Below are 144179 nucleotides of genomic sequence, written 5' to 3' on the forward strand. Positions count from 1 at the left end.
GTAGAGACAGATAAGTTATATTATATATGTATGCGCTTATTACGTTTATTACGTTATTACGTTTATTACGCTTATTATGTTTATTACGTTATTACGTTTATTATATTTACTATAGTGTGTACATATATAAACTATTGTTGTTATCCATCCCATTATTTCAATGAGACTTTTTTCTATTTAGAAAAAAATCAAGTGATCAAATTTTATAAAATGATCACATTCTATTTGAAACTAAAATCTGATTTCATATTCTTTTGAAAGAGTAACATTTCTACTGAGGTTTGTGTTGGCAACCTCAGAGTATTAATTAATAAAGAAGATTAAATATTAATACAAGTGTGAGATAGATCATTTTCTTTATTTCTTTCTTGGATTTAGAGCTTTGTTCTGCTTTTCAATCCGAGTACATGAGGTGAACATTGATGGGCCAAATAAAATTAGACATATTAGCATGTCATAATTAATACCAAGTGACAAAAAATAATTTTTGCAGACCTACTTGAAATGACCTTTTTTGGACCCATGTTAATGATCTGTAGTTTCATTTTTATTATTAACCACCAACTGCTGGAGCTGACTTCAATTGGTTTCATTTGTGTTTTAAACAATCAGTATTTAATAATGTATTATACATTACACACATATTCATAGAGAACCCAAGTTTCAATGACCTGCCACTTCAAATTACAGGCTCCAGGAATTAGCTTCTGCCGCATAGCCCGTAATGGAACAGACCAAAGTTAATAGAAAGTGGGAGCAAAACTGTATAGCCAGTTGGGCATGAGCAGATTTCAAAATTAGCCAATTTGTGCACCTTTTAATATATTTCTCTGCAGGAATTAACACGTTGTTTGGTTAACCTCTCTGAGTCTCCCTCAGTTGTCACAAAAGATAACGCAGACAGGATCTGCCTCGAGAGAGCATTCATTCGCGTATCCAGATAGGGGCATATAGCTCAGTTGTCAGGATGTCATCAGTGATCTGCTTTAAAACGTCTTTCATCTGGTAATGAATTATTTCTAAAAGCAGAAACAAGCAGTACATGGTGCCACATTTAGAATAAAATCTGACGTCTTCACACAACCTATGAGGCCTTCTGCCAATGGTTCTCGAAGCTGACCGCACGTCAGGATCACCGAGGGGGCTTTAGAGCATATTCTGTGAATGGGTGGAGGGGTCGCACCTGACGACGCTTTGTAAATTTGCAAGGTGTGGCCAGGTTTGAGAACCACTGCCCTACATGATCATGTCCAGAGCTATGTTGTTTGCAAACTTAGAAATGCAAATTATCAGGCCCCACCCTAGATCTACTGAATCAGAAAGTGGGAGCTGGGCACAATAATCTGTGTCTTAACCACTCCAGCAAATGTAAATGCCCCACTAAAGCATGAGAACTCCAGACTACATACCCAACAAGGCTCCAGGATCTTGCTATTCCAAAATGTGTTTTGCCTTCCAGCATCACCAGCATCACCTGGGAGCTTGCTGGACTTGCAGAGCCTCAGGCCCATCTCAGACCTCCTGAAGCGGAACCTGCATTTTAACAAAATCCCCAGGTGCTTTGTAGGCACACACAAGTGTGAGAAGCACTACTCTAAGGCAGTGATTCGCAACCTTGACTGCAAATCGGAAGCCCTTGGAGGAGCTTTAAAAAGTACAATTGCCTGGTGAGCTGAGAGGGCAGCTCCTGGTTCTCCCCACTTCAGCACAGAGAGCTCTGCTTTTATTGGTTTGGAATAAGCTTTCGTCGTAAGAAGACTCTACTACTGGTAAACCCTTTTGACCTCATCTACTGCCCTTTTCCCTGGAACAGCCTCAGAGGAAATCACAACGGCTGACAGAACGAAATTAGTCTGACTCCTGCCTCCATCTCTGCTCAGAGGGCCCCACAGCATCCCCAGCTCCCAAAGTAGCCTCTGGTTGTCTCTGGGTATCTCGATATTCCCACTGCTTCTGGCCCCCTATTTATGGCTCACATTTTGTCCCTTATACCATAGAGCACAGCACTGTGTAAGCCTTGGTTTGAGTCTCTAATAAAAATAGTTTCTTGAGCTTCTGCTTCAAGTGGTAGATGCAGATGGGGTAGTTTCCTGTCCTCTCACTTCCTCATGAGGAAAAAAAAGAAACCTTTTCCTATAGTTTTCAGCTAAACCAAAAGCCCACATAGAAATGTATTCATAAAACACGATTCCCAAGAATCCTCTCTTCATGGTGTGTCAGACATCACCACGTCCCGAACACCAATTTAGGTCCTGTTAGAAGCCAGCTACATTATGTGAGCAAACTGAGTCCCACAGGGGCCGAGTCCCAAGAAGCCCCCTAGAGAGTGGGTGGGATGCCGGGGGCTGATCCTACACGTTCTGGTTGCAGGCAGATCTGCTTCCTACCACATCCAGACCGCCTCTGCTGCTTCTGGCTGACAGTCACTCCTCCTGCAATGCACCCTCTGCAGGGCTAACTCAGGGTCTCTGGGTGGTGTTCAGGATATGCTCCAGGCCTTCCTGTCCACTTGGAGCATAAGTACACAGTTCCCAGCTCCCAGTCGAGAAATTGGGAGCGGTAGAACAGAAAGTTCGGCCAAAACATTGTTTGACATCATGTCAATACATTGTAAATCTACTTACAAGATGGCGGAAGACATGACTTTAAAATAAATATTTGAGGCAATATTTTTAAGAAGAAGGTCTTTATTTACCACAGAATAATTGCAAGCTACTTGTTGCCTGAATATAAATCTTCCTTCCTACCCCCAGACGTTTATTTCCATTCTGAACTCACAAGCTATTTCTAGTTTCCAACAAAGCTTGCTTTACTATGAAATGTCTTTAACCCTGAGGCAGATAACAGATCTTTTCAGTGTGTCAGTATAGGTGTAGGATGTTCTCAGACCATTTCTAGACAGCTGAAAACCTTCATGTTTGAGGAGTAGTTACTAAAACCCACAAGAGCCTTGTCCTAGTGTCATAACAAGGAAATGAATCCAAGAAATTACATACAAGAGTTCCTGGAATGTAGTTTCTGCTCAAAAATATTTGTTGAATGAATGAAAAAATGAGTGCACAGATAAATGAATTTGTGCTTTTACATTTTTAGTCTAAATTTAAATAGATTTCTAAGGGTTATGAAAACTTGGAGTACATTATTTCAATATTTTTTTCTGCTACATTTTCTTTGAAAGCCAAAAGTTGGATATTTGTAATGTGGCTGCATTTGCAAATTTCATGCAATAATTTCTTGATCTCCTGGATTAAGTTAAATGGCTTCATGGAGATTTGTCCACATCCTGCTGGAAAGCCACTTCCGATTCTGCTCTAACGGCAAATATTTACTTTGGTTAAATACGCAAGAGTGAGAGTCGCAATGAACTTACATCTAGCATGAAACAACACCAACACTCCCTTTGACTCTGCGCGCTTGGGCAGACATAAATTCCACCTGTATTTTTCTAAACATTCATTTGTGTGACATGCTAGAAATCCCAAAAGCCCATATAATTCTCTTCTGCTAAACCATTCAACCACCAACTTAGGTGGCAGACAACTGTGGATGGCTTATTTCTGGAGCAAAGAACTGGGAGAGACAGAGAGACAAGCGGCTTCACAGTTTTCTTTTTTTGTCCCCAGCTTCTGATGCTGCTGGTTAACAGAATTGCTCAATGAATATAACATACCAGGTTCTTGATGGCACCTGTGCAAGGACGGAGGGGTCTTAGTTTCAGTGTGGTTACGAACATCATCGAACTGACACCTTACTTTCAACAGGCTCCCCTTCTACCATTTTTTTTTTTTTTTTTACAGCACAAGATTTATCAATCAATACAATGTTTTTCCATGTGCTAGATGTGAGGGATAGCCAGACTTGGTGGTCTAGTGGTTAAGATTTGGTGCTCTCACCACTGCACCCCAGGTTGGTTTCCCAGCCAGGAAACCACACCACCTATCTGTCGGTTGTCATACTGTGGTGGCTGCATGTAGCTATGATGCTGAAAGCTACGCCACCAGTATTTCAAATACCAGCAGGGTCACCCATGGTAGACAGGTTTCAGTGGAGCTTCCAGGCTAAAGACAGAGTAGGAAGAAGAACCTGGCCCCCTTTCAAAAAAATTGATCATGAAAACCCATGAATAGCAGAGGAGCATTGTCTGATAGAGCGAGGGAAGGTGAGAAGATGGCGAAAACCCATGAATAGCAGTGGAGCATTGTCTGATAGAGCGAGGGAAGGTGAGAAGATGGCATGAAAAGACCAGGCAGGGTTCCGGGCAGAGGCTCTACGCACGGACTCTAGGAGTCAAAATTGACTCAACGGTAACAACAACAATGGTGGGAGGGATACATGAGAATGTAGGATATGCACTTCCAAGGAGCTTAGCAATCTAGTTGGGGAGAGAAAAACCATAAATAAGGAGAAGAACTCCACAGAATAACAAAATGTGTTAATGAGCCCCAGTGTCAGACTTTCTGGGTGTACATCCTAGCTTGTGGGTTAGCTTGGGGCTGTCAGTGTGTGTCCCTGAGCCTCTCAGTAAATAGGAATAATAATAAAATCACTGTGAATATTGAGAGGTAGATTTAGTCATTCATTTAACAAGTATTTATTGAGTGCCTGCCTCGTGCGAGGCACTATTACAGGTGTTAAGAACATGGTGATGACCAAGACAGAGGAGGCCCTGTGCTCACGGAGCTTACGTTCTCGTGAAAAGAAACAGATGGCGATACACTTAGGAGAGGGACTGGCACCCAATAAATAGTCCCTTCTGTACATGGTTATTGAGCACTCTTTGGGGCCACGTGGGTTAAAAGTACTGATTGCAAGCGAATATTTTCTTGAACATTTACATTCCTATTTGTGCTTTTCTGTATTTTCCAATACAGTTACAATGAGCAGGGATTACTTAGGTAATAAATTAAGGACAACCACAAAAGAACAGTGACATAATTTAGCAAATACCTAAAACTGTTTTCATGGTGTCTAATAAAGAGAGTTATGATTCAGGTAATTACTCGATAAACATTAATTGCTCACGCTGTTTTCAGTCTAGATGCTTCTTTTCCAGCTTTAGCACAGTGGCTTATTCGTTCTCAGCTATTTCAACATCTCTCATCCTGTGGTCTAGGCTCTATCCTGAACCTCCTCCTCTGTGGATGGTCAGGACCATTATTTTTGTGTTTTCAAACCCTCATTTAATTAAAAATCATTCTAAATTCTTCTCATCCCTATAGTCAGAAACTCCCAAGCAACTGACCTTTGCCCTATTGCCAGTGGGCTTCAAAAACTTCTTGGTTTTCCAGGTAAACCATCTTCTCTTTTTAGCATGAATGCTTTGTAGCATTTCTATTTACCTCAACTCTGTATGTTAAATGTTGCAATGAATATTTTTCCGCTTTCCTCCTTTCATGATGAGAGCGTCATCAAATCCCAACGCCTAATTTTTTTTTTTTTTTTTAAGATTTTATCTTTTTCCTTTTTCTCCCCAAAGCCCCCTGGTACATAGTTATATATTCTTCATTGTGGGTCCTTCTAGTTGCGGCATGTGGGACGCTGCCTCAGCGTGGCTCGACGAGCAGTGCCATGTCCGCGACCAGGATCGGAACCAACGAAACACTGGGCTGCCTGCAGCGGAGCGCGCGAACCCAACCACTCGGCCAGGGGCCAGCCCCCCCAACGCCTAATTTTTAATGGCCCGTTTTGCCTCCACCTAGGTTAGTGCAACCCTTCACATCCCAGGAAGGCTTCTTCCTTTCCCAAGTCCTTTTCCAAAGCCGTCATATTGTTGTATCACTCTCATTCTTCCTGAACTGCTTGGCTAATTTTCCTCTATTTATTTTACTGGGTTACTTTTTTTCTTTGTATATGGTGTTCATTTTTCAATTTCCAAGTTACCCTTTTTGCCCTACATATGTGAATATTTCGTTAAACAAAGCGAAAATATCTGTTAATTTACCTCATATTTTAAGAAGAGACTCAAAATTGAAAGTCAAAAATATTGCCACATATTAAGTATTGAAGATATTACTTATAAGAAAGTCTAGGTAATACAATGGTTCCCAAATTTAGTTTTCAGAAATTGAACTTCCCTTTAGTGCTAAAACGATATTCCCAAGACCATGTGTTACTTGGCAAAAAAAAAAAAAAAATACAAAATTTTATCAGACTCCTTTCCCTAAACCCTCCTGGCACACTGCCCTATTCCAAAAATTCACCTTGCATGTGGCTCTGACCCCATCAAGCTTCTGGGACAAGGTATATGACCCCAGACCACATTCCATCATCCGTACCTGGCTTACTAAGACTACTACTGATCTCTCTACCTTCCTACCATCCCCAGTGAGGGAACAGCCCATCCCTTAATTCTGAAAAGTTAAATTAAGCCTTAATTTAACAAAACTATCCTGAGGACATGAGGAAACATAAAGAATTGTAACACGGCCAAGCAACACTTAAAGCTGTGCACTTTACTGGACTACTTCCAGAATCCATAGGCCCCTCCACAGATCTCTACTAGAGTATTCTCTCAATTTCAGCACATCTGCCACCATGTTGTTGAAACCAGCTTCCCTCCTCAACAGAGGAAGGCCCTTCCACCAATAATTTTCCACTCCTTGGAATCAAGACCCTAGAGAAAATAAACAGAATATTTCTTTTATTTTTTTAATTTTTCCTTTTTCTCCCCAAAGTCCCACGGCACATAGTTGTGTATTTGTAGTTGCGGGTCCTTCTAGTTGTGGCATGTGGGATGTTGCCTCAGCATGGCTTGATGAGCGGTGCCGTGTCTGCACCCAGGATCCAAACCAGCGAAACCTTGGGCTGGCGCAAGTGGAACGCGAGAACTTAACCACTCCGCCCTGGGGCCAGCCCCCAGAATATTTCTTAAAGTAAAAATTTCCCCTGAAAATACATTTTGTAGGAGAAGAGAATAACATCTACTTTTTAATGCAAAACAACTCAGCACCTGCTTTTATCAATTTATTCCAAAGTAGGAGCCTGGTCCTAAATGTGAATCACTTAAAGACCCCCTGGAATTCCCCTCCAAAAACAAAGAAGTGAAAGTCTTCTCTGAAGGATAAAGGCAAAGAAACAAAGTGGGTTGGCAGCTTTACAACAGCAATCTCCCTCCGCTTCTCTTCCCACTTTCCCCCGGTATGGCCATAAAGCGTTCAAAAACTAAATTGGGGTTTAGTCTCAGAGAAAGCTGCTGTGCACATGTAAACTTGACTCCTTCTCTTTTGTTTGCTGCTAATCATAAAACAAGCATTGAAATCTGAACTTGATTGTGATCGCAAGCTGAGGAGCATCACATTTTATTTTGGAAATTTAAGCCAGAGAACACAGCATCAGGACCAACCAATCTGCAGCGTGGTTGTGTTTACACATAGCTGAGGCAAAAAAATGGCTGGCACTTGCAACAATCACATGTTTAGTGTCTAACGATTATAAGCAAGGAAATAAAGATAGAATCTGATAAAAATACACAACAAGATACTACGAAACAAACCCAAGGGAACCAATGCTCCCGGATTGTAATGCAGCATGCCCATCCTGTGATTGATATGAACTGGGTTACTTCTGTAATTTTCCTAGAGAAATGCATCTGAAAATGCTTTGTCAGAGTCCAACAGGAAACAGATGACACAATCAAATTGGATAAGATGAAGAGAGTTCAATAAAGGAACTATTTACAAAGGTGGCCAGCTTAAGGAAATCACAATTTACGGTGTGGTACATCTGGGCCAGTAATAGTGGAGAGCTCTTACTACCTCAGTCCGGAAGGGTCAAGGTGAGAGAGCAGTGGGGAACCAGCAAGCAGAGAGGGCCATGTGGAGATGGGGGCCTGGTAGGAGCCAATGACTTTGGCATAGGAATACAGGCAGCCTGTGGCAATCCCACAGGATTGGGAGGGAGCCAAAGGGACACAAGCACTGATGTCACTCTTCTCTCTCATTCTGATCTCCTACATTGCTCCCCATGGCTGAATCCAATAGGAGCATTATATATGGTCAGTCTCATAGGGTACAAAGCAGGAGGATGGTGGAGAGCATTTCTGGAGGGGCAAACGTATGTCCCACTAAGTTAGAGAGCATTTCTAGTCTTCCATCTCTGCCTTGTACGCAAACTGCTACAAAGGGCGTCTGACTTTTGATCAGAGACTGAATAGGAAGCCAAATTGATATAACTAACAGAAAATAAACTAAAATTTAATGGTTGATTCACTTAAGATTTCTACATCCATTCCTCCATTTTTCTTAAGCATGTAATACCTAGAACAGGTTTTTGTTTTGGGGGATTTTTTCCAAAGCATGTTGCTATGCACGTAAAATTAGATTTCATTTCATAGGGAAGAGGTTCTTAAGAATTCTGAGCCGGAGAATGCCAAGCTCTGATTTGAACATTTGAAATACTCAATAGTAGTTTAAAAGATTACTTTCAAAGTGAAGCATCTAGAGATATAATACTGTATGAGATATCGAGGACAGCTGGGATAGAGAGAAAAATGATGGCTATGAGAAACACTTGGAGATAGAATTAACAGAATTTGGTGTTTGATTGAACATGGGCATTAAATTAGGAGTTCAGAATGACTCTTAGACTCCTAGTTTAAAAAATGTATAGATAGGGGCCAGCCCAGTGGCATAGTAGTTAAGTTTGTGAGCTCTGCTTCAGCAGCCCTGCGTTTTCAAGGGTTTGGACCCTGAGTGTGGACCTACACACTCCGCATCAAGCCATGCTGTGATGGCATCCCACATACAAAATAGAGAAGATTGGCACAGCTGTTAGCTCAGGGACAATCTTCCTCAAACAAAAAGAGGAAGATTGGCAACAGATGTTAGCTCAGGATCAGTCTTCCTCATCAAAAAAAAAAAAAATGTGTAGACGTTTAGCAGGAGGGTGGATAACAGGTCAATTTGGGACATATAGAGCTTAATGTGCGTGTGAAATCCCACCGACCGGATACATGCCCATTGCACAAAAGAAAGAGATAACGGAAGTTGTAACGTAGGAAGTAGTGAAGGCCATGGTTATAAATGGAATCAGGTGAAGATGGAGAGCAGAGCAAAGAGATGGCCAAGAATGGAGGCTTCAGCAAGAACATCTTGAGGAATCAAATCTCCTCCTGCTTTAGTGTCACCGCTAATCTTTCCTATCAGACTGTCAGCTCCTCTGAGGGCAGGGACTTGGCGCTCTTGTTTATAACAGTATCCCTGATCTCTAGCATAGTGCCTGGCCCATGGTAAGTACTCAGTGCATATCATTGAAAGAGTGGTGAGATCATTCTGGCCAACGGGCGTGGGAGAGGCTGATCTGAATCAGCAACTGGAGTTATTCAGAGATCAATTCACCCCCAAGGAGTACCCCACCAGCCCTCTTTTAGGGCTTCCCACTGAACTTGAAGGTCCTTTTCCTGGCCAGCTACTGCTGGGAAGTTACAACATACTTTCTTTGCTTCTATTTCTGTTTTTAAATTTGTCTTACTTCCTGCATTCCAAACTTTGTTTCAGGTCTATTCTTTAAGAAATGTTTATTCTTAAGTATGCTGCTTTATTCAGTTTTCCCTGGAGAGAAAGCTTTTTTCACTTTATTCTGTAAAATCAGAGGCCTATCCAAAGGTTGGAAAGCAGTCATTGTCAAACAGATAGAACACATGCTCATAAATACAGATAGATAATGTACTAAAAATCTGAAACTACTTAAGGACTGCATATCTTCCAGCAGTGGTCTCCAAACCAGGGTCACTTACCCTGGGAGTGCCCCAAACTCTCCAAGGGGTACGTGGGCACACAAAGGGAAGCGATTTTCAGAACTTCAACTTTTATTTGGCCTCTTTCCTAAAACTCATCTACCTAAGATGTCTGTAGTGGAGGCTGCTGGTAACACTTGTGCATCTCTTTATACCAGTTCTCATAAACTTTAGAATGCGCCAGGATCAGATGCAGTGCTTCTGAAAACCCAGGTTGCTGTCCTACTCCCCAGGTTTCTAATTCAGTAGGTTAGGGTCTGAGGACTTGCATTTCTTCTAAGTTCCTAGGGTATGCTAACGCTGTTGTTTCAGGGAACAAACTTTGAGAACCAAAGGCTTTAGACAATTGCCCTTTTCCCACTTCATGAAAAACCACCACCACATCAAATGCATCTCTCATCCATCCTGAGTCTTAGGATGCATCACCGTGGAATGTAAAAACTATGAGCAAACAAAAAGACGAATCAAATGAATGATTCTGATGACAGTGTACAAATCAAATTCTTTTTTTAAGTCAGGTGTTTAAAAGAAAAATTTAAGGGAGACTTCATTGAGATGTCAACTGAAAGGTAATTGAAAACAACTTTTGACAGACCACTATGTAATTTTTGGCATGTAATTCAGAAAGAGGTAAAAAAAAAAATTGAGTAGCATTGCATAATGAAACTATCATTTCCATCTATTTATTAATGTGAAAAGTTTTCTCAGTGTTTAAATGTTAAAAACAAAATACAAATAGAATCGATGACAAGCCACGACACATTCTAGTTTTAAGTAATATTTACTCGTGGAAATGTGAACTGGGAAAAACAGCCTAATCATCTCATTGAGATGTATTTCTAATAAAATTTTATGATAATAATTATCTTTCAAATTTTGTAAGAGGGTACTATTGTTTTGATCCATTGTATATCAGTAAATTACAATGATAACTCAATCCAGATTGTTAACTTTTACAGTTTTATATTCACAAGAAAAATTAATTTTTAACTTTTAAGTACAAATTTTGATGTATCTTTTTGATAGCTTAATCAATAGAACGCTTTCAAGCATATTAATGTATAACATTTAGATAAAATTCCACGGGAGGAACTGAAATAAAAAGTCCAAAGATAAGAAAAATATAAAATGTTTCATTGTTAAGAGTATTTTTCTTCAAGTATTTTTTAAATGGATGGCAGTGGGTATCAAACCACTAGGATATTTAGATTCCACTGAATATATTTAAGAGTGATGTTATACGTTTATTTTAGAAAGGCAATATTTAACATACTACAATATAACATCGTTTAAAACTGTTTATGATGAAAATTTTTTGGTTGACAACTTAAAATGTGATGAGTACATAATTTTTAAAATTTTAGAGTAAATCCTATCAAAAATCATTTAAGATTTACTGCCTTAAGGCAGTAAACTGTTAGTCTGCAGCAGGATCATTTGACGGACTCCGACAGAATTCTGAATTAAATTCCAATTAAAACCCAGGCTTTGCTTATTCTGTAAACATCTCAACAAAAACCATTCCTGTTGTTTGGCATGTGCTATTTCTTGTCCAGCTGGGATCCAAGCATACAGATATGAGTAATAATGGGAAAAGATTATACAATCTTGAATGACTCATTCAAAGACCTTTATAAACTTTCTATTTGGACTTGTTTTAGAAAAGAGTCATTTGGGTGAATTCTGGTTTGTTTAGCAAATGGAAATTGCAGCACGATAAAAAAAAGATGCACAAACATCAGTACAAAAACCTCACTGAGGGCCTTTTTCTCCGAAAACCGTTTCACTGCATTTGTAACATTAGGGAACATCACCAGAAGCATTAAAAAATGTTCAAGTCATCATTGAGACTTTAGCCACTTGATAATAACATCTTTTACCTTTATCCAAAATATATTTCTTCCTGTAGATTCTCTTTTGGGGAGATACTCAGGCACAAGTCATGCACAAAATCAATTCTGAAGATTTTTGCAATGATTTTTTTCTGTCAATTTCCAAATTCCATAACTTTATTTTATATGATATATGACTTCTGGACAATCAGCTCGAGGCTAAATCAGCTCCTACTTCATGCACTGTATTGAAAATGCACTTAAGATCAGCAAAGGTCTACTTGCTGTCACATTAAAATGACGTATTCCTCCCTGTACCTTCTCTCTTACCTCTTTGCCATTTCAGCTACCCTGGAAGACCACCTCTTAAATAGCCCTCTATGGCAGGGGTGCATCCTTTCCTCTGATAGGCAACCTAGCCTTTAGAAACAAATAGAAAACCACCTTTGGCCAACTTTGAGTGGTGCCAGTCTCAAACTTCTCACTCTGTCCCAGTATTCTGGGTAATGGAACATCCCACAGACTCCATTATTTGCACCTAGTTCCATAAAAATTTACTTGATGGATTTATTAACATCTAACAAGGATGTATATGCACAAGTAATGCAAACTCTTATATACTCCCTTGGGTAATTTTTGTTGAGAGTTCTGTGTAAAAGATATGACAGACTGACATTAAAAGGACAAGCTCAGCAAGGAAAAGAATCTCTTCTTTTCTGCGTCTATTCATGCCCAGCCTCCCATGTATTTTTGACATTCCAAGAAGGAAATCTCAAAATAATTTTCAACTCACCTTTATCCTTTACGATATCTTCTATACAATTGCAGGACATATAATGGATCTGTTCTTCCAACTTATCAGTGAAGATATTGAATAGAATGGGTGTAAAATAATTCCCATGGGATGCATCCAGTATAAAAGTTTTACATGGGAAGAGACCTGTCTAACTCGTTCATTGCTGAATCTTCAGAGCCTGACACATAGTCAGTACTTAATGAATAGTGGATGAATGAAAAACGAAGAAATGGGTGGATATCTGGATGGATGGGAACTTGACATATTTGACGTCCTCTGATGATCATTTGGATATGATCTTTTAGCCAGTAAATTGACTTCCTGAATGCACAACAATTGGGAACACAATATTTTATATTTTTCTTAATATCACGGAGGTTCTGGAGATTACCTGCATCCACTACAAACTAATTATGTAACTTTGGACAAATGACTTGAGTTCCCTACACCTGATCCCACATCACTCAGACATTACCAGCACCTCTCTACAGGCTTGCGAGGTATTGCACATAAAACATTTGGCCTGGTTGTAGGAAACATTCTGTAAATGTGAACTATCACTTTTCCTATTGTGTGTTTCTTTCACAGAAGAGATTAGTGCCTAAGTACGTGGATGTAAATATTATCAGAATTACTATCTCCACTTCTGCAGACACATATATAATCATCTCTCTGCTAGCCACAAAATCATTTCGTCCAAGCCAGCAGCTTGCTTTCCGTGATGGAAACAGAATGTAAAAATGTTGGTGCACTTTAGGATTTAAAGTTGTAAATAACCAGACCAGTCACAGTATAGTAAAAGAAGGATTTTAGGTTTCTTTGGTGAAACAAAAGCAGGTATAAAAAGTTACAAAGATTTTAGATTTTCATTCACAAAAAAAAAAAAACAGGCATTCACATTTTACACTATACATGTTATAATATAAATACAGAAACTTATTATGTGCATTGTAATGAAAGAGGAAAAATTAAAACTTAATAGGCTGACACAGTGTTGTTCCGTGCTCTAGAACACCCAAAGGTGGATTACATTTAATGCAGCAACCAAGGGGACTTGCATAAAAACACTGTGTGAGATTGTGGCTACTGTCGTTCCTTCTAAGCCAAAAGAAGTTTCATGAAAAAGAATCAATGTTGAGTCTGCTCTTTTTCTATTTGCATATTTATTTGTTGTCTACCCTTTCAAGGTTGTTCTAACTGAAATCAGGGAAAGACTCCTAAATGCCTTCTTTCCATTATAGGTTTTTCTTCAAACATTAAATTAAGTGGATAATGATTCAAGGTCATCTTCAGCAGTCACTTTATTCAAACAAAGGGGAGGAAAAAGAGTAAGAAGAGATAGGGAGAAATTTCAACACATACACTCCACCTAATAAGAAGAATGCCCACACTATTTCTATATGTATGCTCCTTGCTTAGACTGGGCAAACACCATGTGCTGAAAGCTATACACTTTTCCACTCCTTTCATAATAAACACAGATGCATTCTATCCATCACATTATGTAATCAGGGAAAAGTACCTAGATTATACGGTTCCAAACTGTGTGAGGGCAGTGCAAAGGCTAACACTGAAAAGTAACTAGCCTACCATGTCAATTTTCAGGATTGGGGGAAAATAACATCCAATAAATTAAATCAGTATGGCTTACTTCATTTATTTATGTATGCTTCACAGCTGCAGCATTCATACATGAACATTCAAAACTTTATAAAAGATTAAAATGGTTATATATACAAAATTTCTTTCTTTGAATGTGTGTGGTTGTTTTTAACAATCCCCCACCCTCCAGAGTCCTAGGTCTCTATCCATTTGAAATGTGTTGATCTGTAATCTTGCCAGTTAGTGTTATGAAAGCCATTAAAAAGTAGACCTGGTTGAGTTAATAATTAGCACTTTGACCCCTAAAAACTGCTCCTGGTCATAAAAAAGTCCTCCATTCAGGCCTTTCTTGTAAGCGAAGAAAAAGAATGCAGCAAAGAGGTGTTTCACATTGCAGTCCCTACTTTTGTCCGGATCCCATTGGCCAGGCTTCAGAATCACATGGAAGCAAACTGCAACTACTATGGCTGAGATGGCGCAGTGACCTACAAGACTTTTGTTTGTTAGTTGTCCAGGAAAAGCCGTCCTCAGTCTTGCTGACAAAGGGCAAGTGAAACCGTTTCCAGCCTAAACAAAGTACAAAAAGCAGCCGAACCAATGATTAAAGACCTCTAAGGCTCCATAATCATCATTAAATACGCCCGAACTCAGTATGACTTTTTATTTTATATACAGGATTAAAATCAACATTAAATCATCTTATTTACATTGCCATTGGTGCTGAAATTGAGCTTTTTAAATAGTACAGTAGGCTGGTATACATTATAAAATGGTCTGCACTGGAGGCAAATAGAAAACTAAAGAAATTAGATAGGCTGGAAATGGTTACTCTCTGCCCTCATTTTTGTTCATTTTGGTTGCTTTCTTTTTGAATGCCAATACTTTCATTTAAAATGTTTTGGGAGCACAGCAATCCCAAATGACTGGCTGGTGGTCCAAAAATCCAAACCAACTGATAATACTTCTCGAGGTGATAGGAAAGGCACAGGAAGTTAGGACTTTGGCTGAAATGATGAAAAACACATGTTTGCCATTTTAGGGATCAGCGCCTCGACTCCTGCCACCTCCGGCTCCAACGGTGCTCATGTTTTGATGTATTTATTGAATTGTCCTTTGCTGATGAGGAATTTTTAAAGTATTTCTTAGAATAAGTCCTTTGGTATGCAGATGCTACATGAAAGGAAAGAAAGAAAGAAAGAAAACACAACAATATTACTTGCTCCATACCCTAAACTACCAATACCGTAGCCGTAAAATGAGAGTGTCTAGTACTTGTTATAGCACGGTTGTCCATTCTTTCTAAAGGACCACTTACGGTTCATGCAGGTAATTTTAGGCATAGCCCATTTTCCATTTCCTAGGCAACGGATAGTTGGAGGGTGGCGTTGAATGAAACCATCTTTACAGTGATATCTAATCAGGGAGTTGATTTCATAACGAGGTTTCATCTTTCCAAAGGTCTTGGCATTTTCTACAACTGGGGGCTGGCCGCAAGCAACTAAAGAAAAGTAAATCGGGTTATTTCCAAATAATCTAAATATTCCCATTACATGCATCTCTTTTTTTTTCTCTTTCCCTCTTTATGGTACCCTATCAAGCACCTTAATCAAAGGCAATCATTTAGAATCAGAAATCGAAATTTTTCAAGAGGAAAACTTAATATTGAGGCTCTGGGCCTAGTATGAATCTCAGATTATGTTATCTTGAATTGTGTTTTATTAAAGAACCAGAAGGTTAAATGGTTATGCATTCATCTATCCAACCGGCAGGGCCAGTTTTCTGAAAAAATTTCAAATTACAAAACATTTGTCCCATGCCAACATGTGGCCCATTGGTATTGTCTTCATCATCATCCCAGAGTTTTTACTTATTACCCACCTTCACTTGGAACAATAATGGATTTGTAACGATTAACTACTACTGTCACCCCCTGAAAAAACTTATAATCTATACTAACATGATAGTTTCAAAATATGTCAAAAATATGGACTCCTAAGTATAAATAAAATATCTTTGGTTCTATTTACATTTATTTGCTCTTTTCTTTCTTCTGTATAGAGACAGGGGAAAGTCAGGACATAGTATTCATGCCTGAGTTTTGTAATTATCTTATAAATCAATTCTTGAGAAAGGGAAATGTGGGTAAACCTTAGAATATTTAATCATCATTTTTAACTTACAGTGAAAAATTCTAAATATCAACAAACTTAGCAATAGTAGAAATAACAAAAAAGAAATAGAAGTAAAAGAAACCTTGCGATTTTGAAATTCAAGACACTAGGAAAATGGATTCAACTGAATTTGTATTAACCTATTGTTTTATTCAACATTAATGTGCTTGTTTTAAATGATACACTTTAAAAATTAGCTTTTATTAAATGACTGTATTTTGCTAGATATCTGTAATAAAAATATAACTTAAATATAATTTCCCTAAATGGCATTTTCTATCTATAGTTTACTTTAAGAGTTCCAACTCCACAAGGCCTACAAGAACATGGCATATTCTCTCATGAAATAATACAATTCTTCAATGGGAGAATGATTACCAGAAACCTTGGTACCAAGATGTTTAGATGTCAACATCCTAATGTTAAAAGTTTACAAATATTAAATTTATTTACATATCCAGAAGGCTGTTTACAATGATACTCTTTTGCAATGACAAATTTGGATTTAACTCCAATATTTAGTTCCTCTAATTTACTTCTGCTTGACAAAACAGCTTGGAACATATTGATCCCATGGCAAACAAAGTTATCTTTAATGAAACACAATCCAAGTATATCTTTTCATTCACATAAAAAATTGTCACTCAGGGAGACATAATTAAAAAATAGATTATAAAGTCATACTATCTATAACTAAGAAATTGGAAATATTTGTGCAAGTATTTGATGTTCACAAATTCCTATAAGATAAACAGAGATTTTTATAATAATATGTCATTTTCAATTAGTAAACTACATTATGTATACGGTTCAACAACAACCCCAAGCCGGATACCTCCACTTCTTTCAGTGTAATATAGAAAGCCTAAACCAAGGCCTAGATACTAGCAAGTATGAGACAGAATGAGACCAAAGTGATAGAGAAGGTTAAAAATCATCAACTTGATAACTGATTATATCTGATTATGTGCTATGTGGACAAATTAGAAGTTGTCTTCATAACCGTGAGGAAGATGTATAAAGCTAAAATAAAATAGTAAATAAATAAATAAGCAAAATAAAATAATTCAGTGAGTTTGATGTTGGCAAGGACAGGTAAATAGACCAGAAATAGATTCACAATTATATGCTAGAAATTTGACAGACTCGACATGGCAAAGCAGTGAGGAAAGGGAGATTTTCATTTGGACAATTGGGTATTCATATGGAAAAAAGTTTACTTTGTTCCCTACCTCAGAGAATACTGAGGAATCAATTCTAGATAGTTTAAATATATAAATATAAAAGGCAAAACTATAAAACATTTAGAAAACAATATAAAATATTTTTATGACTTTAAGGTAGGTAAAGATTTCTTAAGACACAAAATGGTTTAAACCATAAAGGAAAATGTAACAAAATGAAGAATTCTGTTCATTAAAAAATGCCATTGAGTAAGTATAAAGATAAGTTACAAACTGGGAGAATATATGTGCAATGTATCTAATTGTTAAGGGATTAGTAAGAGGATATAAAAAGAACTCCTACAAATCAATATATAAAAGAGAAGCAACCAATTTTAAAAAATAAGCAAAAGACATGAAACGATACTCTACAAAAGAAGAGCTATAAATGACCTAAAAGTATATGAAAAGTTATTGAGGGGAAAGTATCCAAGAAAATACAAATTAAATCACAAGAGATAACATTTTATACCCACCAGATTGGCAAAAATTTCAAAGTCCGATAATATCAAATGTTGGAGAAGATGTGGAGTAACAGGATCTCTCACACATAGCTGGTGGGAGTGCAAATTGGTACAACCACTTTGGAAAATAATTTGAGATTTTTCTAGTAAATTTGATGGTACATATATCCTATGACTCAGCACTTCTCTCCTGGAAAAATACCCTATGGAAACTCATAAAAGTCTACCAGGAACAAGTTTAAGAATGTTCATAGAAATATTGTTTATAATAGCAAAAACACTGAATTTAACCCAATGTCCATTGAGAGGAGAACTGATAAATAAAAGTTAAATAGTCATACAATGAAATACTATTCAGCAGCCAAAATGAAGAAATACAGCCACATGCATCAACACGGATAAATCCCACAAACACAATACTGAACAAAAAAAGCAAGGTACAAAATGCATACAGTATGATCCACTTACGTAAAGTTCAAAAATGTGCAAAACTAAACAATTTGTTGTTTATAGATACAAGCATATGTGATAATGCTAAAGAGAAAAGTAAGAGAATTAGGTCGTTATCCAAGGCTGGAATTGGGAAGTAGATGGATGAGATTTGAAGGAACCTTCCGGAGGTTCCAAAGATGCGTGGATAGTATGCATTGAGGTGTTCTTTTTCTAAAAGGAAACATGTCCTTTGAATATATTATAATCCTTCTTTACAAGTATTTAATTAAAAGTAGAGCTACTCAGGTCTGTATGTTTAAGGATATCTAAAACATCTGAAAGGAGAAATGAGTATCTTTTATAAAAGTCTACAGACATTTATGAAATTCATAAAACTCCCCAGCGTACTGATTAATAATGAACTAAGTCTACATAAATAAAAATCAGACAGCAGGGAGATATAATACAAGAATTGGGGGTGTTTTGGGTTTTTTTCTCCTTTAATGAGGTAGAGCCAACGTTTTATAAATCGCTTTCCTCCTTAGAAATGTAAACCGTGTTGATGTTTCTGTGAATCTGTTTTAGCTGTAGGACAGTGGTTCTCAGCCTGGGGTGGTTTCTCTCCTCCCCCTCTTCCTCAGGGACAGTTGGCAATGTCTAGAGGCATTTTTAGTTGTCACAAAGCAGAGGAGGGGGATGTGGAGTGGAGGAGAATGCTACTGGCATTCAGTGCACAGAGGGCAGAGATGATGCTAAGCATTCTACAACGCACAGGGCAGCCCCCCACAACTAAGAATTATCTGACCCAAAATGTGAACAGTGCTGCTGTCGAGAAATCTTGCTATAGGGAAAAATGACAAGCAATATAAGAATATTCGGATGATAAAATGAAAAGCATGACTCCAGGGACCATTTGGAGATCTAAGAAGGCAAACACGACATTTGGATAAAGACAAACAGTTCATTAAAGACTTCTTACACAAGAAACAGGGAAAACAGCAAACACTCGATTTGCTATTTTGACAAGTTCCATCGCAGAAGCGCTCAAGTAAGGCACATAGTCAGGAAAGCTGCTCAAATAGAAAGGACATTCAGAGCAAATTCTACTTTAGATGAGAAGAGCAGAGTAAAGTAGTCATGGATGACAGCTGAGTTTCATCTGAGCTTTGTGTGTATCAGTGTTCTCTTTCTTCTAATAGAATTTCTCATTATTGGCGTTTAAGTTTTTCCTAAAATATTTACAGCGTGTGTATTTTTAGTTTTATTATCTTTACATTCAAGGACAAATCAAATGGGTTTTATATTTTGCATTTCTTCTTCGTACTCTTAGTTGAGGTGGGTAAAAGTCTTGGTCCAGAGACTAAATATTCATGCTTTAACGCAATTATCAATTGCAAACAGGTTAAAAAATGTTGACGGAATTCCTATTTGTTTAAGGAAGAAGTCTGTAGAGTGTGCCTTAGAAAGTCAAACATACTGGTCAATAACAAACACAGCACACTTAAAAAAAATCAGCTTCCTTAATGCTGTCTGTTTAATGTCAACTAAACAATTCTCCTCATTGTGGAACTTACATTACAAATGTTTTTATCTTATCATGTCTTGAAGGTATTCAACTAAAGATAGAGGGATGGCTTTTTGTTCCATGGTTTATAAGCACAATAAGCTTCTAAGGGAATGATTCAAAAACTCAAATGCCTACGGAGACCAGGCAAGTCAGACCAGGGAAGGCCGGAATGAGGGCTGTGGCCCACCCGAGGCCATGGCCCCCACCCAGGGAGGGCAGCTGGTTTCAGGTCCAGTGCTTCAAACCACGGACAAATGTGAACTTGGGCCAAATGGGACCAGGTGTTCTTTTTTTTGAAGTCAAAAATCCAGATTATTTTATGATGTATCCCAATTTTTAAACGTTGACAACCAATTTTTTTTTAATGCTCTCTTCATCAAAATAATGGTCTATAGGACCTTGGGCTGGCACTTGTTTTTCTTAAAGATACTGTCAGGTAGTTTTTCTACATAGATGTCACGTTGTTATCTTAAGCACCTGAAATCTATGGTGAAAACATTACTGAAAACAAACTTTTCGATTGTATGGGAAGAGTGAAATATTCCAGAGCAACAAGAGAAGCTGTAAATGGCATATGTAGTTTGTGTCTTAAAGAACGAAGCTTAGTCTTCCTGAATTCACTTGATAATTGAAATGCAAGTGAAGTATACATTATTAATGGGGTAATCATTACCTGTTCCTTTCTTGCAAGTATAGGTGAGATGGTAATTGCAGGGAACATCATTCCACTGGCCGTTCTCGTGCCAAATGATTACGACACAATCTTCTCCAGCAGAAAAAAAGCTGTCTGGCTGGTTGGGCCTCCAGTTCTCATATTGCTGTAAAAATAGAGGGAGGGTGATAGTCAAAGAGTAGTATATTATTAGAGCTATGGTGGCATGACACCACAAGTCAATTCCATTCTAAAATGGACTCAACGATTTCTGTTGAATCATCTAGCTGAAATGATTTTGGTGGTAAATAAAAAGATTTTTACACTCTGAGTAGACAATATATGGATCTCAAAGTCTCTCTTCAAAAAATATGTACTTTTTCTTTGGCAATGAGTCATATCTGAGGAATTTTATTCTAGTTATCCTAGATTTCTAAATATATAATCAATGCTCAATTTAAGAAATTTAATCATGTTATTATTATTAATTGTAACAGCATTAATGAAAATGGAACTAGAAAAAAAAATCCATAATCTCATCGCTCTGATCCATCATGTTTTCTTCCAGCCCTTATGTGCACATAATTTTATAGATAGTGCGATAGAATTTTTATTCTTTCTTTTCTCTCTTTACCACTATAAAGCATCTTTCTTTGTCTTATTTAATGTGACTGTTTTTATACAAATTCATTTATTTTGTTAAAAACTGAGGTATCTGCTATATTTTATGTATTTACCTAATATAACTATACCCATCATTTTATATTCAACCTTTCTGGGTTATTCTGTTTTAGATGTGATTCTGATGTGTGCTATCCAGTTGAGTTTTGCTTTATGATCTAATCTGGAAGTTGTTTTCTCTTAACAGGAACATTTATCATATTTATGCATATGGTTATAAAAGATAAACTTTTAAAGATATATCTTACTATATGTTTGCTTTTCTTTGTGTAATGTGTGTTTAGATAATTGAAAAGGATTTTATTGATTTGATGTTTTTACTGGCTATCTTTATATCCATATGTTTAAATGGTATCTATTGATTCCCCACTCTGAGCAACGTTATATAAACAGAAATCTCTTTTGCCTTCCTTCGTGGTAATACATCCATTTATTCAGCACCTATAATGGACGGAGCCCTCTTCTAGGTACTTGGTATGCATTCTCTCTTACAACAATCTGGCAGGTTTGGGAATAATTTGGAGCTTACAGATATTAAGTACCCAGGACTCTCTGGTTTATGTTTAATGTTTTGTTATTTTAAAATGCTGCCTCCATATCAACCAATAATTATATGAAAAACACAGTCCCCATGCCTATTCAAAAATAACAAACTTTGGTCAGATGAAAATAATATGGGACTATAAACAAGAGTCCACGTTCGTTGTCTTGGGCCTCCTCCTAACTAGAGTGTGATATCGGACAAGTTTGTTTGTTCAGTGTCTTTCTGGCCCAACCTGAGTGTCACTTTCCCACTGTGCTTTGCCTACTGTTATGTTTTACATCAGATCTCATGCTGACAAGACTGGTGGAGACAAGCTTCCTGCTATGGTAGAAATACAGATTCATCTATGCGACAATGGCTCATATGGCTGTCTTTTTTGGGCCTAAAGATCTATTAGTCTGTCCTTGAATTAAACTTAAAATAAGTCTGTGATTTCAAACAATGAGTTAGATTTTATTTGGGAAGAAGCTATACGTAAGAGTTGAGGCAATTGTTCTCAATTCAGGGCATGCAAAAAATGGTCCTACTATTTACTCCCGACAGCGCCATGGCTATTTTCATGTCTTTTAAATATGTATAATAAATATATTACAGAATACCTGTAATTTGCTTTTCTTCTCAGAAAAAGGTAGTTTTCAAAACTTTTAAAGAGGGTCAAAAACTAAATCTTTAATAAAGTATCTTGCGAGAGGAAGACTAAACTTTGAAAACCTCAGGATTCAGAGACCTTCTACTTTTCCTTCCATCTCTTTGCCTAGCTTTGCTTTAAGGTCCTCCCCGATCATGCCAAAATTAGGACAGGGGACAAGAGACCTCTGCTATGGAAAAAGAGTCCCTGAAGAGTGATAAAGTTGCAAAGAACCAAGAGACGCTTAAGAAAGGTGTTTTTATTTTTTTCTTTTTCGCCAAAACAAACAATGAAGGTTGTTTTTGTTTCTCTGGTGGAAAAGCTAATCCAGAAACTAGATGGATTTACATCCAACTCTACTGGCCTGAATCATCCCACTGAGTCACCCCCAGATGCCCGGGGAAGGAAGCTCAGGGGACGACACTCCCTCGAGAACTCTGACTGGCAGGTCTCCCCGCAACCAAGAACTGGCGTTTGCTCTGAGCTGGGATTCTAAGGAATTCTCTATTTTCCTTTTCTCTGCTTACTTCCATTCCTTTATCATCCTTCACCCTTTACCCACCAAGCCTTTTTTTCCCCAGCTCCTTTAATACACAATTTACAAGGAAATGGAGCAACAAAGCAGAGATACAAAAGTTATATTCAGCTCTTGCTGAAGTATAACTAAGCCATCTTTAACAGAGGAATTAAAGTAGGGCAAAAATAAAAAACAAAACAATAGAAATTCTTAAAACTAACAAAACCTACATTTAATACTTTTTACAGTAAATGATTCCAGAGTTCCTCAAATACTTAATACTTTTACCTTACTTTTTAAGTAACCTCTTACAAAAAACTAGTAAATGTCCTCAAAGGTGGGAAATTTCCAGCACCCTGTTAGCACGTGCAACCGGTGCAATGTTCCCCTTCCTCTGTGCCCACCCACACTGCCCATCTCCCTTCCTTGCTTTATTTTTCTTCATAACACATGACCTCCTGATATTCTATATCATTTACTTATTTGTTGTATTTTTTCTCCCTAGTAGAACAAAGCACATTGAGGACAGGAATTTTAGGTTCTTTTGTTTACTACTGTATCCTCAGTGCCAGGAACTATGCCTGGCCCGTACTGCTGCTGTTCAATAAATAATTTGATATTTAGAAATAATGAGCTGCAGAGTATATTGCCTTCTTCCCTATCCACACCCACCCCTAATCGAAGGTGTTGCTTGCTGCTAGCAAACGACGGGTGAGACAAGCACTCGCAGACATAGCCAGTAGAAGTAAAAGACTTTTCTGGAAAACAGTTGGCAACACATATCAAGAGCCTCAAAAAGTTCCTACCCTAGGATCCCATAATTCCACTTATAAAATTCTATCCTAAAAAATCATCAGAGATGTGAACGTTTCACAAAATAAACTACTACTTACAGTATTTTATTAATAATAAACATATAAATGCTAAATACTTAATAATATTTTATTAATAAAATACTATTTATACTACCAGTAAAAGGGAAACGACCTACAGAGCTAACATATATTCAATAAATTATGGTATAGCCAGACAATGGAATTTTATATAACCATTAAATATCTGGTCTTTAAAGAATATATAAGGAGACAGGAAATACTAAAAGAAGTGTTAGATTAAAAGTAAAAAGTACTAAAATATACAATGATCCAAATTTTATACACACTCTCAGATGCAGCTATGTGTGTGTACGGGGGCGGGGCGGTGGGAAAGACCAAAAGGAAATGCAGTAAAATGTCAGTTTATATCTGAGTAATATGAGACTGGGAGATACTATTGTATTCTATATATTCTTACATATTTTCCAACTTCCCTAGAGTGAGCATGAATTATTCTTCTACTCGATATAAATGAACATTATAAAATGATCTATGCAGCTATCAGAAAGGACTTTCACATTTCTCAGCTAACCCTTTTCAGTTTAACCTCCACAAATTTCACTTCAAGTTACCCAAGTCACTGACTGCCATGTCTTTTGCAGCTGACATTTCCTCCTGCTCTGAACAACCATCTCATTTTCACACTGAAATGAGATTCAGATTCCATGCCACTGAAGCGATTCTCAGGGTTTGAGCTGCCCAGACTCAGACCTCTGGTAAAAGATTTAATTGTTTTTGGTGGGAATTACATTTGGCTTGCAACAGTGATTTAAAACATGTGTTCTGTGTTGTTGCTTGGCAGAGCTGTGGCTTAATGGTGCAGGACCAAATTTTAGGTCTGTGGTTTTTACAAGAGTGTCTGATAGCCACAAGCATGTCACACTATTACCTCATATCTGATAGCTCCATTGTGCAGATTTATTTTGGCTAGGATGCTTTGATTTTGCTTCATGTTATTGCCAAACTGACTTAGCAAAGGAAACTCCAGTTTTCTGAACAACTTTCTTTGTCTCCTCCTGAATTTTTTACAGCCTTATTTAACATCACTTGCAGGAAGAAAGAGTATAAAAAATAAATCTTCGACTTTAGGCTTAATAAGGTACTTTTTTTTCACTAAAGTTAAATGTTAGGAAAAGATCTGTCCTCAGGAAACCAATTCTGAGTTATAAGAATGAAATGGAGCCCCTCTCATATAGACAGTGTCTCATACATACAAAAATACAGATTCTTAGAATGAGCAGAGAAAAACTCCCCACTCCCATATGCATTGTTTCCTCCTTGTTTGGGATTATGAGCAAACATCTTGGGTGATCTATCCGGGATCAACCCTCTTCTAGGGCAAACTAAGAATTATTCCAAAAAGCAAGCATGGCTTGGGGAGAATTCATTTTAACCCTGCTGACAAAAACAAATGCTGACCAGAACTCTGCATGTTTGTCTGCGTCTCGGAGACTCACGTTCCCCATCCCAAGCCCCGAACTCTTGTTGCCTCCCCCAGAGACCAGAATTACATCACATACGATGTCTGAAAAGAGAATCTTAAATTGCTGTGCCTTTTCATTCTCTTCTGATGCCAGAGAAAATTATGACATAAAACTCAAATAGTTGATGTAGAGGAAAGTCAGCTCAGATGTAAAATTTTCTTATACCAAAGTTGCATTTTAGGATGACATAATTATTTTATACCTAGAATGAAACTGGTGAATGCTGTACATTCTATGATAAAGTTACTTTAGTTTTAGAGTTTCAATTAAATGACCATCCCTCAGTATCTGTTAAAAAAAGTGCCAAAAAAGACAGTCATATCCATTCAATTGGATTTAGTGATTTTTCAGTTATTATTTTCTCTTTCTTTCTCCCCCAATTGGATTCAAGTAAATCAATTGCCAAAAGCATAAAATGATTCAAAAAACCCTGGCCCAATCTAACACTAAGTACAGTGCTCTCACATGAAAACTGTCTCCACAGACCAGAGAACTCCTTTGGAACCAATCCTAATATTGAGAGGAAAAACTCAGAGCAGACTAGGTATTCATCAAAATCTATCAAACTTTATAAACGCTTAGATTATTTTGTTCCAAATAATCTGTATTTTATTGTCAAAGAATTATTTCTGTCTCACATGAACATAAAAGCGAAGAATTTCCCTGCAGGTCTTCTGGAGCACCCAGGACCTCCCTGCCCACCAACATTCTTCACTCTTGGAGGGTGACCTCAATCCCACAGATCTAAGAGGGACTTGACTGATTTTTCTCAAGCACAATGGCCAAAGAGTTATTCTCTCCTTCCCAGCTCTTTGCAAGTCTCCAACTTGATTTAATCAACTGGGAGGAGGAGGGGAGTGTGTTTGTTTGGGGGTGAGGTCTCTGCTTTTGAAATTTATCAGTAATCTGCTAAAGTCAGACAGGGTTGACATCCTTTCAAGGTGAATCTCTGATTATATAGTGTCAAGGAGTCCCAATTGTCATTCAGAGATACCAGAGGATCTTTTATCTTTAAAATAGACACCACAGGGCCATGATCAATGGCCCTAAAATCTCAGCAGATAACTAGCATCAGAAGCAAGAACAAAACAAACTGATGATAAAAGTGTAGTGTAACTAATTGACCTTTTCCTTATGCAGAGATGGAAAACCACATTTTTTCCTAAGGTTAAAAATGTATTATTTCAAGAAAACACAAGATTTAAAGATAACCTGGTGCTTTGCTTTAAAAAAAGGAGTTTGCTTGGGTTCAGCTTGGAGCACTGCTTTCAGTTAAAGAAGGGAGCGACACCATCCAGTTGTAGTCAGTTACTGCTGTGACAGGCACATCCCAGCTGGTCCTTTACGTGATACATACATAACCCAATCAATTTGTGAGGAAACATGCAAACAGCTGGGTGGTGAAAACACAAGGCTGGAGCAAGGAAGACTTTTGAACCATGAAATGACTTACTCGTATCCCCTATGCAACATTCCAAAATAGTTTTTGTTTTTCCACGTCGAGATTTTTTTAGTCTTTAAAAGAGAATGTCAGTTCAAAAATGAAAACCCTGAAGCTACAAGGTCACGCTTCCACCTCTAGTAGAGAAAGAATTCCCAGAACATTAAAGAGTCTTGTTTTTAAATCTCTTATTAGCATCTTAAAAGTAAGAAATTTTCAAAGCAACTGGTCTTATCAAAACTTAATTGATAACCAGCCTTCTCCATGATATTGGACCCATTTCAAATTCTCTTCATTGAGATCTTATTTGTTAACTTGGTCAAATAGCTACAAAGAATAATCAATGGGAACTAACCAGCTCCCCTAAAGAGTTAGACACTTTGTTTACAATCTCTTGCTTTCCTCTCTAGAGACTGAAAAGAAAAAAGAATTTTCACAGCCACTGGATAAAATTAAAGTTCATCTTTTTGGGAGACACAAATGTGAGATTTACCACCATCACACACACACACACCCCTACAAATACAGTACTTCTTGGCACTAGGGAAGGATATATTTAAGAGCTTGGGAATGCCCCTATTCACACAGACCTGTGTAGCAGGGAGGTTCCCACATAAACGCAGCAGAGAAGATCCGAAGTGGTTAAATGATTAGCAGAGTCAACAGCAACAGACACCGTGAGATGGGAATACTGAGCTGTGCATTAGACAGTCTTGGTAGCTAATTGAACAATTCTTACACACTAAATAGCCGTGGGGTGCAGTTCAAATCTGTGCCTGAGCAAAAAGGACAAGTTATTTCATATTGGGGATCTTCAGGGTCTCTCATATACAATTGAAACTGCAAAACTTGAACCTGCAGCTGCCAAGGGCCTGTTCTATGTATTTACCTGTCTATCATCTACATATCCACATATTTAGCTATAATTTTCCAGCTTAGATGGCATCACCTTTTATTCTTTAAAATGCATGATAATTTAGATTATCTTAAATGGCAAATTAAAGACTCTATGCTTTCAAACTATGGATTTTGCCAAGGACATTCAAACAATTACACATTCCATTGATAAAAATCCTTCTTGACGTTTGTCCAGGGAAGCCGTCCCACGACGTAACATATGATCATAATTGTTGGGAGAATCTACTAAGACTTCAAGCTATACTTTGGAATTTTTTTCCATGAACAGGCCAGTGACAGCTTTCCACCTCCTCTCCCTCCCCCCAAACACCACTAATTTAATTCACTGTAAAAAATTTTCGTAAGAAAGCCAAAAAAAGTCCTCTAGCTTCACGTACCAAGGGAACCAGCCAAGGAAAACTTTCCACTGGTTCTATTACTGTGTATAAAGTGAAGATACAAGAAAGATTGGTCCTAATATTTGTCTCAGTTGCTAGGATTTTACTAAGCATGTGACTCCATGTGTTAGCTTCATGCTGCATTTAAAAAATCATCTCATTTCACATTTAACTTCCAGGTTCACAATATAATGCAATTCATACTAGAAGTTTTAAACGGAAGCTACAGGAACTTAATTCAAGAGAATATTATTCCTACATAGATCTAAGTGGAGTTCTGGGAAGAAGTTTTGAAATGCAAAATACAAAATGGCCACTAGGTGGTGATATCCAGCCATCGTTATATTATGAATTACCAATTAAGTCACTGTTAACAAAACAGAATTTAGAATACCCCCAAATTACGCTTATTTACTCCATGTGGCAAAAAAGATTAAAGGATTATCTGTGATACGTGCTCGCAGTTTTGTGAGGGAAAGCACGAAGAGAATACTTTGTTAGAAGATGGACCTTGGCTAAATAGTATTGACCAACTGGATTGCGTTCATTCTGTTACAGGCCATTGCAGCTACAATCTGAATTTTCTGTCTGACTGAAACGTTCATCTACAATAGTTTCTTTTTCTCCACTTTGCCTTTTTAAATTTTCAGATGATTTACATCAATGGTGAAAGGGCATCAGAAGCAAAGCCAAATCTATAGAATCCACCTAAAATCCTTGGAACAGGGCAGATCAGAAACAAACATGTATGCGTGCAAATTAATGTCTGCAGTGTGACTCACATTCGGTTTGTTTTTAGGTAAAAACTTATCCAGATTAGCGATAAAAACATGACACCTGGACTAAAGCTGTCTTCTCTGTGTGCAAATTCCTTTTACCACCTGGAACTAATGTTGCCACTGCTGGGCTCCCACAGCAACAAATAACATCCAAATGCAGCGATGCCAAGAGTAAGCAGATAACCACCAAGGTATAAAAGCAAACTCCAAATAGAAACACTGTCCCAAGAGGACGGCTCGCTGGCTCCCTGTTTGAAATGTAGGCTGATAAGACGCCACTTTTTCACTAAAGAAACAACTCAGAACAACCCCTCTGGGTGACGTGCAGCCTTTCAGAACACAGGTCACACGGTTATCTGCTAGGAGGCTAGCAGGACGACTTATTACAGAAAACAAAACATTTGGGAACTGCAAAATGCCTTTTTTCCCTCAACGGCTGTGGAACACAGTAGGCATTTGTCTGCAGTCTGTGGGGGGTACATTTAACTTTTTTCATTCAACTTGTTGGGGGCAAATGACCTCCCTGTGAGGTGGAGATATACCTTCTTCTGATCCTTGTACTTGCTTGAGGTGACTCTGCTCTGGGTCCTTATTTATTTATGTTTTAAGAGAGGTTATGGTTTTGCTGTTGTCTTTTTGTTGGACAACCAAAAGGAAAAGAGCAGCTTTGTTTTAAAGGAGAAAGAGACATTTGTTTTGGTGTCACTGCCCTAGGCTGGTAGCCTGGAGTTGGATCCTACAAACAGGAATATGCTGAAGGAAGGAAAAACTAACTTGGGGTCTCCTGACAGTTGTTAAAGTGGCAACGTGCCCATTATTTTCCTAGCTGGCAAACGTCCGTGCGGGAGAGACGGTCTGCCAGCTCTGGAGCACAGCACTAATCTTGTGTAATAGCGTGAGCTCACTGCCCCACAAAGCAGTAATTATCAACAGCATTTTCCAAAGGATGTGAGTTACTCCCACTGTGAGACCACTGGGAGATCGGGGAGCCCCAGGCAGAGCTCCAGGGAGCCACTCACATTTAATCCCCACTGTGCATGGTGCCAGTTGGGTTCCTTCACCCAAAGCTTGTTTGCACATGTCTTTGGTCAGGAAGTGCTAAGGACCCAAATGCAATGTGAAACTGCCAAAACCTGTTCACCATTTTTTTTTTTGGCCTTTTCCATGCATTGCCTTAAACTAATTAGCAATTAAATTTAAATATCTGTATGTGGTTTTAAAGTTTCATAGGGCACTGTTGGTATAGCATCTGTGAGAAGGAACTGATGCATTGATAAATTGTCTTTGTTTTTTTAGGAGAATATCGGCAACTATGAAATGATTTCTCAGTGATGAGTAGATATTGTTCTTCCAGCTGTTGACCCATCACTAGCTCTCTGCACTCAACTAAAGGCAAGGCAGAGATGAGGGCTTTGTGTTCTAGAACCGCTCAATGTTATATTTCACACGCAGAAGCAGAAGAACCGGTTCTTGGTTTGAAACCAAACTGAACCACAACACAAGTACAACTTTTCATTAAGAGCTCAGTGGTCTTCTGCAGAAAAGAAACTTAGAATTCTTCCACTCATGAGTAATGTGTCAAAGGAGGAGGAAACGCATATGTTTTTGTTGGCTTTTAGGTTAAGATAATGAAGCCTATGAGGTTTAACATAATTAAATTAATGTTGATATGCAGTGTAACTTGTTCACAGAGAAGGGGCACTTGACTTGGAGCTAAAACCACACCAGAGCCAACATGCAGCCATCTGCAAATACTGTATAGAAGCTCTTCTAAGATTTTCAGGTAGAAAAAGTAAAACAAGTTTTTGTTTGGGGATTTTCTTTTGCATTTTTTTATTCCAAATCATGTACAATCCTTTCAAATGAGCAGAAACCTACCAATAAGCTTAGAAAACACCGGAAATTCATTAATACTCCTGATTCTTTTTGCAATGGCCAAGACATCTGGGAGAGAGAGGAGGATAGGAAGTTTTGTGTTTATAAAGGGTAATAATGATACAGTCCCGCAGAAAAAGAATAATGGTTTACGGCCCGCGATTCGTTACTCCTTTTGTCTGTCCTTTTTAAGTGTCTCTTCCTGGGTTAAGGGCTGTTTCTTTACTGTTTCCACCTTTTTCAAAGCTGGATTTTTCTCACGCTACTTTGCTTGACAGCCTGATGTATTTATTTATGAAAGAAGAAAAGGGGCCTCAGAATTTAAAGTCAAATCCACAAGCAATCTGGCTATTCTCATGCATCGACTCTGACCAGGAGGGCAAGTGGGTGTCCCCTTGTTCTAGGTGTTCCAGCTCACCAATGCTGAACCATGCCTATCAAAATGTGAAAAAAAGTGCAAAATTCAGCTATCTTTCAGAAATATTTTTCAAGTAGGATTTTTTTAAGTACAGAAAGCTATCAATTAGCCTCTTGTAATCCATATCATAACTATCAAGGGGCAAGATGAGTTGGTTAGAGATAGAAAGCAAGACATTTATGGATCTGTGAATTAGTAACATGTTCGAGAAGCTTCTGTCTAGATTCAGACAAGTGCAGAGGAGAGGAAGTCTCTGTCTTCTCCAAACAGAGCGGGGAGTGAGAAGGAGGCGCCCGTGACTACTCTCCAGGAAGTCGATGGGCTAGCAGCCTCGCAGGGGGCGACGCTGAGTGCTGACAAAATAGAGATGACAAAAGGAAAATGTGAAAGAGATATAGGAAATGGTTTTAAAACATATAGGAATAAAGTCAGGGGGTTTTTTTTTTGGTGAACAAATCAAATGCTCCAAAAACTCCTCAACATTTTTCAAAGGGAACTGGATTGTCAGTTCTATTCAGTCCTCAACCCCGAGACAGCCCTATCTAAGGTGACATTGTCCTTGAAGTAACAGTGTCTGATCCGCTGAAGCATCTGATCCCCAGGGGTGAGGGGCAAGCTCTGATGGTGCTGCGGGAACTCACTGAAGAAAAGAGAAAAAGGAGCAAAATTCTCCCCTCACGAGAATTTTATTCCTGGGGGTCAGAGAGGAGGGAACAAGATGGTTGCAGCTTTAAATCTCTGAAGTGCACGGGTTGATTTTAAACCATAGTTCGGGGAGGCACGTTATTATAAGTGGTGTGACTAAGGCACCCGACAGTTTTGAATATGTCCCTAATTGTGCCGTCCACAGACACACTATAGTCTGTACCTGAAAAGGAAGTTGTGACTACGATTTTGCTAGGAAGCATATAGACAAAGAAATATAAACGATTCCACAGTGTTCCCTGACGTCTGGCTCCCTCTGCTTGAAAGAATGACTCGGATAGTGGATGAACAAATGAAGGTCTGTCCAATCTCAGGCAACAATTCAGCCTCGGTCAAGCAATCCACAAAAAACGAAATGAGCTGCTAACATTCCAGTGTGAGATTTCCTTTTGCTTGTTTCACTACATTTTGGATTTGGATAATAAGGTTTTTTTAAAGTCATTTTTCTTCAGAAAGCATAATGACAGAATATGTGCCTATGATGGAAAAAAAAAACCTCCTTCAAAGTTTTGAGTAATTGTTGGTTTCCTAAGGCTTCAGGGAAAGCTGGCCTGATATAACTCAAGCCTGCAGGGGTGGCAGAGGTTGAAAAGTTTGCTTTCCATTTTTTCTTCCCAAAGTTTATTGTAGATGTATTCTTGGGACAACCATGGACAAAACTGTCATCATTTCCAGTAGGAAGATCTGTTTGCCTTTAGATTAATAACTTTAGTAAGATGTGTTATGCTCAGCTATGTACTTCTGTTTTTGCAGAACTTTTTTTTTTCTTTTCACCATATTTGAAAACTCACCTATTATGTTTTAATGTTTTTCATACTGGTACAACTTTAAATAAAAGATTTCATTTAGATAAACAAGAATTGTCACAAAGAAATTCAGCCAAAAGACTTAATTGGTCATTACAGGATGCAAAAGACAGAGTGAGTTGGTTGAGCAATGTGTAGATATTGGTTATCATTTAAAAAACATTGATTAAGGATCTATTTTTGCCAACCACTCTGCTAGGTACTGAAAAAATAGAGATGAAAGTTAGTCCTTGCTTCAGAAAACTCAGTGTCAGGAAATTAACTCCACAGGGGTCAGTGGTAGGATGGGAAGAAGACACAGAGGGCTTCTGGAACCCAGAGGAGGGCCTCTTAGTCACTCAGCTAGGAAGGCTTCCTGGAAGAAGACTTGGCTAAGCAAAGTATTTGAACGTTTATTAAATGAAATTAGGGCAAGAGGTGAGAACATTCTAAGCAGTGGGGCAAGGATATGCAAAGACCAGCAGGAAAGAGATGTCATGGTTCATTCCAGAACTGCGAGTATTTTGAGATGATATAGTTTAGAAAGTGGCAGATGGAGTTGGTGGGCACAGTATGCCATGGTAATAATCAGAATTTTATACTGAAGGCAGGGGGAAGACAGTGAAGAATTTTATGGAGGGAGTAACAAGAGTTCATAGCAAGGGGAGAGGAAGGGCACAGGCACTGGAAAACAGATCTGGGAGAGACACTCCAGACTAGCCATTCATTTAACAATAGGTTCAAGAAAGAGCTTAAAAGTCAGCTAATAGTAGAGAGGCCAGATAAGAAATGTTTGTTTAAGTTCGCCAGCTTTAATGTGTATTTAACTTGGATGGTTTAACTTAGCGTCTTTGAAGACATTACTTGGGTGACAAGTAAAGTAATTCATTATTGAAGCTATTTTTCAGGGTTTCTAATAAAGCACTTAGGGTATTTCGCTGTTAGAGATCAATAGTCAAGTTAAAGAATAACTGGTTAGTAGAAAGCCAGGGACAAACTGAAATGTGACTGGTTAGTAGAAAACCAAGTGACAAAGTGAAAACTGAAATGTGTGAAGAGAAAATGACCTTAGCATAAATCCGCAGGGTAAGGCCAGGAACAATTTTATTCGTGAGTACACTTTTGTGAAATGTATTGGGCAAACACTCCAAAAAGATAATTAAAAATATTTTTAAGATATAAAGAAACAAGAATCTGGCATTTTATTAATGATATCAACATCCTATGGTAGAGGCCAATAATGTGGAATGGGTCAATCAGACACTGAAGGAAAAGGGCAATTTAGATAACTCAGCCAAATAACATTATTCATTTAGTATAAGCATATAAATTGAATTAGTCTAGCTATGAAGCATAATCATGTTAAATATGATATAATTATGCTTCAAGTTTCTTGGAAGCGAAGTGTAATCATTTCAAGAATAGAAATTATTGAAATTGAGACGTAATATAAACTTGTTTGTTTTCACAGAATTCTAAGACTGAATAACAAAAGATAATATGTGGTAAATATCAAAGGTCCTTTTTGTGTTAATACAGCTCTACCTCCCACGAAGGTTAAGCTCTAATAAATCCTTCAAACAAAAAATGGAAGGGAGCGGGAGAGGGGAGAAATCCCTCTGAAAGATAAACAAAGACCTTAAAATTGCACACAGTCCAGTTAACACCATTTCCAAGTGTAAGCAGATACAGCTTTCCCCCATGAAGAGTTTACTATGAGGGGGATTTTCAAAAGCAAGACATTTAGAGTAAACATCGAAACAAAGGAGAACTATTTTATTCAAAGGCTTGCGCACATATGGAACCTGTTAAGGGGATGGTGGCTGTGGAAAGAATTACAAATGAGCTTAAGAGACACCTAGGCCATCTCCGAGAGGAAGGGACAGAGGCAGAGGTGCTTCGAGAAGCAGGCAAGTGGGCCAGAGATCAATCAAATGGGAGGGAGTCCTGCTGTTGGGCAGATGGTGTGTTCTGTTCCAAAATGTTCAAAGTTAAGGGACACTCCTTAGCACACTGTTATTTTACACAAAGAGTGAATTAAGAAGAAACCAAGGATCTGTCAGAGTTTTTCCTGGATTTACTTGTGTCATTTCTTTGATAAACTTGGCTTGTTTATGCAATTCATTTGCTGCCTTCTTCAAACTCAGGCCCTGGGTTGGTGCTCTCTCCATAACCCTTAGGTTCCAATGAAGAGCAGGGAATTAACTAAGAGTAAGGTTCTTGTTTATGTTGTAGAATGACCTACGTTAGGTTATGTTATCCTCCTCTGAAAATTTCTGGAGAAGGTCAATATTTCTCTTTCAACAAAGTACAATGCTCACTTATTTACCAAGTTTAGGACCAGTCTAGATTATTGAAATGGTAATTAAGCTATTTCTTTTTTCACAGTTTTCACAGTCCATTAAAAATTAATGGATACAGACGAGAGAAATACTTTGAAGTTGGTTTGCTTCAGCCTAGTGGAATAATGACATCTGATGAGTCAAGCTCACCTGAGTGGCACCTGACAGGGGAGATAAACTCCCTCAGATGGTTCACAGACCTCACATAGCTGCCAGATATAAGCCAGTAATCAGTCTCATCCATCAAGCTCACAGAGCAGAGGGCCTTATCCCAGACAACATGAGAAACAAAAAGCAGGCAAGAGAACCACTTCTTTGAAGAGCTGAACTGCCAATGGAGAGACCAGAATAACCGTCTAGCCACACACAAAAATACAAACAATGAAAACATATAAATCAGTTCTACAAAACCAACAACAGATTGGAAACAGTCGGGCACTTGGCCCTTTCAGGTCAGTACGGTATTGAGTAAATGACAGACTTTACATACACTCCACCTGGCCAACTGCAGCTATTATAGGTTCAGGGCTGGAACAAACAGGTATGTTTGAGATAAGTCGTGGTCTGGGTCTGCAAGGCACAATTAAGTACCAGCTGGAATTGGCCACCTGAGTCCTCGGCATTCTAGCTTCTGTAACACAGTCAGGGGCTCACAAGGACCTGCACTTTTCACTGGGCTATTTATAAGGGAAAGTTTGTGCAAGGAAGACTGAGTAGTGGGTGTCTTAGAAACCCAATTTATCCCACAAGAACGAAGTACACATTCAACAATGGAAAACACATTAAACGCCTATACTCTATAATATACATTAACAAAATTATAAAAAAGTTTTAACTATCTGTAATATACAGAAAAAATCCTTTTAACTTTTATGTTCACTTACAAATGAAATTAATACAAACAAAATTGTCTATTTTCAATGAAAATTAATATATAAGGACTCATGCCATACCACCTACTATTAACCTAACTGCTCAAAATTATCCCCCTGAAATCATTATTCATTTCAGCAAAATGAAAACATACAGGTGCAAGAACTACAGATACACCACCCAGTGAGGACAATTAGAAGAAACCGAGACTATTGATCCAAAGATGTGGTTCATACACCTTACTAGGAATAGAAACTATGAATGATTTACCTTCCCTTATTTTTTCTGCATCTTGCCAAAGAACCTACTTACGAACTTGAATGACAAATACTGCAGATTAAACATGGAGTGATGATAGTGATGATATAGCCAGACTTTATTTTAGGGTTGCTCAAAGCAAAATGTACTAAGGGATACATTTTAAAGTGAAAAAGAAACTGTGGCTTTGGAGACAGTCCTGAGTTCAAACCCTGGCTTCACCACTTCATAGCATGGGGACTCTGGGCAATAATCTCACCCTAACTGACCTTCCTTTTTTCCACTTGTGAAACACCTAATGCTTCTCTGACAGGTCCTTGTGGGGAATAAACAGCTGCAAAGTGCTTAGGATAGTGCCTGACACCGAGAGGAACTGAGCAGTATGCCTTCCAGAGCACAGGGAGCTTCCCTCAACAGACAGAGCAGGACTCCCGAAAGCAGAGGCCACTTTGGCGTCTGTTCTAGGATGAGCTTCATGTTTTGCCAAACTCATTAAATCCAGATGAGAGGCAGATGAGGAAGGAAATTTAAGCACCTAAGTGATTCACACACAAAAAGAGTTTAAAAATTATTTTCAATTTTTCTTCTTATTTATCTAATTGAGCATTTCATTTACACTTACTGTCTAGCCCAGGGATCCCAACCTTGTCCACATTTTAGAATCCCTCCAGGAACACTTAGAAAATATAGCTGCCAGAGGTTTTGCTTTAATGAATCTGAGCTGAGGCCCAGGCACCAGCTTTGTCATTACGCTCCCCAGGGGATTCCAATGAGCAGCCAGGGCCTAGAACCCCTGGTCTAGCTAAACACACTTGAACTATTTCTAAAAAATTATGCTCATTTGTATTTACTGGTAGTGACTCAAGACAGCTTCCCCTGTCCCGATTTAAGAACCTTGTTCCAGCCAACTCCAGGTTGTGGCCAGTATTACCAATTCACTCCTTTCTTACTAAAAATTATATAATTAGCTTAATGGAAAGAAATTCACAAGATCATAATTCAGCAACCTTTTTAAGACCAAAAAAAGAGCATTTTTGTTTGGATAAAATGAGCCATGCCTTACTGCAGATTTCCACTGCAATTATGTCAGAGAGAAAGGTTTTATTTTTTTAAGGCCTTTCTCTTACATTTATTCTTTTCCTTTGTGCTTTGAAGCTGTAAAAAGCAAAGACGGCCATCTGAAAGACAGACCTGAGGCGATTCTGCTGATTCTGCAGTTTTTTGGTTCAATGGAAATCTCTTTTAAAGAGACTACACACTCCTCTTTTAAAGACAGCACTGGTGTAGCTGCATCAGTTCACAGGGAACTCTATTCTAACCCCCCTTTATTTCAGCGAGTGACCCTGAGCAAGTCACTTAACTGTTGAATGCACCCTCCGTAACACGCAATCAGCACACAGGACCAAGTCCTTAGAATTGGTATCCTTTTCACCAGCAACTTACCAGGGTGCTGCCATCAGTCCAACGGAAGTCATGCTCAAACATCTTGTCATTGAGGCCTATCCACTGATAGTCATGGCCCACACCTAAGAGATGGGAAACAACACAGATATATCTACTATCTTTTCCATATATGGATGAAATGTATCAAAGAAAATTATTGTCACAGTGAATCATGCACCCTCTTTTCTGGCTGGAGTTTTGTTAGTTGCTCATAAAAATCCCTCATAGTCTATCTGTTGTTCTTCTGCTCAGCTTGCTTTAAACTAAAAAGCTAATTTGCAAACATTGTAAAATATCAGCCATAGATTACTATTCCCTAGGAGTTTACTCTAATTATTTTTTTCCATCCTTACTCATGATAAAAACTTCCTATTTATTTTTTCATTAAGCTACGCCATTGGCAAAAATTCAGCGACCCAATAAAATGTGACAGATCTTAGCCACACTAGCCTCACTTTGGAAGCCACATGTTTCTTCTCAAAGGATTTTAAACAGTGAACACCTAGACCAGACAGTTCTGCAAAATTATCCTCAAAAATAATTACTTTCACCATGAGATGAGTCACTGGCAAGGATACCACGCAAGGAAGTTAAATGAACCTCTATCCAAATTACAAATTAACAGACTTCTAAGAGATAGCAGGCATCATGAGAACAGATTTAATAGAACATTAAACAATGGTTCATGAGCAAAAAATGTCTACATATTTTCTACAGAAAAGCTAGCTGCCCTCCTCTTGTTATGGTTTAAGGAGTTACTAAACAGCTCTATTAGCAAGTTTCATTAGCTTTCAGTCTCCATCTATTTATGTTCTTGATATGAAGCCCACTTTCTATGGTCAAAAATAATTAGAAAGTTGGATGAGAAGCAATTATGCACCAAAGATAAGATTAGGGTGCTATTAACAATTTGATTTTAATCAGTGGGATAAAAATAACTGAAAGTAACTTTCTCTTTAACTTTAGACAGCGTACGCACACATTCAAAATAGAGACTATGAAGCTAACCATGGGAAAAATTAGACTGAACCATAAGAGGTAGCCATTTTTGTAAGTCAAAAAATGATTGAATAGGGGCTGGCCCGGTGGCCAAGTGGTTAAAGTTCCACATACTCCACTTTGGCAGCCCAGGTTCATGGGTTTGGATCCCGTGAGCAGACCTGCACCACTCGTCAAGCCATGCTGTGGTGGTTACCCACATATGGACATACAAAATAGAGGAAGATTGGCACAGATTTTAGCTCAGGGACAACCTTCCTCAAAAGAAAAAAAAAGAGATTCAAGAGCAATGTCATATGATTCAACCTATAGTATGCTGTTTCATCTCTTATTGCTAGCATACCAAGAAATGCCTTCCTATGTTATAGTTGAAAGTTTCCCAAAATGGAGGACTCACAGAAGAGAGACGATTTTAAGTAGATCACAGATGAAGGATTTAATAAGTTGAATCACAACTAAGAAAGCTACTTCTTTTCAGTTAGATACAGAGAAAATCAAGAAGCTGGTGAGAATGAGCGACACTTCAGGAAAGCTGTGTATATTTGGTACGTACGATTCACAAACATTTGTTCTTCATGAGACAGGATGCTTGTGAGATGGGCGCCCTGCAGCCGGCATTCTCGCTCAGCTGCATCCCACGTGCGGCGGTGGGCAAAGTACTTGTAGCACTGCCCTTGGAATTTGTGCCAGCCGTAGTCACATGTCTCGGTGTCTGGGAAGAAACAAGGGGCTTATTAAACTCACCCATGTCATTCACACTTGGCTCACCCAACCAAGTGTTGATAGAAGATCTGAGCCAATATCAATGCAATGTCCCTGAAGTAAAGGAGTCATAAAATTCAGCCATGATGACAAAGAAATCACGATAAAGAGAGCCCAAGTGGTTCCTGGGAAGTGCGCGGCTGTACCCATCTGGACAGTAAAGGCAGTCTCTAACTGCAATTTCCTGGATTAAAGCCAGTTTCAGCAGGAGAGAAAACCTGCCAAAACCGCTCAGGCTGCAGTGTCTATGGAGCAATTGGGGCTAATTCCTTTCCCAACACTACTTTTCTAAAGAGAATCCTTCCTGATAAGATAAGAATTCTGGCTAATAGGATTATGAACGCTCTGTTTGCATAAGGACTTCAAAGGCTCTGGAAGCTGTCCTTTCCCACTTCCTAGAGAGAGCTGGTGGCCAGGGCTCTCGTCAGGTAAGACTTACAAAGAGAAAAAAAATTCTGCATCAGCAGGCAGATTTGGGGATACAGCTAGACTGTGTGCCTTCTTCACAAAAGGAGTGGGAATACAGGTAACTCCCAGTGCAAATACATCAGGATTTTAAGTTTATTAAGAATGAACTAACCTAAGCTCTTTAACTTAGTACCCCTCATTCCATCAAGCCATATCCATAGATGTATATATGTATATATATATATTTTTTTTTCTCTTTTGCAACAAGTACACTAGTATCTTGGTGGGAAAAAAACGTTTTTCAAATATATCTAAATCTTACACTGGCAGTAGGTTTCAGCCATACCTCTAGATTGCCATTTTTTATTTATTTTGACAAGAAAGCAGCCTTGCTAAAGTACTATATTGGCACTGGCAATCTTCCCCAGCCTCACCCACTGGCAGGTGGAATTAAACTGATCAATAATGATCTATAGAATCAATAGATCAATAGAAATCATTTCAACTTTTGCAAAACATATCTCACAAATGTCTTGAACTAGTCACATGTGCAAACTAACAAAACTGAGTTTATAGGATTTCAGGCACCAAGAAAACTTTCCAGGTTATCTAATGACCATCCTCCCCTCCCCTGATCTGACTCATAGATGAGGAAGTCAAACCTACTACATGAAATAAATGCTCATTTCATATGTCAGAATTGGTGCCAAATTGAAAGTTAAGTGGTCTCCTGAGCCTCACTCTGCTTACTCTTCTTTCGATAATTGTGGGAAAGGATAAATTCTGAGAGGTTTCGGTTGTTCCTGGCCTCAGTGATTCAGGCCGTAATCACACAACAGATGCAGCTTATCGTTGAGAGCAGTGTTCGCTTCAGTTTAGTCTATCAGGGCCGCTGCTTAGTTACAGCCAGCTGACTAATTGGTTTAAATCATGTGCACTGGAAGTTTTGAGTTGCATTAAAGCGTTGTTTGGAGACCACCAAATCTCATAGGAAAGGACTTGAGACACAGCCAGATGGTTTGGTATGAACGTAGCACTCAGCGCCCAAGAATGAAGCACATTTTGGCCACTTGGATGTAGTAATTTTCCTTTTGGGAAGTTCACGTGGAAGAATTCGGAGGTGAGGTGGGTGGGGCAGGGAGGAAACAGATCTTCATACACGAGGGGGTTAATTTATAGGGGAGAAGAATTGGAAAAACTTTTAGAACACTCACTGCCAAACTCAATAATGCGATATCGTAATTGTATAGATTTCCTTAACTTTGGAAATTACAATTTATTTTAAGACAGTTTACAATTCTAGAGGATCCCTAACTTATTGAATAATGTATCAGAAAAAGCTCTTCTACACACTCTTTCTTATCCTCTCTTAACCCAAATGGTTTGAGTCTGGTTTCTTTCTTTGTCTTTTATCATTAAAATAGATTATCAGTAAGCATTTTTCCTCTTACACAAAAAAACCCAAATGATCGTAAAATTTAGATGTATGACCACATCATTGCTACAATGCCTGTCTCAGTTAGCAGAGGCATATATCTTATCAGAACATGGGTCCAAAAAATAGGGGCAGAGTTTCTGTTAAAACCAAACTAGGGAAGTTTACGTACCTGTACTATCTAAACTTCCCAAAGATTATAAATATAAGCGCAAACAACACTTAATAAAGTGACTTGTTAAAAAAAAAACAAATAACCACATTGATTCACTTAATTTTTATTATTCATGAATTCAGTAAATATGTAATGAAGGACTATGTGTTAGGCAGCATCTCCTAGGATGCTGTTCTGAAAGGACCCATCAGAAGCAGTCTGTTTGTTTTTCCAATCTTACCTAAAATTAATGTAATATACATTTCATTTATTAAAAGGCAACCCTTTTGAATGATATTTTCTTAGAAACCATTCAACACGCGGAAATACTTCTAATGCTTTAAAGCTCCTATAGTGCTCTTATAGGTTACGTTATAAAGTCCCAGATTTGGTTTTGCCTATGTGTGTTGAAGCTGATGGAGGAAGGTACCATAACTCCTGTTCACGACCACAGAAGTTGAAACTATCACTCTTAAAACGTTTCACTAAAAATCTCCTCCCTTTGTGCTATATAGGTAATGTTTTCAACACTTCTGACACATAGCTGTCAAGCCTTAAGAAACTGTCAACACTTAGGTTGCTTCTCGTTGGCAGGCTGCGTCATTGACTTTGGCTGGGGCAATCTGTTTTGTTTGGGGCAAGAACTGTTTCTCTAGTGCTCTAAGACCCCCTTCTAGATTTTGTATCTGTTATCATTCCACTAAAATGTGTCCCCTATTCCAGAGTTACTGGGAGTTGGGAAGTTACTAATGCGGAGAGCAGAAAAAGTCAGCTGAAGAAACAAGACAGTCAACATTGAAATTTGGATGGAAAACTGTTTAGACAACAATGCTGCTGTTAATGAAGAAAACATTTGTTCTTAGGCAACCTGAAAGGAGGAGAAAAAAATCTTTCAGTGTCCTGGCCATAAATCCTGGCCAGGCAGGAGCACAGCTGCATTTGGTAAACAGACTGGGAGAGCTGTTTCTCAGCAAATAATGTGGACAAAAGTTAAACTTGCTTTAAGATAAAATAGAATGTACCTGGAAGTTAGGTGGTGCCAGAAATGAAGAAAAAAAATCAAAATCTTTTCTTTTTAATATTCTTTTAAAGAGAAGAAAAAGGTACCTAGCCCCAAAGTCCCTTCGGAGGATCTGTTCCCACTGAGTCCATCAGATGGACACATACATAAAATGCTTATCCACGAGAGTTACTTCGGAAGTGTGAAGATAGCGAGAAAAACCCGGGCTTTAAAAGGCAGCATGGGTTCATTTTCCCACTCTCTAATTTGCCAATTGTGTGACCTTGAACACATCACTTTTCCTCTCCCAAGCCTCAAATTCTGTTCCACTTAACGCATAGAAATACTGTTTCAGCCAAATGAAATGATGTCCCCGGAAGCACTTGGCGAACTATAAAGTATCCAACAAACAGCATTTCTTCTTATTCCTGCCAAGAGTCATGCCAAGTCACCAAGATCAGGGACTTTATTTTGCTCAGAGCTCAAATCCAGTACCCAGAACAGTGCCTGGAACACAGCAGGTGCTCAATAAATGCCTGTTGAACGAAGGATTTTTTGAATCACTCCTTGTACTTGGAACTGAGGGAAGCCAGCATCATTTTAATTCATTTGAATGTCTCAAGGATCTCACCCTTTGTTCTCTTCAACAAACGGCATCTTTCTTACTGTTTACCTTTCAGAAGAGCATCTCACTTGGTCAATTTTCATATTTACCTTTCAAAATTCTAAAACAGATGCATCCTATGCAATAAGGAGAAAGAAAAAAATCCCTAAAAACTCGGTCATCACCCATCCTCTTCTATTGGTAATTCAATACATGCTCCTTTTAGTTTTCCTTTAATTGTGGTGACGTCTGGATTAACGCTGCAAAGCAGAATTTGGGGCCCTACCAATGTGTCTGAATGTCTACGACATTTTCATTTTGTCTGGTGGAATGGAAGTCTGGCACTAGGCATGTTTGTCAAAGCCAAACCACTGTACAGCTTTAAGTTGAGGAAATCGACATTCCAAAGCTCAGTATGCTGAGCAAGCAATCTGTTTCTGATTGATGGACTCAGAAATGTTACCATTAACCAGCTAACATACACTCTCAGGTTGGCCATAAAATGCAAATTGCAGGAATCACGAGATTCAAGCGATCATGAACACAGGCTTTTCTTTCATTCAGAAAAAGTAACGCTTCTTCAGGAGGAACACTCCCTGTTGAATGGATCCGCAGTATCTTTTACCTCGTGTTTGCCAAGCCAAAGCTAATGTGTTTTAACAACTACATCAACTCGTTCTCCAGAGACGATTGACTATGAAAAATAAGCCCATTGAGTCTCAAGTGCTTAGGGGGAAAAAATAAAGGCAACTAACACTGAATTAATACTCCTTGGTACCAGCCACATTCATGGATTATGGTCAAGACATAGTTTGTTCTCAGGAAGAATACCTACAACAATGTTCCTTTTGTTGGCTAGATGTTCTTAAATTCAGCTTAGTGTGCCTGTCTGCAGTCTCTTTCTAGCAGCAAAACAACAATGATCAAGCCAACACAATCTTTCAGATGTTGTGAGCTTTGGACACATAAGGAAACCTAATATATTTAGGGAACCTGTGAATTTCCTCTGCAGGAAAGAATACGCAGTATGGCCAAAATTGCTAAAAAGATCCAAATTGTTGTGACAAAAGGCTGTCTAGAAGTAACCCTTGAAATGAAGCATCAGCAGTGTTCATCATACACATGTTGCAATAGCTCTCACCTTGCTCACAAAGTGCACCAATGTAGCTCGGAAGGCAGAGGCACCTGAACGTATTGAAACCGTCAATGCACGTGGCTCCATTGCGACAGGGGTTAGAGTGACATTCATCAAAATCTGAAATACAGTCATAAAAGGCCACAAAAGTACTTTCAAAAAGGGTCAAAAGAGTCCACTTAGTGTGAGGTTGCCAGATAAAATACAGGACAGCCAGTTCAATTTGAATTTCAGATCAAAAAGCAAAAAGAATTTTTTAGTGTAAGTATGTCCCATATTATATTTAGGGCATACCTACATTAAAAATTTTTTTCTTTTTTGTATTTGAAATTCAAATTTAACTGACTTTCCTGTATTTTTATTTGCTAAATCAGGCAACTCTAAGAAAATTCCAAAGATATTTAGAGGAGGGTCACTGTCTCCATTTCTTTTAGATGAGTCACATGAGCCCTGAAACTGATAAGGAATCTCCCCCTCCTTCCCACCCGCCATCCTGGTCCCGACTCTGATTACCTCACTTGTGGAATAATGAAAATACCTAACTGGCTCTCTGCCTCTGGCACTTCCACATATCCTTCATTCTGCTGACTGTCGTGTTCCTTAGACAGTCATGATAATTTTACTCTTCGGCTTCCAAACATTCCATAGATCCAAATTGCCCAAGGCAATGGTCTTCAGTGTGATGCCTGGACCAGCAGCATCAGCATCACCTGAGAATGTTGCAAATGCATGTTCTCAGGTCCACCCCAGATGTACTCAATCAGATGCTGGAGGAGCGAGGACTGAGGATCAACAATCTGTGTTTTACCAAATCCTCCAGTGACTCTAACGTACACTGAAGTCTGAATCACTCGACTACAGTCTGAAGTGGAACTATTGAGTACACTGGATTCAGGGCCTCCTCAGACCTCTCTGGATCCAACCTGCACTCTAGGATTCTCTCCTGATATGTCTCTCGCCCACACACCCATAAGGAGGCATGCCCAAATACGTGCAGCCACCCAAATGCGTTCTGTGGTTCGTGGTGTCCGCGCTTTTGTTTGCTGTGTCCGAGTCTCACACCACCGCCTGTCAAAATCCTCCCCACCTTTAAGATCTGTATCAATTGCAACCTATCTACACAGACCTCCACGATCTCCGCTGATGATATCAATGACTTTATTCCCACAGCATTTTGTAATCCCACTAAAAATTTAATTAGTGTTTATATTAAATAAAAAGAATATTTAAAAAATGAATATACAAAGTAAATTAAATTTCCAAGAGCTATATAATGATTCTTACCTAAAGAAACGGCCCTAGTAATGACATTATATAGTAATGATACCAAACACTTTGATGATGCTTGCTAAGTGCCAGCTACTGTTCTAAGAGCTCCCAGACATTAACTCATTAAATTATTTTTAATTGATTTTAATGTAAAACAGAATGGAGGCCAGATAGATGTTTTTATACATATATATCGAATATTTAAGATGTAATTATTCTTTAAATGCTATCTATTGCTATCTCTGTGTCCCCACTAATTATCACACAAATAGAGCTTACTACTTTTGTTGAGTTTTTCTTTTAAGACAAGCACTCTTTGAATACAGTGTTGGAGATTCAACCCAATATACCTGTGGGCCTTCTTTACTCAATGATCATGAGAAAACCATCATGGTACCTATAACAGGAGCACCTGGGCAATATATTCCACCATTTCTTTCATCAGGGGCAAGGTCTATATTTAGCCCAATCAAAACTGAGCTCTTTTTTTTTTTTTTAAAGACAATCAAAATAAGAATGGGAATAAAAGGAACCGATTTAGTAAAGAGACAGTCCTATTCCTTGAACCCACAAGAGAGGAGGACGGCAACAGTCTCAGACTCTGTGAGGTAGAGGTGGGTCTGGCTGGCCGCTGAGGACAGTCAGAGAAGGCTCTGTCCCATTCCACATCACAGGAGCAAGTGATCTGAAGAACGGCTGAAGTCCCTAATTTTTAATTATAGCTTTCTAAAAAGTTCTTTGTACTTAAGTTAATTATTGATATGCAGATTTGAGAGATAGAGTAAAATATTTTTGTTACTATTCATGCAACTTTACATTTCTAAAGCCTATCTGTAAGTCAGAAAAGGACAAAGCTGACCTCAGGAAACTTCACTGAGTCTTGGATGTATTAACAAAATTCGGGAAACATCTGTCGCCATTTCCCAGACTCTACGTAAATTATTGTATGATTTTATTTTATTTAACGTATAATTCATCTACACGTGAGTTTCTCTGAAATCCTCCAATTTATTTGAACAACATAAACTGCCCCCCTCTATATCTTCTGGAAAAGCAAGACCCTCTTTCAGGCAAGGACATCTTACCAAGCTCACACTGGTCGCCGCTGTATCCTGGCACACAGGTGCACACGTAGGAAGTTTCAGTAGGATAACAGGTGCCTCCGTTAAGGCACGGGTTCGTTTTGCAACGATCTGGTCCTACCATGTTCAGGAAAGTAAGAGAAGCAATTAGGCTCATCTCTACCTTTCAACCTATTTTAGCATAAAATGCCACTTATTGCTACCATAACATAAGCTTTACCATAGCAATTTAGAGATACTACACATAAAAATTAACGTTAACTTTACTCTCTGGAGTGTTTCTTGGCATTATAACTAATTGTTACAAATCGACTATTCATTTCTGGGATTCAATCATCATTATTTTTAAACAATATTTTGCACAGTATCTGGCAACTAATAAATTCTACTGCAGATTTAGTTGGCATGATAATGGCAATTGATTTTAGTCAAAAATGATTACACGTATGTGCACAGTGAATGGAAAATGTATTCTTTTAAACGAGGTTAGTTCATGTGAAATGGCTGGATACACAGAACATGCATTCTTTTTAGCAGACTGGCTTGTTACCATCATTTGAATTATTATTGCCTTTTACCACTTAATGCTCAGAAACTGTTTTTCTTCGAAAGTGTGCACTGAAGTTTCTTCTGCTACATTAATATGCTTTTTCCAAAAACACGTTCCAAATGTACTCCTTTAAACTATACTTGAAGAAAAGCAACACATGGATTAAACTCTACTGTATAAAAACAAACCCAAATACAAAAACCTCACCTAAAATGAAACCCCAAATTTTTATTACAATTTTCCAATTAAAACACGAATAAAATCGACACTCCTAGTGTATAAACATAAAGGCCAGAGACACCAATTTATGAGGAGAAACAGTTTAAAATATATTTTGCAAATGCAAAGACTATTACACTATTTGAAGCACATATATTATTCTGTAATACTGCTGGGATAATTGTATTTACATTAATAGCTTATATTTATTATTTGAATACTTTTCCAGAATTGCTTAAGTTTCAATATGTTCAAGAATCCAAACGAGAGTTGAAAATTTTCCCAAAATAACTGAAATAAATAGGTTTCATATGGAATAAAAACCATATTTTCAAGAATCTTAAGTCCCGAAACCCTAAAATAATTACACATGAAAAACAGATGATGTCTACCTATGAAACACGACCTTAAGGAAGATTTGGATAAGCAGGCGCTGCTCTAGAAGATAAGTGAGACTTTCCCACACAGGAAAGTCCAACTCAAACTTTCTGAGTGTTAAGTAAGTTCTGGACCACTAGAAAGACTCGATAGAAACATGCTCGCTTAAGTGGGTTCAACAGTATGATCAGGTTAATTCAGATGCTCACACCTACTTCTTCAAGAACGACCCCAATTTTTCTAAGACTCTCTCTCCTTTAGTCCTAAAGATATTTAAAATTTCCCTGAGCATCTTTGCCTTCTGCCTTTGAAAGGAGACTGCCTAGAGGCCAAGGCTAATGTCAACAGCACATCCGTATGCTGCCCTCGGTGCAAAATCAAAATGACACTTAGGAGAAAGTGCTCCGTAAAACTGTGATGTGCCGCACAGACGTGAAGTGCTACGATTATTCCCACCACAGACACTAGACCCCACGCTGAGAGTATGGAACAAGGATTTGGCAAGAGAGCGGGCCTTTCTGTGAACTTACAGTAGTTTAGATTAGGAGAAAAGCATTGTTTTTACAAATTTCATTCTACCCTAAACAGTTTGTATCAATCTCTGAAAGTTGAATCTGCAACAAATAGACCAGGCAATCCAACATGAGCTGCTGTTTACTGAATTAGCCTAAAGTGTATTTGTTTTGCAATGAAGACGAAGCTCCAAGTCTAGGTAAACATTGTGGCTGACAATGGTACCCATTTCTCATTCGTCGAACCTAACTCTCGCCGTATATATGGTTACTACTAATGATTTCGATAGCATATTTTCACCAACCTGAAGTATATTTCAACTAAGTTACAAAAGAATAAATATCGGCCAGATTACTAGGTTATCATTTACAAATTAAATATAAAATGACAACAAAAAAAATCCATCAACCACCTTTGATCAACTTTATTCACCAAATACTTCACGGCATTTATGAAAGTTGCACTTTATGACTATTGTATTCTGTCTGAAGCACAACAAACGGAAGCATTAGTGGAACAAAAGATAAGGTTGAAACGATCAGAAGAATAATTCTAAGTATAGCCATGCTGTAAAACATATTCATTAAAATATAATGTGTTTTCAACCAACACAGCCCTTAAAGCACTGATGGTTTTTCTTTTTCTAGGTAGTGGCTAGGTGGTGATGCCCACTTGTGGATTCCACTGACATTGTTATCTAAATGACATTCCTGGAAAACACCATTAACGCCGACTTCTCAATGTTCTCAAGCTAGATTAAAAGGAAAATAAATTCCACAAAGTACATATTGCAAGATTTCTGGCTTACATATCATTAAATATCAATTATTGGTTTTTATATTATATTAATAGGAAACCAGCAAAGAGCAGTCCTTGAAAGACCCTGGACTTTGGAGTGGGACTGATCTGGGCTCAAATCCCACTTCTGCCATGGTGTGTGTGAGTGTTGCAACCCTGAGCAAATTGCAGAACCTCTCTGAGCCTCCACATCCTACCCTTTTAAGTGGGGATAATAGTATGCACTTTATAGCCTTTTTGTGAAGATCAAACAAATAGTCTATATGAACCAGTGTCAAATTCACGCTTTCTATCCATTCATTAAAAAAACAGAAACCCTCTCTTGGCAGGCAGAGCACGAATATATACTGAACAAATACCCACTGTGGCTAGGCACTGTGTTAGAAGCATTATGTATACTATCTAGAGCAAGGAAACGACAGAAAAGTATTAACTGATAACTGACATTGCCGAAACTCTGTGAAATGCTTATTAGAGCTATTTACAACTCAGATGTTAAAGGCCTGACAGGTTTTGATATTGCCATAATAGCACCCATCAATGAGGGATTTTTAAAAATAGGACGTTTGTTCTGTTTTTAAAACTAAAATGTATAACTATGGGACATATGACAAAGCAATACTTTAATTGTGAGTAAAACCAAATTGAAGTTTTACATCATTAACAATTTCAATTTTTAAATGTTGTAATTTCCTGTTGTTTCTAAAACCCAGAAAAATACAAAGAATATCTACAGAGCCCAGAAATAATCTATACTTACTTCCTTTGCATCTCATTATGGACCCAACACTGTGGGCTGTCCTGCTGTTACGTAAACAATGTAAAAACCCCCGCTGATTTAACATCACAATAAAAATTATATACATACACACGTCAGGACCAAGGGACTGTCTCCAAGTTTGGAGACAGATTTATCAATGTTGTGACCTTACCTGGTAAATAGACTGCTGTGCCCTCCACTGACTCTTCATTAATGCCAATCAGGAAATCGGTTTCATTAGAAGTTTCCAGAAGGGAAAATGATGGTGTTGCAAGCTCAGTATTTAACTCTGCAGTGCTTACAGTTGCCTGATTATTGGAATCAAGAATTCTTGCCGATGCTTGCTGTTCTGGGGCTGCTACCGTGAAATCCTCCCCTCTGATCAAAGCTGCTTGTGTTTCAGGCTTTACTTCCAGAGAAGAAGGAACGGTGGGCCTCTCAGGAGTCTGTGGGCTGGGCTGAGGCACCACATGGGCCTCGATCCCATAAATCGCAGAAGCAGAAGTAGAATGTGGCCACGATGTAGCACGTTCTAACTTAACTTCATCAGCAGCTGTGACAACAGTTCCGGCCTCAGGTGTTCTAATACTGGCAAATATCTTGATTGTTTCTCCAGGAAGTTGAACATTGGTTTTGTTTTGGGAATCTGGGGGAATCTCAGTTCCCTCTTCAGCAACCAGTTGTGTGGGAGCAGCTTCTATTTGTTCTGATGACTTAGGTTTAGTTTCATCTTCTGAAGGTTCTAATTGTGTGTCAGGAGGTAAGGCTGGAGGCTCAGTTATGTAAAAGTACTCTTCACTTGATGGTTTGGAAGTCACATCAATATTTGCAAGTTTCCCTGGGGACATTTGAGATGTGCTGGCGCTTGTACTTAGCAGAGCACTTGGCTGGGGGCCCTCTGTGTGTTCAGAGGCTCCACTGCCTAAGTGGACAGTGAGTGGAGAGGATGATGTCGGAGAGAACAACTTTGCAGAAGCTGAAACTGCTGATGTTGTATCAGTGTAAGCTGGGGGGCTTGATCCCTCCAGCACATTAGGTGCCTCTGTTAAGCTCTGAGCCGTAAGGTGGATAGTACTAATACTTACGTACGGTGTAGCATCTATCAGTGCCTCCTCGGCTCCTGAAGAGAATTCTGGCTGAAAAGAAGGACCTACGTATTTCTTTTCTTCATACTCATCCTGTGTCCTTTCCAAATGGCCCATTGTTGATATGATTTCACTTTGGTCTGCAATAGCTTGACCATCAGACAAAGTGCTCGATTCAAAGATGTCATCCAGGGCTTTTGATTCAGTGCTCGGTACTTCAGTCTCTGGATTAACTGTGGCAGACTTACTAGGAATAGGCAGGGATGTTGCTGTGGGAAGCAAAATATCTAATTCTGTTTCTGTGCTAGAGACGGGGATTCCAGTTGTGAAGATAAAGCCCCTGTGATCTACTTGGCTTCTGTCTTCAGAAGGCATTGATTGGTTATGTGTTGCCTGAGTGTAGTTAGCCGGAAGAAGATCACCAGAGCCCTCAAAGTTTTCCTCGGTTGAAGAAAGGTTAAAACCTGCCTCGTACTTCTCTTGAACACTTTCTTCATTACTGTCATGTGGTCCCGATGGTACCTCTGGATCCAAGTTCGTTGGCATTCCAAGGATGTCTTCATATACAGGTTTAGTGTGATCAATATCTATGATAGTATTTTTATCTGATGTCAGCTCAGGTAGAATTTCAAGAATGGTACTCTCTGTAATTGTCAATATTAAATCCTTGTCTTCTTTGTCCAGATCTATAATAATATTTTCAGTAGCTTTTCTTCGGTCAGGTTTCAAGGTGGAATCCTCAAATCCCCTGACATGGTCTTGGAAACTGTCTGCAGCACCTTCTGAGGATGTCTCAGATGACACTGTATTTGACGGCGGTGTGCTGGTTGGATCTGGGGAGCTTGCATTCTGCTCCAAATGAAGAGGCACCACCACTGAAACTGTTGGGAAGCCATCAACAGTAACAGCTTCAGCCCTTGAAACCTCAGGATGTCTTTCCAGGGATTTATCAGAAACAAATGTGGTGCCTCCTTGCCTGGTAGCCTGAGTTGTTCCAGAAGTGCGTACTAAATCAACAATATCCAATTCTCCAGATCCTTCTCCAGAATGTTCATAAAATGAATCAGATGGTTTTGATGCTGATGTAACAAATTCTTTGGCCATTTCAAGACCGTAAGTTCTAGCCAGAAAATCAGTGGAAGACGTTGCTGTTTCTTTAGTCTCGGCTGTTGAAGAACTCTCACTAGAGACTTGTTCAGACGTAGGTTGTGGTCTGCTAGTCTGGATTTCTTCTGCCCAACTGCGAGTCTGATTTTGAGCATGTTCAGTGTCTGTGGAGAAAGGGAGAAGTGCCGTAGAGGGTCCTTCTGTTCTGGTGTCACCTGAAATTTCTGATAAGGTTGTGCTGGGTGATGTCTCCTTATCTTCGGAGATGCTGTCTGTTTTGGAAATGAGTGGTCTAACTTCATCTGCCACATTTTCTATTCCCTTATAGTCTTCAGTTGTATCATTTAAGCTGCTGGTTTCTACACTTTCCACTTGAGAAGTCTGGGGATATAATGTGCTAATGATTTGTTCCACGTCAGTAAAATTCACTGATACTGCAGTAGGCAGAACTTCTTCTCCCGACCCCAGTCCAGAGAATAAAAGATCAGTATCTGACTCTTTACTTATTGGTCTCATAACTTCGGGAAAGGATTTTATACTTTCTTCCTCTTTGATTGATGAATCTGTAACCACACTTTCAGCTGGTATAGACTCAGTCTCTGAGGTAGTAACTAAGAAAAGATGGGATTTTTCAGTAACTTCAGGGAGAGTAGTGTAGGGTTCCAAGCCCTTCGAATCTGGATCTGGAGTAGTCACGTCAACCAAGGAAATGCCTTCCTCCTCCATTTCTTCATCAGTACGGTAAGTTTTCTTTGTCATTAGTGTGGAATAATCTGTGGTTTGGAGTCCACTTTCAGTAAATGTTTGTGAATCAAAAATTGTTTGCTCTGGTGATATAGAACTTTGGGGGGATTCAGAAGATTTTTGTTCTTGAATATTTTCCTCTGATGCTACTTCACTTTCATTTCCTTGCCTTACAGGGTTGACTTCTTGCCTGGACCATAACTTGGCTGGCTCCATAGTCTGGGGAAAGTCCACTGAAACTGTGCCATCGACCGTCACTTCTCCCTTTTCTGTCGGAGCCTCAGTACCTTCAGCTTCTGCTGTTGGTAAAATGGTGGATCTTTTATTGGCTTCAGTGATAGCACCTACTTCTCCTAATCCTTGGTCAATAAATGGGAACTCTGTGCCAGAAACATTTCCCATGGCACTGGGAAACACTTGGTCAACAGAGCTGCTGACTGGGACCAATTGCTCACCTGAGCCTTCAGCTGAAGCTGTGAATTCTTCCCAAGGGAAGGCTGAAGTGCTGACCGAGGTGCTACCAGGTCCTTCCAGGTCAGCGATGTGGGTGATGTGATCTGAAGTAGGTATTGCGGACGGTAAAATCTGGGTATCCTTAAATGCTGCATCCCCAGAGCCTTCCATCACTACTGTTTCTTCTTTTGTTATGGGATAAGATACCGTCGAGTATTCTCTAAGGTCACCACTGAAATCTTCCTCCAAAGGAAAATCTGTAGAAAAGCCCTTTCTTTCTGCCCCATGATTTGGCTCTCCTGAAACCTCTGAAATCAGGTTTTCCTTGGATGTTTGGTTTATAATTTCAGTAACCTCTCTGTCCATTACGGTACTTAAAACTAGTCCTGTAGGCTCAAAAGGGAGTATGGTTTCCACATGAGGAGCCAAAGTGCCAGCTGCTTCCTTTTTGGTTTGTATTTCAGGCTCTAAATTGAATGAAAATGAGGAAACAGTGGTGGCTTCTGGGTCAGCAGCAGCTTCTCCAGAGCCCTGCTCCATAAAGAGAGAGACGGGGCTGCCCGGGGCAGGGGACAGGCCTTCCTGAACCACAGGTTGACCACTACTGCTGGGCTCAGCAGTCGGTGCCTCTAGATCGTCTAAAACACTTGTTTCTGTAAAGACAAGAGTGGAACTTGTCATTTCTCTCTCAGACTGCATGGGTGTTATCAGGGACATAAAACCATTTCTGGTAGCAGATGCTGAATCCCTAGATACGGTGTCATTTGAGCCTTCTAATTCAGGGGGTAGAATTAACTGATCTGATCTCTGTGTAGGCGAATGTGCCTGAACTGTAGAAGCTGTACCTGTGGCTCCCACCTCCTCATCTTTCCTCTTCTTTCCCTCAAGAGATGTGCTGAAAACCCACTCAGAAGTGTCTGTTTCCCTTACAAATTTGGTAGGCACTACTTCTGCAAAAGGTTGTTCAGAAACCGAATAAACGGTGGTTGCAGAAATATCAAAAAGGCCTTCTGTGATCATTATCTTGCTAGCGTCTAAAGTAACAAGTGTATCTGTAGTACTTCTCTGTGGTAAATTAGTCACTGCAGTGAACATCTTATCTTTATCTTCTTCGGCTTCCCCAGAGCCTTCTGGAATTGGAATTGAAGGACTCCCGGAGAGCTCCACAATTGGTCTAGGGGTTATTTCCACCCAGCTTTCCACAGTGGACAATGAGTCATCAGGCCAGGATTTTTCTGTTAAGGTAACTGATACTTCCTCTGAGACACTTGCTGACACAGAACTTGGAACTGCACTAGGAGTATATGTGACAGAAGTCCTTTTTTCTGCCTCTTCATCAAATGTTACTTCTGTAGCCCCTGAAAAGATCATTTTTTGAGATTCTTGGTCAATGGTGGCATCTCCTGAAGACTCTTCAGAGAACAGAGGTACAGGTTCAGTGTGTCCATGCACCAGAGTGTCAAGTTCAGGACCTCTCTCTGTGATGGATTCTGGCCCCTCTGTGGCTTCTCCCTCATGGAATGAGACTGTGGGGAAAACATCAGGCTCACCACTTGAAGAATGTTCTGGTGTTTCAGGGTAAGTCTCAGGCTTCCACGTAATTTCAAGCGATTCGGTTGTTTCTTTAGATTCATTAGGTTGCATGGCAGTAGACAATCCCGTTATGGCTATTACAAACTGATGAGTACCACTTTCACTGCTGTCTGAAAAATTCTGAGACGGTGCCACACTTTCAAACTGGCCACGCCTCGCTTCTGCCGCTTCCGGGTCCTTGGGCACAGTGGTGACTAGATGTTTCCCGTTTATGTACTGCACTGAAGGGGTGGTTGTTACATCAGTAGCGTTTGCACACTCTTCATCTTCCGCTTCATCTTCTTCACTGTGGTATATGTCTATTTCAATTAACTCGGGTAAAATTTCAGCAATTAGATCGTGCTCTGGATCTGTTTCTTCACTACAAGGTTCATCTTCTTTAGACTCTGAATCTATTGGATGACCAATTACACTCAAATCACTCATTCGACCTGAAAAAAACAAAGAGTTTTCACAATACTTAAATAGAAGATTTGGCAGTGTACGACAGAAGAAATCGATAGCAAGGCTGGCTGATCACACTCACACACACAAAGAGGGATTCAAGTCTTTTCACATTAAATACAATCACCCTTCTACACATGGTTGTCAGTCTTCAAATTTGTTGTTTTATATTAACAATAGGAAAAACAAAACCAATTTAAGATTATAGCAACAGGTCATGGAAACACTTCAACATGTTTAACAAAGCAATGTCCTTAAAATGAAACAGAGTCACATGGATACATTGTAATCGTGAAATGTGGGAATTCATCTTTGTGAGAACTGAAAAAAACAAAAAATTAAGACCATTTCACCACACCAGACAGGAAAAGTAATTGATTACTGTCCTTTACAGAAGGAGAAGCTTAGACACCCTAGATTCAATAAGGAAATGAGAAGAGATTCCTTCTGGCTCTTTGTCACAATCTGTCCTAAAGAAGGCTGTTTTTAGAAAAGGAAAAGAGAGGTTTCTTTATGGCCCTTCAACAGCACAATGACCACCCCTTCCCAACGCAACAGCAAGATAAGACTTGGCTGCATAGGCAGCAGCCACATCCGGGACACAAGGGCAGGAAGCCCTGGACGGGGAAGGGGGCGGGCTCTGCACAAGGGGAGCTCACTGAGAGCACCCGGGAAGAAGAGCCCTCCACACCTCTACACCTTTATCCTTCATGAGAAGAGACCTGGATTGGGTCAATTACAGTTCTTTTTATTAACATTTTCACCAAAGAAAGTTCAGAAGTCACATCTAAATATTTGAACTGGCGTACTTTAAATAACACAGATCCTTAGAACATTCCTTAGACTGTAAATTGTCACAGGACACCAACCACTAAGCCCAGTGGACTTTTCTGCCTACAGAAATACACCAGCAAAGCTCCTTGTCTGGACATCAGGAAGGAGGAAATTCTGGGCCCTCACTCTCAACGGAGTAGAATTCAGTTGCCCTAGGAGAGGGTCCAGTCACTACAGTGGCCCTACTCCCAGCATCACAGCAGTGTGCAAAGCTGCCTGCGGGTGCATGAAGAGGACGAAGAGAAGCACGGAGGACTGCAGAGCATCTCACCCTCCCGCCTCCAAGAATACTGCTGTAGAATTCGTTTTCAGTCTAGCTCCCACCCGTGTTACACATGCTCAGGCTGAACCCGAGAAGTTTACAGGAGGAATAATTAGGACGGAGCCAACCTTGCCCCCCACTGGTAGGGAGACTGTTCATGTTGCAAGGAGCTGCTCTCTTCCCTGTATGAAAGGATCGACATCTAGCATTTACTGATAAGTCAGAAAAGAAAAAACCCTATGGAGAAGGAACCAGTATTGCTCAACATCAATATAGAAGTATACGAACTATCAATAAAAACTCTATAAGCTCCCTCTGTATTTTTAACTACGGTTTGTCAAAAAAGCCAAAGACCACAGACTTTTATGTGACTGGAAGACATATACTATATTTACATTTATCCCTTTCACCCTAATAAAAAGAAAGCGAAGACTCTTCTCTGTATCCCAACAGATCTTCACTGTATGATCTCCACAAACTAGTGTCTGTGTAGGGTTGGGTTACTCTCACTCTATGGCCTCCCTTACCAGCTTTCACACATTACAGTTCATTTCTTACGTCTCCATCCCATTCCACCCACACGTTCAGCCTTTCAACTATGCAAACAAAGGGTATTCAAATGAATGAAATACTATTTCTACCATAAGAGAAGTGAGATCAATGCATACCTCTAGTATATTATAAAAATATAAAATGAATACAGATGACTTGCGCCACAGATGTTGCAACTACTCCTAATTGCCAAACTTAAGAAAATGACTAAATGTCTTATTTTTTTTCCAAAAAATATAATTAAAAGAATGTTGGTTCAATATTAGATCACTGAAGTTGTTACTGGGATCTTATAGTGCCTCATTGTGTATATGTTTTAAAAGAGGACACAATAATATTTTCAGATAATAAGACCTTTTAATGCGGCGTGCAGTGAAGCCTACCCTGTCACTATGGAAAAAGAATGTGAGAGAATATATATGCACATGCGTACATATGTAAATGAGAGGATGCATTTTCAATGACTTTTGTACAAATGAATCTCTTGAAATATCACATCAATAATTTTATCTATCACCAAGGTAAGCAGTCTCTCATTGCTAATACTATCTGAACATAGTTGAGTGAAGCCAGCCTCAATTAAACTGTTCCGTACAACTTCACAGGATTTAACTGGAGTTTCAAAATTGTGGCAATTTTAAACTGCTTTTACTTTTGTTTTACACTCAGCTCTTTCACTAGGTTTTATTAGGTGTAAATCAAACTATAATTCATGTTAAGAAGTATTACACACACGGATGCTAAATTCACACAGTATCTTTAAATACAGAAAGAATTTTAAAATAAGAAACAAGGGTCTGTGTTAAGCATAAAAGAAACTCCACCACATTTTGTACCTTTTTATAAATAATAGAGATAAAACTAATCACTCAGCCAAACTGCTCCAGCCAAACACAAAGATAAGTAAGGAAATAACTGCTCAAAATTGTTTATTTATAAACTCCTTGGTCAGGAATAGGGTAAACACACTTGTTGCTATTATAGATTTGTATGAGTTTCTAAATAAATTCCTTACTTTGAAAAATAATAATTGTTTTAAAAAACAAAACTGATACAAGCATATCCCATGACCTTCTTAGCGAATGGTCATAGATGGAGCTTCCATCAAGTATGATGTTGGTAGCTCTAAAAATAAGTGGGGTGGAGAAAAGCAGACAGGGAGGAGTCACTAAGATGTGTCAGTGCGTCAAATGTCAGTGTGTCAAAGGAACTGACAGGTCATGATGCTCACATAGATGGATAATTTAAAATAAAATGTTTTTCTAGGAAAGAAAATAAAAAAGAACTCATAAATCAACAGTTTATGTAATAATTTCATTGACTATCAACTCTTATTAAGTCTACTTGATTCAGTTAATTAAAGACCCTGGCATTCACTTTATAGCTCTAATTACAGTTCCAATGAACAAAGTGTAACTTTTTTTTTTTTTTGAGGAAGATTGTCCCTGAGCTAACATCTGTTGCCACTCTTCCTCTTTTTGCCCGAGGAAGAGTGTCGCTGAGCTAACATCTGTGCCCGTTTTCCTCTCTTTTATGTGGGACACTGGTAAGGTGTGGCTTGACGAGCAGTCTGCACCCAGAATCCAAACCTGTGAACCTCGGAATGCCAAAGTGGAGTGCGCGAACTTAAACACTATGCCACTGGGTGGCCCCACAAAGTATAACATTTTTTTTTAGTTCATTTTCTACTTGGATAAGGAACTCTAACATTTCTTATTGCTCATAAATCTATGAGGATTTTTCATAGCATTTTAGACCATCATATCAGAATATTTCATCAAAAGACTCAACTGTTAGATGCAGGATATTCCACTTTCTAACCTAAATAAATATCACAAAATTTCAATCACCGCAATGCAAACATAGCAGAGGGACGGCCTTTGCGTATACATCACAAACACAGTTCAGCTTCATACTGGGTTTTGTACACAAAATTAAATTCACTGCCACAACCATGCATGCCACCTAACCGTATTATCTCCCCAGGAGCCAACTGCTTGTACAGAAGTGACTGAGTACCTATTATGTACCAGACTACATGGCAGACACTTGCTTACCAACTTTACAGAGACCTAAGACCTCCAGAGGTATCCTCCAAGCCTCTCTTTCTCTGTCCCTGAAACAAATGGCTCTTGCCAAAAGATTAAAGAAATGGCCTTACTAAACTCTTTTCTCTCTATTTTAAAAGGAAACTTTTTGAGTGTACATATTGCAAATTACCAATCATTACATTTAAGTCAGGATTCCTTCTTCCACCTGCCTTCCACGTATCTGATCTGACTTGCCTTCAGAATGGTAGAAAACATAGAAACATCTGAAGCTGTTCCATCTTATGCTTTTCATTGTACCATGAAGCTGGCAATGATCAGAGAGCTACCAGCACATCATAATAAATAGTGATGGAGAAGAAAAGATATATTTTAAAAAGTGTTCATTTGATATGTATTACAAAAAACATGCTGCTAAATGAGAATTCTTATTTTTTTCCTTTGAGGAAGATTAGCCCTGAGCTAACATCCATGCCCATCTTCCTCTACTTTATACGTGGGACACCTGCCACAGCGTGGCTTGATAAGCAGTGCATAGGTCTGTGCCCAGGATCCGAACCAGCAAACCCCAGGCCATCGAACCCAGGGTTACACCTCTTAACCTCTACAACACTGGGCCAGCCCTGAGAATTCTTAAATAAAACAAAGATACAAAATGAGAGTTGAAATTATTTTGTTTCCTTTTTCTGAAAGGAATAGTCTCACAATGAAGTGACTAACATTTATTGTTGAAATAAGTTGTGTCAACTTCCAAATGGTTTCACTGGATTTCTTAATATCCATTTGAGAGTGGGGGAAATATCAACTGCCTAGGGCTTTGAAGTTAATTTTTTCTGCCAACAGATTCTCTACAGATCAATGTACATTTTATTTTCTCGGTGTGGCTGGTTTGTTCCCATACTTTTAAAGCTTCACGGGGGGTGTGTGGTATGAAATCTACCTAGTGTAGACAGGTGAACTCTTTCCTGCCCCCTACATCTCACCCATGTTCCTATCTGCTCCTCTTTGTTTACGCAGTCTCTGAAATTACTTCTTCATCCCCCTTTCTTGTCACCACCCCCACCTACCACACATGTTATTAGACAGTTGCAAGAACTATAATTACTGCAAGCCAGAAAAGTTTCTTTGCAGGGTGTGGCAGGGGGACATCTGTACTATTGCGAAAGCAGGTATCTCATTCCCAAATGGCGATCTGCTCTGTTTTGTACTAAGAGTGCGACCTAATGGAGTAATTAACATTCCCAGCTCCTAGATGAACAAGCTCTTATAAGAGACTGCTCTATTTTAGAGTTTTATTCTAAGGATAATATAACTTTTATTTGGATTTCAAGAGTCAAACCACAGAACTCTACACAGTGTATGTATAATCTTTTCTATGTTTATACAAATGTATTTTAACAGCTTGACTTGAATATACTAGTACCATGGTTAATAGATTTTTTAATGGCATTTCACACAACGCTTTATTGCTAGCTGACCTCAAATTATTCACCAAGTAGTTTTAAGTACCTCATGGCAGGGTTTTGTAGACACAGCACAAGTCTTGCAGTCACACTGTTAGCAGACACAGACCATAGTTGCTAAGATGCACAGGCAGCTGGCTAAAGTTCACATTCTCTTTAGGGAATTTTACAATTTAAGTTTAAGAGCTTTTAATTAAATATAAGTGTATACCAATCTATTCAGCAGAGATATATTAGGATCACATTTCTTTAGTAAAATAGGTTCATTTTAATGTACAGCAAAAAAGACTTCGTTTCCTTATTTTAAAAAAAACAATAGACAGCCATACTGAAGTGCCTGAGAAATACTCATAGAACTGAAAAAGAGAAAGTTTGAAGTTCTTTAAGATGTTTAAGTTTTCTGACACATACCTACACATCCAATAACCAGACAGAAACAAATGCTTCAATTCCATTCACCCTGATATGTTCTTAATTAAAAGAAAACGCTAACTGGCACTTTATGAAGCAAAGAAAACCACCTAATGTGAATTTCAACCAGATTGTCTCAGGTATCCTAAATCCCTCAACATTTTCAAAATTTGAACTAAAAATGATGCCAAGTCAAGATGTTAAAAAAAAAATTGGCATTAGTAATCAAGATACGAACACTCTCCCCAAATCTTGTCAGATGTTTTTGTATCCTTAACTATCTCAATAATTGAAAATCATGTGATATTTATACCAATACTCAGTCCCCTTAGAGATGAGAGAGATTAAAGTAAAGATGGAGAGATCGCCTATTAGCTCTGCTGGCCGAGGTCCACTTGGTGCACCACCCAAGCGTGTTATCATACACTGACAGCCTCCTCTGGCTGAGCAAGGAGCTTGACATTCCTCAATTCAAGAGTTTTACACCCAGAAAGGGTAATATATACGTATAAACAATATAAGCATCTCTGATGGCCTCACTTTTAGGAGGCAGACATGTTACGGGGATGATAAATGGGAATCATAGCTGTCCCTAACTTCAGATAATCCTTCAACAATGCTGTTCCCTCAAGTGGTGAGAATGTGTTTAGATACAGTCATCGAGTCTAAGTGCACTGGAGGAGACGCCACTGAGTGTGGGCTCTTCTTGCTTATGGAAGAGGCCCAGGGCACTTGGTAACTGTCCATTTTTAAAGAGCAACGGCTTTGCAAGAGAGCATAATCAAGTAATTTGGGGACCATCAAGCATTTCTGAACAATGATAAAGAGCTATGTGAAAGAGAAGCAAGCCAGGTTATTTAGGTTTCTAAATGTTTCCTTAAAAGTAGAACAAATAAACAGAAAACAACCGTAGGGCAGTACTTTTGCTATGTTTTTCATTTCCATTCTCTAAGATTGTCAAAGCCACCTATAGATAGATGATAGATAGATAGATAAACAGATTATTTTCAGATATCCTAACACCAGAAAAATGCTTTGGTCAGAATCAAGGATTTAAAATTTGAGTAAAAGCTTTGACTAAAGTAAAACAAATGCCTCTTGTAAATAAATACAAATACTTCCTTTCTAAGCCCCCCAAATTACAGCTACTAAGCTAAACTTTACCAAACACTGTTTTATTTTTAATTATGCATTCCTTTCTTCAAAAGCCAGGAGGAGTTTCCAGTCACCTCTTTCACCTCACCTGTCCAACAGGTGTTCCAACAGCTCCATGAACCGCCCCCGCCCCCACTGTTACCCTTTTCCTTCAGTCCTGTTATCATTCTCTGCACCTCTGCATTGGAGCCAGCAGCTCCATGTCCCTGTATCAACATCCCTCAATATTTGCATCTCAGATTTCTGTTCAAGAAGAGCCCTCCTGCCCCCAACTTGGAAGGTTCATGGATCCTCCTCTGAACGCCACCAGGCATTTATGAAGGATCCAGCTAAACAAAGCCTTCACTCCTCCACTACGTCTTCACTAAAACTCCTCAGCCCAAACTGGTTGTATCTCTGTTTGTATCCCATAGGACTTATGTCATATTGTTTCTTATTTATAAATTCCCTAGTTGTTTTTATACTTTTTTCTCATCTCCCTTACTAAATTCTATATTCCAAAATCCTTTAAACATGTAATACTCTTAATACTCTGGCCACATAGCCCTCTTTTGAGAATTTAGTTGGAATAATGTCTACAGAGCTATTTATCATCAAGAATGGAAAAGTTTACATTCTACTGCTTTGATACTGCCCTTGAAAGTTTGCATTTTGGACTGAAGACATTGTGTTTCAGCTGCAATCACAGCTCAAATTCTGAGAGACAACGAAAGGACCATACAGATAACTCAAACACTAAAAACTTTTATGGATAGAAAAATCTAGATAATCTAGGTGTACAGGCACAGTCTCAATACTTTTTTTATCACTCATTTTCTTTCCAAATCTAGAAATCGATATAGGCTTATATCAAGGGGCAATTACTGTTTTTCTCGAATGTAAATGTACAATGAACAAACTCACTTTGGCAGTATAGCCAAAAGAATCCTTAAGCCAGAAGCACATATTCTTCTGTTTAATTTCCATGTTGATAGGGAGAAGGTAACGGGTACAGCAAAGTGAGGTGTGTAGCTCTGGGTAATTTGAGATATATTCTCCAGGCTTTACTATCACTTTAATTCAATTACAATTATTCCTGAAATTTTTAAAAACATATATTTCAATGATATTTAATTCTATTTTCTCCCTTGGCAACTTAGATGCCAAGGTTCATTTAACATTTGTGACCAAAAAAATATGATCAAAGCCTGAATCACACATAATGGAGGGGAGACTGAATCACACATAGTCTTTTCCTCCTTAAAATTGGTAAGAGACAGCTTTGACTGGCAGAGGCTTCCAGCAGCCCCTTCCCCAGAAATGTCTGTATTTCAGCCTGCTGTCTGCAGGTCAGAAAGCCTTGAATTTACTAGTACTGTTCAATGCTTACGGTGCATCAAAATCACATGAGGTGCCTTTAAAAATACACATAGCTACTATTAAAAAATAAATAAAGGGAGCAAATTTAACAAGACAAACAAACAAGAAATACAAACACCTGAGCCTCAACACTAGAAATTCAGATTCAAGTTGTCTGGTGGGGGACGGGGTAGTGGGTATTTTTATCTGGAGTCCCCCTGGTGACTGGTGCCTGCCTGGTTGGTGTGGTTCTGGGCCCTCCTGGGTAAACTGGGTGGTTGCTCAGTGAGGGGATAAGAGCCCAGAGTTTCCTGTGGGGCCAATTCTGAGACTTTGCCTGCTAAAGATGCTACTTCAATATTTCATATTACCTCTATTTTCCCGTTTACTAAAGCAAGCGGTTAGCTTCTATCATATACTCTCCTGCTTACTATTTCAAGTTGCCTTCTCAACTAAGCTATGGGTTGTATTTTCTTTTCCCCAGCCACAGAGTAGCTTGACCGGATGACTTTATTCCAAGAAACCTCTAAAACAATTCCTGGGGGGGAGTGTGAAGTCACGGTCAGAGAATGTTCTGTCTGCAGGTGATAAGACAGGCTTCTCTGGAGAGCACAGCAAGGTAAGATTCCAATGATGTGAAAATGATCATTATACTATCTTCTGTTTTACTCTCCTGAAATGTACATTCGCATATTTTCCCTTTCTCAGCTTAGAAAAACCAAAACCAGGCCAGCCCTGGCGGCCTACTGTTTAAGTTCAGTGCGCTTCACTTTGGCAGCCTGGGTTTAGTTTCCGGGCATGTACCTACACCACTCGTCTGTCACTGGCCATGCTCTGGTGGCATCCCACGTGCAAAAAGAGGAATATTGGTAGCAGATGTTAGCTCAGGGCAAATCTTCCTCAGGAAAAAAAAGAAAAACCAAAGCCTTCAAAACCTACTGTATGCAGTATATGGCCAAAGCAACTAAATCGCCCAGTGAGAAACCAGGGGTACTGTGCTACGAAGCCAAGAGATGAAGTCACTAGAAGCCAGTGAAGGTAGCGTGTAGCAATTATCCATGTGTGCAAGCATGTCTGGGTAGAATACCGTGACACAATACAACAAGGTTTCACAGGCATAGATGCCAAAATACAATTAAACTTTTCCTCTCACTCCAGAGATTCTTTCTAGTTTAAAATCTCCTATTTAGACTTTAAATTATTTTTTGGAGAAATACTTGATACATTGCCCCAACAATTCTAGCAAGTATTTAGAAGGTTAACCGTAATTTCTTTTCCTCCAAAGAATCAAATCACTCTTTTTAAGAAAAATTGCAGCCCTCTTGCCAATAGACAGGGTTTCCCTCCTGAGTCATACTCAAAAAGTCTAAATACTGGCACTACCTCTCTAAGGAACACCATTTTTTAATGTAATAAAACAGGTTTTCAGTTATCCACATCATGCCCTATATTTTCTATCACGTCAATTATGGTGTAAAACATTCAAAGTACTTCGATACAAATGAAAAGAATATATAACAGTTTTCATCAAAACACATCACTCCTCTCCCCACCACAATTCTTGGAATGGTTCTGTCAATGAAGCCACTTATTTTTTTTATTTTTATTTTTTTTGAGGAAGATTAGCCCTGAGCTAACATTTGCTGCCAATCCTCCTCTTTTTGCTGAGGAAGACTGGCCCTGAGCTAACATCTGTGTCCATCTTCCTATACTTTATACGTGGGACGCCTACCACAGCATGGCTTGCCAAGCGGTGCCATGTCCAGACCTGGGATCCGAACCAGTGAACCCCGGGCCGCCAAAGCAGAACGTGCGCACTTAACCGCTGCGCCATTGGGTAGGGCCCTGAAGCCGCTTATTAATCACCTCTTCTTTTGTACCCAACAAACTGGCCTCACTGAGGTACAGTGTTATAAACTTTGTAAACTGACAAAAATAGGCAATGTCTTCTTGAAACCATACAATTTTCAGTTTTACCTCATTAAAATAAAACCTCCAAAAGCACTTCTTTCTCTTTTCTTTTATCCTTGTTGCTCCACTCACCATGCACATCTCTCCCCTTGGCTACACCCCTCCCCTCAAAAAAGTTCTGAACGCTGTCTGGGCCCGTGAATACATTTTTTATTCATTGCACAAATGAATGATCTAAGAGCTATTAAGAAAGAAGAATGTAATCCCTGTGTAGAGAACTGAGGGGTTTCCTTGACAACAACAAAAAGACAGCAGGGAATGCCCATGTATTCTATGAATATGCAAGAGGCTAGGCCCAGTACCTGGAAAAATTTATAAAGAATTGGTAAAAAGATCATTTTCTTTGAAAAAAAATTAAATTGATAGGTATCAAAATCATAAGCCCAATTTTCACACATGAAAAAGAGCAGAAAGCTAACAAATTCTACACGTAGGTACTATAGAATCAATATTATATTTAAATTTTAAATAAGGGCTGCAGCTGCTTCTGATTTGCACCCAAAATGGCATCACCCCAGACAAACACAATCCAGAGGATTAAATTTTAACAAGCTCCTGCAGTCAAGCAGATACTATAGCGTAATTCTATTTGGCTCCCTGTGGTATAAATCATCTTGAATTTTAAGATAATTCCATTTTTACCTGTTTAATACACAACAATCTAAATTTTCCTGCATTTAGAAGTTCAGGATGAAATTATTCCTGAAGCACAGAGGGGACTAATTTGTCCAAAGTCGTTCTAGTGTGCCAAGCACTGTGCTCGGTGTTTTGTTGTCGTGGAGGATTCAATGTGCCATGTGCCTCCCACAGGGACTGGCAGGCCCGTGAAGAGAGCCCTTTCTCCTTGAAGCAATCTGGTGGGTTTGTAGGATTGGTGTATATTTTTAATGTGACAACAAGTCAGGCCTATGGACATTATATGGCAAATAACGATATTGACAATGAACCCAGGTCTGTTTCCAAAGGCTCTTTCCACTGCGTCCACTTACTCTTCCCTGTGGCCTATGGAGCGAACTGACTGCCCATCCACGTTCATTCAAATCTCACAGATAGCACATGCTTCAAAATCCAGTTCTGATGTGGTACCTAGTGCACGATAATTATTTGACTAATTATTGAATAAATAATAAAAAATATTTGTATATTTTATGTATAGGTGTGTATACATATAGATATATATGCATATATATGTGTGTGTATGAATATATATATGTATATACATGATCATCTTCCTTGTTTCATAATCCCTGTGATTTGGAAGAAGAGTATGGGTCAAAGTTTAGGAAATATTATTCTTTCTACACAATAATAGCTATTACATCCATTTTACTGGTAAAAACTTGTGACAGAGAAAGTGAGAAATTCCTGGGTCCGTATTGCAGATAAGCAAAAGAGAGGCTGACTCCAGATTCCCCAACTTACAGCACTTGCTTCCGTAATATGACTGATTCAAATTTCACTTGAAATAAGATGTCATAAACCTTTAAATCACCTTCTGGAGCGTGCAGCTTGCTCTTTAAAAGGTAGTTTTATGCCATTTAAATTTACAAGTGCGTAACTCTGAAGCATGATACTTCATGGGAATATATTTTGAAAAGTTAAACGTACTGAACCTACAGAAGATGCTATCTTTATCAAAAAGTATGAATCACGAAGAACAGAGACGTGGGACCACACTCCCGCCAGAGGAAGGCGGTTGAACATCTCTGGTCTCCACGAACCTGCACAGCTTTCTAGGTGAATCCTAAAAAGGCATTGAGCTTCTGAGGCAGGCCGTGCCCTCTCTGTCAGCCCAGTCCTATTTAGGAAAATGCCTGATTGTACTTGGCGCTCCTTAACCCCCCTAGTGAGCCTCTGTTGGGAAGCAATAAGCTAATCACTGGTTTCCAGTCATTTTTTCGTGATCTATCCTTCCAACATGAACCAACCTAAGTTTCTTCCTTTCATGAAATATTTTCTGGCTTCCTTGCCTTCATTGAGTCCTTCCTTTGCCGACCTCATCTGCCATTCATGGTCAGTACCACACCACCTCGTGTGTAATTGTATGTTTCTGTACTGCAATTATATTTGACTGTGTTGATATTGGTTTCTCTAAAAGTACATAAAGTCCTTGAGAGCAAAATCTATGGTTTATGTTTCTTTTGTGCCCCTTTTAATATCTGTCAAAGGACGAGGCATGGTGTAGCTTTGCCTGAAGATAATCCTTGATTGACTCCACTGCCTGGAAGGCAGTGTGTGCCTTTCTCTCAAGGTCACTGCCAATGATAGCTAAGTGGTGTTTGTCTTTGGTTAACACCCCACCTCAGTGGTATTTTAGATAATGGCAAATTGTAATTGCAAATGCTATTTTCAGAAAGAACAGGCATTGGTTCATGTTAGGAAGAAGATAAAGTTCCTTTTAGCTATCCATGGAACACCTCTTTTATTTTTAAATCTCAACCTGTGAAGAAAACAACTTCAGTTTCTTAAATTTTTCCTCAAAGCTAGTGGGTTAATAAAACATTCACAGAGCATTTTAAACATTGAGATTCCATATGTGTTTGTGTGTGTGTATGTGAGTGGTATGTACATGTATGTATTGCACATACAAAATATTCCACTTAGAACGACTTTTTAAAAAGGTGGCATTTGGTCTGCAGTGTAGAGTTAGGCTGATGAATAATTTAGAAAGACTAAGGGCAATTCTTTTCTTCATACTAGAGAAACAAAAGGAAAACAGACAGTCTCTTTCCTTTTCAAACTGAATCCTTTTCTAGACTTTGGGCAGCCAAGGAAGGATAGAGAAAGCCATCGTAATTCCCTGCAGAAAAAATGTGCTTCTCTGGCAGGGAGCCACAGCTGGAGCCCAGCAAAGGGAACTGCTCATGTGGGCAGGCACAAGCCGCCTCCTCTCACAGGGATGTGCTCCAAAATGCTGCAGGAAAGCAGCAGCCCAGAACCAGGGCCACCAAATTCATCACGCCGCTCTCTTGCCATGGCAGGTAACTGAATAGCAGGCATAGTCCCCCGTATTAGCAGCAAACTAAACCTAAGTCATCTAGCCTTTATAAACCAATAGAGCACCAATGAGAAGCCAGTCTTTCCAGAGCCTATGCTCTTTCAGAAACTGAGGACAGGGTAGCCCCTGAGCCAATAGAGGGTCATCACTCTCTGAGTTCATCGGGGGAGAGAATCGTCTCACTGCAAAACTGCTCCAAGGAGTGCCAGGATGGCCAGATGAGCACGAATGGTGTTAGACCCCCTGTGCCTCCATTTTCCCATCCGCAATATCTTCCCTATTGTCTCACAGATTATCTCTGGTGTTTAAACACAATAATATATGTGAAACACGGCCTGCAAGCTCTCAGCGTGAGCCTGACGATGATTTCGTTCTGCACACACATGGTACTCTGAACTGTAACCAGATGCTATCTTGTTTACACCTGGGCATCCATAAGATTGAAACTAGATTTGCTTAGTTTGCTTTATTCAGCATCATATGAAGTTATTCAAAGGTAAATGTTAATAGATGTGGATCATTACAGTGAGATAAGGTATTGATAATCAGGCTAATTTTAAAAGTGTTTTTACTTAAAAAATATCAATTCATTCAAAATGAGTAATTGTTTCTGCTTTATTCTGAACTATCTAGATAATTTCATTCTCTTTCCAGCTGTGGTCAGAGTTACACATTATTCTAGAACCTACCACAGGGGGTCTGGGAGAGGTCCCAAGGAAATGGGACTCCTGATCCCCCTTCTCAGACATGAACCAGAACAGCCACTCTTTCATCTGCTCAAAATAAGGAGGCCCTGAATAAGATTATGTTTGAAGAAAGGAATCTGATGCTATAATAAAAAATCTGAAAGTAATTTTTCTATATAATAAATTCTACAAAAATCAAAAATAGTCATTTAAAAAAATTATATGAGACAGTCCTGTATAAACATTACTTTCTTAAAAATGAATGACTGTGCAATCAATGATATAAATATTGGCATTTGCCAAAATATCTCCTGTTCTCAGAGTCAACATCCCTTATTGTTTACGCTGTCCTCAACACCATAATATTCAGAAAATAAACCTTTAGTTTTATGTACATTTCTTGAATGTACAAAAAAAATGCAGACGGGATTAGTCATAGAGGAGTTATTTCTGAATGATGTAAGCAATAAGGTACCATGATTCTCAATAAGCAAACCAAGCAAAATGAATTCTAATTTAGAGACCAAAATTATCTTTCCCCAAATCTCATTCATCTTTACTATCATTACACTAATAATCTTTTAATATCATAATATTTATATCATTTTAGTTCAATACTGGCTTTATACCTGCCATACATTTAGATTTTGATAGATATAAATTATAAAACTAACAAAAAAGAACATCTGACAAGACAAATAACATCAAGCCGACCTGACAAACAGTATGTGGTACACATGAACTTGTCTTAAAAAAACTAACAAGCCACCTATTTTAAGATATAACTCTGAGCATTTGCATAACAATGTTTGTGCTTAATATCTGTATATTTCCAAATTATTTTTTCATTTAAAGATACCAGTACATCAGTTTTTTAAAAAAAATTCACAGTTCTGTCCCACTGACTTGTGACATTTCAGATGATTCAGAGGAGTGTTCTTTTTTTAAAAAAAGGTCAGAATTGAAGAAAGTCTTCTTACACTTTTAAACCCTGCAGACTTCATACATGTCCACAAAGAAAACCTTTCAATAATTTTTCAAAACACAGGTGTGCAAATTACTCCTGAAATAGACGGGAGTCATGTTTTCAGTATCCCCTGAGCCACTGTTAAACACACCCCATAGCATTTTTCAGCTCATAAAACTTTTATGAGCTGAAAAGTTCCTTCAGATTTTTTTAACCGCTAACTACAGTTGCCCTGGAGCGACAGCACCCTAAGTTGCTATTAAGACCCATTTGAGCAAATATAACATAAACGTGTCGTGAGTAGCATGTTTTGTTTCATAGTAGTAAAAAAAATCAAGATTTATATGACTTGCTGAGGACAGCAAAAACATTATGAATGCCTTGGCTTAGTGTAGCATGGGTGGGATTCTTGCTTACTTGGATATACAGTATGCATAGAGGTCGAGTCTATGTTTGTGAATAGAGTTATACAAGTTAGTACATGCACCGAGGCTTTTCCAGTCTGGAAAAATGTGCTTTAAAACATAGAAAGGTTAGTTTTCCAGGCGCACATGTATTTTTCCTTACTAATGCACACCTGCCTTAGAACTCATTAATTTAACATCTGCTTTAGAGTTTTCCCTACTCGAAGTTCAAAATGCTTGAAAAATTAAGTTTCTCATAGAAAACAAAATTAGTAAAAGTAAGCAGTTGGATCTGAGTAAACCTCATTGTCTCATCAACACAATAAACAATACTTTTAGTCTTAAGGAGAATAGCATACATAAAGCACACGGAAACGACAGATAAAAGAGAGAGAGAGAGAGAGATGGAGGCAGGAAACTAGATAGACACATGCTCTATCCACCCCCACCCCCACGATCCTCTCCTGACGGAGATCACCATCTATTCTCTTTCCACAGAGACCCATTGTTACCAATGCAGAACAAAAATTAGTCTGAGGCAAATCATGGTCCCATGTTTTAAAAGCGAAAGAAAGAAGAGGAAACACCTAGTCATGTCTCCCAGCCCCAGCTGAATTAAATTCACAACTCAAATATAAATAAGCACCTTTGTATAAATGGTTTCTGGGTTAAGTTACTCAGACTCTCCGTTTCGAGTAACCATGTATAAACTTAGATTTTTTTTTTTTCTGATGACTGCCAATTCTTCCAGAGAGCTCGAGTTTCACTTTTTCCATTTTATAATTTGATCACCCTAACCTTAACACACAGTTTCCTATTTAGAAGAGTTTTTAAATGCAGAAGATTTTTTACTGTTTTCTGTATTATTTGATTCAGTATCTACACTAACAAGAAAGTAATCTAAATTGGGAAAACTTCTGCATAATTAGTCATTCAAGTAATTTTAAAATTCTCAAATTAAGTGTTAGTAGTAATTCCTTTTTGCTTCTCCTCACTTCTGTTCTTCCCTTTTCATAGGCCTACTGGTAGCTGCCCTCATTCCCACTCCTTGGCAACTCATCTTGTCTCTCCGACTCCAGCTCCAAAAGGCAGAAAAGGAATGTAAGAGAGAGGAAATATGCTCTGATTTCTAAGAAACAGCATCAATAGCAGGAAAATAATGCTCGAATCCTGGCCTCTTTCAACGGTATTGGAAAGTGGAGGTTAACTTCACTCCTCTGGAACATATTTCCTTCTCTGCTGTTCACTGCCCCGCAAGAGCTTGCGCATTGAGAAAATTCTGAATAGTAGAAACCTATAGAAGCCATGAAGTTTCCACCTGCCCCACTGGAAGCCAGCTGACTTGGCAACAAAGCTACCGTTTGTTTGCAACAGGTGCACCTCGGAGCCCTCTAACGAGGACAGCACCACTCTGAAGAAAAAATGACCCCCTAAGGGGACTCTCCCAACAGCAAGAGAGAAAACCTGCGAAAAACATTCTGCTACCCCGACTTCTCAGAGCCAGGTCAAGGGAAAATGAGTACTTGTCCATTTAATTCTCACATTAACACTAGAGGATGGCAACTTAACTAAAATCAATGATTTTAACTTGTCAATTAAAAAGAGACAGACAAACCTGAGCTGATCTATAGCGCTAAATGCGCTATGTAGTCTCTGCTCAGCTTACCCCATTTCAAAGATGATGTGTTCTGACCTTTGGAAGGAATACGTTACGTTTGGTAATGAAAATTGCAAGTATTAACCAATGTAAAGAAACAGCTTTTAAGAACTTTGCCAGAGAGATAAATAAAATATTTGAGCAGAATAGAAGGCATCGCAAATATTCCGGGAGATAAAACAATTAAATCATAGAATAAATAATGTTACAGCCTGGTTTTTAGGACACCGAGGTAATGCTGACATACTCATTTTCTGAAATGATATTTGATACATTGAATTACAGCATTTCCTAGAACTGAGCTAGATTGTATTTTTTCTAAATAGTTAAAGCCTCGTTAAAACATCCAAGGACAACAGCTTAAAAATATGTTGAACTGGCATTAAAATAACATTTAAACTACAGACCTATTACCCACCCCACAAGTCATATAATAAAACCTGTACACTCCTGGAAGAGAAAAACCAAAGCAAACCTTTAGACGTCTTTCTATCAGCCCTAGGGATGTGCAATAGGATTTTAGCTGTCCACGATGTCAGTACTGAAGGTTAATAGTTAAAGACCAATGGAATGTTAACATAGTCTAGTACTACACTGGAGTAGTAAGGCATGGAAAGACACTGAAATTAAAACACTTTGTTCTGCATGTTCTGAAGTGATGCAACAGTGATGATTTGGTTATATTAGATGACAAAGCAGGGCTTCTCATGACTTTAAAAAAATCGTATCTAACATTCTTCCAAATTGTTTAACATATTCTTCCAATTCTTGTACAAATATATGAAGCTAAAACACAGAACTTTTTCACACTCCAGTTATCTTCTAACGGCAGCATTTGGTATGTTGATTTTTTTTTTCCAAAAGTAATTTTCAAGATAAAATGCTGATTGCCTTGACTGGTATGTCTAGAAAGCAAAGACTTACCTGTCTTGTTTTCTCTGACCTCAATAATATAAACATTTATGTCAGGGCGGAATTTTGTCCCTGCCGAGGGTTCTGGAGTGGAAAGTGCCTGAGGTCTGAAGGCCTCTTGGCCTTCCACAGTGGGTGGTCTTGTTGGCTGTGTAGCAGAAGGAGTACTTGAAGTTGTGAAATACTCTCTATCAATATCGGTTTCCGTTTCCTTCACTACAACATCCTCAAGGGTAGTGGGAGGAACACGAGATGTTGATTCTCCAATGATGACCATGTCACTGGTTGTTTCTTCACCAGGTTCCCTGTCAATGAGAGGCGGTTTCTCAGTGGATGCTGAAGTTGTGTGAAGTCTGTCTACTGAACTGAAGGCAGCAATGATATCACTTGGAACTGTGGCATTAATTGTTGAAAATTCTGGGAGTTCTGTCGCTTTGGGCTTTTCAAATAATCCTGAGCCTAAATCAATATAATCTAGGGATGTTTCCTCTCTTTTCTCAGTAGTGGTTTCCTCTATAAACTGGGTGACAGCAGTGCTGAAAGGCGATACAATTTCCCCTGGACTAGTACCTTCTGTTTCATATTTCTGGTCAAGCCCTGGCCTTAAAGACACCTTTGGCCCCATGCTTGGTGTTACCACTTCATCTGTTTTCGCTTTGTGTTCAGTGACAGCACCAGGTGGGTAAGACATACTGTATTCAATTTTTCCAACTGGAGTTGTTTCTAAAACTGGGACTCTCTCAGAACTTGTCACCAATCTGTCTTCAGAGACTGTATACGCTGACCCATCACTCTCTTGTTCATCCAAAGATGTTGTTGCCTCCTTGGCCGTGCCAACTGTAGAACTGAGAGCAGGAATGGGTTTCTCTGAAGTCTCCTCTCTCCAAGGGAATTCTTCCTGAGTTGTTCCCTGTGTGATTTCTGTGGTTGTTCTTATAGTTTCAGGAGAAATAGTCGCTTCAAGGGGAGTCTGATCAAGGACATGTATGTCTTCAGAGGGTTCACCTAGAACTTCACCTTCCGATGGAACAGAAGGTACCAACACTCCCCATTCTGTCTTGGGAATTAGAGAAAGAGAAACCGTATGGGAAGTGTCTACGTAAGTAGTAGGTTCCTGGGTGCTACTATAATTAACAAATGCCGATCCTTCCACATCTGAAGTATGTACAAATTGGGGGACAGTTGATACGGGCTTAGAGACATCCACGTCTTCCCCTTCGTCCAAAGCACTTCCTTCTACAGTTGCATAAACAACACGGCCTTCTGTGCTTGTAATAGGTGAAACTCTTTCTTCAGTTGTAGAATCTCTCAAAGTTGACTTTTCTGCAATACCAGTTGATGTAGTTGGCTGAAATCTAACTGAGAATTTGCCATGGTCTGTTGTGTCTTCCTCAGGAAACTCCTTGAATGGCTTTTGAGTACTACCTGGAATAAGAGTAAATTCATCTCCTCCATCTTCAGTGAAACTTGGGATGTCTTCATCCTTTCCACTCACTCCCATCGTTGGGAATAAGGCAGGGGGCAATTTTGGAGAGCCTGCATGTTCTGTGGACCCAAAAGGCTTTGATGTTGTATTGTCTTCATCCCATGACCATTTTGATACAGTGACCACCTCTACATCTAAAGTGCTGTGGGTCAAATGCACGGTTGTAATACCCTCATCATACGTTGTAGTATCTTGATAGCCATCTGTTTCCAATCCAACAGGAGTTGTGGTAAAGTCTTCCTTCACATCTCTTGCCTCTGTTGGTGCCACACTTAGCTTTGTTGTTATCAGTGCTGGGGAGTCAAAAGATTTGGTCATTTCCACTGAAGACTCTGTAAGATGAATTTGTTCTGAGGAAGCTGTAGAGAACTTCATTCCAGAGAAGTCTTCTTCCTCTATTTTTCCTATAAATGGATCTTTGGTGATCCTTTCCTGTATCTCATCAGCAGTATAAGTATCTGTTCTCATCTCTGGTCTTAGCGTTTCTCTTCTTTCTCCTTCTTGTGTCATTTCTATTCGTGGAGAGGGATAAATAACTGTGGACATTCCCTCGACTAATCTTTTATCACCAGAATAAGGAAAGAATTCTACTTCTGTATGATGCTCTGATGGGAAAGGTGTGGTGGACATATTCTGGCCAAAAAAATCTTTAGTCATCCTACCATTAGTTTGTTTCTCTTCCCAGACGTCCATGGATGATCCATCAATGTCAGGTATAGTTACAGGTGAAACAAGCGTCGATGCTGAGACTGACTCTGCATCCTCTGGCTGAGTGGGGGTGATGTCTTCCGAAGTCTTTGACACTGTAATGACTTCAGGTATTTGGCTAAAGACCAAGGTGCTCTGACCAGATCTAACCGTAAATGTTCTGTCTTCACCATCAGCTTTTCCCAAGGTGAATCCATAGTGGCTTGGGGTCACTGATTCAGAAATAACGCTTACTGTTTTCTTTTCAGTTTTGGATTCCAGGGTCATTGTTGCAGATACAAACGGTGTTTCAGTTACAGAGAATTCCTTAGACGGAAGGTGCTTTGAGGTTTCCATAGATGTTACCAACGGACCCACTTCTATTTGTTCAATTTGTGTAACTGATTCTTGTGTCTGTGTATCTTCCATGACACCATCCCATGAATCAGTAGCACGATGGGAGATGACAGTTGTACTTTGGGGCACTTCTTCCTTAATTTCAGTTATGTCTGGCTTTCCAAGTGGTCCTGAAGCAGAAGGTGAGTAATAGTGCATATCCCCAGGTTTCTTGGTACTCCCAGCAGGCGTGGGTGATTCAGTGACTAATCTGTGTGTGACAGCTTGAGATTGAACCGTGGCTTTCTGTTCAAAACTGACTATATTTCCCACAGGAGGGAACTTTGTTGTAATGACAGGTAATTCGGTGATTAAAGGGACGATGGGTGTAGTTCTGTCAGGTACCATTTGCAGTTCTTCGGATAAACTGGGTGATGCGGTTTCTGCAAGGATATTCAGTTCGATGGTTGTAGCCTCTGATATATTCTGTTTAGCTAGAAAAATAATTTCAAAGAGTTGATTAGACAAGTCACTAATAAAAAGTTGTACGTCCAGTGTTTGTTAAGCGCTGCTGTGTATTTTTGGGTGACCCAAAAGTGTCTTGTGATGGAGAGGAGTCTAAAAACTAATACTCAGATGAACCCAAAGACAGACAATTGAACAAGTAATACTCACAAATTGGTCACCTGTTTTATATTATAAGGGTTATCACTGCTTTTACCAGTAAGTATGAATGACTGTTCCTGGCTAAGGAAAACGAGTATTGTGTAGTTTTAAGACAAAGAGAAATCCAAAAAATATATAAATGCAGAGTTTGGAAACAGGAGACAGGTTACCAGAAATGACAGCAGCAACCTGAAGCCTAGCAGGAGAACTTAGCACTACTATTCTGGAGGCTTCTGTCCCGTGCATCTAGCCTTCTCCCTCCTTCTCAAGCTGCATGGTGTCTCAGGGGAGAGGGAGTGCCTCAGATTGCAAAACAACAAAAAAGCCACATCAAATGTCCCTGAGTTACACATAAATGGTTACATTGTCTATAATGTGGAGGGTTTCATCAAAACAGGATATGAAACCTTTTAATACCATTTTTCGCTTGATTCCAGGTGTTGAGACATTTGTTTTCATCTTCCTTTCAACTCTGCAGTGCAGCCTTCCTTCTAATAAATAATAAAACGTTTCCAGCAGAGGCTGCTTGGCTTTTGTGACAGTTCTACCTTTTGTCCTACGTTCTACACACCACGTTTGTAACTCTTAAGGGTCTCCGTTCCAGGCTTACTTTAGCATGAATGCAAACAGAGAACAGGAAGTGCAGTACCCACATGATATATTTTAGGTCTGTAATTACAAATCACTGGAAACAACGCTGAGCATCAGAAAGAATGGGCTCAGGCAGTAAAAAGTAACATGTCATCATAAAATGCTACATTATAATGCCTCCAGCTTTACAGAGAATGGCCTGGCCTGTTTAAAGAAATCCAAATGGTGTATAAAAGCGACAGTGTTGTAAATAAGATTCCTTTTCCACATAGGGAAAACGCAGCGGCTTACCACACAAAGATTTTTTTTAAGCAGATTTTCAAAAATTAAAGTCTAGTTGCCAGTAAACTCAGAAGGAACTGTTCTGAGGCAAGCTGTAGCTGTTGTTTTGCTATATCCTGTATGATTTAAAACTCCTTGTATAGGTGATGCCTGTTCCCCTGAGAAGAGTCATAATGTCTGTGGTGTCTATAATGTCTTGTGTCTTGCTCTCAATAATCCCAAAACAGGAGTCCTGGGAAAACAAAATTGGGTACCTTTGAGCTCCATCTACCCTCTCAAAACTTAGTGAGATTAAGGCAGGAAAAGGCTTTGTATGATTCTAGACTGGTAAATAACATGCCATTCTACATTTTCTAAACCCATAGAGTGTACAACACAAACAGTGAGCCTTAATGTAAACTTTGGACTTGACGTGGGTTCACTGGTTGTATCAAATGTACCACTCTGGTGGGGGATGTTGACAGTGGGGGAGGCGATGCATGAGTAGGGGCAAGGGTATATGGGAAATCTCTACTTTCCTGTTCAGTTTTGCTGGGAAACTGCTCCAAAGAAATAAAATCTATTAAAAAAACTTAATGATAAAATGATGTGATTTCGTTGTAAATCAGATTAGGGCTGTAATAAGTTCCTTATTTTTGGTCTGGTATGAACTGTTATTAGCTGTGGTCATTCCCCAGACCATTTTAAAGTCCAGATTCATTAATTTTTATAATGAAAACTTGGTGGCCATTTACATGATGGTGCATTTAAATATTCTTTAAAGTCACTGTTTATCCTTTTATATCAAAACAAAACTAAACAGCAATAAAAAGAACCGGACTCTTCAGAAACATGTTAAGTAACCTTTTTCTCCTTTTTTAAAGAAAAGCTTTTTCGGCATTCATTTCCTAGGAGAAATTTTGGTCTATTTTGATTGACACGAACAACTTATGGACCAAAATGTGGTTGACTATTTTTATTTTAATTCAATTCTCTATCCTCTGAAATTCCATAACCGTTACCTCATTTAACTGCCAAATTTCATGTTTGTCTTATAACTGCATTCTTTGGGGAAATAGTAAAATGTACATACAGGGAAAGTTCCCATGGAAACATAATATAAACACGTAGCACACTGCACATTAGAGAAAATTTAATCATTTTATTATTAATACCAACAAAAAAGCTAATTTTGCTTTTCCCTCTGAGTATTTCCGTGGCTGATGAAACTTACTTCAAAGGAGGTGATATTGCATTAGGGCCTGAACAGAGGGCCTGGAGTCAGGTTCCAACCCAAGTTCTGTGCTGGCAGCTTCCCACAGCACTACGGGAAAATCTGCATAGTGTTTTAAAAATGAAGGACTCAGATTTGAAAAACTAACTAACTGTATGTCATTGTCAATCACGACTGTACCGTTTGGAGCTGCCTCTCTCTAGTCCTGGAGTGTGGCGAAGTGACAGCAGTACGTCTCAGAGAATCGCCTTGACACAGCCAGGATTTACGTGACTTGGTTTTCAAAAACAAGGGTTTTCAATAATTTTAGAGCCCCATTAAAAAGTCTGCTTATAATTAAGTTAACTAATTCTACTATTTGGGACGAAAAACCTCAAGACTTCCTTTTGGTGTTGGGTGGATTTTTTGTCAACTTAACAGCTGATTTCCATCATAACTCAGTATATCTGATCATCTGTGCTATTTGTTTCAACCATTCCCCAAAAAAGGAAATAATTTTTTAAAACATAAATATCTACAAAGAGATATCTTAAGAATAAATACCGCTGTATTAATAATGACTGTTATAAAGGTGAAAACACAACTCCAGATTATTCTAAAAGTGTCTCTCCAGAAGAAGCATTCATGTGGAGAAGTTTTTGTCTTGGAAAACTACCAGTGTCCCTCGAACTTCATTGCTGAGGAAGCCAAGAGAAATCAGCATGCTTCTGTTCCCACAAATCTCCTTTCCAACCTTTGCAGCTGTCTGCCACACAGATGTTTCATATCACCGCACTTAGGGTATGCTATGTCCTATGGACTATCTTCTCGGCATTTCTGTTGTGGGACATAGGCAGATCTTTCTAAGAAAACATAAAAACCCTATTAGCAGCATGATGGTCAATTTAACACATGCCCATACTTCCCACACTATAGAGAAACGACTAATTTCAAATTAGTTCTTCTATGTTAAATTTTTATATGTAAATAACTGCAAGCATGGGAATTTACAAACAGGGCGGATATTCAATGAGTTGATTCCACATTCATAAGTGGGGAAAGAGTAAAGGTTGAAACAATGAGATTAGAACTCAAACTATTCTTTTAAAGTTTTATGAGTGACTGAATGCTAGCAGATACAAATTTAATAAACAGAAAACATTTTTAAAATACCAATTAGAGAAGGATTTGTTTTGGCACATATAGTTGGATTATAATCTAGGACCCAAAAAACATAATAAACTAACCACAGATTAGAAAGGCAGGCCAATTTTAACAGGGAACAAAAAAAATAAAAGTGAACAAATATGTAAGAAATATAGTATATGAAGTGTTGGGTATCTCTTTAGCCTTTTTTAGACCACTATGTCTAGATTTGAACTTAATCAAACACAGGGAGGTGAAAAATAATAAGTTCAAAGCAAGATCACATAGATGCCTGGAAGCTTAGAAACCAAAATTTCAAGACAAGGAAATTGTTTCAGTTGAGGAAGATGCTGAGGGACAACTGAACAACTGTGTTCAATAATAGGAATGGCTGTGATTTAGATTTTGGTCTCCAACTTAAAAAGGAAGAGTGCGCTCAAACTCTAAGGCAATGGATTTAGATAACTGGAAAAACCATCTGAGAGTGATGGTAATAGGATATTAGAATGGGTTTTATAGGAAACATTCCCAATCTCCCTCTCCTGGAGATCATTAATAATATTAAATGAGAGATTAGCATGTGTCTTGAATGGTTTGGGTTCACTCAAATTTGGGGATGTATGGGCGATCTTCCAAAGCCCCATGTGACGCTCTTTCACAGAACTTGCTTAACTCTGAGGTGAGAGAAAAGTTAAAAGCGCACAGTTTAGTTTAATAATCAAGGGAAAATACACAGGAAAACTTCATTTTACAAAGACATGAATTTACTTGTTTTTCAAATCTATTTGACAAGACTAGATTCTAATTATATTTATCATCAGCCATTGTTAATGTTCTATTCAGTGATTTTAGAAGGAAAAGGGAATTAGAACAAAGTGAGATTTGGTATTGTTCGATCACCAGGAAATGGCTTTAAAAACGCTTTCTACATTTGGTAAAAGTAAATAAGAAAAATATGGTTATCTTTCTAAGTTCCTCTACTTAACCAGATGTACATCTCTGAAATAACTTTTGGAACTGTCATTAAGGCCACAACGCTTACCTACTTCACCCTACAGAATTTAGTCACTACTCAACTATGTGGAAAAAGGGGACAGCACTTAAGTCAGCCTGAGAATATTCTTCAAATTCTTAAAAGAATTATATTAAAAGAATCCTTGAAAAATGAATTAGAAATTTGGGGCGGCTGTTGGCATTGTGTGTGGTTTAAGGAAGGCTTTTATGTATGTCTAAACTTTCTTAACCTTTTATGTGCTGAATAAATTTTGAAGACGGTAGGGTTTTAGGCAGAGAAGAAATAAATAAGAATCTAGCCTTTAGCTTAAGTGGGAAAAAAACCAAAATGTGAATCCATTTTATCTGCAAGTTATATATTTCCAAGTTACATAGATTCAAATGAATTAGGGAGAAAAAGATGGACCTAAACTTTCAAACCTTTTTCAAATTTTATGTAGATTTTTAGTAGGTGGTTATTCTATTTGAATCTAAGTAACTGTCATTTCAGACATTCATGTGAATTTCTCATTTAAATAAATAATTTAAAACACACCAGGATGACTTCTTTGTGGCTACAAACAGGCTTTGGTTTAAATTTTACCCTTAGGGAGAAAAAAAATGTTGTTTAAAAGTTTTTTTTTAGCTTAAAAGTGCCAGTTTTATAAGCACAAGAAAATAAGATAGTCAAGCTAGATAATTCTAATTCTTCCCTAATTTAACCTCTCTGACCCCTTCTTCCACACACGCATACACACTAAAATCTGATTTTTTTTTTTTCCTTAATCACATCAGTCACTTAATACAAAACTGATTTTAGAGCTTGAACTACTTGAAAATCACTCTTATGAGCATGTGGCTTAGAGGAATGTATACTTTTCTACTTTTAGGGACAAGGTTTTGTTATTATTGTTGTTTTTGTCTGTTTTTCTGAAAATGATTAAGGAATACCTTTTCTGTTATTTTAGGACCTAGGAACAAAAGTTAATATTTTCAATGGCTTTTTGTGGACAGGTTGTACCACACTGATACACAACACGTGGCTTGAGGCTTTAACACTCAGAAAGTTGAGTCTGCAGGAGATCCAAGCAGAGGCGTCTTAGCTGGGAGACAGCAGTATGTGGCTCCGTGGCGCTAGCATCTACGCTGCTGATTACTCAGACTTCCCAGCTCTGCCTCGTTTTGGTTGAAGGAGAATGCCTGTGTGTTTCACTTGAGAAACCAATTAGCTAGCGTATTTTCCACTCATTGTAGTTACATATTGTTATAACAAGATATATTGAAAACTTAAAAAATTCCCACCAAATTTCAGTATAACATGGCTCTTTCTTGAACATACTTAAGATCACCAAGAATCCTAGGAGATCTTAGTTTCGCTGGCATAATACAGACCCTACAGTAAATATCACTGAGAGACTCTGGATTACTTGCTTGTTGAATTTAGCATTCTACAAGCATGACACTGTATCATGGGATTAGGAATGCTAAAATAACTTCAGGACATCTGAAAAATTAAAATAATTATATCATGAATATTGAGAAAGATCACTTAAAAACAATTTTAAGGAGTAAACCTACCGAAGATAGTCAATATGTTACACCTCTCAAGGAACATTTACTCTACTTCAAAATGATACTAGATAACTAATCATTAGAAGGCACGTATTTCCATTACTTGAAATAAAATGAGATAAATGGAGATTTTTATTGACAGCATGGTTCATTTTCAGGTATTAATCGAACATTATGATTATCCACGTCAGCTCCAAGTACTCACCTGCAATTACTGGAATTTAAATTCTCCACCGTTTGAAAGAAAGAGTGATACCACGGGAAGACAAAATATACAGAATTCAAGGATTCACCTCAGCCACAGCTGGCCCCAGCTTTAGAACACCAACAATCTAATTGCAATTAAAGATTGCAATTCATATAAAATAACCACTCAGACACATGTTCTGTGGTTCTAGGTGCATCACGGTACAGTTGAGACCTTAACCTGACATTTTCTCATTCTCTCTCAAAAACCATTTGTCAAACTTCCTATTGTTTTAACCATATTGCTGCTGTTCCGTTTGCTGGCTTTGGAAAGTCACTAAACTGTTTCCATTCCGTGCACACACTGCAAGACACAGAATCCATTCCAGTGGCTAGTTGAACATCAATGCATGCCTTCGAAGTATTGTTTTTTAATCTGTAATTTTTAAAAAGGTAGCAAACACTTACGTTTAAAGCAGTAGGCATCAAATCTGCTATCAGGGGGAGGGAAGCCTGTCTGGTTCTCAAAACGATACAGGGTTCTCACCCCAAGCAAACCACCTCCACACTGGGCCCTGGCCACAGTCACAGGGTGGCGAACACTGGCATCTGACAGCCACCCGTAATCACACTGGTCAAAGCCGTTCCTCCACGCTGCCTGGAGCTCCCCCACCGTTGCCAGCCGGGCGTCCCGATTTTCACACTCTTCTTCAGCCTCCTCAAAGGTGAATTTCTTGGGAGCAGTGATGTGGAACACATCACCTGGAATCAGAAGAGAAAAAAGGCCCTAAGTTTTTCTCTCCATTCCTTTCCTGTCTATAGGCGAGGGGAGGAACAGGCGACACTTTTTTCATGGCAAGGTAGCAGCTTCTGATACTTTAAAGCAGAAACATAACGGTTACTTCATTTTGTTATTCTTAATGTATGATAAGAAATAATACACACCAGAAAAGTCTCATTCTATATATGTATATTCCCGCAGGCCACAGAAGCAGTCATTTGATAATAACCTCACAATAAATTCTTTAAAATGAACAAACCTTTCCAAGTGATTCTTTGGATTACTGTCCAAGAAATGGGTGCTGTCTTTAATGAAAGAGTCTGTGAGGTACATACATTACATACTGGAAAGGGAAAGATGTATTGAATGGTCACCGACGGTTATTTCTCTTTGTTTATCATAAAACTCAACAGTAATTTTTTACCTTTCTTCTACATCACTATCATCAAAATGACTTAACTCCCATCAAAGCAAAAAACAAAACAAGAAAACCCCCACGGTTTGAAGGCAGGAAGGGATAGAAGCAGAACAGAAGGCTGTCCCCTTCCTGTGCAGGGCTCAGGGCTGCCATGATGGTTATGCAGGTCAGGCCTGCACGCAGACAAGGCCGGGAGGGACTGGGGCCAGCATCAGCTCCCACTCAACCAGCCAAAGGGACCCAAGCCCCCTTGGAGGAAGGGACACCTTCTCTTCTACTTGTTCTGCCCAGAGTGGATACCTTTTGCAATCTGTCTGCCCAGAGGGGGCGCCTTTTTCCAATTCTCACAAAGATGCCACGTGTGCCAGCAGGGGCTCTCCCGAAGTTTGAGAGACAATTTGCTTATTGATTAACAAAGAAGGGCTGGCATTTACTGTGTTCATCACCAGGCCCAATTAGCAGAGAGTATATACATTATCATTTAACATGTCACATTAAAATATTCTGGCAGCTCCAGAGGGCTTGTTGAATTGAAACTCTACTTGGGTAACTAACAAAACAATCGGCTGAAATAAATTCAGTGCAGATTAAATGATGCTTTTCACATAGGCGCACAAGTGGCTAAAACACAGAGGCAGAATTAGAGACTGCCTAAGCAAATACAGCAGGCTGGAGAAGGAATGTAAAATGAGGCAGAGAGGAAGCTAAAATACCGACAGTCCATTATCGTGGCAGCTGCGGGTCCTGTTTCTATGTCACCGAGGCCGCTCTCGGATTCTATGATCTCTTAGACAAATGGGATGGATCTTCACCTGACTAAACCCAGATGGAACAAGCATTGTTTAAAATGAATAGAGCCATGACTCTCTGCGCGTGTGAGAGCACTATCAAGCAAGAAATTAGTCATGGGAAAAATGGCCAAATCACACATATCAGCTTTTCTCACTAGAAGTCTAAAATTGCTACTGACAAAACTAGGCCAAATCCCAATGAGAACTATTTGAAGAAGAGAAAGAAAAATGACTTTTACCTGAACTGAAAAGAGTAAGGCAGAGGTGAGAATAGGCTTTTGTCCTTAATTATCTAGTTCGGCAAAGGACCATAATCTCAAATCCAAAAATACGCTGTAAGAACTGTAGTTTCCCCCTGCCCACTCCTGCAGTGTCTCCCTCCCTAACAAATTTTAAAAGCCTAAGTGTCGCAGTACGGTTGCATAGTATGTATTCAATAGTATTCATTAAATGAATGGCATTTCAAGTTCTTGTTAAGGAACAAGGTGCTCTTTTTCTTCCATCCTTGCCAAGCAGCACATTAAATAAACCTAACTCTGCTGCAGAATTTTGGGCAGCTGCTGTCTGGAACAGGCGATTCATCTCGGCTGTGGCTTTGGCTCAGAGCGACACGGGGAAGGCAGACAGAGAGACTGGGCCGCCTCGAGCAGCCCCACTCCCCTCGGTCTCACACTCGCATTAGCCTGAAAGGGATACAAGTGTGAAGGAGGGCAGCGTGCCAGTGCGTTTCCGCCAAGGTAGAGCCCTCGGGCTTGTTATTACAGCTGGAACAGTCAGCGTGTTGCTGTTTCCTGCATTGTGAGGTACTTCTGCTTTGAGGCAAAACTACTGTTCCTCTGAAGTAACAAGAGTTTTCAGCCAACCAGAGCAGGGCAAAGAAATATAATGAACTGAGTAAAACTCTGCTTCTGCAAACAGCAGGGTGAGTCTGTGTGCTGGGGGAAATGAACTGCTCCAAATTAGCCCAACCAAGGGGTTAGGGGAGGAAAATGACGGCATGATTTCACGGGTAACTGGTTTCCCTGTTTTAAACGGCAAACATGTTCGGGGTGTTAAAGGAAAGAAAGGTTTCAGAAGGTGCTGGCAGGTTAAAAAGAGAATTCCCTCATTATTATTAAATCAATAAAGGTCTACTTATAGAACTTGTCATAAAGAAACTCTTGTTAAACCTGATTTTATATCAAAATAATGATTTAATTCATTTGTTTGGAGGGTATAATTGCCATCTATCTATCCAATACCCATAAAATAATGGTTTTACTTATTTGATTAAATTCTGTTATTGCCAAGCCCACCCATTTTCCTTTTCATTTACGTGTAGAAACTTTTCAAATGCTGCAAGTAAAATTAAAAGAAATGTTGAAAGAGATATCACCATTGGGTTTCATGTAACTCAGATGGAAAAAGGAAGATTTAACTGGCATTAATTGAATTTACCTTAAGGTGAGAATCAAAAGAATTCATCTGTAAAGATAATTGTGGCCTGTCATCATATATGGCATAATTGTTGTTTTATTTCAAAACAATAGGAAAAATAAAAGACAGACATTTACTTTAACTCTGTTCCAAAAAATAAATATTTAAGCCTTCCTAAATCATAATTGTTTAATGTGAACATTACATTGTCTACCTCAAAAATCTAATTGATAGAGTGAAGCATCCACACCCTAGAACTGTCTTACTACATGTTGAGTCTGTTATAATTAACACTCATTTTATACCAAAAGTGATGTTAAACACCCAAACTTTGCCCTTCCTATGTATCAACCTCAAAATGTTAAGGCCAGGACATCTTATACTTTTTAAAAATATGCCAGAATATCTTGGCATCAGTTTCATACTAAAATCTAAACCAGAAAAAATGAAATGTAAGTCAATAGGTAATACACAGACAGCAGTAATCAAACTAATTCACATTATGAAGTGTCCTTGATTTCTAAGATCTCTATAACCTCCCTTCGGGTATTTTTTGATTCATTAGATGACTGGTTTTAATCAGATAATCCTTCGACATTATCTGCTTTTTATCTAACATAATACAAATGTAGGTAACTGCTATTTAAATCAGAATGAATCTATTAAAAGCTTCCTGTTGAAGATGTGAATCAGGAAGATTCTTAACTTATGGTCCAAGTTCTAAGGACATAATTTCCAAAAATGTCTTCTACAGAAAGCTGGTGATCCTTGACATGTGACTAGTTATCCCAAAGAAAAGAGGTTCCATGGACAACGGCATTTAGAAAATAAATACAAGTCATTGATGAGTTTCATTTCTGTAAGACTTCTCAGAGCATTTCATATTAATAGTATTTCTGGGGAGTCGCCAGGGAAGTTATGCCTTGGTAAACCATCTGACCAGTGAACTCTCCTTTTCTGATAGAATACTAATTAAAAGTCCATGGATCTGTTTCATGGAATAGTTTCGAAAACACTGCTCTAGATACATGAGTGTTTGAATCAAGAAGAGGAATCGCAATTGATCCATAACAATTATAATTCAGTATTAAGTTTCTGGTAGCCAATGTGCCAACCTGCTCAAGCAGAAGCAGAGTAAGAGGATTGGGTAAGCAGACAGAATCGAAGCAGGAGCCAAACAACCAAAGAGAGTCTGAAGCCCAGGGCACATGAAGGCCATGCCTCCCAGCGCTGCATCAAAGACTGCAGGTGAGCACGGAGCTGGGTCAGAGTGGTGAGCCCCAGCGACGCGTCTAAGACAGGATTTAAGCCAAACACAGAAGGAGCTCATTTCTTTAAAAATAAACTCATTTTACAAAAAATAAACCAAGATACAGCAGATAAGAGCAGCAGGCTTTCTCCTCAATATAAAGGACTAGTCTTTCAATCCTGCATCCCACAGAAAAATGCAGGTTTTAGGCTAAACACTGACCACTTTTACACTGAGAAAAGCAATCAAGATGTTAAGATTTTCTAAGTTTTTATTGATCTGCTTTCAGTTTTTAAATCTGTAGTCAGGATTTATTTACAGGTCAAATTATATGTTCTAAACTATAAAATTCATCATTGATAGCATTAATGAAATTAGACAGCAAGTAAGTCTGGGCCAGGAACAGGAATGTAACTCCAGTCTTGCTCCAAAAATGAATGATCATCTGAGGAGGCACCAAAAGATAATATGCAAAGTTCAGAGGCAAAGCCAGACCAGGAAGCAAAGGAACAAGAGAAAGAGAAGCAACCCAGTGCATTGGCTTAGTTTCTCTCTCTCCATACGACCTACCTGGTCAGGGGATCTAACTTCCTACCCTGAGAGCATCTGAAGGCACTTCTTTGCCTCTGATGTAAGTAATAAAAATTCCTTTTGAGTTTTTATCACCGTACTACCTTTAGAGTGAGAGGCAGGAAAGCAAAGCCTTCAGTGATAGAAAATGCCTATTTTCTTAGCCTTAGACAAGGCTGTGTTCTATTGCTATGCCTGAATACTTGTAATGGAACTACTGAATGTATTTTAGGTTTACTGGATAGTTGCCCTCCTAGAAGGCAAGGACCACTTGCATCAGCTGACAATGAGTCCACTATTAAGCTCTGGACGTAGCTCATCAAAGCACCCACATCTATAGGACGCTTATTAGCAAATCTGTAACTAAAGTCCAAGTTTGGAACATGTGTCTAATTGTTGTCGACCTATGAGAGAATACTTCATTTTTCTCCAGTTAAAGAGAGCGAATAAGGCATCAGGAAGGAAATACACAAAATATCTTTCATATAAGCAGAATGATGCATTACTTAAGATAAAATGTCAAGTTAATTTAGGTTGTTATAAGTAAGAATTCACCGAGGTGTACACATACACAATCACATGAGTGCACCCATAAAACATAATGCAAAATGGAGGATTTTACACACAGGATAATTTGTATATTCATATGGAAAACATATATGAAGTATCTTAACCCACATTCTTCCAAGATTTCTAGTTAAATGCTGTGGCTTTGAATTATTCCTGTTATTTCAACTTTCTAGGGATGTCCTAGAAGAAGCTGGAAGACACTAATGGTGAGACTTTAATATCTGGTGACATTCCACAAACTAAATTCATCTTAATCATAGGAATTAACATCATCAGAAATACTGAGGAAAGAAAAACACTTTAATTTGACAACCAACTGTTAAAAGATCCCCTGGAAAGTGGACCATGCACACTCTTTTTCCACACTTCTGATTGCTAAATGGAAAAGTTGCTTCTTGGCAGACTCAAAAATGACACATACTGAAATGGCAAGGAATGATGGAAACAAATCAAAACATTAGAAATGATCTGCTCTGTTCAAAAGCTAGAGCTTATACCCAGGAGTAACTCAGAAAGATTATTAAAGAGCCTGGGTCTAGAGCAAATCTAGGATAGATCCTCCTCTCCTGCTGACAATTCCTTTCAATCGCCAAGGTGAAAGGAGACTTGGCATCAGCTGCTCGCAGATAACTGTTCATTTCTTTCCTAGCCTGCAGCTGCCAGGCTGCTCTCTGTGGCAGGCCAAGCTGAGATCTCACCACCATTTTCTAGCTGGTATACTCGCTGGGTGGTGTAATAAATGTTTATGTTTCTTCTGTTTTTTTGTGCTCATAACCCTTCTATCCTGAACTGTCTGGTCTGAAAATCAGTTCTCCTCATCTAATCATGATTCCTTCTGTCCATCTGGGGACAGTACTGTCTGATATTTTTTTCACTATAAAATTTCCAGAACAGTGGAAGTTATTACATTTCCTTGCTCTTTCGGTCAAAATGGTATATAAGTAATAAATGCATGCAAAAGTAGATATGGTGTGTAAGCTGGAAGTAGTCATATGAAATGAGCTTTTGAATGCCCATATGATAAAAACACAGCATATGGCAAGTATCATGGTGAGAAAAACAACTCAACATAATTATTATTAACTTTGAAGTTTTGGACTTTTAAGTTTCATCAAAGGTTTCTTTTCTTTTCCTTTCTCTTTCTCTCTGTCTTTCTCTTGCTCTCTCTCACTCTTGCTATCTCTGTTTTGCCTGTGTGTATATACACAAGACCAAAGCAATGAAGACTAATGCTCATTATCCTCTGGATCATGAAATCCGTCAGTTGTACATATTTGGTTAGTAGCTAATATGCAGGGCCGATATTTGTAAATAATTCAAAAGCATGTCAATTCCCCCTAAGATTTGATCCTTTAATCTGTAGAGACCAACCTTCTGTTAACAGCAACAAGAAAACCTCCAGGGCTGCTGAAGTGACTCCACCCCACTTCGAGTGTTAGGCTGGCCGTGTTTCTAATTTGGGGAGTAATGAGACCAGAAAGCTAGATCGGCACCTTTCAGACTTCTCACTTGTCTTATGCTGAAGGAGAAGCATAATGTGGCTTAAAGCATAGACTTTGGGTTTTGAAAATTTTAACCTCTAATTAATTATCAGAGAATTGTCATCAGTCTGCTGTGATAGTCAGTTAACATTCTCTAAATCAGGTAACATTCACGGGAAAAGGAATCCACATATGTGTCAATGTTTTGTTACACAAGATCCCATGTATGTCATTTTGAAAGGTTTAAAGACACAGGGAACCCCACTAAAACTTAAACATATTTTTATGGCTTTCAGGATGTCAGATCTTATTCTTTCCCACTGACAGAGCAGTAAGATCTTAATTAGAGTGTGAAAGAGGTTCTAAAAAATTTCTGGGTGTCTGAGTCTTCAAAATATACAAGAGATTGAACGTATTATTTGGTTTGACAGGCACAGTATGGCTGCAGGTCAACACACGAGGATCAGCCTAGTTTTTTTGGTTTTTTAAAAAATACTTTTCACAGCTGAGAGGTAAATAGCCACTGTATTTTCAAAAAGGCTCTTTGAATCCAGGACTCTAGGACAGCTTGACATCAAAACCGTAAAGCAAATAACAGTCACATGCTTCAAGGAATTTATGTCAAGACATTTCTACTTATTAAAGGTAAGATAATAAAATGAAAAGGACCATATATAGAAAATCCTAAGGATTCCATTAAAAAACTATTAGAACTAACAAGTTCAACAAGGTTGCAGGATATGAGATATAGGACTAATATATAAAAATCATTTGCATTTCTGTACAGTTGCATTGAACAATCAGAAAAAGAAAATTCCATTTACATTTGCATCAAAAAAGTAAAATTTTTACAGCTAAATTTAATAAAAGTACTGCAAAACTAATACTCTATAAGCTACAAAATATTATTGAAAGAAATTAAAGAAGATCTAAAAGAATGGAAAAACATCTCATGTTCATGGATCAGAAGATTCAACATGAAAACAATAATCCACCTCAAGTTGATGTAGAGATTCAACGCAATCCCCATCAGAATTCCAGCTGACTTCTTTGTAGAAATTGACAAACAGATCCTAAAATTCGTATGAGAACTCAAGGGACCCAGAATAGATAAAACACTTTTGAAACAAAAAGAGCACGTAAGTCTCACACTTTCCAATTTTGAAATTTACTACAAATCAACAATAATCAAAACAACGTGGTATTGATATAAGTATAGATAGATAGACATGTAGAAATAAACCCATAAATCTATGACCAGCTGATTTTCAACAGGGTGCCAAGGCCATTAAATGGGAATGAATAGTCTTTTCAACAAATGGTACTGGGATAACTGGATATCCACATGCCAAAGAATGAATTTGGACTCTTACCTCACACCACATACAAAAATTAACTCAAAATAGATCAAAATAAAAGTAAAACTTAAGGTTTCTAAAACTCTCAGAAGAAAATATAGAAGTCTTTACGAGTGGGGATTTGGCAATGTTTCCTTAGATATGACGCCAAAGTACAAACTACCAAAGAAAAAATAAATTGAACTTCATCAAAATTAACAACTTTTGTGCTTCAAAGGACCCTGTTGAGGAGATAAAAAGACAACCCACAAAATGGGAGAAAATATTTGCAAATCACATATTTGAAAAGGCACTTGAATCCAGAGTATACAAAGAACGCTTACAACTCAATAACAAAAAGATAAATAATTAAAATTGGGCAAAAGTTCTGAATAGACATTTCTCCAAGAAAATTCATAAAGGCCATTAAGCACATGGAAAGTTGCTCAATATCTTTAGCCATGAGGGAAATACAAATCAAAACCACAATGAGATATCACCGCACACACATTAGAATGGCTATAATAAAAAAATCTGATAAAAACAAGTGTTGGCAAGAACGTGAAAGAATCAGGACCCTAATATACTGGTGGTGAGAATTTGAAATGGTGCAGCCACACTGGAAAACAATCTAGCAGTGCCTCAAAAAGTTAAAGCTAGAGGTACCATTTAGTCCAGCAATTGCAATCGTTGTAATCCAATCAGTAATGCAATCGTTACACAAATAAGAATTAGGATACTTTTATGTAAGAAATCAGAGATTTGGGGGTGTTTGAGAGCTCTTTGCATAGTCTTGGTTTGTAAGACTGCCTGCTGTTCTGCTAGGGAATCTTCAGTGGTCCTGAGAGTTTACTGCAGTGGAACAGGAAGAAGGGTATATCTCATCGCTTAACCTCTATGTGCCTCAGTTTCCTTATATGCAAACATGAGGGTTTAAAAAAAAAATGCCTACCAAGATGTTCATGAGGATTAAGTTAAATAATAACGCAATCATACGATAAATAGTTTCCTTTCTTATCCTACCCATGAAGCTACCTCACAGTCGGTCTATTGACGTCACTATGCGGAATGAGGATGTGATTTCCCAGAGGTGCTGCCAGTATGCCACTCCTGGTCACCTTCCTCTGTGGCTCTTACCTGGACTGTTCAAACATTCACACAGAAACAACTCCCAGTTCAGTTTCAACCCCTAGCAAGGCATGTTATTTCCAAAGCCTATATAAGAAGCCCCAGCCACAGCTGTGATCTAGGATTCTGTGAGTTCTATGGAGAATAACTAAAAAGTTTTCAGCATCTTCTAGAACCAGCCTCAACCAATGAGGAGAGGTTCTGTAATCCAGAATCAATATGTGAGTCATCTGCTGAAGCGCAGTGTGCAGGAAACTCTTCCAGCTGACAGGGCGCTTTTTAACTGAATAAGCCCAGTCAGGACACACACATCACTGGTTCTTACGGAACTCCCATTGCTGAAGTATTCTGTAGATCGCATACTGCAAATTCCATTAAAACTTAAAGTCGATCTGAGAATCTGCAGGGAGGAAATCACACAATTTCCAGATTTGATATCTGATTTTGGTCCAATCAAAGCCTCCAGAAAGGCCAGACTTCAGCCCAGCTCTAAGACTGTTTAATGCCATTCAGGCCTTTACGTAAATGTTTAGCTTTTCACGTCTAAAGGAGCTCAAACAATAACAAAAAGGAAAGATTATTTTTGGTTCTAGGTCAGACACAAGAATGACATGGAGGCATCAGATAAGTCATGAAGGCGACAGAGCTATCCCGGATTTTGACACAAGGAGGCAGTAGAAGAAACAACCTCTAATTGGTGAGTAGGTACAAAGGAACCAGTCCCAGAGACAGTGATTAGCTGGAGAGGCAAGAAAGGGAAATTCCTGTGAGGGACTGGAAAGGAGAAAGGAGTGTCGCTAGGAAGGAATTATTTCTAAGAGAGTGTCGCTAGGAAGGAATTATTTCTAAGAGACACTACCAAAAAGAGTGAGAGGAGAAATTGAAAGAGAAAAATCAGTATCATGGTGATCCAGTAAAAGTCAAAAAAAAGAAAAGATCCTTAGTAAATTTGATGAACAAAGCATGACACTTTTCCCAAATATTCTAGAAATGGAAGGTGGCAGAGGCAGTCTCCAAAAGAGATCAAGTTCAGAGATCCTGCAATTTCCACCAAGTATTTCGTGAATAGTTAACTATCATGTGTCTTTTTCTGGACTAGGTCCTTCATGGCAGTTGGGAGAGATACAGAAGATGTTTATGGCCTTGTCTCTACCAGGAGCTTACAGAAGTTTTGCAGAAATAAAATTCATAGATAACATTTTGTAGTTAATGAATATAAAGCAACCAGAGAACAACTAAACACCAAATATGTGGAACTAACTCTAAGAAAAGTGGGAGCTCCGGGTCCGCAAATCTCAGTGTGAGCTGGAAGAGCCAAAGAAGGGCTCTCGGAAGGAGTGAGTGTTCGGGCAGAGAGAAGAGCAGAAAGTTAGAAAGCTGAGGGGCGTGTGTTCCCTGAGAGAACCATGGCAGAACTGCAGGCAGGATGAGGCAGAGGATCTGGGGAGGCTGGGGCACGTGTGCGGGGTCACGCTGGAGAGAGGGAAGCAAGGTTGAATAGGTTCCCCCCGAGCCACGTTTGGGAGCTTTGAAGAGCAGACGGAGTGTGCGCTTGAGGAAGAAGGCAGCAGAAAACCCAGTTCACAATGCTGACTGAAGGAATGCACGGCGATGGTACTTCAGTGCTTTGATGCCGTAAAACAGGCCCCTGGAAGAACTGTTAAAGGCATGGGGATTATCTGTGAGAATCAAAACCAGAGATGATACACGAACTAGAACTACGGCTATGGAATTCAGAAGAGAATTCAGGGCTAGACGTGCAAAAGTAGAAATTACCATTTTCAATTTCATTTATTTGTTCTTTTGGTTTACTTTTGGGCTCCGTTCACCCTACAAGGCATTTGACTTGCACTTTACATACAAGAGAACAAAAATGAAATTAAAACAACTAATAAGGAAATTGAAGCAGTGAAAAATTGGGAAGCAAGAAGCATAGTGAGGAAGCCTGGAGAGATGTGAAGGTATCCAAGGGGCAGGTGTAAAGTGAGGCAAGTAGAGTGAGCACTTCTAATATGGAGGCAAATTCATTAATTCACTCTTCATTCAACTCCATCTATGGAGCACCTACTATGTGCGAGGACATAGTGGGGATACACATGGTTCCCTCTCTCCCAGAACCCACAGTCTGGTAGGAGACAAGGAAGCGTAAGCAAACATTTGCAGGGGGTTATTATAGTCATACATTCAAGGTTCAGAGATGGTTAAGAGTGAGAGACATCAGCTAGGACTTTGGAGGGGAATGAGATGAACGAGAGAGCTCAGAGTACAGACACATCACAGTCCTGGGACACTTGTGTGAAAGCCAGGAAACTGGAATAGTAGGGCGGTAGTTACTCCAGGTGAAGAAAAGCCACAGGGGAGGGCTACATAGAAAATACAGGCCATGAAAGGATGGGGGTTAGGTCCCCAAGGTTGCCCATGTCAGAAAAGCAAGCATCTTCCAGGTCAGTAGTCAGGTCTGGGACAAGACTGGAAGTAGTGACTCATTTGCAGGGGAGCTAAGATAGTCAACCACGAAAGACAGCAGACCGACCTCATCTACTGCCCTCTGATTGAGCTGCAGGGAAAATCAAACCCCTATAAAAAGGCAACTATTATCTTACAAGTACCTGCTACCATAAAGAAATCAAATAAACAATCTATTAATTTCATTAAATAAGAATTGAAGATTCCTTAAATCTTTGAGCAGTTTCTTCAGCTGAAATATTTACATTGTACTCCATTCTTTCCAATACTTTCTTATCTACTTTATTTAGGAATTATTTTTCGCTATGGATATAGCTAGACACACATACTTCCTACTAAGCTGCTAGTTTTCAGCATGGACATACATTAATTCACAGCATTTTCAGAAGTATTTAAATCCTCCACTAGGAAAGTGGACATGTTTATGCACCCATGACCTTCTGTGGGGAGTGAGACACCAGATTAACTCCTGAACACTGTGATTCAAGAAGATAATGTTCTAATCAGAGAATAACTGATTTCAAACAACTTAGGAGGAATAATAAAGGAATTATTTCACCACAGTATTGTTTTTAGTTATTCAATAATGTTCAAACAACTCATCATATTCGAAACATCTTGACATAAAAGTTACCCTTCTTTGTAAAGTGACCTATTTCCAGTTATTTTCTATATCCTTTCTATATTCTTCTATCTCCTTCCTATATCCTATATCTATATCCTTCAAAGTACCATTACTCAGACTTTGACAGAGCATTGCACTCATAACATCTCAGATCAGTTCTACCTCTAAAAAACTTCCAGGTAAGAAATTTTATAGTTTGTTAGAATTCTTTCTACATTTAACAATATTCATTGTCAGAAAAGTTTTTCTTATATTAAACCTATTTCACAGAACTGCAATTTTAACTCATTTCTTCTTTTTTTGAATTCAGTGGAAATAAAGAACCTTTCATATGCCCTTCAGATATAATAGCAGCTATTATTTATTGAGCACTTACTTTGTGCCACACACTGTGATAAAAGCTTGACACATTAACTCCTTTCCTCTTCATAGCATGATTAAAAAGTAAATATTCTTATTGTCCCATTTAGCAGAAGAAACTGAAGCTTAGACAAGGAAAGCCTTGCTCAGGATCTCACAACTAGTAAGTGATGGAGCTGGGACTCAGCTGAGGTCCTTCCTATTTGTAATTATCAGGAACTTAACTGCCTCCCAAGAGTCCTCTCTCAGCATTGCCCTTACTGCTCCTAAACAACTCCAATCCTTTACCCAATTTTCTGAACTATTTAATCACTCCAACTGTACTCTAAACCCTCTCAATATTTCCCAAATCTATCTTAACAGGAAACACAGATTAAACTTCCTAATAAGAATTATTTTATGGATCTTGATTCCTAGATTGCTACTTTAGAATCTTAATTCCATTAATTTCCTAGTAACAGTGTTCTGAATCATGGTTAATAAGCCACCATAACGTCTAGGCCAGTTCTAAGAACACAACCTAATACTGGAAGGCTTGCTAGTGGATACAGCTAATGGAATTGCTCTTTTACACTTAACAAGCTTATTTTTTAAAAATAGAATCGAAAATTGTATTCATAAGCATAACTGTATTATAATCACCACCTTGGAATAAGAACTAGATTAGTTCCCCTTCCCCCAAATGGCTACATTTAATTTAGGACAATTATTTGAACTTTATAAGGAAACACACATTATAAAACAAGAAAGGAGAAAAAAATAGAAGGTCGACATTCTGTCAACTAAATATCTTTCATGATAAACTACTAAATTGAAACAAAATTAATTGTCTTTTTGAACTAATTTTCATTTTATACTTAATTGGCTTTTTCATTAGACCATCTGGAATAATATGGCTTCTGATCTAAAGTAATTGCATCTTGGTTCATAACTGAGTATATGTTCCATCACATGCATTCTGGGTACATCAATATCTCTAATTTTTACCGTCCACACCACCTCTCACACACACACTTGGCTGTCAAAAATACAATAAAATATAGGTGGGAATTATTATACCTATGAATATAGCAATTAATGTCTCTTATGAGGAAATTTGGCTCATCTTCAAATAATCTTTTATCAATGTGGCAATTGAAATACCAGATGTAATTTTATATAATCAACTTTCTACAAGAATTTTTATCAATTCATGGTTTAGCCAATGGTCTTTACTTCAAAGGGAAAACATACACTTCAGTAAAGGAAGGAGAGAGACCTTACAACAGCGATCCTATGATCTTCCTCTTACATCATTGGTCACAAAAAGTCTCTTTAATGCCACTCCTTGCTCACCACCAGTCCAATTTCAAGTCCAGAGAGAAATGACCAGTGTCCAAAGATTTGCTAATTATTCCCAAAGGACAAGAAACAAGGAGGAAAAAATTTCCAGAACAACGTCATTACAAACATGCTGAATATCTTCCAGAAGTGTCAAGTTTCTTCCACAAAACAAATAAAAGCCTTGTTGCTCTGCTGACACAAATTTCAGCCAGTGCTTGAATTCGTATTTATATGATTCTTTTATCTTTCTCTTCCAACTTTTATGTACTAAAACAAAAAAATTCAAATTCTGTTGCTTGGTGTAAATATCCCAACTAAAGTTATGCTATAATACAAATTTTCATCAAATATTTCGAATATTTATCCCAAGTAAATGTATAAGATACAGTTGGGTACATTGGGGCAGAGACTGGTTTTGTGAATAACAGTTGCCTTAGAAGTGATAATGTTTATGGAGGTAGAAAAGAAGTTCTACATGAGCAGTAAATCCTTCTCATTGTGGTCTGTGTGCACATCCTCAGAACTACATCTGCAGAAGCAGAAAGTCCTCTGGGGTGGAAAAAGTCAAGGAGTCTGTAGCCTTAGTGAGTGGGGTTTCAGTAGCTCCATCAGGGTAAGACTGAGGAACAGACACACAGAGGAGCAACTACATGCTCCTTCTGGTGGCATCGTGAGTACCTACGTCTGCCTTTCCATCAAGGAGGCTGGCTTGTGATGCTTATTCATATTTGGACCAATCCGTGGATTTGTACCTGAAAACCACCATTTCAATTCTATTTGTAAAGATCTTTCAGGTAATTAGACCTTATGTATACTTTTTCAAAGACTACCTCTGCTTCAGTTCCAGCATTACCAGTACTCCAGAAAACTTTATAACTATCACTCTGATAGATATTATTCTAAATTAAAACCATAGTGATAAACAAATTCCACCTTATTGAATTCGGATACAAATTTCCATCTTACTGAAATAGCAACAGACAAATTTATTTCCTAGAACCAAATTCTCCTACCTATCATCTCCTATTCTATTAAAAAAAAGAGAAGTTAATTAAACTTAAAATAAAGGAAAGAGAAAAGATAAAGATACATATCTATATAGACAGATATAGCTATAGATACAGATATGGATGTATCATGGCTTGAATTTTACATTTGTTTTCCCTTTGTCCCCATACAGAAATGGAAATTGTTAGTATCTGAAGCTCTGGTTTAGAAAATACATTTACCAGTCTTAAATGACAGTCACAATAAGAATGTTAAGATGCTAGAGAATCACCCTTAGACACCCTTCTTCTAAGCAGGCCTTCCTACACAAATTGAGTCAGGGCATTAGGAAAATATAAACTGCTTATTTTCTGGCTTTCAGTCTATGAGGTTGTTTATTCAATTCATAGAATCATAGAATTTTAATGTGAGAAGCCACCATGGAAATATCTAGTTCAACCTTCTCATTTTACACATAAGAAAACTGAAATCATTCTTTTTACGTGTACCCAGCCAAAATTAAAAGTATAACTCATTCATTACGTTCTATTTATATATTTAGGCTTCTAAGATGCCTGTTGATACCAATAAAACTCTATTTCAAAAGTCACAGAAGCTTCTGTTCCATGTGTCTTATAATAAAACTGCATTGTGCCCCTTAGATATTGTCACCACTATTAAACTCAAACTTTAAGAATCTCTAACTCATGCTGAGTGAGAAATGATAGCGCTAAAATCAATCAGAATCTAAGCATCCTTGAAGCAAGGCCTGTATCTTACCTGGCTTCACGGCCCTAACAACTAGCAGAGTACCTATCAAACAGCAGGTGGCTTTTTTCCTGTGTTGACTGGTTGAATGAATGAATGATTGCTCTGAATATCAGTGTAGCAAAGTGCACACGAGGAGAAGTGGAACATGAAGATCGCTCCTGGGCTGGTTTGCGTTCTTTAGTTGTGCTTCGGGTGTTTATCAGTACTTGGAGTCCCAGCGGTTTATCATCACAGAATCTTACCTGAAGTTCTCACAAGAATAGGTACCACCCTTACAACTTTCTATTCTTAATGCTCTAAAAGTGTACTGGAAACAGTCCAACAGCAGCATGACTGAAAGAAAACCTGCCATTAACTAAAGACATTTCTAACCTGCATGACCATTGACATACTCCTCCTTCTCTTTCCACTTTAATTTAAGCTTATTGCACCACAGAATCATACGGTCATTTAAACTAAATGCTGCTGTTTGGAATCCAAACAAGCATGAAGACTTGCTCTGTTCCAACATGCTCCCAGTCTTTCCCCAATTTTCTTAGTTCAAATGAAGCTACAGAAATGTAAACGTCTTACCATCCAGATGGTCCACGTAACAATACACGTCATAAGTTTCATGAGGAGAACGGAATCCATAGGTCCTGACTCCTTCCTTCCCCATCATGTCTCCGTAACAGCCTTCTCGGGGGGTCCGGATGGGATATCTGGGGAAATAACGGGCTAGTAAGTAGCACTTTATTCTTAACTCTTGAATTCATGAAATTAAAGCTTGTAGCCCCCACATCACTTACCTAACAGTCTGATCAGACAGCCAGCCCGCGTCACACTGCTCAAACCCATCTTCATAAGCGGCATGGAGCTGCTCTGGGGTTGCTATGACCGCCCCAATATCCAAACAAGCCTTCTGTGCACTCTCAAAATTCAGAGTGTACCTGCTGGTCGCCGCTCGGTAGTGAAACACAACCCCTGCAAAGACAGCAGCAAACAATTATGGGCATGTTCAAATCTCCCACCGGTCTGGGCAAAGTTTCCCTTTGGAGAAATACATCAAATTACTTGCTAACATGATAACAACATCATGATAATTCTTTATTTTTACTTTATGTAGCATTATGCAAAAGTATGGTGATCATAAATTCCATTCATCCGGGGGTCTCATTCTGCTCCATTAGAAAGTTTCCTAGGGGCTGGCCCCGTGGCCGAGTGGTTAAGTTCGCGCGCTCCGCTGCAGGCGGCCCAGTGTTTCGTTAGTTCGAATCCTGGGCGCGGACATGGCACTGCTCATCAGACCATGCTGAGGCAGCATCCCACATGCCACAACTAGAAGAACCCACAACGAAGAATACACAACTATGTACCAGGGGGCTTTGGGGAGAAAAAGGAAAAAAAAATAAATAAAATCTAAAAAAAAAAAAAAAAAAAAAAAAAAAAAGAAAGTTTCCTAGCCAGGAATTTTCTGTTCGCATGTGAACAATCTAAGAAAAAGATTGAAGCAGCTAAATCCCACATGGTGGATAGTTGTCCTAATTACAGGCAGTATTCAGGCTCTCATGGGAACACTGGACAGCTAAAGGAACTAGATGCTGCAGGAGGTACAAAGAGTTAGGGGGCCACAAGATCAACTTCTACTTCATGATTTTATCAAGGGCTGACGCAATCGAAGCTCATGAACATTCACTAACACTACTTCCTCCAAACATGGAACATCGAGACATTTACTTCCAGAGACAGGATACTAAGATGGAAAAGACACTGAACAATATGGGTGAGAAGGCTTGTTCCAACTCCCAATTTGCTCCTTAATCATATACTGAGCCTTAACTTCCTCCCCTATAAAGTGTAACTAATACTGCTTATGTTATTTGATTGATACGAAGGTCAAATTAGGTAAAGAGTTTAAAAATGTTGGATAGGCTACTAAGTACTACCTAAATGTTTATCATATTCATTATGTGTCCAGCATAACTTAGGGTCTCCACTATGACAGAAAAAATGTACGAGTTTTATCCCAAAGAAGGCCTGAAATAAAGTTCTCCAGACTTCCCTGGGTGGAAGCCAGGCATTCTGGTATCTGCCTCAAATTCCACTTTGTTGTATTTTAGGAGTTGTATAAACCAGTAGTTCTTGAGCTGTGTTCCAGGGCTCAAGAAACTGTCAAAGGGTTGAGGAAAGAGCAGCTGAGGATGTGGAGCTTTGGGTCCTCTCCTCCCACTTCAACAAGAGCACCTCCGTTTTTAATTGGAGTAAATATGGTGACTCATTTCTATAAGACTACAAAATGAATCAAGCTAATGTGCCTGGGGAGTCACTGGAAAATAGAAATTGGGGCAACGAGGTCTCATGGATGAGATTTTATTAAGGGTCATGTCATTTAGGACCAGATTTTTTGTTACGCAGAATGGATTTTGGTTTCCAAGATATCTTCCACTCTCCTTTTATTCCTACTAATTTCCCAGAGTTGACAAAAGTCTGTCTCTCACAGCCTGACTTCTGGCTATAAAACTGTCTCTCACATGCCCACCCTTAGTTTGTCTCTCTCTTCCAAGAGGGATATGCGCCTATAATGTAACTTCTGGAGAACAGACTAGACATGTCATAGACAAGCATCTCTTATAAGTGTTAACACAAAAAGATCTACCCGGGCACCAAGTAGATGCATTGACAACTAACATTCATTTTCTCATTTCCAATATTCATGAAATTTCTCAAAAGCTTTTCAGAAAATTTGTACCTTTATAGAACTACCCTAAAATTACCAGGAAGTATATATGGTGCTATCTGGTAAGTATGAGGGAGAGTTTATAATGATCTCTAAGGCTTAAGCAAGAAGTTGAATGGTTTTAAATTAGTCTTATGTTGATCAAAGCTTCAAATAGTCTTCTTGGTAATTAAAAATCTTCCATGTGCACTGAAGATTGGCAGTAGGGGGCACAAAGGGGCCACCGCGACCAGGGCAGGGAACATCAGTCTGTCTAAGTATCTGCAATTGTTGGGATAATTTGAAGACCACATGGGGCTAAGGAGATTAAGTGGAGGATTTTCATTGTTTCAGAGGGGCAAAGGGCAAATCCATTGCTAATTCTTTAATGATGAAAATTGTAAGAAGTTGTTAAACTCCTTTGGGATTTTAAAAACACAAGCATATACATAAATAAATTTATATAGAGTGTGTATCTGACATTACCATATATATACGCGCGCACACACACACACACATACAAAAAGAGAGAGAGAGAAATATCAGTAGAAGAAAACAATCTCAGGCTAACTACAATAAATGATAAAAAGGTTAAAAGTCCAGGATACTTAGTGGATGCCTGGACCATATAACAATAGATTTACAGAAGAGAGCAATAGAAACTGAACATAAAAGGATGTTCAAAAAATTAATTTGTCGCATCTGAAATTCAAAGTATTTCCTTTTGGCTACACAAGAAAGAGTTTTAATAAAACCCTTTGTATATATTTCTGAAAGGTAAATATTTTATAGGGAAATGGAGGGTTGGAAGAAAAATCTGTTCCGTCATGTCTGGGTATTAGAATTTTGCTTAATAACTTGCCAAAATATTCTGCTTCCAAGAGCTATGGCATTATGTGTGTACCCAATTAAAGCAATTTTTCTTTGCTTTGTCTCCTAACTTAAATTCAAATGACATATAAACCATCACTGAAGGGGGGCCGAACCCAAAATGTCTCATTGCAAGATGGAATGGATAACGACTAGTGTATTAACTGAAAAATTCTCTGCGTTCTTGTTTTGATCCAATTCAAACGTTTATTGAGTCCCGGCCTTTTTAAGGCACTGTGCTATGTACCATGGGGCTTATTAACTGCTTTATTTCTTCAATGTAAGTTAAGAAAGAATTTATATTTCTTAAAGGCAAACTCAAAGATTTTAATAATCATGCTAGGAGAGTGAGAAATAGGAGGAAAATGTTCTTTATAAGTATATATATATGTGTGTGTATGTCTGCATGTATGTATATGTGCATACACACATATGTAAAAATCAAAACAAAATGTAGATCAGTCTTTACATCTTAAATGTAATCATTGATAGGTCTCCATAATGAAGTAAAGATTTTTGAACTACATACCATGTTTTGAGGTATTCATTATTTCCAGTATACTATACTTTCCTACATCGAATCAACGAAGGCTGCGCAAAATGTCACCTTGCTTGATCCTCAAAAAAGTAACTTCATTTTTGGTGAAAGACATGGACTATTGGAATGATTGATGTTTTTTTCTACTTGCCCAAAGCGTAAACAATAGTTACTTTTGAGTACTGTTTCACAACACTTCTGAACCAGGTATCATGTTATACTACCTTCCTAAAAACTCCAAAAGCCTTACCATCCACAGCCAGCGACACCGTGTCTTGAGTGTCTTCAATCCCGTACATGACGTCACAGCGGTAGCGGCCCGCGTCACTGGCGCGCAGTTTGACCACGGTGAGGGAGGCATCGCCCACGTCCTCGGGGTGTGTAGGCACCGCCACCCTCCCTTTGTAGCCTTGACCAATCTTGATATTCCCATTTTGGGCCACGAGAACAGTCGTCTCCTTTAAATCTTTTCCATTCTTGTCCAATTCAATCTTAGACCATTTGATTCGGAGAAACTCACTGGTGGTGTTGTAACTGGGTGGTAAGGTAGGCAGGGTTGAAAAATGACAAGGTAGGTTGACTTTTCCAGAGAGGGAGCCCTTAACAGGTGGGCTTTTTTCCCCTTTGACTGGAAGAAAGAGAAAATACCAAATTAGCAGTCCTGAGAAACCGAAAATGAGTCTATTAAATATGTGAATGGATAAGGCACTTTTACAGTGGTTTCGTTACATCTTCAACATGTGGAATAATTAGAATGATTTTATATACAGAGGATAGTATACAATTTCAATAATGTTTTATAACAAAGACAGGGATTAATAATGCTCATTTTTCTGTACTAAAAATATGGCATTCATTTTAAAGTATTTGTAACTTAGTGTGTAATATGAACAAAGAAGTGATCAGATAAGGCAAGGACTGGAAGATGGGCAAGCCAGGGCAAAAGGAGTCCAGACTCAGCCCTGCAGATTGAAAGACTGGACCAGGCTAGGAAGGGCAGTGGAAAGGTGAACTTAAGTCTACAGGTCAGAAGACGAACAAAGTTTGCCACATTACTTGAGAGGAAATGAAAATAAAATTTGAAGAGGAAGCGAAAATAAAGAAAAGTACTTCAGTACACTGGAGAAGGGGAAGTCTCAAACTGGAAGAATCTCTTTTGGTTCAACCAAAGGCTTTCATCATAGTGACCAGTCCAGCTGCAATCACTTTGCAGTGAAACATTACCTCTCGATTATATCCTGGAGGAAAGATGGCATCTGTTCACCTAAACCTCCTAAACTATTAATCTGCAGAATGTCTTTCTGTTTAAGCCCTTAAACTTTTGTGTGTGTGTGTAAGGAAGATTGGCCCTGAGCTAATATCTGTTGCCAATTTTCCTCTTTTTGCTTGAGGAAGATTGTTGCTGAGCTAACATCTGTGCCAATCTTCCTCTGTTTTTCGTGGGATGCTGCCACAGCGTGGCTTGACGACCAGTGCTAGGTCTGCGCCTGGTATGGAACCCATGAACCCCAGGCTGCCAAAGCAGAGTGCACAAACTTAACCACTAGGCCACCGGGCCGGCCCCTAGCCCTTAAACGTAATGAGAAAGAGTACACTGACTACAACTTAACACTATTCCATGCAAAAGAAAACATTCCTTCACTCTTATAGGAATCCATTCCCCTCCCCCTCCTCTTTCCCTCATCTTCAGGTCTCTACTAATTGGTTAGACGACGTGTTGGTAATAACAATAGAAATTATCATTAATGCACACACAACTCCCACTTCGTGAAAATATGATGAACAAGCTAATAGTAGCCTCTAGGTGGAGTGAAATAATGGTTCTTAATCAACAAAATGATGTGTGTCTAACACTTAGTCTGTTAGTGGTCAAAGGTATATGTAACACACATCTCAATATGGACGTGCGTCAGAAATGATATAGCTGCCAATACGGCCCTGTGGATTGAGTTGGGGATAAGTCATTTTGAAAATTGCAGGAAGATATGGAGATATTATGCTCTTTAAGAAAAATGTAGTCTCTATTGCTAAAGATTGAAATTTAACTCCAAAAAGACTGGCCTATAAAATCTTTCATATGATACAAATAAACCTAATATAATTAATACAGTATTGTGTGTACTATATATATTGTATTTATGATAGAAGTCATTAATCTATTTCAAATTTATAAAGGTCGTTGCTATCACGGGTTTCTTTATCATTTACTAATCTATACATAGCTTATCGAAAATAGGATTTAAGGCACTTAACAAGATTAAATAAGAATAAAACGAAGTGTGCTATTTAGCGACACTAAGTTAATCTTTAAAATGTTACTAAGACTATTAGCACCTTGGAATAGTATCACAAGGGAATAATTCCTTTTTTTTTTTAAATGAAATAGCAGTTTTTTGTATGTGTGTAACGAAGCTAACATCTGTTGCCAATCTTCTTCTTTGTTTTTTTCCTCCCCAAAGCCCTAGTACATAGTTGTGTATCCTAGTTGTAAGTCATTCTAGTTCTTCTATTTGGGATGCTGCCTCAGCATAGCCTGAAGAGTCGTGTGTGGGTCCACGCCCAGGATCCAAACTGGCGAAACCCTGGGCTGCCAAAGCAGAGCCCACAAGCTTAACCACTTGGCCACAGGGCTGGCCCCATGGAATAATTCCATTTTTAATGGCCTCCTTGGCTTACAAAATAAGTTCTCTTATTTAACGCTCACCCTCAGAGTAAAACTGATCCAATCCGTTACTAAGGATGCTCCACTGAGCGGAAGTAACACTCAAGCTCCCCAGCTGGCTGGTGACAGACCTGGCCAGATCACGTGCCTCCTTACACCTAATCAAGAAATCTCTCACATAAAAAAAGTATTACTTTTTTGATGAAGAATAAATAGCTTTACCATCAACCTCAATTACGGCATAAATTATGAGATTCTTTATCATCGCCTTAAAAATGAGTTTTAAGATAAGTGGGATCCCATTTCTTAATATTTATTACTAAATTATAGTTCTGTCCACAATTTCAGATGTGTAGGGGCAGATAAGACATTCAGCCCAACCTATGCAATCAGGAGGTTTCTGAAACTTAGAGCATTGCTCAATAACTGTACTGTAAGGAGAAGATATAGTGGAACAAAATGATGTCAAAAGGCAAATTTCCCAAGGGTTATTTATTGTTCTGGATGTTTATAGATACAAGAAAATTAAAAGCTTCAGCTGAATATAAATATATATTCCTGTAGAATCCAGTCCTAACAACAGCATTTACAAAAAGCTGCGTGGTCAAGTCTTTTGTGTACGAAATCTTGGGTCTTAATGCACCGGGTCACAAGAACTAAGTTCACTAAATCTAAATATTTTAAGAAAGAAATTTAGTAGTTCAGAGGGTAATGTTTATAGACTATGCATGTTTAAAAAAAAAAACCTGCTACCTGCAAGAACTTATCTGAAACTCTGACAATGCAAGTAATAAAAATGAATGCTAACAAAAGGTTCACTGTTCCCACCAGATGGTTTGTGGGTTAAATGAGTACAGTAAGGGAAAAATCTCTAAATAATGAATGATCAGTTACCTTTCGTTCTTTGTCAGTAAATTCTGCAGAGCAAGGATGATGTAAACTCCATCTACACAATTTGACTAAACACACACACGCAGAACTTGGCCAAATAAATGTCAGATTGAGCATGTGGGAATTTATCACTCTGTTAGGCGACAAATATCACTCTCTCGTTCATTCATTTATTCATGACTGTAGATGACTCTGTTTATTATTATTAGAGGAATATCCAAAGAACTAGGCCAATGCTCAATAATCAATATAATGAGTATTGTTAAAGCAAAGAGCTCTTCATGCATTAAAATAAAGCCAATATAGCCAGGAGACTAGGTGTTCGTTAATGTTAGTTATGACCTTTTGAGTTCCTAGGAATAAACAGAGGAAACTTTAAGAGGAGAGTACTTGCATTAACTTACAAGTTTCCTGCTGTGTGTCCCACTATGAACTTGGTAAATCTGTTTTATGTGGCTCTTAAGTCTTCAACTTTTGCCCCTCATATGAAAAAATGAAATTCTTCTGGAATTAGCCCCAAACTAATTACATCCCTTAAGCATGATCATAGATTTACAAAGAACTTGATTCTTGGAGTAAAGTATAATACACTGGTTAAGAGCATGGACTATGGGAGCCCGACTGCCTGGGTTCAGCTCCAGGCTCCAGCACTAAGTAGCTGTGTGACTGTCTACATGAGCTGTGCCTCCAAACCTCTTGGTACTACAGTTTCCTCATCTGCCAGATGGGGAGAAGAAAAGCATCTGTCTCATTGAAGAATTAGATTAAATAAATTAACTATGCAAAATACTTATTACAAGTCCTAACATGTAGAAATTACTCAATATTGTTAGCTATTATTACTATTTTAAAATGCTGTCAAGGATCTATAGCATAAGTAGGGTTTTTTCCCCCATTCTTTGTGTGAGTTCTTTCTTTAGCTTAAGTAGAAAGTCTGAGTTTTAAGTGGAGGGATGGTTGCCTTGTCCCTCAAGGTTCTCCCACTGTTTTCTCTGGAATTCCCCTTCTATTTCTACCCACTTAAACCAACTCCCTTTTCTGTATCTCCTTTCTGTGTCTTCACTGGATTCTGTTCTCTTTTCCTCTCTGTGACCTTCACCTTTACTTTCTGAAAATGCTAAAGAAGATAGCCTCTGGGCTGTTAATGGATTGGTGGAGCCTAGACTTTGATAGCCTTCTAGGTCATTCCTCTCTCAGTTTAAATGTTACTTTGTCAAAGAAGACTTAACCATCTCCTTCCTCCAACCCAGGCCATTCCCAATGATATCACTCTACTTTATTTTTGTCAATCTGAAAGTACCTGGACTATTTGTTTACTTGTGTATTGCTTGTCTCATATAACTAGGAAATTAAGTTTAATGAAATTCAGGACAATGTATGACTCATCCACTGGTATATCCTTGGACACCAAGAATAATACCAGGCACATAGAAGGTATCAAATAATATTGCCAATGGGTAGATAAATGAATGGGTAGGGGAATGGAAGGATGAATAAATGGATGGATGGATGGATGGATGAAGTGATACTTAAACTTTGAGTCTTGAAGAATAAATTGAAGTAGAACTGTGGAGAGCAAGAGAAGGAACTGCCAAGCAGAAGGAATTCCATGTGAAAAAGAGGGGACTATGAAAGTCTATGCATGGAACTGTAAATTACTTCAGAGAGTCTGAAGCAGAGAGTGAATGTGAGAAGGAAGGGGAAGCTGAGTCTGAGAAGTGCATCAGACAGGAGCAGATCACTGAAACTCTGGGTCAGGGTAGTATCTATCTTCATGGACCCTCATCCATGAATTTGGAATTATAGAACCTTCATTAGGTGGATATATAATTTAAAGCTAAAGAACAAAACAGTGCATGGGCATTTAACCAGGTACTTTAAAAGAAAGAGAGAGAAAGAAAAGAAAAGGAGATGGGGCAAAAACTTAGCTGTCAGCCTTCTCTTTCTCTTCTTGACTCTTCTCAAACTCTAGCCTCCTAAGGGTTTGACAGTCTTTCTTTTTTTATAAGAAAGTCATTTAGTAGTACTGGAGAAAGTGAAATTTAAAAATATGCCCAATGCCACACAGGAGTCTTTGTGCACAGTCTGAAGGTAATCTGAGAAGCTGCAGAAAGCCCACGTGCTTCTTCAGCATCCTGTTCATTATTTTGTTTTGACTGACTTATTTAAACCATTATTTTCAGCCTAATAATATTTTAGCTGAAAATTTCAGCACTGAGTAGAAAAAAAAACCCTTCCTTATAGTGACTCCATATTGCCATTCCATGCCCCAGTACTTAAATTTTTATTCCACTTAGTGCCAAAGAAATTGTCACCACACTCACCTTTATGTAGTGCATGGGTTGCTATTAAGGTAGAGCACATCCATAAGATGCGCTTTATATTTATCAACATCTTGTCCTAGAAATGAAGAAAAATACAAAGTAAATCATAAGCATTCAGGTTTGTGGTGGGCCATAAATCACAAGCAATTTGTGCTTTGATGAAATAAGAATACAAGAAGTAGCTCCACTTGGATTGTAAAAACAGGAAGGAAGCTGCAACAGGAGAAGTTATCCAACACTTTAATTATTAGTTTGACTCTCACCCAATGTGGTAGGTACCAAAATAATCCTAGAACCCAATTTGGGGACATATAACAATATGGATATGTGGGACAACCACAACTGGGTAGGAAGAACAATAAAGACCATAGCCTAAGTAACTAGTGGCTAGGAGCTGGCACAAAGAGGGAAGGGTGACCACAAAGTCTATTTAGAAACAGGAAGCTGGTCAGAGATGGAGCAAGGAAACATGGGGAAACAATAGCAAGAGATCTTGAAAGAAAGGGAGTCATGTCAAATGTGAGGTGGGAAAGAACGCTTGGTGGTTCATGAACATGGTATCAAAACAGAGAATAACGACTCCAGTAGGCTTTTTAAAGCACAGACTTCAGTTAGTTTCTAGGAGGCTGAACAAACAAAATAAATGTATTATAAGGAGCTGTTAATTACAAAAAAGACCAGTGCTTGCCATGAGTTTTAAAGCAGTTCCAACAGTTCTAAAGTCTGCAGGGTAAAGAATGAAAAAAACCACCCCTTCCTGAGAGTCAAGAAACCCTGTGCTGGCTTTGTCATTAATTTATTGTGTGACTTTGGGGAAGACATTTAACAGTCTGGGTCTCAGAATGGTGCCTGCCAGCTCGAATTTCTATGAGGCTGTAATTATGCGGAGAAGTTACCAGTGTTGGGGACCATTTAGAAATCAAAGAACCAATCTCAAGAGAAGTGCAAATTATTTGATTTCCACAGTTCCCTTCTCAGCTACCTTTAGAACTATTCTACAACAGCCATTTTTGGTTGGCTACCCAGGAGCCAACCCTCTTTCTCCTTTCTAACAAAACTCAGATTCTGTTCTACCATCTACTCTCCTTCACACAGCCATGTATTTAGAGAAGCCATGGTCAAACTCCAGCCCAAGGGATGATCCTGATTATCCTAAGTCAGTTACTCTGGTCCCATTCCTTTCACCAATGATTGGTTTTGGCATGAGTAGATGATGCAATTTTGCCCAATGAGATGTGAGGGGATCTCTGTGAGGAGTGGAAGAGATGCTCCTGGGAAAAGTATATTCATGTTAACGAGAGAAAATAGGAAGAGATGGTTGCTTTTCTTCAGTGGACATTGTCACGATAAGATAGTTCTTCTCAAACAGTTGAGGCCATCTTGCATCCATGAGTGTGTAAGAGAGCCTCTGGGGATGAAGCTGAGAAAGAATTAGGAGAGACCGGGTTAAGCCCTCAAGCATGAGGCCTATAGTGGGCTATAACTTTGAACTTCTTTTTACATGAGATAATAAATTCCCTTATTATTTAAACCCAATAAAATCAGGGCGTTTTTTTTACTTGTAGCTGAAGGTATCTGACATCTCTTTGAATTGGCACCTGAAATAACTTCCTAACACGTTCCTTAGAAAATATCTAAATTTTATCTTATTTAGGAAACCTAGATTGAAAAGAAGAAAACGTTGTAAGAATCCAAGTCAATTTGGGCTCAAGTTCAATTTCATAATCTACAACAGTTATTCCTTTTTCCTTGATGTTTTTCTCTATTTGAGTGCTTTATTTTATATATCTTGAAATAAGTGTCAGAACTTCTCTGAAACAAAATTATAAAATTCTAGATATTTCCTAAAGAGCATTTTTTAACCTAATACATTATATATCTGTTTTCCATCGATAGGTCATTTGACAACTCACAATGAAGAGCATACAGTTGATAATGCTAAACTAACCTTGATAATTGAGTTTATTATTTATCGTATAACTTCTGGGATATGCTAACAGATGTTGTTAAAGACTAACTGGGAAATTAGGTTTCCACATTTCTGGGTTTCTTATAAGATACCGCAGCAAACAGGAAGTATACACTTATATCTCAATGCCATTACAATATTTTAGGGAAAAAATAAAGACATCAATTTCACTTACTCTATAGTTTAAAGTTTCCAAACAAAACGAAATTTTAGGTAGTATCATAAAATGCTATTAAAGAAGATGCATTCCATGAGTATTAACTGAATTCAAGTAGGAAACTTTTCTATAAATGTACTTATAAACAATAATTTCCTATCATTCTTTAAGGAAAATTGAGAACAATTTTTTTTCGTGAAACTTTTATAAGCGTAATAAAAGTCCGGGCTGCACTGTCAAATAGCCCTGAATTCAAGTTCTGAATCCTCTGCTAATAGTCTGTGATTTTGGGTGAGTTACTAACTCTCTCATTTTCAGTTTCACTAACTTTCTCATTTCTCATATTTGACTGTGAAAAGTAGTATTTAATTATTGGAGTGATTATGAGAATTGATAAAATAATGCATATGAAATATAGCTCAGTGATACACAGTGTATTCAATACTCAATATTTATTATTAATGTTACTAATTCAGGCTTTCTACAGGTGTTCTTTTCCTGGTGTCATATCACTAATAATAAAAAGAAAAGTATTTGAAGCTCGTGAATTTGAAAATTATAACCTGGGTTGCCACAGAAGCAGTGTACAACTTTACACTTAAAATAAAGCACCCTATAATAACTTACTGCTACGTGCTTTGAATCATTACAGGTAAGCATGTTTTATCTCCTCTGTAGAACAGTAGGTTTCTGGAAGGCAGAGCTAGTGTCACAATCAACTTACTGATTCCCACAATATTTCCACAGTGCCAGGTTTAGAGTAGACCCTTGAGGAAGGTTTGCAGACCAAATGCATGACCAATGCCTCCATCTCCTACTCAGAAACATACTTTGAAGTGAAGTGCAAACAATCTCTTGAGAATATAGGCAAGCAGGCTAATAACACCTGAAATACATTTAAATCATTCCAGTTGAATATTTACCACGACACAATAATATCTGATGTTGGTCAGTATCTAAAGTGTTGGATCTCGTAGGAAAACCAGAGGAGAAGGTGTGATCCTGACCCAGGAATGAATCTTCTGCATCCTGATGTCCTATCCATGACAGAAACTCAAGGTCTTACTCTTTGTGCCATACTTTGCCCTTATAAAAGTGTCGTTTTTTTTTCCTGAGGGAGAAGAGAAATGGTTTTTCATCTATTTAACAAGGATACTCATCACTTGATTTAAGATTGCCCCTAAGATAAGGCCAGGGAAGGAAGCCAGTGCATTAAAAATACAAAAGAGAGATCAGTCATGTTTTAAATATATTTGCATAAATATGCTTGAATAAGTTGACAACATTTAAAAATTGGAGTTTTCACACTAAGCCTCAGATTTCTGACTTCTTTTGAACAATCAGACCCAGCAACTCCAGGTTCATGGTCTTGCTGCCAATCATCGGCATTAACACAGCAGCCTCACCTTGGCTCTGGAAGCTCAAGGTTATAGCTGGCCCCACTCGGCTTCTCCATTTCCACTCCATGCCTGTTTCCTGTAGGCACCTGAGTTTGCAGCCCTTGATTTAAAGGATGGTCATTAATCTCTTTAGTAAATATCTCAGAGTGCTTTTACTGATCTTAGTTGTCTCAGAACTATGTTTCCATGGCCTCTTCCTTGGAGTCCATGGGCATTCATTCCATTTCTCTAATTTTCTTAAGACTACGTCCATATTCATGGTTGTTAGGGCACACTATTTGCCTTCTGCATTTGACCTTAGTAAATGAAAAACTTTCTAAAACAAAGCTTTTATCTTTGTATTAGCACCACTCTGACCCCCATTCCCATTCTTTTGCTCTTCTGTGTCTGTCTTGTAAGCATAATCTGTTAGTGATAACAAGTCTGGCTGCATAGAAAGACCTGGGAGATGACAGCCAGTGCCTATATTTAGCCTTCCACTGCAGTGAAGTCAATGAGAAGAGGAGAAAGTCATTGAACGATCAAGGAACAGCTGACTGAGGCTGTTTAATTGCCTGGGAGACACAAGAGACAAGGTCAACAGGAGTCCTATCTGTGCGAGATGTCTGCAGAGAGCATTAGGGTCATGGCAGGAACGGGCTGCCTCAGAGAAAGAGAGCCAAGGTTCTAGTAAATTGATATTTAATATTCTCCCTTGATCTTGGGGAAGGCCCTCTGAGTACAGGACGACTTGAGGATGCACACATAGCCGTTGCGTCTTCCAGTCTTCAAATTAGTTACCCTAGAAACCAATTGTCTGGGACATCTCAGCCGCAAGATAGACACAGTGAGCACTGCCTATCATCTTGCTCCTGGGTGCTTTCTCACAGGAGGAATTGCTGTAATGCAGAGAGAAATCTCATGGTGTAAACACGAAATCTCATGAATTTACCTCACAGGAGTCTAGGGCCCATGTGAATTTATCACTAACCTGCAACTGGATTGCTGAACCTGGACCTGGCTAAGCTGTTTCACATCATTGCCCCTTAGTTCTCGGCCTGATGAACTCCGTCCTCATCATTCTATCTAAACCATACTGTACTCTCGATTCCCTTTCCCATCTGCTATTTTCATCATAGCACAGATCACCATTTTGTATGTATTTGGAAACTGCCTTTCTCCACCCACCATACTATAAGCTCCAGGAGAGCAGTCTTTGGTGTTTTGTTCACTGTTGCATCCACAATGCCCAGGACACTCGGTACATATTTGTTGAATGAACGAATATGCCCATTTTTCAAATAATCAGATGCATATTATATACACTATTTGGCACTTTACTTTCTTCACTTACAATACAACATATTTTGGAGAACCTTCCAAATCAGCAATACAGTTTTTCTGTTTATTTTTAACAGCTGCATAGTTTTCCACTAGATGAATGTAGCATCTTTCATTTTACCACTTCCTATGATGAGCCTTTAAAGTATTTCCAGATTTTTGCTATGAGAAACAATGCTGCAAAGGGCATCCTTGTCCATTTGTCTTGGGTGACATTTATACCAATATCTATATGACAATATCTAGAAAAGGAATTGCTAGGTCAAAGGGTATATGCATTTTTTAAAAATTTGATAGCTATTAGCAAATTGTTTTCTAAAGAAGATGAACCCATTTACATCCTGACAGTGGCACACGAGCGATCCAGTTTCTCCACACCCTGGCCAGCACAAACTTTCATCCAACTTTTTTATCTTGACTGCTCCACTTGATGAAACACTGGTAAAGCATATCATTGTTGCTTTAATTACTATTTATCTAACTATAAATGAGGGTGATGAACTTCTCATATAATGAAAAAATCTCTTTATTTCTCTTTCTGCCAACTGCCTATACATAACATTTGGCATTTTTTTGACAGATTGCAGTCTCTTAGTTACTTGTGGAAGTTCTTGGTATATCAAAAGATTTAATAGCTTTTTGTCTCGCAGATGTTTTCCAAACGTATTCTTTGTTTTTGTGTAAATAATTAAATTGTTATTTAGTCAGACATCAATCTTTTCTAGGATGGTTTCTGGATTTACCTTTTGCTTAGAACAGGTTTCTCTACTTCTAGCTTATTATTTTAAAAATCCTATGATTTCCTCTAGGTATTTTTTTTAAATGTCAATCTCTACATTTCATATTTGATCCATCTTAACTTTATTTCAGGAGAAGAAATGAGGTAGAGATTGACTCTTACTTTGAGTGGACTAATCTGTTGTCCCCAAGCCATTTTAAAAATAACCCTTCTTTTCCACTGAATTTCCATGTTGATTTTAGTCTATTTCTGGACTCTGTCTGCTGTTCAATGAAACTAGGCAATTCTTAAAACAATATGCCCCTATCTAATTCATTTTATAGATTTAGTAGGAAACACACGATTTAGGTAATACTGATATTATTAAGATTATAGAATTAGATCAGTATGAGTCCCATGAACATAATATATTAACACCTCTTATTTTTATAGTTTTCCATTTGCCAAAACCTTTCCATAGGTAGTCACATTTTTGATGTTTATAACTGTGTATCCATTTGACAGGTTTTGACATTAAAAGTCTAGAAGTTGTGTCTTCATCTGGTTTTCTCAGCTGGTAAGTACAACTCAAGCTTTCTGATTCAAAGTCTAGCGCTCATTCCACTACACCACAGGGACCACCAACTCAGTAATTTAATAATAAAAAGGTTATAACTCACCTATTACAGACATGTTTATTATAAGCTATGTAATCGCATTTTTATAGACATAAACACCCCTCAGAATTCTTAGAAGAATGAGGTAGGATGTATATAGATACAGAAATAAGGCAAATTTAAATGCAGATCTGCATTTATACCCTTTCATAGATAGATTTATCTAGAGGAGTTTCAGGAAACATAACTGACAAACACAGTAAACAAAGGTACTTTGCATTGACCGCTGAAATACAACCACTCTTGGCACATTCAGCGATAAGAACTGAGCAGAGTCAAAAAACCTGGAGAATATATATATAATATAAATGCATAAATATATATATATGTAATTTACCACATCTAGGCTACCAGAGGAAACTGGCACAAATTCACTAATTGAAGTGGAGTTTGGCCAAGATATTTATCTCTACTTCCTCTCGTTCTGACTCCAAATCAGAGAGAGTACAGGCCTTGTGTTTTCTGGTAAAGTACAGCCCTATGCAACAATCAGCATGCTTTCTCACACGAGAGCAAGGAACCCCCAACAATGAGTGTTTGTGAGTCCTAACTGGTTTCTCTAGGTGGGTGGTGAAATAATAACCTACTATAGTCATTCATTCTTTTCCTCAAAAGAACTAGGTGTCTTGCTAAGTTCTGCTTGGTCACAGGGCAATATCCCATTTTAAGTACAGTGTCTAGTGATGTTTGCCCATGAATAAAGTCAACAGAAATGTTCAAACCCCACTAGGAAAGGAGAGCTTAGTTATATGGCTGCTGGGAGACAGCGCTGGTTGATCTTTCTGCTCTCAAAGGCTCTGATCCTCAATTAGCCACCAATCATTAACCACAAAGTATTTAAGCATAATATGAGGAAACAGAGAACAATGACTCTATCTTTAACATTAATCACATTCAGCTTTAAGTTAGCTTTTGGGGTCTTTTCCAAACCGAATTAACAAGTGTGCAGATACAGGTAGCTCCAACATCAGAGGTATTCCCCTCCAGTTTGCAGGCACAGAGAAAAAGAAGAAACCTATGTCTGTAAACATATTTAAATCTCGGGGGAGTCTTTTCAAACTTTATCTTTAAAAGCAGGAAATACAATTTAGGAATAACTTTTAATTTCTTTTTTTATCTACTAAGAATAGCAAAGTAAAACTCTGAATTCTTACATAAATCCTTAACGATTATCTTGACTCTCATCCCTCTTCCCACCTCCCACAAGAAGATTAAGGACCGTGGACTTCCTGCTGGAGGAAGTAATTGCTCAATCACTTTGGAATCCATTGGAATCCTCTGCAGTATTAGTCGGGACAGGCATATGCAATTGTAAAATATCCCTTTCTTTGCTTAGAGCTCAGAACTAGAAGTCAGTCTCTGAGACCTTCTGCTTGATACCCTTACATTCCAAGTTACATATTTCCCAAACTGGGAACAGATTGTATCTCAGAAAACTAGTTGTTGCTTCCATTGTGCTTTCCTATTTTTATTTTAAACTCACAACATCCTATTTTAGGACTTTGTATGAATATTTTCACCATAGGTTTGGCACAGTTGCCAGGCAGTACTTAAAATAATCTAGGTTACAGCTTTCAGAGGGAGTCAAAAATCCAGGGAAAGTGGATCAAGTAGATATATCAGATTTGAGATCGAAGAGGTCATTAAAACCGTGTTCTTCCAAGATAGATACAAGTAGGAGAGTTTAAAACGCAGCTCGAAGTGGCAGCGTCTAGTCTGCGCCGCGTTCCCCCGTCCTCGCTCAGGCACTTCATGCACGGGGACCCGAGTTCCATCCGCAGCCACTTAAAGTTTGCGCTCTGGAATTCCGTCAGTCCTGTCACATGGCAATCGTTTGGCATTCTAGACGAACTCTTTTATGACAGTCTGGGACGTGATTATCCTGTAAGTGACTAAAAATGGTCTTTCAACCTACTTGAACGTATTTAAAAAGTCAATATATGCAGCACAGGATAAACTCGTCTCATTTTTCTGCCAAAAAAGTTTGCTTGGAATAAATCTTTACTTCTCAGTCGCAAGGCAAAAACTCCTCCTACCACTTCCAAGAAACAAGGAAAAAAAATCCAAACAGTCTTTTAATAAAAGTGTTCAGTACCGTCTGGGTGGAAGTGGGGTGAGCTGCAGCTGCAGCGGGTCTCCCAGGCTCGCCCCGCCGAGCCGGGCCCCGCCCTTCTCCGCCCCACCCCGCCCCGCCCCCGCGGAAGGCGCAAGGCCCCGCCCCCCGCGTTGGGGCGGGGACCCGGGAGGCGCCCCGCCAGGTTCCGCGCGGAGCTGACTGCGGGCTCGGCAGCTCAGCTGTCTCCCAGCCGCAGGAGTCACACCCGTCTCGGGCCGGGAGCTGAAGCCCCAGCCCACGTGGCGGCGGCTGGTGAGCCCCGCGCTCCGGGAAGCGCCCCGCGCGGTTCCTCCTGGGCGCAGGCTGAGCGAGTGGGGAGCCCCAGCCGCCCCAAGGAGCTAGTTGTTCTCTCACCCTTCCATCCCCGCACGTCGCTTCAGTCGCGTTTGTTATCGCTCGTGGCATTTAAAACATAGCTTAACACGAAACGCGAAATTCAGTCCAAAACCTGAAACGAACCCTGCCTGTCCGCTCCTGGCTATTCGCATTCATCTGCCTCATCTCTGTTCCTTTCTTCCTCCTCTTCCCTCCACGGTCCCCTTCCTTCCTTCCTTTCCCTTCCTGTCTCATTTTTTTCTCCCGGTGCCCGCCTTCCCCCAGATTTCCACGTTCGACGTGTGTCGTGAAGTTGAGGAAGTTTAAACTTTGGATTAGGGGACCTTCTTTTGTAATGTCCTGGGGTGAGGCCCTAGCACTGGGTTCAAGCGGCCATGGGCCTTAGTAAAATTTCAAAAAGTAAGGCATTCTGTATTATCTTTCTTAAAGTGACACCCAAGATGAAGCATCAAGCCCCCCCAAAACCTGGATCCGCCCCGGCCATGTGTGATCGTCCACCAAGCTGCAGACTCGGCCCAGAGCTCCGCTCACATCCCAGCTGACGCGGGAGAAGGCGCTCCTGCACTTGGCTAAGACACGGTCTCTTTCTGTCCGGGTCCTCCAAAACCCTAGATTGCAGGCTGCAGATTCTGAAGTAGAAAACCAAAGACGAAAGGGGAAGCTAGGATCCTCCATCCTTGAATATGTGGCTGTGAAAGCTGCTCGCCCGGTTTTGGAGGGGTTCGTTTTTCTCCACCTGTGCTGGATTTCTCCATCAGGGGGCGCCCACACCCGCCACAAAACTCCCCATTCCTAGACATCTCGGTTCTGCAGCCCGAAACACGCCAACTGGGGGCAGATCCCAAGGACCGCACCGCCTCCTTCGCTCCTCCCTTCTCGCCTGCCTCGGCGGACAGGGGAGGCAGAGATTTCACACTGGCCATTCATTTGTCAGCTTTGGGGGAGGGGACGCAGGAGCGAGAGACACGCAGCAGAGGCTGGGAGAGGGGAAGGGAGGCAGAGAAGATGGAGACAGAGAGGGAGAGACAAAGCTGAGAAACGGGACACAGACAGCTAGACTGTCTTTCCGCCTGTGGGTGTGCGCACGGCGGGACAGCTCTCCAGGCGCCGCGTAGATTTCTCCTCCCTCTCCCAGCATCTCCAGGGGACGTGCTGGACTTGCTGGGGCGCAGCTGGATCCCAGAGCAAAGAGTTTAAGCTATGACACTATTTTTCTACCTCGCTCTCACTGCCTGACACACTGATCGCTCCACGCCCAGTGACACAGACAGACAGCTGGGACAGCCCTAATGCCCTGCAGTCCGCACGCACCAGAGATGCCGCCCGGCGGCGCCCTCGCCTCCGCAGGGCGGGGGGCGCTCCAGCCGAGGGCGTACCCCGGGACTCCCGGCACACTCTCTCCGCCGCCGCTCGACCAGCCAGTAAAGTTGCTCAACTCGGGCCGAGAGCTGGGAGGGGGTGGGGAGATGGAAGGATAAGGAGGACTGCTGTAGTCGGGGTAAGAGGGCTGGTCCTAGAGGCTCCAGATTCGGGTCCCCGAGCCACCTTTGTCTGGAGAGTGCTCTGAGCGCTCGTTTGCTCGTTGAGACGCGAGCGAAAACCGCCACTTCGCTCTTCAGGGTGAGATAAAATTCTTGCACATCCCTGAGATTCAGGGCAAGCTTTTCCCGCCCAGGCGCCTCCCAGACCTCCGCGGCGCTCCAACAACCCCACCCCCATCCCCTGCTCCCTCTTGGCCGGCCCCTGCGCACCGCGCGCAGGACAAAAGAATCCGGAGGTACCAGAGAGAGCCTTGACAGCCCCCAAGTCGCCAAAGAGGCGCGGCCCCGGGACCCTGTATCTCTCCCGGCCGGACCTCCTCCCGGGCTGCCTGCGGGCTGAGGGGCTCCTGTCCGTACAGGTCCCGGGCAGCTGGAGCGCCCGCTCGCCCTGTCAGGAACTGCCCGGGAGCAGCTTTCCAGGAACGCCGGGCACTGACCACACACCAGGGGAACCAGGTTGCCTGCACCAAGGCAGCTTCGGGGACTTGTATGTGGGCAAGTCTCGGGAGTCCCCATTCAAACTTTTGCCTCGAGCAGGTTTAACAAAAACGATCAAGGTGCCAGGGGTCCCTCCCTCCTCTCCAGCTCAAGACCCCACGACTTTTCTAGGGGTTCTCTACAATTTCCTTCCCTCCCTTCCCCCAATTCCGTTAGTCCTCTACCCCCACCCCACCCCGGGCTTCTTTTGTCTGCATCTTTTTCAGCATCCCGATCGCTGTGTATTCTTCTCTCCAAAACCTCCTTCTGAAAGTTACCTGCATTTTTAAGTGCCTGTATTTTCTTAACTTCGCCTTACAGCTAGTTCTCTTTGCCTTGATTAAAGCCTTCTGCCAATTACAATGTGCTTTTTTTCTAAGCTCGCTTTTTTTCCTATAAGTTTTTTTTTTTTTTTAAGGGGGAACAAAAGAAATGTGATTACCTTGAAAGACGGCTTATTGCAGTTGGGGGGAAAATTCACCGCAGCGCTGCGCGAATGGGCTCGGCGTTGTCGGGGCGGGTCACATAGGAAGCGCGGTGGCCTGGGGAAGGGTGCGGGACGGTGCTGGAGGATGCGGGGCTGCCGCAGATCCGGGTCCCAGCGCCTCTCCACAGCACCTAATGTTCGCGGCTGTTGCGCCCTCGCGCCTGGAGTTCTTCCCCAGAAAGGCTCGGGGCAGCTCGCCTGCAAGTTCAAATGCGGGTTGTGACACCCATCATCATTATATCACTGTACCGTCAGCACCGAGGAGGAGACTCAGCGAGGAGGAGGAGGAGGAAGAGGAGGAGGGTTCATTCACAGGCTCCTGAAGCGTTCCGCAGCTTCAGCCACTCCTAAGAGCCCAGGCTTGGAAAGCAGGCAGAGGGGCGGAAAGGCAGCTCCCCGCTCCTGCGGTAGGGACCGCCTGCCTCCCTCCCCAAGCACTCCCACCTCTCGGCGTTTCTTCCTGACAAGAAGTACCAATCGGCTCGGGGACAGCAGCGCTCCCCATTCAGCGACTCACTAAGTAACATCGCGCTGTGCGCGAGGAAACCACTGCCCTCCCACCCCTCCCCACCCCCACTTCCCCTCCCCCCGTGCTGCCAGTTCTGGGTTAGGGGGAAGGAGCCCCCAGGCTCTTGTGGGGCAGGCCAGCACTAGACAATTGAGTACCGTCAGTTCTTCTTCGGAGCAAACGAAACTCTGTAAAACCAGCAAAGAACTTGGTTAAAGCGTGTTTATGCAGCCACAGAGCCTGCCTGTCCCATCTGAGGGAAGTGTCAGCCTCGAAGCTTCTGCCAACCTGGAAGAGACACTGGGAAAACGAGATCCTTCTGAGACCTAGAGGGAAAGTGTAAGAATTCCCCGCTGCCTTCCCAGGGAACGGCCCAATGGGGAGCCCAACGTCATTGCGCAACCTACAAAGACCCTGGTAATAAAGGGCTGGCTAGGAAATTCCCCCAAGTAAATGCCTTGTTGGATTCAGGCAGATCCTCTTCTTCTGCCACAAACCTACATAAGTTTAGATTCTGCTTTCTTCCTTCTTCCTTTCCCTCAGTCTTTCCAAGTGTCCCTCATGATAGAATATGTAATTTTTCTGAGTAACAGAGACTCCTTGGAGGTATCAGTCACCTTCCTTTTGGTCAGGAAATGGGGACCATAATCTTTCCTTAGTTTATGTAATTTTTGTTTTCAGCCAAGCCCACCCGACTATGTAAACAACATCAACACACAGAAGAGTCCCCTGCATTGTGTTACAAAAGATTTCCAACAGGACCTTACAGAGCAAAGGGTCAACCAGTTGACACAAAGGATTTCTGCCTGTTAGAAAAGGGAGACTTTGTATTTTCCTTGTCTTTGAAGTCAGCTATGAGTTTATACAATGGGAACAAAATAAGTCCAGTGTGCACATCAGTTTAACACTGGGGATACTGGAATGGATAGCAAACTTTTCTTTCTAGGCAAATATGGAAATATCCTCATAATTCTCTCTGAAGTCTCTGCTTAAAAAATTACATCAAACACAACACCTCACAACAGTGATGATTAAAGGAGAAAGTCAATTTTCATGCTGAATTTCTTTGAGTAGATTGGCTTAACCTCATATTTTAAAACTTGTAGGGGCCTAGACTCCTGTCATGAACATTTATAATGTTTCTTTTGTAAGTTTCATTTTTGCATGATCAGTAAGTCATAAACAGATAGAAGGTTTATCAGGAGAATTTCAGTCTCAAAATGTGCATCTTTCATTTCTTTTTTAATTTATCTGCTCACTACAGTGAATGACATTGCTATTAATTATAGGATTTGAAAACAATTGTTTGTTTTCACAACGATTTATTTATTCTTAGTATCGTTATTATACTACCATTCCTAAATTGAAATTCTGTTCCCTTAAATATCAAGAATAATAGAGTCGTAGAACAGAATTGGACTTCAACCTTCACACGTAACAGATAGTAAACTAAGGCCTAGGAAGTGACCTTCCTAAAGTTGCACAATTGATAGCAGAACCGTTTCCAGAGCACAACTCTTGACTCTTGGTCCAGTGGTCTTTTCGCTGTTCCTCAGAGCAACTTTACCATCAAGATGACTTCACTCAGAAAGGGATAAAAATGAAATAAAGAATCTAGGGCTGGCCGGTGACAGAGTGGTTAAAAAGAAAAAACAAAAAAGAGAATGTTTATTGAAATTTATATGCCAGGCATTAGGGTAGACTTTCTCTGAAGCCCTTCACCGCATGTATTATTCTTCTCATTCTTAAATATTAGTAAACCTGGATGAGTTCCAAAGTTTAAGTGTCTCGCCCGAGGCCTCTTCCTAAGCGGTAATCTGCCAGTCTGCAAAGTTTTCTCTCCATTACCTTGCTCTCCCTTCGTAACACAGTTAAGTAAAACATTTCCACAAAGGAGATAGAGAGCAGAAACAAGCACCTAATAGCAGATTAATATCCATTTTCAAGGAAATGTTAATAGTTGACATTCACTGTGAATAATGCCATCTGCACATGATGGAACATGATGAAAAGTTATGGGTCAGATACTCGTTACATCCTGAGATATCCTCCCATAGTTTGCCCAATGTGTTTCTCTAGCCCTCTAACGTTTACAGTTACTTGCAATGTCCATAGACATTACAACTCTTGACCGAGTAGTTCTCCAGGGCAAAGGCACTTTCTAGGGCAGACTTAACTAGTCAGAACATGGGCAACGTTGAAAAGCTTTGTACTGCATGCCTTTTCTTTTCTTTGGCTTGTAACATTATTATGTAGAAAATTAAACACTTCTTTAGGCTGTCAAATAACTAAAGTGAAATGACACCCTTGAATATCTGCTTTCTTTCTCCAAGGCAGATTTCCCCCTCTGGCTATCTATAATAGAGAAGGAACATTCCAGGTACGTTCAGGCCAGAGTCTAAAGCTGTATTATTTCCATGTAACCATCCATGAGGACTTCTGTATCTCTCTCTTTCCCTTTCTTTCTTTTTTTTCCTTCCTTCCTTCCCTCCTTCCTTTCTTTGTTTCTTTCCTTTCTTCCTTTCTTTCCCCCAAGAAAAAGAGAATGAGAGAGCAGTTATTTCTAATTCGCCCATGTCTGAAAAATTATCAGAAGTTTTTGAATGGGAAAATACATTTTTGAAGCTTTTATAACTAAAACTGTTACACTCAAGTTACACTTCCTGTTACACTCAAGTCTGAATCAACCTAATTAAAATATCACTCTGTACGTCTCCCTTTAAATCATATCCTTGTACTAAAGACGTTCTGTAGGTAAACTCCACGGTCCCAGGTGTAGATAAAAGAAGACCTTCATTCCTAGTGCTGGTTTCTGCAAGAAACCGGAAGCCAGATGCTTCATGTGCCTTGCTTCGTTGCCTTGATCTTGTCTTTAGGATCTTGGCTAAGGTCAGAGGCAGCCAGCCAAGGTGTACATGGCAGGTGGGTCTCCAGGGAATTTCATTATCTTCATCTAAACTTCCTTCTGAGGTCCTTTAGGATCACGTTTCCTTCTTCTCCTTTTTTATCGATCAGGTGAGGTGTTCCTAGACATGGTATTATCTGTTGCTGCACTGGGGAAGACATGATTCCAGTCCCACCCACATTCAGAAAACAGAGCTCACATTCCAAGTCCCTGATCTGGCTGATCCTAGGCACAATGAAGCAAATATCCTTCCTGGCTGGTGAAAGAATGTGACAGATTAAAAATGCACCTTTAACGAATTCCAAAGACCCTAGAAAAAAGAAGCCAATCCTCTAAGATTGCTTCATTAAAAAAGAAAAAAATGTTTTACTCTATAGAATTAGGGACAGACATTTTATCCAACACCTTAAAATCTCTTGTTTTCTAGGAAATGCAGAAGTAATATAAGGTCTTTTGTTGCCTTCTTTAAAAAATAAAAGAAAGCCTACAGAAGGCAAAGTGATGGTGACAATCTCATTACGCTTTAGCCTGAAGTATATAAATTACTTGGAGAAGTTAAACACAGACAAATATCCTTAGAAAGCCATGAAAAATTTGATTTTTCCCAGAAATCAGATACCGAGCCTTTGCTCCCCAACCCCCAAATCAAAACGTTACAGTAAAATGTTTCTTTCAATAAAAGAAGGGTTTTTTTCTTTGCTGTAAATGTCCTGTTCATGGTTGGGCAGATTTCTCCAGAACTTAACTGGAAGACCATCTACATCACGACGGAACTATGCAAGCCCAAGCCAAGTTCCAACATGGAGTGATGGGAAAGGCTGGGCTTCTGAGAGGAGATGACTTCACGAGGGAGAAGAGAGGCTCTCTGAGTCGGTCCACACGGCAGCCAAACAGCTCAGCACATCTGCACTCGCCCCTGGGAGGCTGCCTGGAGCAGAGTATCAAAATTGCCATCGTTTTTATAAAGAAAAAGATCAAGGCATAAATAAAGCAGTCCAACTAAATTGGATCAAAGATAGTAACAACCTTACTTCCCTCCTTAGTCACTTTCTCAAACTCTTCTTTCCCTTCCAACAGCCTGAAAAATATAGGTCATTTTTTTTATAAAGCATTTGTCTGACTGAACCAAGACAAACTGAAGAATCTGGTTTCTGAACACAAGGAAGCGGTAGAGATCTTAGAATCTATGAGCCAGGGCAGAGAAGAACACAGAGGTTTTCTTAAGAGGCAAAACTTTTGCAATTGCTATTTATTTTCAGTGAGTACCAGACTCCATTTATTTAAGTGGAATATAGTGGGATCAGCTTCTGCGATGAGAAGCTTAATGAAAGCCCAATGGATGATGCAAAGAGCCACCGTGGCATCATTAGTGTCTCTGGTGAGCAGAAGTGGGAAGCTAGACAGGAAACGAAGGCAGTTCTACATAGTGAGAAGAATGTTTGGAGAATTCCAGCACAGGTAACAGAACAGGGTGTGGAAAGAACAAGCAGGCACTCCATTTTTATTCCATCAGTAAATAGAATGAAGGACCAGTTGAATGTCAGGGACTTTAGGCTCTTGCCACAAAATGAATGGTCACATTTTAACCCCGTGATTCAAAGGAGATCAAATATTTGCTATAACACATCAAGAAAAACGAAGAGGAGAATAGCTATAAGACTCAGCAAATACTTATCAGAAACAGGCTTCTCTCAATTTCGTTTCTATTTTCTTTGTTCAATTCAACGAACATTTATTGACACACATTTTTGCATGTGTGTGTGTTGTCTAGCCCAGTCAGCCATCTTTTAAAAACATGCCACTGACTAGAAATGGATCAGGGGAGAGTGGTAGCTCAACAGATCCATTTCCTTTACTGGAAAATCTTTTCCATGCACATATTCTATTAACATTGAACCCTGGGCATTGATCTTGTTGTATACGAAGAAATTGTGTTTCTTATTTTCCTGTAGTAAAAACAGTTGGTCAGATGACACGTTCTCAGGGTTCATTTTAAGTTTCTGAAAGTCTCCCAGAGTTGATACATCAAACTAAAGTTGAGTGGTGTGGGGAAAGCATTAAATGTCATCCTGGCAGAAAAGAAGGTCAGGGAAACTGATCCCTCCAAGGGCACTAGGGTCTCTGGCTGCTGGACTTGAGGACCAAATGTAGGCATCAGAAAACAAGAGAAAAGAACAATGTGCTAAAAATTCTTCTTCTTAGTCATCACAAAACTGAAATAATTTGATTTCAAATATAGTATCAAATTTACAGGCTTCCCTTGAAAATGCAGCTGAGAATGTGTAATGGTCCTCCCCATCTTCCATGTCTGCAACTCCTTTGGGGACTTGCTATGTCTTTGTCTCTCTGGTGGGAGCTGCCTGTGACTGCCTCCTCCCTCCCACATCATCTCACATGATATATCTATCTCCTTTTTCCCCTGCTTTATTGAGCTATAATTAACATGTAACATTGTGTAAGTTTAAGGTGTACAATGTGATGATTTGATACATGTATATATTGTGAAATGTTTACCATAGTAAGCTTCGTTAACATATCCTTTACCTCAAATAATTACCTTTTTGTTGTTGTTGGTATGGTGAGAACCTCTACTCTCATAGCCACTTTCAAGTACACAATACAGTATTGTTAACTATAATCACCGTGCTGTACATTAGATCCCTGGAGCTTATTCATCTTATAACTGAAAGGTTATACTCTTTGACCAACATCTCCCCATTTTCCCCACCCCTCAGCCCCTGGCAACCACCATTCTACTCTCAACATAATAAAAAAGGCCATATATTACAGGCCCACAGCTAACGTCATACTCAATGGTGAAAGACTGAAAGTTTTTCCACTGAGATCAGGAAGAAGACAAAGGTGCCCACTCTCATCTCTCTTATTCAACATAGTCCTGGAAGTCCTAGCCAGGCCAATTAGGAGAGAAAAAGAAATAAATGGCAGACAAATCAGAAAGAAGGTAAAAGTGTCTCTGTCCGCTGATGACATGATCTTGTATACAAAAAATCCTAAAGACTTCATCAAAAAACTGTTAGACCTAATAAACGAATTCAGTTAAGTTTCAGGATGCAAAATCAACATACATAAATCAGTTGCATTTCTATACAGTAACAACTATCAGAAAAAGGAATAAAGAAAGCAATCCCATTTGCAATAGCATCAAAAGCAATAAAATACTTGGGAATAAATTTAACCAAGGAAGTGAAAGATCTATATACTGAAAACGATTAAGACATCAAGGAAAGAAATTGAGGACAACACAAATAAATGGAAAGATGTCTTGTGTTCATGGATCGGAAAAGTTAATATCATTAAAATGGCCGTACTACCCAAAACCATCTATAGAGTCAATGCCATCCCCATCTAAATTCCAATGGCGTTTTTCACAGAATTAGGAAAAACACGATGTCTATCTTAGTTTGGGTTCCCCCGGAGGCAAGCCCTGAGACAAGGATTCAAATGCAAGTAGTTTATTTTGGAGGCAAGGCCAAGAAACATCTACAGAGAAGTAGGGAATGAGACAGGGAGGAAAGGAGCCCAGCGAAGGGTGCACTTCGAGCAGGTTGCCACTGTGGGCACCTGGAGCTTCCTTTCTCTGGGGAATTCTGAGAATCACCGGAGAACGTGCACCTCAGAGGTATCCCATCTGAGAGAGAGGGAGCCAGAGTATTTAAAAACCTGTCATTGGCTGAGGGCTTTTCCAAGAGGTGTTAATCCGCTGCCACTTCTACATGTGTGCAGGCAGACTGGGCTCTGTTGTCTCTTAGGCTAAAAGATGCAGGCACTGCAATGAGAAGCTGGGCCAACACGCACATAAATGATAAAGGTGAGGGGATATGGGGGGGGTACCAATCGCATCTGCTGTAATTCTCAATATTCTAATCACTACCTAGGCTGGCTAGGATTGCAGGACTGTCAACAATGAGTTTCCTTCTTGGTTGGGGCAAGATGAGATGGCAAGTTCTATGATGTCAGAGAGGAGTGTGAATCCATCCAGTGGCTCCTCCCACTCAGGCCGCCCTCCCCCTGCTCCAGGATCATCCCTACTGCTACCTTTTCCACACCTACTGCTGCCTCCTTAGCAGAATCTCCCATGTGAGTTTCAAAGCCTCTCCTCCCTCCCACAGATCTAGTCTGACTCCCTCACACATCTCAACTCCCAGGCAGAACTAGGCAGATGAGGCCTGAAACCGTTGCCCTGGAAATCATAAAAGAATCCTAAATTCATGGAAGTTAAGGTCTGGAGGGGCTGTAAATTCACTTAATGCAAAAAAATCCTCTTACTTCAGACATGTCATCACCGGTGGAAGCTCCCTGAGAGCAGGCTCTTCAGATGTCATCTTCATACTATACATGCAGGTCCTTAGCACAGTGCCTGCCCCAGAGATGGTGCTCAATATGTATGTGTTAAATAGATGTGGAATGAATACCTCAGTTGAGTGTGTTCTATGTCCTGGGAACTATCACAGAGAAGAGAGATGAAAATAGGAATAAAACATGCTCTCTGCCTCAAGAAACGTTGCAAACTCAAATGCCTTACCAAGGCCATGAGGATGCTCTACAAGTGAAGCAGGCGGAGAAGTAAACCAGAGCATGGTGAGCAGTGGGGTAAGTAAGAGAGTCCATTCTACTTAGTTCCACCCAGTCGTAATGTGGGACTGTTGGTCTAGTGCTTCTAGCTCTTGAAACGTTAAATAGGCCAAACCAAACAGGTCTGTGGGCTGATTCTCACCTGAAGGATCCTAAGATTGTGACTGTAGGTTTAACGATCAAACGGAAGGCTGATGGGAAGCGAGCAGAGGTAGGACTCATTTTATTCTCTTTATACACTCTCTCCTTTTCTTGTTCTTTTTTGTTTTTTTTCTATCAGTAAACACCCTTATGAATCCCCAAGTGGCCAGTGTGTTCTAAAGAGACTTAGGAAGGGGAAGAATCAATGGCAGGGAGAATTCATGGAAGGAAGGGACCAATACATGAGGATTTCTGAAGAAACAGGGAAGGCTGAGACCAATTGTAGCTGCCAGGGAAGATGCCCCATCCCTCTTTGGGCCATCTGGTCTCACCAGGACAGAAGAGTCACCAGCAGCCCTGACTCTACTTGAGCCTCTGTTCCAGGGGCCAAGAGAATCCCTTTTCCCCATGCAGTTGAGAGATCCGAGTTCCCAGCAACCCAAGTGGCAACAGTGCTTGCGTTTTCCTGAGGGGTCTTGAACAGTAAGCCTGTTAGTTCTGCGCTCCTGTGTGCATTCTCCAGCAGCAGGATCCGCAGGATTTTATATCTTTGAGACAATGTATTCTGAGATATAAAAGAGCAATGTTACACTATTCATAAATAGAGACTGGCACATCAGTGTGAAAACAAAATAGGAGAGGATACATACCGTAGCAAAGATAATTGCCTCTTTGGAGGGGGAAGAAGTAGGGAGGGAGATTTCAAGAGTGCTCACACCTGAGGAATAAGCCAGCAACTGGATTATAATTGGGAATTATTTCCTAAAATGACCCAGAGATGCCTAATGAAGATGGAAGGGACAGATGGCACCCAGAAGAACCTGAGAGCAGCCAGTGTTAACTTGGGAATGGATGGATGGGTGAGCGGGAGAGGGAGCAGTAAAGAGCAAAGGCGAGTAAAAAATTAGGTTGCTTGAAACCAGGTTATTTGGCAGATTCTCCTCAGTGAGGTTAAAAACTAAAATCCTGAAAGTTATTGTTTTTCCAATCGCTGCCCAAACTGCTATGTCAAATGTCCCCTTCTCATTGAGAATAAGGTTCTTGAATCTTGGGCAGACTCCATGACTCTCTGTACACTTTTCTTTAATATATGCCTGTTTTTACATAGTTTAAAATGCTGGTCTCATATACTAATTAAGGTTTTCCTTCCACCAAACCTTCTATGCCCGTGGCTCAAGGGACACGCATTGGGGAGGGAAGCATGTCTGCTCCTGTCCTCCTGTGGCTCCTCCCTGATGCTGGCGTGGGATGTGGGACGGTGCTGGGCAGGCTGCTCTGCGCCCTCTGCTCTTGCTCTCTCTAGGCTCCTGTGTTTCTGTTAGGAAGCGGCAGAATTGAGGGCGAAGGAAAGGGACGAAACTCTCTTACTTAACTGGCTGTTGTTATAATCCTCTTTGAGATCATTAAAGCTTCCCTGGATAACAGTGACTGACAGCTGTTGTCTTTAGTGTGGTAGGTGTCCCAAAGCTGACCCCCTCAAGGACCTGTGTGCACCATCCAGGAGTCTCTATGGAACTTCCCCCTGTGCAATTCCCTGCCCTGGGAGATGCAACTATGCTACTTCTTTCACCCTCTTCAATTCGATCTCAGTTGATATGACCATATCCCCTGCTGCTGTGCTGAGGGTTAGGGTTAGGGTCCGATCCTGGGGACAGCAGCAAGGCAGCTTTAGTGCAGCCACTTTCTGCTCCATCACTTAACCCACAAAAAATAACCCAAATCCTGATCCTTGCCAGACCGAGTAGTGGGAGCATGGGCTGCCCAGGCCTTCTCTCCTTCCAACCACTTCTCTTCGAATACTTCGCTTCTGTTTGGGTAGGTACAGGAATGATCCACAAATCCACTTCCTGAGTAGCCATGCTGAGCTCCACAGCTTACAGACATCCTCAGGTTCTGTGAATCATTCTCTTGGAGCCTCCTCTTCACGTCTCCCTTGAGAAGAGAGAAAACAGACAGTACTTCCCACAAAAAAATAGTGAAATAATAGTACTCTAGGTGGAAGGCAGTGCGAGAGCTACTGGTGAGGAGAAACACAGGTTGCCAGGTGGTCCAAAAATCCAGCAATATGTATCTCACTGATGAAGAAAGATTTGCCAAAAAGAAAGGACTTACAAAATCCTTGCCTCCAGTCTCCTCTACCCTGGCCCCTTGGCTTTCTATCTGTGTCCTTAGGCATTTGTACATGCGCACATGCTTCCTGTCCTAGACCTCATGTCTCATTTCAAGAAAAGGCTTCCAGGCATCCCAGCAATAAGACAGCCCCTACCAAACTCCAGGGTTTCTTCTGATTCATAGCACTGGCGACTCCATGAAGGCAGGAGACATCTTGCTACGGTTGAGCAGGAAGGGAAGAGAAATACTGCCGAGCCCCTGGAGGTCCTGGATCGAAAGGCCAGTTGTTTGACAGAAGGGAGTCATGGGAAGGTTGTAGTAATCTGAATGCAGATTCAGGCAAGGTAAATAGGTTCCTGACACGTCAGGCAGTTCCTGATCTGGTTTCAGATGGAGGAATTTATTAAGATTTAAGGTCTTAAAACTTGAGTGACAAACAGAACCCTTGGAATTGAAGTCACAGGCTCAGGGCATAAATCTCAGTTCTGCTACTTACAAGTTTTGTGAATTGAGCAAGTCAATTGACCTGCATGAACTTCCTCACTGGCAAAATGGGGATAACAATATTTACACAACAGGGGTAACACCACGATTTGATGAGATAATGAAATAAAGCTCCCAATAAAGTGGCCAGGGCCACGATGTATGGCTGTGCAATCTATGCACTATACAAAAGGGTCCAGCCAAGTGAACGAGCAGGGCTTGAAACAGCACCCAAGCTCTGCTAGTTATGCCATTGACCCAATGCAGGGTTATGATGGACAGAAGGAAATAGCAAACTTTCTTACACCTCTGACACAAACCCACCAAGACTTGTACCAAGGGACTCTGCCTTCCCCCAGCTGACACCCTTTCTAATTTTCATAATGCCTGTAAGACTTTAATAGCCACTAGATGAATGAAGAAATGGAAGACATGTCTTGTTGCTGGGGCACAGCTCGGGCTAATCTTCCTACAGAGGATAGCTCTCAATAAATCTACAAGAGCAGGTTCCAAAAAAATGGACCGGTTCAAGTCAAGGACCATCTGCAACTAGATAAGTGTTTCTCCATGTATATCCTGTGGCCTGCAAAAAATGATTTGCATTTACAGCTCTGACCAAAATCACAAGCAGTAGAAGAAGAAATTTTTAAATGGGACTTTGTCACATTTAAAAAATTCTGTGCTTCAAAGGACACCATCAGGAAAGTGAAAAGACAATCCGTAAAATAGGAGGAAATTCTTGCAAATTAGATATCTGATAAGGAATTTGTATCCAGAATATATACAGGACTTTTGCAACTCAATAATGAAAAGACAAATACCCTGATATTTAAAAATGAGCAAAGTGTCTGAATGGACCTTTCTCTGAAGAAGATATACAAATAACCGATAAACACGTGAAAAAATGCTGAATATCATTAGCCATCAGGAAAACACAACTCAAAACTACAATGAGCTGCTACTTCACACCCACTCAGATGGCTAGAATCAAAATGTCAGATAACAAGTTCAGGTGAGAATATGCAAAATTCAGAACCTCATACACTCTTGGTGGAAATGTAAGATGGTGCAGCCACTGTGGAACAGTCTGGCAGTCTCTCAAAGGGTTAAACATAAAGTTACCCATTTGCCTCAGCAATTCCAATCCTAGATATACATCTGAGAGAAATTAAAACATATGTCCACACAACAACTTGTATACAAATGTTCATAGAAGCATTATCCACAACAGCCAAAATGGAAACAAGCTACATGTCCATCAACTGATGAATGAATAAATAAAATATGCTATAGCCATATAAGGGAACATTATTCAGCAACGAAAAGGCCTGAGGCCCTGATGCATGCTACAATACGGATGAACCTTGGAAACATCATGCTAAGGGAAAGAAGCCAGACACAAAGGACGATATGTTGTATGATTCCTCTTGTATGAAATGTCCAGAATAGGCAAATCTATGGAGACAGAAGGTAGACTCATGCTTGCCTAGGGCTAAGGAGTATGGGGAAATGGGGTTGACTATTTATGGGTATGGTGTTGCCTTTTTTTTTTTGGTGTTCTCTTCGTAGTAATGAAAATATTCTGGGATTATGTTAGTGTTGATGGGTGATAACTTTGTGAATATAATAAAATGCATTTAATTGTATACTTTAAATAGGTGGATTGTATGGTATGTGAATTATATCTCAAAGATGTTACAAAAAAAGTAAATATGGATTTAAAAAAATTAGTTGTGGTGCTTGTGAAGATGCAGGTGCCTCAGTCTTTCTCTAGACTCACTAAATTGGAATTTCCATGAGTGAAATCCAGGAATGTGCAATATAATCAAGTAAACTTGTTTATCCTTCTCATATGCATTGTTTGTCTAATATACAACTAATTTGTCCTACAAATGAATTGCATCCTATTTTTGTTATACCTTTTGCTCAGATATTTTTCCTGGTAGTAAGTGTGGCATTGAAATCCAACAGTTGAGAAATAGTTCGGATAAAATACTCTCCTGAGTGTTAATAGTTATGGACAACAAGTGGAAGATTCTATCATTCTAGTTTTCTCCTTAGTGTGCTCAATGATAAAAACTAAAGGAAGTAAAAGAAAAATCAAGAAAAATTTCAGTAATTCATGGTAGAAATTGTTATTATCATCTTCTCCACTGTGGAACAAAATAAAGACAAGAAGACTCCCTGGAAAGTGTCTAAAACTCAGGGGATCTAGTTTCTACTTGCCACTTCACCACCAACCGTTAGGATGAGATTTCATCTTCCACATCTTAACCTCAGCCATTACTTTTACAGTGTTTGCTAAAGCAGAATGAAAGATTGTGGTGAGGGATGAAAATTTCAGCTGCATGCACAATGAATATTAAAATTTAAATTTTCATATTAAAGATCTTTTACTCTTGAATTGCATAACAGTGTTTATATTTGTATGGAATATTAGTATTTGCAAAGTTACAAAGCTGGAATTCACTAGTCACTTAATGCTGGAACTATCCCTGTATAGTACATATGGAAGGTATTAATAGGCCCTCTGCAGAGACTTCTAGTTGCTCCCTGGTTTAAAAATGTAACCAGGATTTGTTTTAATCGGGTATGGTAAGACAGCAGACACTGAAATGATTGTCATGACAGAAGAAAAGTTCACACTCACAGATCCCTAGACGCACAGCATGCCATACAAGGCCACGTGGGGAACAACCAGGGATGGTCAGGAGCCAGAAAAAGCAAGAGCAGAGCATGGCCCAGAGCCTTTGTTTTTGCTTTTTTTGTGTGTGCAAGGAATGGGCAAGACAGAGTAGGCACAGTGAGTAACTTCAGGATTGGATAGTTTGAATAGTTTTGGCCGGCTCTGGGCTATAGAGGTGGTCCCTAGTTGTTGGCACCTGGCCCTGGGGAGATTTAGGGCAGGTGTTGTCTTGGTGTTGAGAGTTTGATAAAGGAGGTGGTTGGGGGTGTGGGCTCTGGGTTGTTTGGCTTGTATACAGAAGGCATGCTCACAGGGGAGTAGTTTGCCATCTAGGAATGCCAGCAAACAGTGCCAGCTAGGAATTGGCTAGCAGTGTCTCCAGGATCAAGGCACCAAATGCCAGAGCATCAGGGATACAAAAAATAAGGAAATACAGATGGTATACTCCCCTCAGCTAATCATCTGCCCAATAGGTCACTTCTTCTTTCCATGAGGATCATCACTACTGGGAAAATGACAACATTTCCCAGATTCCCTTGCAGTCAGGAAGGACCACTTGACCAAATTCTGGCCATTGTGACAGGAAGGGAAATGAGGTGAGCAACTTCTAGGATATGTCCTTCAAGGATGGCAACACAGCCTCTCTTCTCCCCCTTCCTTCATCTCGCTGCCTGAAACGTAGATGTGGCAGTCAGTCTTCTTGGATCATGTGTATAAGGATGACAGCCTATGGGTGGCAGAGAAGCAAGGGAGAAGGAGCCTGGGTCCCTGACACTGGGAATCTGCCATGCCGGGTTTGATGTGGTTACATTCAGCTAATCAGATTGTTCCATGAGAGGGAACTAAACTGACAGCTTGTTAAGTCACTCTAATTTTGAACCTCTGTTACCAAGATTAAACCTAAATCCTAAGTGATATGGTTGAGCTACCATGCACAGTTGTGCAAGCATCTTGCACACTGCACAGTGTACAGCCTCTGTGCTGTACATGGTAGCCTTGAATGTAGTCACATTTCTCAGATGAGGACAGGCGTTCTCAAGGAGGTTAGGCCACACCTTTAGTAAATCCTACATCCAAAGCCCTACAAGGATTACAAAACCCACAGAGGATAATATGCCAGTTCCATTAGAAAATGAAAAACAGTAACATATCAACCTTCTTAGGCAAAAGATAAAAATATGTTAAGTACTCAAATTCAATATTTACTTAGAAATGAAAGTAAGAAATTTAAACAAAAATAGAATTGGAGACAATTCGTCTGCTGAATGTTGTCCAACATGTTAAGAGGAACAGGATATCTCCTTAAATTCCATAGCGGAACTGACAGGCTGTGCACAGGGGCAGCTATAATGCCTGCGTGTGCGGGTCTATCATTTGCATGCATTAAGATGGAGATTGAGCATCCATATTTTACTTACATGTGCCAGGGAAGTGATTGCACTTCCCAAGATCCCTTTGTACTCATAATTACTTGATTTGTGAACCAAATGTGTGGTTTGAGGATGGAAATAGGTACACAGTAACTCCATTTGGGAGGTCCAATTTTGACATAAATGACTTGAGACTTTTTCATGAAAGAAAGATTAGATATAGAATTCAGATTCAGTTGACTTAAAACATTTGATATTTGGCAATTCATCTTTTGAAGGGTCCAATTTGATTTTCTGCACTTAAAATTGCACTTTGGGAGATATGGTTAAGTGATAATTAAAATACTCAACCTGTAACAAGAAAACAAGTACAAAGTATCATTTGTATCAGTAGGATATATCATAGCAACTCTAAAGCCTTAAGAAAAATAGTTTCAATATTTTATATTGAAATGAATTTAACAACATTCTGCAATGATCTGCTGCTTATTCTAAAACACATGTTCATAATACTAGCAACTGCAAAATTGAATTTTGGGCTTACGTGGCTGCTGGTGGCTGGCATGGGGCAGCACTGTTAGCCATCTTAAAATAATCGTTTTAGAACAATTTTAACCGGAAATTCTGGGTAAAGTTATATTCAAAAAGCTTGCAGCAGTAGTAGTTAATTTGAACAGGACAACCACCATTAGGTTTTACAAAGGATGTTCTCGTTGGCTACGGTAAATGCACAAGGCTGGCATTGATTTCTAACTTCTATTTTGGTGACAAATCTAATCATTATATTATCTCCCCGCTAGGGAAACCAAAATATTTTGTTTCCAGGGTAGTATTTGTCCAAAAGATACAAAAGATGCTATAATATCAGATGAGCTCTAAATTTCTCTCATTCTTTCCCCAAATATAATTGTGGTGGTAATTAAAATAATGACAACGATAAAAATAATAAACATAATAGCCACCAATGGTTGAGCATCTAATACAGGCCAAGAATACCTTCAGGACAATCTTGAAAAGTAAGTATTATTATTCTAGCTTGACAGAGGAGAAAACTGAAGTTCGGAGGGGAAGGACGCTATCTCAAGGAGCCAAGATATGACTGATTCCCACTGCTCCTTCCATGAATAACATACCACATATGTCTCTATGTAGTCATGTATTCTCGTGTTTTTTGGAGGACATAAGAGAAAAGGGCTGAGAACAGAGAGAGAGAGAGAGAGAGAGAGAGTGAGATTACAGCAAGCAAGCTCATATACGTCTTATGAGAGCATGAGAGGTGAATTTATCGTGATGTAGTATTTTGCTCTTATTCTCAGACCTGAGATGCCATCTGGTTCAGAGCATAATTTATTCTAGTAAAAGGTTACAACTAAATTTCCAAAGAGGTACATTGTAACTTCCCCAGGAAGTTGCTACTCTTTCCACAGGGGGGAGTCACTTTTTTTTTTTCTTCTTTACTAAACTGAAGCTGAACAGAAAACAGAGACTGCCCTGCTCCCACCCTCCTTCAGTAAAAGGGAGGGGGAAGTGTGTGGCAAAGCTCCTCACCACATGTAAGTGGCCTCAGACTTAGTGAAGTGCTCTGTAAATCCTTGCCATCCTGGACGTTCTGATAAACTCCGGTCTGGGGATACATTATTTTGATTTTGATAATTTGTCTTCTACCTCATTCGGTTTTACACAAGAACCTAGAAAAATCAATTGGTGTTTTGTTCCATTCCTTTTATTCAATTAAATGCTCCTTTTCACCTCTTTTCTTCTTTTTCCTCTCTATCATGCTTCAAAGTAAGACAGCACGATAGCATCAGCCTTGGTATTAGCCCTCACAGATAGAAATGTTCTTGAAATAAGTTCAGTAGGACTTTTTGTAATAACTTAACCCGTGTTCTCAGACTGCTATCAGCCCCTGAGGTAGTCATAATAAACATGAACTGAAACCTCAAAATCTTCAGGAAATTCTGGCCTTAAAAAAAAACTGCCTTTGGAGGTTTCTCTAAAGTTAATGCAATGTTTACAAATTGGGTCAATAATCTATAAAAATAAAACCAGGAATTATTTAAGAAGATAACTAAGAAACCTCTGTTTATATGGTAGTAAAAACCATAGACTTAAAATTTTCTCACAAAAGTAAGACAGTGATTTCATAAGAAGAGGACTCCTTAAAGGGAAAATGAGTGTTAAAAGTTTTGCATTTGCTCCATTTTCTTAAATAAAGAGAAAATGGGATTTAGAAAAGTAGTTTTATGACATTTTCATAAAAGTATAAAGTTAATAAAGCTTGTTTAATAAACATCAGTTCGTTTGTTAAAATAGCTTCGAGGTGGTCTCATTGCCTTGTAAAATTTAGCTTGCCAGGAAAAGCTTACTCCAGACCCAAATTGTTTTCATTTTGCTGATATATCACTTAGAGATACCACGCTCTTAGCAATCCTAGGTCACACACTGTGACCTGAAGTGTGTGTCGCCGCGAACTGCCTCAAGTTCCTCTATTTTTGTTACCTCTTGGCCACAAAGCACAATGGGTTCAATGATTAATTATTTCTGGAAATTGCAATGGCCTAATGAACTCCTAATGAACACTTTTCATGTTCCAGAAATTTCCAACTCAAATACAAACTTAAACGTTAATTTCCCTGTGGCTTCTACGTTTGAAAACATCTGCTCTTTTACAGCATCCTGCCTGCCTTCCTTCGTACGTGTTGTTTCTACAACCTGCAAACTTCTTTCCTTGCTTCCCACCTTTGTTTGTGTGGAAAAAACTGACCAAAATTTCAAGCCCTGGATTAAGCTTAGAAAACTCCGTGAAGTTTTTCTGAAGTGACTCCCCCTACTGTACGCCAACCTCACCCCCTGCTGCCTCTCAGGAGAGGTAGCTACTGTGCATTGTATGCACTTCTGTTATTGCATTTATCTCAGTATGCTACAATTCATGGATTACATGACACTTTAAAAGCAAGAACCAATGGGGTTGGGTTTTTTTGTACTTGTACCCCAAATTTCTGGAGCACTGTTTGACATGTAGATATCCTGAAAAATGACTTGGTGAAAAAATGAATGGTGAGAAGGAGTACATCTGATTTCTATGTCAGAGACACTTTTGTTTCCTTCTCAGTTCTCAAAATGAAGTGAAATCATTAGTGCACCTACTTCGTCATCGTTGAAAAATTATTCATGGCCATATAAGGGTTGAAATAGCAATAGACTGCCTGGGTTTGAAATGGGCTTCACCATTTTACTAGCTAAATAAACTTGGACAAAACTTAATTCCACTCTCTCCCTCCAAAAAAGTCTTTAATCTACTCCCTTGTAAAATAGAGATTGTAATACTACTTACCTCATAGGGTTCCGGGGACTGAAGGGTGTCATGTACATGGAGGACTTTGCCTGAGCCCCCGCATGTGGAAACAGCCCTTATAAATGACCAACTATCAGCATAGTGTCTCACAAACTATTTTCACTTTTAAAAAATCCTCACTTTGTGGCAGCTTCTCCTCCTCCTCCTCCTCCTTTCCCTTCCTCTTCAACAGCTTTATTGAAATATGAGTGACAAACACATTAATGGGTCTACAGCTGCAAGAAGAAAAAAAGTTCTGGCGATGCTTGCACAATGTGAATGTACCTAATGTCACTGAACTGTACAGTTAAAAATGATTAAAGTGGTAAATTTTATGTTATGTGTGTGTTTTCCCATTTTAAACATTTAAAAATATTCTTAAATAACGTACAATAAACTTCACATATTAAAAGTGTACAATATTTTTGACAACTTTTGCCATTTTTATACACCTGTGACACCATGACCACAGTAAAAACAATGAACATATTTATCATCTCCAAAATATTCATTGTGTTCTGTGTCAACCTGCCTTTCCTCCGACCAACCTCCCACCCCAGCCAACCACTGATCTTTTTTCTGTCACTATAGATTAATGGATATTTTCTAGAATTTTATATAAATGGAATCAGTATGCACTCTATTTTGTCCGGCTTTTTTCTTTGAGATTTAGCCCTGCTGTTGTATCAACAAATCATTTCTTTTTATTGCTGAGAAGCATCCCATTGTATGTATTATATCACAGCGTGTCTATCCATTCATCTCTTGAAGGATATTTGGGTTGTTTACTCCTTTTTATTGCTGAGTGGTATCCCATTGTATGTATTATATCACAGTGTGTTTATCTACACATCTCTTGATGGGCGTTTGGGTTGTTTCCAGTTTTTTAGCCATTGCAAATAAAGATGCTGTGAAAAGTCACATCCAGATCTTTCCAGTGACATAAGCTTTCATTCTCTTGGGTAAATAACTAGGAGTGGAGTGGCTGGATCTAATGGTAGATATATGTTTAACTTTTTAAAGAAACTGCTAAATTGTTTTCCAAAGACATTGAACCCTTTATTCGACCACAATGGGTGCCTGAGAGCTTCAGGTCCTCCATAGCCTGGACACTTGGCACCGTGGTCTGCAAACTCTCTAAAGGCAGTAAACTGGCACAGTGATAGGGCTCACTTTGTTATTCCTCTCCATCATGTATCACTATCCTTTCTTGCCTGACTTCCAGTTACTCGAAAGCCATCGTTTAATACATTTTGTCCAGTTTTCCAGTCGTTTCTGCCAGGATAGATCTAGGCTCTTTTTTTCCTTTTGGTCATAAGTCTAAGTCTTGTATATCTTCAATCTTATAGTGTGAACAGTTTAATTTACCAGGTAAACCAAGAACGATGTGATCATTAAATGAAACTGCAATCATATCTCATGCTTTCTAATATTTCAGTTTACAACGAACACCGAATAACTCACCTATTATTTATATTGTGTTACATTTGGATGTTGGATATCTATTATAAAGTAGGTTGAACATAAGAAAATGCAATTTCTCATCCACTGATGTGGGGAGAAGAGAAGCGACGGGGACATATCACTCTTTCCTGGCCAGTGAGTTGATTCTGTGCAATTTGCGCATTAGCATCAGAGAGGACAATGGAGTATAGAGTTGCTCAGCACTGCCCCCAGTCAATTGTAAGAACTTAATAAATGAAGATGGTTGTTGATTTAGTTTGGGTAGCTTAGAAACCCAATGACACATCAGCTGAACTGCAAGAGATACTTCTAAGGAATTTTCACTTTTGTTCACTTTACTTCTGATACAGTTTATCAAGCAACTCTACTAAACAGGGTTTGTAAAGAACTCATTTGTCCAAGGCACCGTGGTGGCTGAGTAACAGACACCACATTAGGCTTCGCATCTTCTCTGGCGGCAACAGTGTGCTTCATCTGTTAAGAGAATATTTCCTGGCTTTGAGGACTTAGTGCAAGCTGAACTCCACCCTCCACCAATCAAACAGGAAGGTCAGCCCCTGAGATCCTCTGAGCTGAGTCTCTGGCGATCATTTTTTGGGATGTCACAAAGAGGAGAGGTCATGGACTGTGGATCTGAGGGTGCTAACTAGTGCACATTTTAGTATCCATTCCCCTCATGTTATCCTTCCATCTTTACGCTGTTTCAACCGAAAGCCAATTCAGATGAGAAAATTGTTCTAGCCTTTGGATGAAACACCTGACTTGCACACATCTTAGGTGGTGGGGGTGGAAAGTGGCAAACCTTCCGGGAGAGTGAAATGGTTCCCAGAACGTTGAGCAATCTCCGGGGCAGCCTCTCAGTGTCCTGAGGCAAAGAGGGGGCCCTGACTACAAGGTGCTCATCTGTAATAATCCCTCCCATGCAGGTCCAGACTGGGCACGGGCCTGGGGAAGTGAACTACCCTCACTATGCATAAAAGGCCTGTAAATAAATGCACCCACTTTTCAAGAGCTTCAAACACTAGCTTTTTTGATGCCAAAGGCCCTGAAGTGAGGCAGAACAAAAGCAACAGTAAAGAAGGAAGAGCAAGAAAGAAGAGAAAGCTTAAGTGGTGTAGGCCAAAGTCTTTAAAAACTACAAAGTCAGTGTTTTATCATAATTATTGAAAAATTCATTTTCTAATATTTTTCTTCAATTTTTAAGTGTACAGTTCAGAGAGATTAAGTCCCTTCATATTGTTGTGCAACTATCACCATCATCCATCTCCAGAACTCTTTTCATCTTGTAAAACTGAAGCTCTAAATCCATTAAACAGTAACTCCTTATTCCCCGGTCCCCCAGCCCCTGACAGCCGCCGTTTTACTTTCTATCTCTATGATTTTGACGATTCCATGTCCCTCACGTAAGCGAAAGGTCTGTCTTTATGCCAGTACCACACTGTTTGTGATGACTGTGGCTTTGTAGTAAGTTTTGAAATCAGGAAGCATCAGTCCTCCAGCTTTGTTCTTCTTTTTCGGGATATTTGGCTATTCAGGGTCCCTTGAGATTCCACATGAGTTTTAGGATGGGTTTTTCTACTTCCGAAAAAAAAGTCATTGGGATTTTGACAGGGATTGCATTCAATTTGTAGTTGGGTTGCACTGACGTCTTAGCAATAACAATGTCAAGTCTTCCCATCTACGATCATAGGATGTCTTTCTATTTATCTACGTCTTCTTTAACTTATTCAGCAAGGTTTGGTAGTTTTCATTGTACAAATCCTTCACCTCTTTGGTGAAATTAGTTCCTAAATATCTTATTCTTTTTGATGCTATTGTAGATGAAATTGATTTCTTAACATTTTTGCATTGTTTTAAATTTAAAAACCAATGTTAACAGCAAATTAGAAACAAAATGAATATCTCTGATCAAGGAAATAACTAAAATCTAAAATAAGAGTCAATTCACTGAGCATAAACTAAAGTCAAGTGAAGGAAAATCCCCCCTTAGCTCACTTAGGTATTGCAGATTGAAATCATACAAGGAGATGAGTCTGTGTGTTGAGTGCCTCCTCCGTCTTTTACGTCTCAGGGTTAAAGCGCTGGCTGGCTGGCTGGCTGGAGTCAAAATGGAGAAAAAATATCTCTACATTTAGTAGATAGAATTCCTCAAACTTTTTTCTTAAGACTGCTTTATCAACTTGAAATCAACCAAATTAACCTACTCATTTTTCCCCTAAAGATTTTAACTAGTGTAAGTAGAAGTGGATTACCATTAGAGATATGCATGTGGTAGGTAACAATAAGAAAAGCATACTTCAGGGTGCATGACCGAGTTGGATATAACCAGTACTGTGATGGTAGGTGTTTAAGAATCCGCTCTCCGGGTTGGAGGTACGAGATCCCTGATTTATAGTTTCCCACTTTCTGTGGCTTAAATATTCTCACTATGGCCAATTTCAGTTTACCAATGTGGTGTCACTGAATGTATACTTGGGAAGAGATGCACACAATTGGCCCTGTGCTGATGGTACAAGCCAGCCCCAGCTCACCAGTGGATGCAACGGAACCACTGTTCCCATGTGAACCAGTTATAAATTTTCTGCAACAGACACAGCTTCTCTTCTGACATCCTCATCTAAAGATGCCTTCTTTCTTAATGCCCCAAATTCCCTAAATCCTACTTTGTTTCTTATGGCTCTCCTCTACTGTCCTGCTCTAAATCCCAGGTTTAAGTTCATACCTCCCACCTTTCTAATCTTTATATACAAGACTGAGATATAAAACTCTTGAAAACATTCATTTAAAAAAATTATAAATAATACATTCTATCTCAATACATATAATTTACTGGAAATAATTAGTATGATAAAGAAAAGAAATATTACTCATCATGCCACTCTTTAGAGATAAGCACTGCAAAGTCTTTGGTGCATAGCTTCCTAGACATTTTTATGTACATATTTTCATATTTATGTGTATATTTCCTATATTTGTAAGTGTATAAAATAAGAAAAAGTACTATACCATATATAATGTTTTATGATCCATTTTTATCTTTAAAAATATTACTATTTTGAAAATGTTGAGATAACTGAAGGACATAGAATTAAAAGGGGAGGTTATATGGTAGGAAGCAGAGAATGCAAACTAGTTTCTTAGAGCACTAATCCCATTAACTATTTCTTGGAAAAAGGATTCCCTGATCCTATAAACATTAAATAGTAACCTTCCTTTCGAAAATCAGTAATGTACTTTAGCATCTTAAAGACTCCACTAGGCCTGTAGTATGTTTTACTCAGTGTTTACTGAGTAAAATTATGAAGATACTAAATACTAATACTTTTGCTATAATAATAATATAGTAATACTAAATAACTAAAATAATTTGAAAAGAACTTCTTTTTCATGAAACACTAATTTCACAGAACATCTTAAAAATTTCTTAAGCTTCTGTCTGGATGTACAATGATTTACTAGGCCAGTCCTCTATTGTTGGTTATTTGGGTAGTTGTAACTGGGATCACTGAAACCAAAGCTGGGACAGGCATTTTGGTAGCAAAGTGTGCACATTTTGCATTTCTCTCCAGAAGTCTACTCATCTAGTGCAACCACTTCTCTGTGCCCTCAGAAACACTAGATAGAATATTATTTTTAGTCTGCACTGATCTGTCAGGGGATAAATAATACGTATTCTCCTTTCAATGACCATTTCCTTGATTAGTAGTCTCCCACTCCATCTTCAAGCCCAACAGCGGCAAGCTTTGTTTGTCATAAGTGTTGGTGGGGTTTGGTTTGATTTGTCCATTGGTTTTCATGTATTTATTTATGTTTTGGTCATTATCATTGTTACTACTAGCATTTGTTGAGTGGGAATAGAAACCCTCTGATTCCATTACTAGAAACATACGTCAGCAACACCAAGAGAACTAGAACGAAGAGCTTACAGTTATAGGAAAAAGCAGAGACAAAAGTGACTGTATTTCTGCAATCTGCTTTCAAACATGGTAGTTTCTTAAAGGAATTTAAAGAGAATACTACTTATGCTTGAAAGTAGCTTAAATTGCTGAAGAAATGGTAAAGCTTTCTATTATCCTCAAAAAATGTCAAAGTTTAGTAACAATTTCAATTAATATTTGTGTTATGGATAAAGGTTAAAAATATAAAAAGCAGCTGAATTTACCTTAAGTGTTATAAAGCATAATTTATCTTCAAGAAACCTCTGTTTCCAGACTCAAGGATATTAAAGATCTGAAAATTCCTCAGTTAAACACACATATAGACACACACGCAAACATACAATAACCACATCCAAGAAGATTTTGCCTTGATTAATCTAAAGTTTCCCAAATGTAACTTCTTGATGGTCAGCTCCCTGAGGGCAGGGAGGGTGTACGGCCGGCACCTATCGAAGTACCTGGCACATAGAGATGGCAATAAGTATCAGCCGAATGAATGAATAAATGAATAAAGTTTGGGAAACCAACAACTACATTTGTTTGGTGCTCCACATAGGACATATTCATAAAAAAGTAATTCCAAAGTGAAATTTGTTTTGACACCCAACAGAACTCAATATCATGAGTATTATTTGCAACCTTCAAAGTTGAGTATAAAAGTTTCACTCCCTCCCAGACTCTTTCTCTTACTACTCTGGTTGTCATCAATCTCCTCTGAAATTTTACAGCACTTTTAGTCTCTACCACATAATTTAGCAGTGAATTATATACCGTCTTGTAGAATTCACTACAGCATGTTTGACTGATGACTGACTTCCGGCTAAGCACACTTCTGGTGTTCTGTGAATTATAACTATCATGTGATAACAAGCATGCAGCACACAAATAAGCCTCTCATTACTAATAATTATTGTATGATTAATAACTGTATGGCCCTTTATATTGATAAGGTTCATTTAAAACTATTATCCCATTTGGTTTCACAATAACAGTGCGGTGGATATTGGTGCAATGATCCCCATTTTATAGATGGAGAAACTAAGAACCAAAGAAGTTATGTTCCAGTGATGAGCTATTCATTAGATTATGGCCTAAATCCCAGCATTTATGACATCCAAAACCCACTTACTTCCTTCCTGGTCTGTTTTCTGACTTGCTCGAGGTAAGTTTTCTTCTAATGTTCAGAACCCATCCAATTCTCCAGTCTTTCTGCCCTGCACAACTTTTATCCCAGACAGTAGTTTCTAGACAAGTAATGGTTCAAGAGGCTGAAGTAAGAGAGAGAAAGAAAGAGGAATAGGAGCTAAATCTGAGGGCGGGAGAGAAAGGGGAAGATGCTAAGAAGTAGCGACCCAGACTGGAGGGCTCTAGACCAATCTGGCCAGCACGTGTGTTTTGTTTGGCCATCACAAAGCATTTTTGAAAAAAGTGAATTCATTGCCAACTTTTAAAATGGCAAGTGTTCTCAACTATATTTCTGGCTTCTCTTGAA

At 39.3% G+C, this 144179-nt stretch overlaps 1 protein-coding gene across 4 annotated transcripts; it reads right to left on the reverse strand.

Moving 5' to 3' along the window:
* Window positions 1-14002: 14002 nt before the first annotated feature.
* VCAN (versican) lies at window positions 14003-119859 on the reverse strand. Of its 4 annotated transcripts, XM_070569763.1 has the most exons (15): window positions 119109-119859; window positions 107956-108031; window positions 102329-102706; window positions 98764-98938; window positions 98549-98676; window positions 82171-82464; window positions 72578-75568; window positions 49654-54894; window positions 46267-46380; window positions 43919-44032; window positions 38968-39126; window positions 37416-37498; window positions 20494-20638; window positions 15279-15461; window positions 14003-15133 (listed from the first exon to the last, which is right to left on the reverse strand). In XM_070569763.1, the coding sequence occupies exons 2-15, from the start codon at window positions 108023-108025 to the stop codon at window positions 15006-15008; spliced, it is 10203 nt and encodes a 3400-aa protein (XP_070425864.1). In that variant the 5' UTR covers window positions 108026-108031; window positions 119109-119859; the 3' UTR covers window positions 14003-15005. The 4 variants fall into 4 exon arrangements, with proteins under 4 accessions (XP_070425864.1, XP_070425866.1, XP_070425867.1 ...); XM_070569765.1 differs by lacking the exon at window positions 72578-75568; XM_070569766.1 differs by lacking the exon at window positions 49654-54894.
* Window positions 119860-144179: the final 24320 nt, after the last annotated feature.

Source organism: Equus przewalskii, chromosome 13, assembly GCF_037783145.1.
Source record: "Equus przewalskii isolate Varuska chromosome 13, EquPr2, whole genome shotgun sequence".
Taxonomy (NCBI): Eukaryota; Metazoa; Chordata; class Mammalia; order Perissodactyla; family Equidae; genus Equus; species Equus przewalskii.

What these genes read in the sequence shown, in the direction of transcription:
- VCAN (XM_070569763.1), bottom strand. Translation starts at nt 108,025, where the DNA reads ATGTTGATAAATATAAAGCGCATCTTATGGATGTGCTCTACCTTAATA. An exon ending in TTACGTGGACCATCTGGATG is followed by an intron (nt 82,465 to 98,548) that starts GTAAGACGTTTA and finishes TTCTGATTCCAG; the next exon opens with GTGATGTGTTCCACATCACT. An exon ending in AGAACAAATGTTTGTGAATC is followed by an intron (nt 37,499 to 38,967) that starts GTACGTACCAAA and finishes CCCATCTCTTAG; the next exon opens with GTGTGGGCCATGACTATCAG.